This window comes from Pteronotus mesoamericanus, unplaced genomic scaffold (genome assembly GCF_021234165.1).
Source record: "Pteronotus mesoamericanus isolate MK-2021 breed Mesoamerican mustached bat unplaced genomic scaffold, CSHL_Meso_final contig_90, whole genome shotgun sequence".
NCBI lineage: Eukaryota > Metazoa > Chordata > Mammalia > Chiroptera > Mormoopidae > Pteronotus > Pteronotus mesoamericanus.
The window spans coordinates 837-110,728 of NW_026555277.1; the positions used below are offsets into that span (position 1 = coordinate 837).

Genomic DNA, 109,892 nt, shown 5'->3' on the forward strand with positions numbered 1-109,892 from the left:
AAACAGACTGCCTAAGGTCAGATGGGGTCAACATCTGATATCACCAGAGGCAGATACAGAAAGAAAAACCAGTGGTAAATACTAGAGGCTACCGAGACAAAAATCCAATCTGGTCTTCTCCATGCTTTGTGATATTTTCTGTACTACATAGCTTTTTAGCATTCATTTCTGGTCCATCAAGTTTGTGCATATTAAGTCATTAGATTTTATCCTAATAGTGTATTTCTCTCCTCTCTTATAACAGTCTTTATCTCTTATAGCTTTATTAATACTGGTTCATTTGCTGTTCATAGTGGGATTGCAGGGGGAGTTATTTTTGTGGATGTGGTTTTGTTTCCTGGGCTTTGTGGTTTTACAAACAATGAATAGGTCAATAATAAGATCAAAGAGTAAATCAAAAAATTTCTAGACACAAATGAAAATGAACACACAACGATTCAAAACCTATGGGACACAGCAAAGGCAATCCTGAGAAGGAAGTCCATAGCAATACGAGCCTACATTAAAAAGATAGAAACATTTCAAATAAACAACCTAACCCTACATCTTCAAGAACTAGAGAAACAACAACAAACAAAGCCCTGAACAAGTAGAAGGAAGGGAATAATCAAGATCAGAGCAGAATTAAAACACATAGAGACTAAAGGAACAATTCAAAGGGTCAGTAAGTCCAGGAGCTGGTTCTTTGGAAAGATAAACAAAATTGACAAGCCTTTAAGCAGACTCGTCAAGGGAAAATAGAAGAGGACCCAAATAAGTAATATCAGAAATTAAAGAGGAGAAATTACAACTGATAACACAGAAATACAAAAGATTATATGAAATTATTATGAATAATTATATGCTAAGAAATTTGAAAACTTGGGTGAAATGGATAAATTTCTAGGAAAATATAATCTTCCAACACTGAATGAAGAAGAAGTAGAAAGACTGGCAGAAAGCCTGAACAGACCAATAATAGTTGGTGAAATTGAAGAAGTAATAAAAAAACTCCCAGCACCCAAAAGCCATGGACTGGACAGTGTCACAGGAGAATTTTACAAAACACTTAAGGAAGAGCTAACCCCTATCCTTCTCAGACTATTCCAAAAAAGTCCAAGAAGAGGGAAGACTCCCAAACTCTTTTTATGAGGCTAGCATCATCTTAATCCAAAAACCAGATAAAGACACAGCAAAGAAAGAAAACTACAGGCCAGTATTGCTGATGAATATAGACCCTAACATCCTCAACAAAATATTGGCAAACTGCATCCAGCAATACATTAAAAAGGTCATTCACCACAATCAATATTCACAAATCAAAGATGGTTCAATATTCACAAATCAATAAATGTAATGCATCACATAAACAAAAGGAAAGACAATGATCATATCAATAGATGCAGAAAAAACATTTGCTGAGGTACAGCACTCATTATAATAAAAATACTCAGCAAATTGGGAATAAATGGGGCATACCTCAACATAATAAAGGCCACACATCAAAAACCTACAGCCAACATCATATTCAACGGGCAAAAACTAAAATCTTTCTTACTAAGATTGGGAACAAGACAAGGAGGTCCACTTTTACCACTTCTATTCAACATAGTATTGAAGTCCTAGCTACAGTGATCAGACAAGAAAAAGAAATAAAAGGCATCCAAATTGGAAAGGAGGAGTAAAACTGCCATTGTTTGCAGATGACATGATAGTGTACATAGAAAACCCTATAGACTCCACCAAAAACTGCTCAACCTAATAAAGTGAATTTGGCAAAATAATGGGATACAAAGTCAACATTCAGAAATCTAAGGCATTTTTATACACCAACAATGAAATATCAGAATCAGAAATCAGGGGAAAAATCCTACTTGCTATAGCAAAAACAATAATAAAGTACCTAGGAATAAACTTAACAAAGGGGATAAAAGACCTGTACTCAGAAAACAACACACCACTGAAGAAAGAAATTAAGGAAGACACACGTAAATGGAAGCATATACCATGTTCATGGATTGGAAGAATTAACATCGTCAAAATGTCCATATAACCCAAAGCAATTTATAGATTCAATGCAATCGCTATTAAAACATCAATGATGTATTTCACAGATATAGAACAAACATTTCAAAAATTTATATGGAAACATAAATGACCCTGAATAGTACAGCAATTTTGAGAAAGAAGAACAAAATAGGAGGGATCACAATACCTGACATGAAACTATATTACAAGGCCACTGTAATCAAAACAGCCTGGTACTGGCATGAGAAGAGACACATAGATAAATGGAACAGATAAGAGAGCACAGAAATAAACCCATGTTTCTATGGTCAATTAATATTCCACAAAGGGGGCAGAAGCTTAAAATGGAGTAAAAATAGCCTTACTTCTTCAACAAATGGTGTTGGGAGAGGTAGACAGTTACATGAAAAAAACCTGAAATTCGACCACCAACTTACACCATACACAAAAATAAACTCAAGATGGATAAAAGACATGAAAGTCCTAAAGGAGAACATAGACAGGAAAATGTCAGCTATTCCACACAGCAGTATTTTCACTGATATGTCCCCTAGAACAAGGGGCATAAAGGAAAAAATAAACAAATAGGACTTTATCAAAAGAAGAATTTTCTGCACGGCTAAAGAAAACATCAACAAAATGAAAAGGGAACCAATTGTATGGGAAAAGATATTTGCCGACGATATCTTGGACAAGGGTCTGATCTCCACGAGAACTCACATGACTCCACTCCAGGAAGACAAACAATCCAATTAAAAAATGGACAAAGGACCTGAACAGACACTTCTCCAAGGGGGACATACAAAGGGCCCAGAGACATATGAAAAGATGCTCAGCATCACTAGCCATCAGAGAAATGCAAGTTAAAACAACAATGAGATACCACTTCACACTGGTCAGAATGGTCATCATGAACAAATCAACAAGCAATAAGTGCTGGTGAGGTTGTGGAGAAAAGGGAACCCGAGTACATTGTTGGTGGGAATGTACTGGAGCAGTCACTGTGGAAAACAGTTTGGAATTTCCTCAGAAAGCTAAAAAATGGAACTGCTTCTTGATGTGGCAATTCCATTGCTGAGATTATACCCTAAGAATCCTGAAACACCAATTCAAAAGAACATATGCATCCCAATGTTCAGAGCAGCACAATTCCCAATAGCCAAGTATTGGAAGGCATGAATAAATGAGTGGATCAAAAACTATGGTGCATTTACACAATGGACTACTATGCAACATAAAGAAAGAAGGAACTACAATCCTTTGTGACAGTACGGATGGAACTGGAGAGCATTATGCTAAGTGAAATGAGCCAGTGGGTGAAAGGCAAATACCATATGATCTCACCTATAAGTGGAACCTAATCAACAAAACAAACAAGCAAGAAAAATATAACCAGCAACATTGAAAGAAAAAACAAACCTACAGTAAACAGAAGGGAAGTGAGAGGGGGGTAATGGGGAAAGGAAGGGGAAGGGTCAAGTCAAGGAACATGTATAAAGGACCCATGGACTAAGCCAAAATAGGAAAGGGCTGAGGGTGGGAGGTAGGGGTGGGTGGGGCAGGGGATAGTAGTGGTGGAAAAATGGAGACAAATGTATTTGAACAATAAAAAAAATTAAAAAAATCAAAACAGAAAGTTAAAATGTCACTTTAAAAAAGAATCTGTTTGTCAATTTTGGCAAGAAAAGTCTTCTGGATATTTGCTTTGCATTTAATCTATAGATGAATTTGCTGAGAATTGATATCTTAACTACATAGAGTTGCAATTAGTTAACATAGTAACACTCTCCATTTATGAAGCTTTCCTTCATTTTAGTTGCCAGTATTTATAGTTTTCAGTATAGATATCATGCATGTCTTTTCTTAAACTTATTCTTTTTTTATACTACTGTAATTTTTTTTTTTTAATCCTCACCCAAGGAAATTTTTTATTGCTTTTCAGAGAGAGAGGGAGGAGATAAAAAGAAAGAGCAAGAGAGAGCATGAGAAAGAGAGGGAAAGAGAGAGAGAGAAATATTGATGAGAGAGAGAGAGAGACATGGATTGATTGCCTTCTCATATGCACCCCAACCGGTGATTGAACCTGCAACATCGTAAGTGCCTTGACTGGGAATTGAGCCTGCAAACTTTTGGTCTATGAGAAAATGCTCCAAAAAGTGAGCCACACCAGCAAGAGTTAGATGCTAGTGTAAATGGTATTGATTTTTAACTGCTTGTTACTATTGTAGAAAAAGGGCATTGCTTTAGAAAAATATTAACCATGTAACCATAACCTTTCTAATTCACCTGTGAGTTTTCCTAAAGTATTACAGATTTACTTTGGATTTTATAGAAAAGAACCTTGACATTAACCAAACAACTCCTTTGATTTTTGCTTTGCAACAATTATTTATTCTTTTCTTACTGCTGTGGTTAGGAGTTTAACTTCATTGTTGAAGAAAAGTGGAGATCTGACTTCCTGGTGGTGTTTGCAATCTTTGAAAAAAAATAGTTCTTTATCACAAGTATAAGCTTTGTTCTATATTTTTGTATATATTTTTAAATGAGACTGGGTAAGTTTCTGGCTATTGCTAGTTTGTGGAAGTTTTATCAGAAGTAGATGTTGAATTTTATCAGACGTAACCACTGAGATATTCTTATGGTTTTCCTTCTTTAGTCTTTAATAGTGAATTGCATTGATTTCTTTCTGCAGCCTCTTCTTAAGCTTGAACATAAAACCACAATTCCAATGACTTTTGAGGAAATTCTTCAATGTCAGAATGAAAGAATGAAAAAATTTTTAAAAAGTTACCTTGTGAAAAACAGAGATAATGTAGGAAAAGGAGACTTCCCCCCAAATAATACTTTTATAATGATGAGAATTTATATTGTATAACATGAAGCTAATAGGACTACTATTGAAAGAGAGAGAGGTCTTAAATATATTTTAAATGATTTCAGAAATAAAAATTATTTTGCTGGTTTTAAAATAAAACTGAGGAAATATTCCACGAAATTAAGCAAAGAGATTAAAATTAAAAAGAAAAAGTGAACTTGAGAGAAAACTTAAGAGGCTAAATCTTAACACACACAATTTAGTTGCCAGGTGATTGGAGTCGACAGCTGGACAGAGAAAATAGAGAGAAGGGACATGTCAAAGGAATCATTTAAGGAGATACCATAAAGTAGAATTTTTTGAAAGGGCACTGTTGGGTTTTTTTACAGAAAAGAATTTTAAAAGAACCTCTAAGGCACATCATTATGAAATAACAACCCCTGAAAAACAAAGAGAAAAACTTAGTTTTTCTCCAGAGAGAACTAAGAAACAGGAGCCCTGTGGAGGGAGGATGGCACAGAGCTGAGACGTCTCTTCCACGGCAGCTTGCAAACCTCAGAGTGGGTCAGGTCCACTTCACTTTACTTCGTGAAACACCATTCTTAATGTCTTTGCTAAATTTTCATTATTTCCTTTATACATATAAACATTTACAGTTTTTAAAATACATACACATAAACATTTATACATATACATAGATATGTATAATACATATACATATAAACATTTACACATATAAACATTTACAGTTTTTAAAATAAAAATTTACGAAAGCTCTTAAATTTTTCTGCCATCACCGTTTCACGTTTTGGCTTGTTTTCTACCCAGCATGTTTCCCCTTCTTTTCCCTCCACATCAATGTCCCCACCTCTGCTACCTAACCCATGTAAACTACTTTGCATGGATTCTTCCTTAAGTCCTTCAAAAGCATGTGCTTTCATCTCCCTATATCTATATCCTGCCCATATCTTCCAGAATGTTTTATCATCATATAATATTATGACATTATATGGTTTTCTTTTTCTGCACCATACATATTTTCTGCAATATACACCTTTTTCTGCATCACAGTTATTTTATACATTAATACCTTGGAAAAAGTTTCTAAGTCATCTAGTATGGTTTTAGTTTTTGTGTTTTTTTTTTAACGAATGTATCATATTCAGGAATGCATCCTTAAAATTTTATGAAAATACATTAGAATAAATTCCAGAGAACCAGAAAAGTGAACCAGTTGTGAGGAAGATGTAAAAATCAAAACACAGTGCATGTAACCCAGGAGGTAGTAGGAAGAAGCACAAGATGGCAGCCTGGCAGTGGACCAAACAGCTCAGACTGGAACACTTGAGGATCACAGCAAAGAGACAGGTGTACTGAGTAACAGCCATGTCACGAGGAAGGGGAAGAAAAAATTGGGAATACTCTGCTATAAGGTACAAGTGCTGCAGGTGGAGTGGTAGAAAGTGCATAGTGAAGTACTAGGCAAACACCAAAAACATGTTAAAAGAAGTAAATTGATATGTTGATAGATGAGATAAAATGAAATCATGTAATATGCTAAATTAAAACCAGAGAATTTAGGAAAACACGGTAGGGAGGAACAAAGACCAAATACCACGAATAGACAACAGTTACAAACATAGATATTAATTCAACTTACTAATAATTACTTTCAACGTGAATGGTCTTTAATACTCCAATTAAAAAACAGATTACACATGAAAGAACTAAAGGGATTAGCCAGAGAACATGCACATATAACCCATAGACACAGACAACGGTGGGGTGATGGCCAGAGGGAAGGGGAGGCAGGGGCTGGGTGGAGGTGAGCAAGGAGGGAGGAAAATGTGGAAATCTGTAGTAGAGTCCCCAATAAAAATAGAGCTCATTACACAGAGGTTATCAAAGTGACTGATAAAAATTAAAAATGTGTATCTTGTCAACAAAATATACCTTTAAATATGAAGACTCATGTTAAGAATAGAGAAAAAGATATGCTAACACTAATCAAGAGATGAAGTAGCTATCTTATTTTCACACAAAAAAGATTCTGAACAGAAAATATTATGAAGGAGCGAGGGCGTTATATATGAAACAGGTGTGTTTTCCAAGAAGACTTAACAATCTTTAATACGCAAGTACCTATACACACAACATCAAATTATATAAGGTAACAGCTGAAAGAACTACAAGTAGAAATAAATAAGTCTATTATTAGATTGTGATGCTTTCAATACTCTCTTTTAGTAATTTATAGACCTAGCAGGCAGAGAATTAATGAAAATATATTTGATCTGATTGTCATTGTCAGTCAAATTGCTCTATTTTGATCTATTTGACATTTACAGAATAGTCCATTTCACAACACTGAATACACATATTCCTTATAACAACAGGGAAAACTTACCTTCACCAAGACAGATGATATTTTTGGGTCATAAAGCACACCTTAAAAAGTGTAACAGAATAGAAATCATAAAGAGTATATGGTCAGATAACAAAGAAATTAAGCTAGAAATCAGTAACAGAGAGATAAATGGAAATTCCTCAACTATTTGGAGATAAAAAAATATACTTCTAAATAACATATGGGTCAAAGAAGAAGTTTCAGAAAAATTTTAAAGGTATTTGAACTTAAGGAAAATGAACATACAATTTATCAAAATTTGATGATGTAGAAAAAGATGTAATTAGAGGGAAATACATTCTTTTAAATACATATATTCAAAAAGAATAATGATCTAAAATTAAAAAATCTAAGTTTCTCAGGAAACCAGGAATAGAAGAGCACAAAGAGAGCAATTTAAACCTAAAGTGGAAGAAATAGAGTAAAATAAAAATTTAATAAGAAAGGAGTCAGTGAAATTTGAAATAAAAAAATAGAGAAAACCTAAGTAGGGTCATTACAACTGATCCTATGGACATTAAAAGGAATTGAAAGAATACTGTGACAAATCTATGCATACAATTTTAGTGATTTCAATAAAATGGGCCAAATCCTTGGAAGATACAAACTACAAAAACTCACACAAGGAGAAATAGATCATTTGACTAGGCTTATATCTACTTTTAAAAAAATGAATGAATAATTAACACTTTGACAAAGGAAAGAACCAGGCTCAGATAGTTTCACTGGTGAATCTACTAAACATTGAACTAAGAAATGATACCAGTTCTCCAAGCCTTGCCCAGAAAATAGAAGCAGAGGGAATAGTTTTTAACTTATCCCACAAGTCTAGCAATACTGTAACACTAAAAGCAGAGAAAGAAAAACTACAGATCCATAACTCTCATGAATAGTTTTGCAAAAATCTTCACCAAAACATTAGCAGATTCATTATACAACAATGTATAAAATAATTATACTTATGACCAAATGGAATTTACTCCAGACATGAAAGGCTGGTTCCTTTTTCCAAATCAATCAATGTAAACTGCTATATCAAGAGGTAGAAGAAGAAAAATGAAGTGATCATATCAAATGATGCAGAAAATTCATTTGACAAAGTCCAACACTCCACTCATGTAGAAACCCCTAGCACATCGGGCATAGGAAGGAACTGCCTCACCTGGAGAAGGAACATCCGCAAGAAACCTGTAGCTAACGTCAGCCTTACTGTTGAGAACCTGCACTCGTTCCCCCTAAGATCAGAAATGAGGAAAGATGTTCCCTTTTACAAGTCCTATTTAACATTGCACTGGAATGCACACTTAAAAAAAAGGAAAGGAAATTAAAACTATAGAGTTTGGAAGAAATAAAACTGTCTTTGTTTGTAGGTGACATAATTGTCTATGCAGAAAATCCTAAAGAATTCACCAAAAAATATCCTGAAATAATAAGTAAATATAGCAAGGACATAGTATGCAAAGTAATATAAAAATGTTAATGACTTCTGTACATACCAACATTGGGAAATTGGAATTCAGTATTAAATTAGACAATACCATTAACAACAGCACCAAAATATAAAAAAAAAAATCTAGGTTTGTACTTAACAAAATGTGTAAAGAATCTGTAGGCAGAAAGATAATCTAGAAAGAGAAGAATTTTATTTTGCAAAATAATAACTATTTCAATGTAAGTTTTCAAAGTATATTATTAATAAACTTAAAGTGTTGAGCTGAGTGGTAAAGAAAAATTTGAGTTAAATGATTTTTAAATAATGAAAACTTGAACAATAAGGTTGCAAATTCAGAACTAACAATTGCAAAAATATAGATTAAAAATAATTAAGAAACTGCAAATAACCCTGATTGTAATTAAGCTTTTTAATGTCTCTTAAATTAGTATAAAAATAAAAAGAAAACATGGCTTGCATTTTTAGACAGAAAAAAAGGAAAACAATAGGCGTATAAAAGTTAAAATGAGAAAAAAGTGTGAAAAATACATTATTTAAAATACAAGTTCCAAAATGGTTATATTGGACAGCACAGGATCAAACATGGAATCCAACACAAGACTCAAGGAAGACAAAGTGCTACAAAAGTTGTTAAAAATCAAAGACAGGCAAGTTATGGTGTGCAAATGTCAATAACAACAACAACAAAATGGTGCTCATATCCATGTAATAGAATAAATTAAAAAAACAAATAATGAGACAAATGTTTTATGGACACTGAAAAACATTCGCCTCTAGTTTTTGACTTTTTGCATAGGCATAAATTGTCTTAAAGTTTCTGGAGAAATTAACAAGAAGGATATATTACTTAATCTGGTATCCTGAAGACAGAGAACACAATTTTTTCCAATACTTTGAAATGTATATCAGTACATAATTATCTTGGTTACAGAAAAAATCTCAGAAAGTTGTAACTGGTAAGGCTATCTAGTTAAGCTGCATGTGGAAAAACCTCCCAAAATTGTATGAAACAAAAGAAAAATCTCTCTATTCTGTAAGTGGAAATAAATCTTGCAGTTAGAGGTTATTTTGAAAAAGAAGCAAAAGGAAAATAGTGGAATGAGAGTGAGTAAAGATGGTTAAATATTAGAAAATCTCTCTATGTAATTTATTGAAACAATAAACAAAAGCAGAAAAATATTTAGTTATATCCATAAATTACTTAAAAAATTTGGAATATCTAATAGCTGTTTTTAGAAAAGCTATACTAAGTAGATGAAAGCTGACACAATGTAATGTCTCCAACAATAGCAAATACTATGGTAAACATTGAAATGATGAGACCATTCAGTGATGCCTGCCATTACCAAAATTTACATATATATGGAATATTTTAGCTAATGCAATAGGATAAGAAAATGAATTCATTGATGTAACTGCTAAAATAAGATACAATATTATATGATATATGATTATATATGGAGAAATGAAAGAGACCTAAATAAATTCCTTAAGAAGTAGAAAAATAATTTGCCAAGAAGCATGAACTTAAAAAAAGTACATAATGAACAGATTTTATTTGCAACAACATATATTGAAAATAAATAAAACAATACTCCAAACACAATAGTAAATATACATGCATATGTTTATAAACATCTAAAAGTTATGAACTATATGAAATAAACTATAATATCGTATTGAAGAAAATGAAATAGGATCTAAATAAAGAGAGATGTAAAAGGTGCCTCTAATAGGAAAACATAGTATTTTAAAATGTCAATCTTGCTGAAATTATTGAAGTGGAGTGCACCTGCAATTTGTAATCCTATCGAAAGTGGATAAAGTAACTTAAAAATATATCACAGATCAAATACCCGAGTTAAGCAAAGTGTAAAAAGAAAATAAATAGAAGAGGACTTAATAGGTTTAATGTTAAAAATACAGTAAGATGTTAAAAGAATGTAAAATATATTTTCAGCACATATATCTAACGGTTAATATAACTGATTTACAGAGACTCAAGCTTATTGACAAAATATAACATATATTCTCAAAGATAATAGACCTGAACGGTCACTTAGAGAAAATAAAATTAAAGTGTCCAATACACATATGAATGCATACAAACTAAAACATCAAAGAGAAACCATGTCTCACTCACTGGATTGGCAAACACAATTTCCTAAGCGACATTCCAACATGGGTGTAGATTTGGAGAAGCAGACATTCATTGCTGGTGTGAGCCTGCCTTGAAAGAACTGGTACCGGTTAAAAGTGAAAAGGAGAACACTTTTTGAAAACATATAGGAGAAAACCTTTGTGACTTTTGGTTATAGACAAAAAGATAGTTATCGCAACAAAAGCTTGATCCATTAAAAAAACTGGTAAATTGATAATTTTTAAAAACCTTTTATGCTTCAAAAAACACCATTAAAAAAAGGAAAATCTAGTCCCAGAGCAGAGAATGAGAATCCGGGCTTGGTCAAGGACAGGAGATCTGCTGGGAGCAAGGAGGACAGGTAAGCCCGTGAGGGTCAGGCCGGGCTGGAGTGAGGGGTCCCAACAAACACCCAGTTCCCCTCTCGGGAGACATGGTAAAGTTTTTTCAGGCCAAGATACTAAAGAAACCATGTCAAACGTCTCTGAAAAGCAGAGTAGAAGTACCTGAAGGCTCACCACTTAGAAATGGCCATGGCAATTATGATGAGGCCTAGAGATTATAGAGCAGAAAGCTGGGAAGTCACTTCGTCCTTGGAAAGCGTAGCTCAGCTCTGGCCACAGCTAGAGGCCGATTCCCTGGACTTGATATAGGCAGAGGGCTATGGCTGGCAGATGAAGAAACTTGTGGACTCAACATTTTTTAAAAAATTAGTAAAAACAAAACAGCACAAGAACTACTAAAAATTAAGTCATTGTCATAGAAGAAACATGTGAGAAGACCATTGGAACAGCAAGAAAAAGCTAAGATGATTTGTTAGGGACAAATAAAGCTGTGAAGGCTAAAATTGCACCCATGGAAGAAGAGTTTTCCCCCCAATTTAAAAAGAATATGTTTTTGAAGATGTTAGAGAAGAAACTTTCCTGATGTAGAATTGAATCCGCCACCTCATAAAACAAGAACTCTGGCTAAAGAGGGTGTGCATGAATTCATCGGTAACTTTTTGCATTGCTTTTATTTCTTTGTAATAACAAGGGTGCATCTATTTTATAAAATCAATACTATCAGTTTTTACTTTAAATTTGAAAGCTTTAAAAGACAGAATTACCATTAAAAAGTGAAGACAAGGAAGTATATTTATAAATTTCAGAGTATGTAGCAGACTGTCCCTTATCATTAAAGGAAGAACAATCACCTCAACTAATTACATTGGCCAAAAATCAGCCAGCCATTCATAGAACAGGTGATGTAAAAACCTGATCAACCGCCCCTGCACTCAGACGATGCAGACCGACAGGCTGCACCCAGTGGCAGGAAGGCACAGCGGTTCAGCCACTAGGGAGGCATTTGCTAGGGACTATAAACCATTCAATATGAGGGCCCTTTGCCTCAACAATTTTAGCTTTTGGTTTTTGACACAACACAAATACGTGTATATATATTAAAAACATAAATATATAATCATTATTATCGCAGTTTGTTGGTAACATGAACAATCAAAAACAACACAAATGGTTTCAATGGAACATAATTTAAAAATTATGGTACATCGACTCCACGAAGTAGTATGTGATGTTAATAAAAATGAGGTAGGTCCAATATTTATGCAAGTGAAAAACCTCTAATGAGTATAATATTAAAGTTTAAAAAATGTAAAATCCAGAATGGTGTACACAATATAATGTCATTCATTAAAAACAAGACACAAACTATGTAATTAGGAAAGTAAATAATGTGTGTAAATGTACAGAAGATACATAAAATGCTAGATCCATATCGCTCAGCAGGCCCAGGACCGGGTGCTGCAGGGGGTGGGTGGAACAGGACTTTCCCCCCTCTATATACAGGTCATTTGAATATTTATAACCAGGAATGTATAATGTATTTCTTTTGTATTAAACTATCAAACAATTAAACATATTAAGAAATGTTATTTATACCTCACTAAAGAAAAAGGTAAGATTTCTAGACTTTCCCTCTCAGAGGTAGAACCCATCCAGTGTAGAAAACGAAAGTACAAATGAAACACCAGCCTGCGCTGGTCTTTGTCATGTCGGTCCTTCCTCTTCCTTTCACTCCCTTAGATGGAGACCCCTGGAGGGAGAGCCAGACCCCCAGCCTGAGACGGGAACAGGCCCAGTGCTGACCCGTCCCCAGGTCAGGGGAGGAGTCCAAGGCTCCCAGATTTGAAGAGTCAGACGCTTACCCTGAATTTTATATTTCCTATAAAATTCAGTACCCTCTTTGGAACGACCTAAGTGAAGGTACAGGGAGCCTAGGGGAATGAGAAGGTTCAGAGGTCATGAGAAAATAACAAATTGCTGCTTCAAAACATCAGAAAGGACAGCTGAGTCCAGACAGGCCGTCAGCAGAGCAGTGGGTGTGAGACAAGAGTCCTGTGGGCGGTGGCAGCTGCGCCCACACCAGCGACCGACCGTCCCTCTGCAGGTTAAAGATCCAATTTCATCACATAGTCTTGCATTTCACTACACTGCACGCGAGGGTTCTCGTAAAGCAGGGCTAAGGGCAAGGTTTCCGTGAGTGCCTAATGACAGGCACAAAAGCAGCAGCAGAGCCGGAGAGAAAGTTAAAGGAAGGAAGACAGAGACTGACCTGGTGCTGAGGTCGCTGTCCTCACTGACCATCATCTCGTCCTGGGCCCAGCCTGGGCCTCTGACCCGTCTGGTGTCCCCTGCCTGGTTTCAGCTTGGTTAGCACCGAGCAGGAAGTCTGTAACTTACTTACTCTGTGAAGGCTCCACCCAAAAGGGAAATGAGAAGTGAAAACCACTTTTGGAGTGTTGTCAGAATTGTCCCCCTTCTCCTACAGCCCACCGTGGCTCTCTGCCATTGGGACATGTGGCAGCAGGAATGGAGGATTGAAGGGGCCAAACTTTAACACTAGGTCAAGCCTGGGCCGAAACAAGAAACTAGAACAAACAATACCCCAAGATGAAGGGAAGAATTAGAGCCCCCCCCCCCCCGCCCTTAGTAACAAGATAGGACAACGGCTGAGCCTTGACTCAGACAAATAGCCCAAAAAGAGCAGGGTCAGAGCTGAGGATAAGGGAGAAACAAATACCAAGAAAAACATATCAGGGTGCAGCCCCCATGCAGCTGGGCCACAGTCGACAAGAATGAGGAGGAGGCATAGGGCGAGGGTTGAGCCTTGCCTCAGATACACATCCTGACCAGAGAAAGAGTAGGGGGCCCAGTAACAGCCTTGAACCTAATCAGCAAAAAAAAAAAAAAGAAAGAAAGAAGCTGCCTATTGCTAACTGCCACTTCTCGCCCTTGTATCTTGCTTGCTTGCTCTGCTTATAAAAACCCGTGTACCCTTACAGCGGCGCGCCTTTTTCATTTCGAGGGAAAGGTGGCCCCTGCGCAGGTAAAACTTGGCCAAATAATAAAGAGTGTGTGATCAAACTCTAATTTCTGAGCTCATACTTGTGGGGATCGTAACATTTGGAGGCCCCAGCGAGATTCCCCCCTTTTGTGGAGTAAAAGGACGGGAATCAAAGGGACCAGCTCGAGTTGGGTGAGTTAAACCGAGAGTTCTCTTAAGGGGAAGGAAAGGCTAGCCTTTGCAGCCCTGAGGTGGTAGGTGAGACGTCACCGGCAGTCCACCCAGGGGGCTCCCAAGGAGGGGACGCCCTCGGGAGTCGCGACAGGGTCGCCTGAGGTCGGTTTTGGTGCGCAGCGCGGGGAGAAACGGGTACGGAAGCGCATGCGAAAGTGCCGTGTGAGTGAGCGAGTGCCTGTCTGTGTGACTCCACGGGACAGCGAGCCTACGGAGTCTGAGTGGGCCCCAACCTGCGGTTCCTCGGTCTGTCATATGGCATAACGGCTGGGAGGTAACCCGGATTCTACTCGGGCAGCCTTAGCTAAGACAGACCCAAGTCCCTCGCGAGAGGAGAGGCCAGGCGGGCGAAAGTGAAAGTGCTTTAATCGTTCCTGTCTGTCTGAGTCGTCTCCTAAATGTGCGTGTGTGAGGCCGGCCGAAGAGTGAATGGCGTAAGTGAGAGAGTGGTGTGGAGCCTGGCTGCGTGTTTAATCTTGACCCTCCTCGGTCTCATAAGTCACGATCTTTGGACCCACATACGTAAAGACATGGGACAAGGGGGATCCACGGGAGCGGTCGAGGGTTCACCTTTGGATTGCATCTTGAAAAACTTCTCTGATTTCAGAAAGCGGGCGAAGCGCTATGGAGGGAGTCCTCCCGACCCGGAGACCCTCCGAACGTTCTGCCAGCTTGAGTGGCCCACCTTTAATGTTGGGTGGCCGACTGAGGGAACTTTCCAATTGCCAATTTGTTTCTCGGTCCAACGAGTCACCTACGTGGTGCCTCATCCGGACCAGCAAATCTACATCAATGTCTGGACAGATATTGCCACGGATAGACCGGGCTACGTCCGGAAGTGCAGCCAAGGGCAGGCAGGGACAAACAGGAGGGGTAGAGCGGTGTGCTTAGCCGCTGGATCGGGCGAGAGGAGAGGCCCCCAAGGAAATAGCAGAGGGGGGAGTGCTGAGCCCCAGCCGTCATCGGGACCTGAAGGGAACCGGCCGTATCCAGTCCTGCCAGGCCGGCCGGAGGACCCCTTAGATCCTGTTAACGCCCCACCGCCGTATCCCGCCCAGGCGGCACCTGATTCCTCCGAGCAATCCGGGGAAATTGTTAGTCCGCCCCACACCCGGGGAGGGACCTCTTACAGTGGTGAGGGACAGAAAGGCCGGCGCGCTCCGGACTCTAGAGAGCCGACCCTGCTACCGCTCTGAGAGGTGCCCACGGCCCCGGACGCCCCTAGGGCGCCTCCTAGGCTAATCTATGTCCCCTTTTCCACGAGTGATCTATACAATTGGAAACACCAGAACCCCCCATTCTCTGAGAAACCCCAGGGCTTGATTTCCCTACTGGAAACTATATTCCGGACCCACCAGCCCACATGGGATGATTGCCAGCAGATATTGCAGACCCTGTTTACGTCGGAGGAAAGGGAAAGGATCCTGAGGAAAGCAGGGAAGGCGGTTATGGGAGAGGAAGAAGGGAGTTGGAGGAAATACTCCCCTCCATCCCCCCCCGATTGGGATCCGAACACTGGAGGGGGAAGGGAGGCACTTCTGCAGTACCGCCGAGCTCTTCTGAGGGGATTGCAGGCAGCAGCCCGCAAGCCCACAAATTTTGGGAAGGTGAGTGAGGTAGTGCAGGGACGAGACGAGACCCCTGGTGCATTCCTGGAAAGATTAATGGAGGCGTATAGGGTATATACCCCATTAGACCCAGAGGCAAGGGAGAATAGGAGACTCGTAAACATAGCCTTTGTCACGCAATCAGCCACGGACATAAGGAGGAAATTGCAGAAGATAGAGGGATTTGAGGGAGAGAATATCAGTAAACTGCTAGAAATAGCCCAAAAGGTATATGTCAACAGGGATGACCCAGAGGTTGGGAAGGCTAAGGAAGTAGCAAAAATTTTGATAGTGGCGCAGAGGAAAGGAGGTGCACCCAGAGGGAACACCGGTAGGGGGAACAGAGAGAGGAGGGGAGCCCGGCTAGAGAGGGATCAGTGCGCCATCTGCAAGGAGAAGGGGCACTGGAAGAGGGAATGCCCCAAGAGGAAGGGGACAGAGGAGCTAAGGGGGACCCCTGGGGTGCTCCTGCAGACCCTGGACTGACGGGGCCAGGGCTCCATAAGCATTGGCTCCCGGGAGCCCATGGTCACCTTGACAGTCGAAGGAAGACCAGTTGATTTCCTAGTCGACACGGGAGCCACCTTTTCTGTCCTGAAGCAGCCCCAAGGAAAACTAGAAAAGGAGACAGCCAAAATTGTAGGGGCCACCGGGAAATCAGAGACTTATCCTTGGACAAGTGCGAGAATTACGGACCTTGGAAAAGGGACAATCACTCACTCTTTTCTGATTATACCGGATTGCCCCTACCCTCTGCTAGGAAGGGACTTACTTCAAAAGTTGCAAGCCTCCATAGTGTTCAAGACACCCGAGGAAGAGAAGGGGAACCCCAGCTTAGAAGTTACTGTTCCCCTGTCGGAAGAGTACCTGCTAGCTGTGAGTGAGGCCGAGCCTCATTCCACTGGAGTTCCCCAGGCACTCTGGGAAAAGATACCTGGGGTATGGGCAGAGACCAACCCCCCAGGACTGGCTGTACATCAGGCGCCAGTGGTAGTCCAGTTATTGAGTACAGCCACCCCAGTGCGAATCAGGCAGTATCCGATTCCCGCCAGAGCCAAGGAGGGGATAGCTAAGCACTTGCTGCGGTCACTGGCCGCTGGAATTCTGAAGAAGTGCCAGTCTCCCTGGAATACTCCCCTGCTGCCTGTGCAGAAACCTGGGACATCTGATTTCCGCCCTGTACAAGACTTAAGGGAAGTGAATGCCCGGGTAGAGACAATACATCCCACAGTGCCAAATCCTTATACGCTTTTGAGTGCTTTGTCTCCCACCCACAAATACTACTCGGTCTTAGACTTAAAGGATGCATTCTTTTCCATCCCACTGGCACCCCAGAGCCAGGAAATTTTTGCCTTTGAATGGAATGACCATGAGCATGGCCTGGGAGGTCAGTACACCTGGACAAGGCTGCCCCAGGGCTTTAAAAATTCCCCTACTATTTTTAACGAGGCTCTCAGCCAGGATCTACAAGAGTACAGGAGAAAACACCCCGAGGTAGTACTCCTACAGTACGTAGACGACCTTCTCGTGGCTGCGTCCCACGCCAGTGATTGCGAACAGGCAACAGAGGACTTGTTGAGGGAGCTCGAGAGGCTGGAATACAGGGTCTCAGCCAAGAAGGCACAAATCGTGTCTACCAAGGTAAGCTACCTGGGGTATGACCTGAGCGGAGGATTAAGAACCTTATCTGAGCTAAGGGTCCAGACTATCCTAGGGATACCAGAGCCAATCACCAAACGGCAGGTGAGAGAATTTCTAGGAGCCGTGGGATACTGTAGGCTCTGGATCCTGGGGTACGCCAGGCTTGCACAGCCCCTCTACGACATGACAAAGGGGAAAGAGACTGAGTTTGCCTGGACTGAGGAGGGGCGGGAGGCATTTCGGGCCCTGAAGGAAGCTCTTGTCTCGGCCCCGGCATTGGCCTTGCCCGATCCGGCCAAACCGTTCCTCCTCTATGTGGCAGAAAAACAAGGAATGGCCTTAGGAGTGTTGAGCCAAACCCTGGGCCCTTGGAAAAGACCGGTGGCCTACCTGTCAAAGAAATTAGACCCGGTGGCATCAGGATGGCCAGCCTGCCTGAGGGCCATAGCGGCTACCTCAGTCCTGGTGAAGGAGGCGAGTAAGCTAACCTTGGGGCAAGACATCCAAGTAGTTGGGGAACACTATGTCGAGTAAGTACTCCGTGCACCGCCTGGTCGTTGGTTGACCAACGCATGACTGACCCAATATCAGGCACAGCTCCTGAACCCCCCGGCTGTCAGATTCCTTAAGACAGCTGCCCTGAACCCGGCCACCTTGCTACCAGTCCCCAAATTGGGAGTGACTCATTGCTGCTCCCATGTCCTGGAAACGGTAGCCGGAACACGGCCTGACCTGCGGGACCAGGCCTATGAAGGTGCTGATCTGACTTGGTTCACGGATGGGAGCAGTTTTGTAAGTAATGGACACAGGTATGCTGGAGCGGCAGTGACGACGGCGGGTGAAGTAGTGTGGAAACAAGCTCTGCCCAAGGGGACATCGGCCCAGAGAGCAGAGTTGGTCACGCTCACCCAAGCCCTCCGGATGGCCGAGGGAAGGACGGTCAACATTTACACGGACAGCAGGTATGCTTTTGCAACAGCCCATGTGCATGGGGCCATCTACCGGGAGCGCGGGCTACTGACGGCTGGAGGTAAGGAAATCAAGAATCGCCAGGAAATCCTAGAACTGCTGGATGCGCTGTGGATGCCCAAGAAGGTAGCCATCATTCACTGCCGAGGGCACCAGAGAGGAAGTGACCCCGTGGCGAGGGGTAACGCCCTGGCTGACCTGGCGGCCAAAGAGGCGGCGGGAGAGGAGGCTGCAGGAGTACTCCCCATGGTGCCTACCCCAGTGCTACCTTCCCTGCCTACCTATAGTAAGGGAGAGGAAGTAGAAGGGAAGAGGCTAGGGGGAAAGGTAGACAAAGGAGGTTGGATGGTGCTCCCGGATGACAGGCTTTACCTGCCCCAGGGAGTGCTAACCCATGCAGTCCGAGAAATGCATGCGAGCTCACACCTGGGGCGGGGAAAACTAGAAAAGTTAATATTAAAATATTACAGGGCTCCTAATCTAAGGGAGGTTATAGAGTCTGTAGTGTCCAGATGCCAGACATGCGCCAGGGTAAACGTGCAGAATCAAAAATGCCCTCAATTTATCAGGCATAAGGGAAATGCCCCTGGAGAGATCTGGGAGGTTGACTTCACTGAAATGTCAAAAGGGAAATTGGGATACAAATACCTCTTCACCCAGCACGAGTAGACACCTTCTCGGGCTGGGTGGAGGCCTTCCCCACAAAGGGTGAAACGGCAGCCACGGTAGGGAAAATCTTAGTCCGAGAAATAATTCCCAGATATGGCATTCCCATGGCGATTGGATCAGATAACGGGCCTGCCTTTGTATCCCAAATATCCCAAAACCTAGCTGGGAGACTGGGCATAACCTGGAAATTGCACTGTGTGTATAGACCCCAAAGCTCAGGGCAGGTAGAGAGAATGAATCGGACCTTGAAGGAAACATTAATTAAATTAAAGGAGGAGCTCGGGGAGAACTGGGTAGAATTGCTCCCCTTCGCCTTATTTAGGGCTCGATGTACCCCGTACACAGGAGGGTGGACGCCTTATGAAATCATGTACGGGCAGCCTGTGCCACTAGTGCCCAAGCTGACTAGAGAGGAGATGGAGGCCTCTAATCATAACTTTCTAAAGTCCTTACAGGCACTGCAGGCCCTCAGAGAAGAAGTCCGGAGCCTACGAAGGGAGGAAAAGGAGGCAAATGAAAGAGGCGGTACTGGCGAACTAAGGACACTGGACCCCGGTCAATGGGTATGGATCCTGAACCACCGGCGAGGAAGCCTTGAACCCAGGTGGATCGGGCCATTCCAGGTACTGCTAAGCACCCCGACTGCCGTTCGGGTGGCTGAGAAACCCTACTGGATACACCTCTCCCACGTTAAGCCAGCTCAGGACCCCAGTGAAGAAAAACCATGGAGAGTTCGACAGGACCCAGGAAAGCCTCTCCGGCTCTCTTTTACCCGCTCTTAATATTGATTGGACTAAATTGGGAAACAAGCGGGTATGAACTCTGGGAATGGGTGTTAATAAGGACGAGGGATGGAACTGTACTTGCCAAGAACCAAACATGGGGCGAGAGGATAGTTTAATTATTGTACCAGCTATATATATATATGCAGAAGCAGACCCCCATACAAGAGGAGGAACCTGAGATTCTAAAGGCTCAGGGAGGGACTATGGTTTGCTTGTACAAGAGGAGTCATGAAATGCATAGCCCCCATAAACCCTGATATTTGTGTTAGTGCCTATATCATTCCCCAAGTTTATCTATATGGGGGAGATTCTAACTTCCTGCCACAACCCTCCCCTCGAGTTAAGAGGGTCCCCCTGCTTGTCCCCATCGTAGCTACAATTGGAATAGTACGCTCTGCTGCCCTAGGGGCAGGTGCCCTTGTGCAGGGAGAAATGAGTCTATGACAGCTGTCACAAACTTTCTCTAAGGATGTGTCCCTACTACAAGAGCAGGTAATATATCTAGAGAAGCAAGTAGACTCGCTAGCAGAAGTAGCCCTCCAAAATAGGCGAGGATTAGATCTTCTTTTTTTGAAGCAGGGAGGGCTTTGTGCTGCTTTAGGAGAAGAATGCTGCTTTTATGCCAACCACTCGGGAGTGATAAGGGAAAACATCAAAATTTTGACTCATAGGTTAAAAGAAAGGGATAGTGAGGAAGGTGATTCCTCCTGGTATGCCTCCATGTTTAAAGCTTCACCCTGGCTGACTACCCTAGTGTCGGCCTTAGCTGGGCCGGTCCTAATCCTCCTGCTAATCCTGCTGTTTGGCCCAATAATATTGAATAAGCTCATAGCATTTGTGCGGGACCGTATAGAGGTTGTGAAACTGATGGTACTGTCCTAGCCCTATACTCTACTAACCACAGAAGACACTGAGTCAAGGGTTTGACAAAGGATGAACAAGAAAAAGGGGGGAATGAAGGGGCCAAACTTTAACACTAGGTCAAGCCTGGGCCGAAACAAGAAACTAGAACAAACAATACCCCAAGATGAAGGGAAGAATTAGAGCCCCCCCCCCCCCCCCCCCCTTAGTAACAAGATAGGACAACGGCTGAGCCTTGACTCAGACAAATAGCCCAAAAAGAGCAGGGTCAGAGCTGAGGATAAGGGAGAAACAAATACCAAGAAAAACATATCAGGGTGCAGCCCCCATGCAGCTGGGCCACAGTCGACAAGAATGAGGAGGAGGCATAGGGCGAGGGTTGAGCCTTGCCTCAGATACACATCCTGACCAGAGAAAGAGTAGGGGGCCCAGTAACAGCCTTGAACCTAATCAGCAAAAAAAAAAAAAAAAAGAAAGAAAGAAGCTGCCTATCGCTAACTGCCACTTCTCGCCCTTGTATCTTGCTTGCTTGCTCTGCTTATAAAAACCCGTGTACCCTTACAGCGGCGCGCCTTTTTCCTTTCGAGGGAAAGGTGGCCCCTGCGCAGGTAAAACTTGGCCAAATAATAAAGAGTGTGTGATCAAACTCTAATTTCTGAGCTCATACTTGTGGGGATCGTAACAAGGATGAGGAGGGACAGTCAGGGTCTGGAGGGGTGGAGGAGGAGGACCCCCAGCAATGAGCAGCCCTGCCCTCCAGGAGTCCGCCTGTTGGGGCAAAGATACAAAAAACATCAGTGAACCTCATTGCTCTCATGGCCCCAACTTTCTGAGAGGATGCAAAGGAAAGGCGTTGGGTCTCTGTGCTCAGATGCAGGGCTGCAGAAGCACCATCCTCAGAGGGATGGTTTCCACATTTGTTTGTCCAGTTGGACTTCCTTCCTAAGGGTTCTTGCCCAATTTCATTTAAGATACAGGGGAGGGTTACACCCTCTCTCCATTTATGTTCTTTCTTTTCTCTCAGAGAAGCAAACACCAATCTGGACAGATTCCATACACTGATGAGGACAATTCCTCCCTGGAGCGAGGGGCCTCAGTGTGTCCCAGACTCTGCACACACAGGGGTCTCTCTCCCCTTCCCCTGATTCCCTCCCTCATTGGTCATTTGGGGACAGAAAAATTAGAGAGCGGAGCCTCTGCTGGACACAGCTGTCCTCTGCTCCTGGCATCCATGGTTCACGGGACCCAGACAGGGTCTGATACAGATGATACTAGCCTTTTCTCTTGCCCCCTCACGCTCTCTCTCCTCTGTGCCCAGACAGCTGGCAGACTGGGCCCCCGCTGTGCTGGGTGTGGCCATAAATGCTCCAGCTTTGCCCCGAGGCTGCTTACAGTCACCAAGATCACCACGTGAAGGAGAGGCGGATAGCGGTCGGCTGGGTGGGAAACCCACAGGGGGCGGCCCCACGGCGGACACTCCCACACTGGGGTGGCCCCTGCAGAAGGGAAGGAGACAGTCCTGTGGGGCCAGGAAAGCTGGGCACGCGCCCCACTTTCTGCCAGCAGCAGTGGTTTCTGTGGGATTGGGGGGGTCTCTGTACAGAACACAAAGATTTTTGATCCAGGAAACATCAGACCCACCCAGGTTAGGACCCAGGCAAGACCCTCTTCAGAAGCAGGTGGACCCCCTAGCAGTCCTGTGAAGAAGGCAGTGCCTGGGGCATTTTCCATGGGGGCAAGGGGCACTGACATCAGGGACCACTCCTGTTTTTAGGGAAGATGCCGGAGCTGCAGGGCCTGGAATGCAGGAGAGGCAGCGACTGGGGAGGCACATGGGGTGGAGGGCGCAGCGCGAGGAAATGATCTCAATTAGTTTCATCAGGAGAAGCTTCCTTTCAGATGTCAGTAGTGGGCTGAGCCTCCTGCTTGGGAGACCCTGTGGGGACAGAGACTTTTCACGGAGATGAGGCAGGGAGTCTGGACCTGAAAACACATGAGCAGAAGGAAGTGAAGTAGCAGCAACAGCAGCCACTGGGCTGAGGAGGGAGACCCAAGGCACCTCTGCGGATGCAGGGATGGAGGGGGAGGGGCACCCGGACCTAAGTGGGAACACTCAGGCCCTGCAACAATGTCCGCTTCTAGGGGGTGGCCCCTCAACCAGCAGGACCCCTGGTCCCCCTGCCGGCCCTTCTTTCTGGGGAGACGCTCAGGCTGGGAGCTCTGTGAAGGTGCGTCTGCTCCTGGCGGGTCTCCCGGGTCTCGTCCTGCGGGGGAGGCCTGGGCTCTGTGCTCCCCCAAGCTCAGGTGCACAGAGACAGGGGTCTGTGGGGGTGGGGGGTGTGTATGTGTGTATTCCCTGTGTGTTTGCATGTGTGGTTAATTGTAGCAACCTGAGGCCTTGTGGATAATTCCAATGCTGAGGTTCAGGTTAGGGATTATGTTTGGGACACATCTAAGCCATGTCTCCTGGCCCACCTTTTATGGGGAAGAAATTGGTATATTGATCTTCATATCTCTCACCTTTTTGCCTGTTAGTTGGTTTGGATCTCAGGTCAGGAGACTTGGGGAGAGTTTATACACAAAGCTTGAGGTTTCTGTGTGATGTTCTGTTTTTCTGAGATTACCTTCTTACTCCCCAGAAAGGCTGGCTACCTGACTTTGCTGACCATGCAGAAAGCGGACTTTCTACCTAAGTGCTGACCTCCCCACAAGCCTGTGGCTACTCTCAGGGCCCGGTGGTAGTGAACTGGACACATCTCGTGTTGGCTGCGTGTGGGATTTGTCTTCCTTGAAGAATTGTCCTGTCTTAGTTTGCTTCATTGAGTCTCAAGCATTGTTCTCCAAATACTGCTCAGGGTTTCTAGCTGTTTTCTTCAAGAGGATGGCTCGATAGGAACTCACTCCTCCAGATCAGAAGCAGAACTCTCTGTCCTAGCCTGTAAGCAGTAGACTATCCCTCCCACCACCGGGCCCAGCCCTGGTCTGGCTGCTGGAGACCCCAGGGGTCCAGCGCCCTGAGCCCCTGCCCACCACGGAGGAGAGATGCTGCCGTGCAGAGCACCAGGGGCACGTATTTGTTAGGGGACACGCAGCCAGGCTAGATACGCTTTGTGCTCCTGTGCTCACGGGAGCGCGGACACACGTGTACTGAGAGTGGGCTTGTTTATAAATGAAATAACAGAGCAAATAATATGCCTGGAGAAAAAACAGGGCTTATTGTAGAATATCAGTTGTAGATAATACTTTTTTTATTGATGTTATATTACAGTTGTCCCAAGTTCCCCTGTTGCTCTCTCTTGCCCCATCTACCCCCAGCTCCCACTATCAGTCCCCACCTTATTACCCAAGGGTCATTTATACCTGTTCGTTGACTAGATCCTTTCCCATTTCCTGTCCCCCCTTTATCCCCCTCCCTCTTCCCCTCTGGTCACTGTCAGTCTGTCCCTTGTTTCCATGCCTCTGGTTCTATTTTGCTCATTTGTTTGTTTTGTTCATTAGGTTCCTCTTGTAGGTGAGATCATATGGTATTTGTTTTTCACTGCTTGGCTTATTTCATTTAAAATAATATTCTCCAATTTCATACATGCTGTTGGGAAAGGTAGTAGTTATTTTTTTCTTTCTGCTGCATAGTATTCCATTGTGTAAATATACCACAGTTTTTTTATCCATTCATTTACTGATGGGCACTTAAGCTGTTTCCAGCACTTGGCTACTATAAATAACACTGCCGTGAATATAGGGGCATATAGGTTCTTTTGAATTGATGTTTCGGGGTTCTTAGGGTATAAGCCCAGCAGTGGAATCACTGGGTCAAAAGGCAGTTCCATTTTTAATTTTTTGAGGAAATTCTAAGCTGTTTTCCACAGTGGCTGCACCAGTCTGCATTCTCACCAACAGTGCACTAGGGTTCCCTTTTCTCCACATCCTCACCAGCATGTTGTTTGTTGATTTCGTTATGTTGGCCATTCTGACTAGTGTGAGGTGAAATCTCATTGTGGTTTTAATTTGCATCTCTCTGATAGCTAATGATGCTGAGCATCCTTTATTATGTTTCTGGGCCCTCTGTATGTCCTCCTTGGAGAAGTGTCTGTCTAGGTCCTTGGCCCATATTTCAATTGGATTGTCTTCCTGGTGTTGCACCATGTGAGTTCTTATATTTTGGAGATCAAACTCTTGTCCAAGGTATCATTGGCAAATATGTTTTCCCATACGGTTGGTTCCCTTTTCATTTTGCTGATGTTTTCTTTAGCTGTGCAGAAGATTTTAATTTGATGTAGTCTCATTTGTTTATTCTTTCCTCTGCTTCCCTTGCCCTAGAGAAATTGGTGGCAAAAATATTGCTGCATGGAACATCTGTAATTTTACTGCCTGTGCTTTCTTCTATGGCTTTTATGGCATTGTGGTTTATGTTTAAGTCTTTTATCCATTTTGAGTTTATTCTGGTGTATGGTATAAGTTGGTTGCCTTGTTTCATTTTTTGCATGCGTCATTCCAGTTCTCCCAACAACATTTGTTTAAAAGGCTACTTTTACTCCATTTTATGCTCCTGCCCCCTTTGTCAAATATTAATTGACCGTAGAGATATGTGTTTGTTTCTGGGCTCTCTTATTTTCCATTGATCTATGCATTGGTTCTTGTGCCAGTGCCAGATTGTTTTGATTACAGCGGCCCTGTGATATAATTTGATATGAGGTATTGTGATCCCTCCTAATTTGGTCTTTTTTCTTAAGACTTTCTTAAGGCTATTTGGGGTCATTTTTGGGTCCATATATATTTTTGAAATATTTGTTCTAAATCTGTAAAATATGTCATTGGTATTTTAAGAGGGATTGCGTTAAATCTATAGATTGCTTTGGGTAGTATGGACATGTTAATGATGTTGATTCTTCTAATCCATGAACATGGTATATGCTTCCATTTATTTGTGTCTTCCTTAATTCCTTTCTTCAGTGTTGTGTAGTTTTCTGAGTATAGGTGTTTTACCTTCTTGGATAAGTTCATTCCTAGATACTTTATTTTTCTTGTTGCTATAGTAAGTAGGTATTTTTCCCTAGTTTCTTTTTCTGATATTTCATTGTTGGTATACACAAATGCCTTTGATTTCTGAATATTGACTTTGTGTCCCACTGTTTTGCCAAATTCACTTATTAGGTTGGGTGCTTTTTTGGTGGAGTCTATAGGGTATTCTATGTACACTATCATGTCATCTGCAAACAATGAAAGTTTGGTTCCTCCTTTCCAATTTGGATCCCTTTTATTTCTTTTTCTTGTCTGATCGCTGTGCGTAGAACTTCCATTACTACATTGAATAAAATTGGTAAGAATGGACACCCTTGTCTTATTCTTGATCTTAAGCTTTCAGATTTTTCCCATTGACTATGATGTTGGCTGTATGTTTTTCATGTAAGGCCTTTATTATGTTGAGGTATGCACCCACTATTCCTACTTTACTGAGGGTTTTTATTGTAAATGGGTGCTGTATTTTTTCAAATGCTTTTTCAGCATCTCTTGATATGACCATGTTATTTTTGTCTTTCATTTTATTTATGTGGTATATTATATTTATTGATTTGCAAATATTATACCATCCTTGCATCCCTGGGATGAATCACATTTCATCATGGTGGATGATCATTCTAATGTATTGCTGGGTCAGGTTTGCCCATATTTTGTTAAGGATTTTAGCATCTATGTATATCAGTGTTATTGGCCTGTAGTTTCCTTTCTTTGTTGTGTTTTTACCTGATTTTGGAATTAGGGTAATACTAGCCTCATAAAAAGAGTTTGGGAGTCTTCCTTCTTCTTGAATTTTTTGGAATAGTTTGAGAATAGGAGTTTGTTCTTCCTTAAATGTGGTATAATTCACCTGTGATGCTGTCTGGTCCAGGGATTTTGCATGCTCAGTTTTTTGATTTCTGCTTAAATTTCATTAGTTGTTAATGGTCTATTCAGACTTTTTGCTTCTTCTTGCTTTAGTTTTGGAAGATTATATGTTTCTAGACATTTGTCCATTTAGCCTAGATTGTTCAATTTCTTGGCATATATTTGTTTATAGTAATTTCTTACAATCCTTTGTATTTCTGCGGCATTGGTTGTAATTTTTCCTCTCTCCTTTCTGATTTTATTTATTTGGGTACCTTCCCTTTTTTTCTTGATGAGTCTGGTTAAAGGCTTGTCAATTTTCTTTTTCTTCTTAAAGAATCAGCTCCTGGATTTACTGATCCTTTGACTTGTTCATTTAGTCTCTATGTCATTTAATTCTGCTTTGATCTTCATCATTTCTTCCCTTCTACTCACTCTGGGCTTTGTTGTTGTCCCTTTAGCTCTTGTACATGGAGGGTTAGGTAGTTTATTTGGAAATTTTCTGTCTTTTTTAGGTAGGTCTGTATTGCTATGAACTTCCCTCTCAGAACTGCATTTGCCAGGTCCCTTAGGTTTTTGGCTGTTGTGTGTTCATTTTTATTTGTTTCCAGACACTTTCGACTTCTTCCTTGATCTCACTGTTAACACATACATTATTTAATAGCATGTTAGTCAGTCTCCATGAATTTGAATGTTTTTGAGTCCTTCCCTTGAGGTTGGTTTCTAGTTTCAAGCCACTGTGATATTAGAAGATACTTGATATTTTTCAATTTTCTTGAATTTGTTGTGGCTTGTTTTGTGTCCTACCATGTGTTCTCTCTTTGAAAATGTTCCATGTGCATTATCAAAGAAATTATATTTCATTTATTTGGGGTGAAAGGCTCTGTATATATCATTTAAGTCCATTTGATCTAGAGCAGGGGTGTCCAACCTGTGGGCTATAGGCTGCACGTGGCTCAGGACAGCCATGAATGTGGCCCAAGAAAAAATCGTAAATTTATTTAAAACATTATGAGATCTTTTTATTACATGTTGCAATGTATGTTTTTAAAGATTTTATTTATTTATTTTTAGAGAGAGGGGAAGGGAGGAAGAGAGGGAGAGAAACATCAATCCATAGTTGCCTCTTGCATGCCCCCCTACTGGGGTCCTGGCCTGCAGTCCAGGCATGTGCTCTGGCTGGGATTGCGGGCTGGCACTCAATCCACTGAGCCACATCATCCATGGCTGTTGCAATGTATTTAATTTGTGGTCCAAAACAACTCTACTTCTTCCAGTGTGACCCAGTGATGCCAAATGGTTGGACACCACTGAAGAGTTTTGTTCAATGTCACAGTATCCCTGCTGATTCTTTGCTTGGAAGTTCTGTCCGTTGTAAACCATGGAGTGTTTAAATCCCCTACTATAAGTGTGTTGCTGTCGATATCTTTTTAAAAGTCCTCCAAAATATTCCTTATATATTTGGGCTCCCTATATTTGATGCATATGTGTTTACAAGGGTTATGTCTTCTTGATGATTTACTCTGCTAATTATTATGAAGTGTCCTTCTTTGTCTCTTTTTTTATTGTTTTTATTTTTATTTTTTAAATCGTATTTATTCTATTTCAGTTGTCTCAATTTTTCCCCCTTTGCCCTCCTCCACTCACCCCACCCCATCCACTGCTCCCACAGTCAATTCCCACTCCGTTGTCCATGTCCATGGGTCATTTATGCATGTTCTTTGTCTAGTCCCTTCTCATTCTTTCCACCATTGTCCTCCTTCCCCATCCCCTCTAGTCACTTTCAGTCTGCTCCATGTTTCCATGCCTGTGGTTTATTTTGTTCATTAATTTATTTTGTTGAATAGATTCCACTTATAGGTGAGATCATATGGTATTTGTTTTTCACTGACTGGCTTATTTCATTTAGCCGCATTCTCCATGATATTCTCCAGTTCCATCCATGTTGCTGTGAAAGGTAGGCATTTGTTCTTTCTTTCTTTTTAAATGTGGATTGATTTTATTTACTTATTTTTTAAATGTCAAGATCCATTATAAGATATTAAAAAATTTAAACCCATTATAAAGTCTCAACAATTAAAACATGACACCAGCACAGAAATAATCAAGTAGATCAATGAAATAAAATGAGCATTCTAGAAACACATATATCTGTCTAACAATGTAATATATGATTAAATTGATACTTCAAATCAATGGGGAAAGTAAGGCTTATTCAACAAATTAGGTGCATGAACTGCTATTACTTGAAATAAAATAAATATAGAGCCCTGTTTCACACTTTATAAAAAAATTCAGGTGAGTTAAAAATCAATATGTAAAATCTAAGGAGTTTTAGGAGAAAATACAAAATAATCTTTTTCTTATCTTGAAGTAAAATGTTCAAACCCAGAAGCTATAAAGTAAAATATTGACAATATGACTATATTAAACATTTAAGACTATATAGTAATATACATATAAAAAGGTTAAAGGACAAGTAATAGAATAGGAAAGTATTTGCAACACATCTAAAAAAAGTTATTTTTTTTTCAGGGAAAAAATTTTACAAACATTTAATCAAAAAATTGGATAAAGATTACCAAAAAGTCATTTAAAGCTTTTTAAAAGTAATAGAAATAGGCAAGAAATATACAAAAACAGGTTTTGTTTAAACAAATAGTAAAGTAACACTTAAAATAATACACATCATTGTCACAATCAGATTAATAAGTATTAAAAATATTGGTAATATCAAGTACTGGTGACTGTGAAAGGAACTGGGTATTTATAGACTCTTTTTCTTCATCTTCTTAAAGCAGTCCCTTTAGCGTATCTTGCAATGTTGATTTGGTGGAGGTGTATTCTATTAGCCTTCTTTTGTCTGGGGAAACTCCTTATTTCACATTCCATTTTAATTGAGAACCTTGTCGTGTTTGCAGGCCTTTGCTTTTCATGACTTGAAATATTTTTTGCCATTCTCTTCTGGCTTGTAGTGTTTCTGTTGAGAAGTCAGCTGCTAGCCATACCGGAGCTCCATTATATGTTACTACCTCTTTCTCCCTTACTTCCTTTAGGATTCTCTGTTTGTCTTTGATATTTGCCATTTTAATGATGATGTGTCTTGGAGGGGACCTCATTGGATTTCTCTTGAATAGGACCCTATGTGCTTCCTGGACTTGTGTGACTTTTTCCTCTCCTCCAATTAGGGAAGTTTTCCATCATTACCTTTACAAACAGATTCTCTATCCCTTCCTCCTCTTCTTCTTCTGGCATCCCTATTGTACAGATATTACTACATTTCAGGTTGTCCTGCATTTCCCTAAATGTCTCTTCATTCTTTTTGAGTCTTTCTTCATTTTCTTGCTCTTTCTGGGAGCTTTTGTCTACCTAATCTTCCAGCTGGCTGATTCATTCCTCTGCTTCATCTAGCCTGCTCTTGATTCCTTCTACTGTGTTCTTCAATTCAGAAATTGTATTCTTCATTTCCTCTTGTCTCTTATTAATAGTTTCTATGACCTTTTTCATGCTGATATAGTTTGTAGTAAGTGTCTCATTGTTTCCCTTTAGTTTTTGTAATTCTGTCTGAGCTCACTGAACTCATTGAGCTTCCTTAGAACTGTGTTTGGAACTCAATATCTGATAGTTTATTTACCTCTATTTCATTTAGTTCTCTTTCTGGGGATTCCTCCTTTCCCTTTTACTGGGTTGTGGGGGGGGGGTTGTTTCTTTGTTTTCCCATTATTTGTGAGACTCTTCTTTTTTGCTTCTGCCTCTTAAATAGATGTGTTGATTTCCTGACCTTGTGGTATGACCTTCTATGATAGGAGACCACTGTTTTTTCTTTCTGGATCTGCCTCTGATGATGTCAGATGTTTACCTTCTCTGACTTTAGGCAGTCTGTTCAAGACTCCAGGAATCTACTGTCTGTAGCTGTGTCCTTCAGTTGTTAATCTAGTCACTCTGCACTTATCAGTCAGGCTAAGACACAACAGGGTGGGGCAGAGTCCCTCCTGGGGGTGGGGTACTGTGTCCTCGCATGCTTTTGCCTCTCAGGGTAGTGGTCTGCCTGAGCCAGATGGCTGCTGCCCTATGGAGGAGGAGTCAGCACTGGTATCCCGGCAGCTACTCTCTCCATTCTTGCCCCAAAGCCTGCGTCTCCAGTTTCTCCTCAAGTGCCTCTAGACCACTCTCTGTCCCCTTTAACCAAGGGCCTACTATCTGTGGTTGCCACACTGTACTCAGCAGTCAGGCTTTAGTGCCACCAGGCCAGGGCAGAGTCCCTCCTTGGGGCAGGGCTATTGTGTCCTCTCAGGCTGTTGCCGCTCAGGGGTGTGGTCTGCTGAGCAAGATGGCTGCTGCTGGGTAGGGGATGAGTCAGCACCGGCATCCTGCAGGCTACTCTCTCAGTTCTCTCCCTAAAGCCTCCTTCCCCAGTCTCTCCTCAGGCGTCTCTAGCCCACTCTGCACCGGCCTTTGCCAGGGACCAAAGTAAGTGGCCGCAAGTAAAAATTTATGCCTTGGCCCTTTAAAAGGCTCTTTGCATCTCCAGCCACCTCTCTGGCAGAGAACAACCCTGCCACTATTCGCAGCTTGTTGTTATCTGTGTACTTTTTGGGCTCTGGTACTGCAGGCTACGGATCCCTGCTTATGGTTTAGACCCCACTCTTCTGAGGGGGACCCAATTGGTCTATTTAATATCCTTCTGGTGCTACCACCTGTGGGTGCCCCGCTCACATTCTCGAGTCTCTACCACACTCCTTACCAGTTAGGTTGTGCTAAAGCTGATTCTTCTGTCTGTCCGAGGTTATAAGGCTCCTCTCTCGCTATTGTTCAGTTGTTTGTTCCAGGTGATTTCTCCACAATTTAGTTGTAATTCCAGATTGGTCCTGGGAGGATGTCAGTGTGACTTCCTTTCACTCCTCCGCCATCTTGATTTTCTACAACTATTTAATTTTTACTAATTCTTGTGGGTTTTTGTTATTATTAATTTTTTAAAATGTTGATTCTGTGAGTTTCTCCATCTCCCAGCCATAGCCCTCTGCCTATATCAAGTCCAGGGAATCAGCCTCCGGCTATGACCAGAGCTGAGATAGGCTTTCCCAGGATGAAGTGACTTCCCAGCTTTCTGCTCTCTGGGAAGTCACTTATTCATAATTGTGACTGCCTCATCATCGTTGTCATTGCTGGTTCCAAATGGCAAGCCTTTGGGTAATTTTACTCTGCTTTTCAGAGACGTTTGATATCATTTCTTTAGCTTCTTGGCCTGAAAAAAACTTTACCGTGTCTCCTGAGGGGGGAACTGAATGTGTGTTTGGACCCCTCACTCCAGTCCTGCTTGACCTTCTTAGTTCTTCAATCATTTCTAGTCCACTCTGGCCCCCCCGACCCCTTTCCCTTTGCTGGAGCACAGGATAAGTGGTTGCAAATGAAATTTTATGTGTTGGTCCTTTAAAAGGCTCTGCAACTCCAGCTGTGTCTCTCTGGCAAGCAGAAACGCTACTGTTTTTTTTCACAGCTGGATGTTATCTGGGTTACTTTCCTGGCTCTGGTGCTGCAGGCTGGGGAGCCCCACTTGGGGTTTAGATTCCACACTTCTCAGGGGGACCCCCGATCCTTGAAATTTTTCTCAGGCACTTCCACTGCTGTCCGTGGGAGTCCAGCCAGTCGTCTCAGGTCTCCTTTGCATTCTATATGAGTCACATTGTGGTGAAGTGGTTTCTACCTTCTGGCCGCATTTATAAGGCTTCTCTCCAGCTACTGTCCCATTGGTTATTCCCAATGATTTCTCTACAATTTAGTTGTAATTCTAAATTGGTCCTGGGGGAGGTTAGTGAAGCTTTCATTTACTCCTCCACCACCTTGGATCTCCAGAATTAATACTTTACAAACCATCTATAATCATGAGACATATAAGTTGTTGCCATGAAGCCTAAGAATATGTGTTCTTTGCTAAAGGGAGAGATTGAATAAGGATTATCAAGTTTGTTTTTCGTTTGAGTGATTTATTTACGCAGCCATCTCTTTGAAGGGGTTTCAGGCCACAGCCTTCCCTCTGCCTCCTCCTGCTCTCACTCCCTATGCATGTGACTAGGAGACAAAAACACCTAACTGTGTGTGTACAAGGGAGAGTTTGGCCTATTAGGAAACACAGACGCAGAGCTCAGCCCCTGCACTCTGACGTGGGCCCTTGTGAAGCCTCACAGGGACATCTCCCACCCAGTTTACACAGAGACAATCGGGGAATATCAGGCCTCCTCCTCTCGGACAGAAGGCCCTTCTCTCCCACAAGCAGAGCAGGTGTGTGCTGACGCCCAGAGGAGCCCCTCTGGGAGGTTCCGTGACGGGTGGTTACCGAGAGCCCCAGGGCCTCGGGGGCTCCAGGTCCCCCTGCATCCACACTCCCTCCAGGTATGACCACCACTGAGCTCCCAGCATCTCAGCAAATGGCCCACATCTGAGACTAGGGAAATGAGACAGACAGCCATGACATCTTAGTGGCTTTCCTTGTTCTGTACTGTTCCGTGGGATGATGGGGTGATCTCCCTTCTGGAAAGATGGCAAACTCAACCTTTATCTCCGCAGGAGAGGGCAACGGGACCACAGTCAACCCGCTCCAATAAAAAAGCCCCAAGTGTTACAGCCCCTCTGACTGGCCTGAGACTGCCCCATTCCTCCCATTAGACATCACAGCCCACTTCTGGGGTCCTCTGGAACGGTCATCAGTCAGTCATGATGTCTCTGGCCATCAAGCCTCCTGCTTCCTATTCCAAAGACCCCTATTTCTTGGGGTGGACAACTTTTACCCTTTGTGTGCAGGAGGGAGGGGCCCTTAATCCAGACGCTGGGCCTTCAGCACTCCTGGCCAGCCAGCTTCTCTTTGGGGATTTGGACTCTTGAAGGCAATACATTAAGCAGTTAATAAAAACAGTCAGAAAACATTTGTTCAGTGGCATTTTGGTCTGCAAGTATTTTCTCCAATTTTATAGATTACTTTTCATTTTGTTGATTATTTTTTGTTGTTGTGCAGAAGTTTTTTAGTGGTGTCTTCCTAATTGATTATTTTTGCTTATGTTGCTTGTGCTTGGTGCCATATATATATAAAATCATTGTCAAAACCAACATCGAAAAACTTTTTCCTCATGTTTTCCTCCAGGAGTTTTATAGTTTCAGTCTTCCATTTAAATCTTTAATCCATTTAGAGTTAATTTTGTTAGTAGTGTATGATAGGGTCCATTTTCATTCTTTGGCATATGAATATCTAATTTTCCCGAAATTATTTATTGACCAGACTGTCCTTTCCCCATTGAGTATTTTGGCTCCATTGTCAAATATTGGTTAACTGCCTATACATGGATTTATTTCTACAGTTTTAATTTTTTCCCATTTGTCTATATGCTGTTTTTATACCACTTCCATACTGTGATTTGAAGCAGTGAATGTGATGCCCACAGCTTTGTTTTGTGTTCTCAGATTCCTTTGACTATTCGGGACTTTTTGTGGTTTCATAAGAATTTTAGGATTTATTTATTTTTTATTTCTGTAAAGTTATCCATTGGAATCATGATAGGGATTGCATTTCAATGTATTTGTGAATTTTTCAGCTTTTCCCCTTGATACTGATTTCTAGTTTTATAACATAGTGGTTGGAAAAGACACAAGATAATGTTTATCCTCCTGAGTGTTTTGAGACTTGTTACTTTACATATAATTTATTCCTGGAAAATGTTTTTGCATGCTTGAGAAAAATGTGTCTTCAGTTACTGCTAGATAAAATGATCTGTATGTCTGTTAGGTTCATTTGGGCTATAATGTTGTAAATCTGCTGTTTTCTTAGTAATTCTCTTTCTGAATGATCTAGCCATTGTTGACATGGGGTTTAAAGTTATGCATTATTAATTAGTCTTTTCTTATTGTTTCTTTCTTACTTTGTTCCTTGCTTACTTTCTTATTTCCTTTGTGATTTTATGACTTGTGGCCTTATACTTAGTCTCCTCTATCATATTCTTTTGTGTATACACCATGGGATTTTTCTTTGTGGTTAGCATGAGGCTTACATAAAATATCTTATATTCATAATTTTATTTTAAGCTGATGACAACTTCAATTTGATAACATAAATAAAATTTACACTTTTATTTCTCCCCACTCATATTTATGATTATTGATGTTAGAATTTACATATTTTTAAAAAATCCTCACTTGAGGAAATGCCCATTGACTCTAGAAATAGTTGAAGGGAGAGGAATAGAGAGGGAGATAAACATCGATGTGAGAAGGAAATGTCAATCTGATACCTCTTGTATGCACCAAGACTGGGACTGAACCTATATGTGCCCTGACAGGAAATCAAACCTGCAACCATGTGGTTTATGGGATGATATTCCAAGTGACTGGGCCATACTGACCAAGACTACATTTTTAAAATATTGTGTATCAAATGATGAATTATTATGTAATAGTTATAGATATTTTTAATACATTTATATTTAACTTTTAAAGTGCAGTTGTAGTGAATTATGTAACACCATTACAAATCAGAGGACTTGACTTCAACTGTATATTTACAGTTATAGGGAGTTTTACTCACTCATTGTTTTTATGATGTTAATGAATATACTTTGATTTTAGCTTGACATAGGCCCTTTAACATTTCTTATAAGGCAAATCTACCGATGATAAATACCGTCAGTTTCAGTTCGTTTTTGAAAGTCTATTTCTCCTTCATTTCCAAAGGACAGCTTTGCTTGGTATGATTCTTGGCTGACAGATATTTCTTTCAATATGTTGAATATATTTTTCTTCTTCTGCCTGAAAGGTTTTTGTTAACATCCACTAATAATCTTATGAAAGCTTTCTTACATGTGATGTCACTTTTCTCTTGTTACTTTTAAAATTCTTTCTTTGCCTTTGAATTTTGACAGTTTAATTATAAAGTGTGTCTGTGTAAACCTTTTTAAATTTCTGCCTATTAGGTCAATTTGGCTTCATGAAGTTGAAAGTCCATTTCGCTCCCAAACATGGCATGTTTTCGACCATTATTGTTTTAAATAAATTTTCCATTTCTTTTATTTCTCTATTTCTGGGATTCCCATTATGCTTATATGATTTCCTTAATAATGTCTCATTAATCCTGTAGGCATTTTTCACTGTTTTACATCCTTGTTTTGCTTCTCTGAAGCATAATTTTAAATAACCTATCTTTCAGTGTCCTGATTCTTTCTTTTGTTTGACTGAGTCTGCTGCTAAAGATCTCTGCTAAATTTCTCAGTACATTTATTGTATTCCCTGGCTCTAGGATTTCTGGTGTTTCTTTTTTGATAGTTTCTTTTTTTGTTGAACTCCTCATTTTGTTCTTTTTTTTTTTTCATTTTACTTAGTTGTCTATCTATGGACTCTTAATGGTCACTGAACGTTTTAAAAAGGACTATTTTAAAATGTCAGACAATATAAAGATCCTTATGTTTCTGGGGTAATTATCAGAGTTTATCAGTTTTCTTTCATAGTGCTGTGGTTACTTAAGTCTTCATGGTCCTTGATTCCTTGTGTTCATATTAGTACATATAGTAAACACTCTCGTCTTCCTGAATTCACAGGCTTGCTTTGACAGGTAAATGCTCTCATCAGTTAGCTCAGATTGGAACACAGAACAGGAGATGATAGGATCCAAAGGGAGGTGGGCCACATTATCTGGGTCTCTGTTGGGAAGGCTTTGCTTGTACTCTAAGGGTGGTAGCTGGAAGCTGGCTGAATGTGTGGCTTGGGAGGTCTACTGGTTGGGCTCTCTGATCATGCCAGGCTGCTGGCTGTGCTCTGGGGCTTGATTGGTCCACTTGCTGAACTCTGTCATCACCTTTTGTTGGGTAATGTTTCAGGTTGTGTATCATGATGTTGTGGTACAGTGGATGGACTCTGCAATTGGTCAGGGTTATAGGTGGGGCTTTGCAATGGCTGTTTTTTGGATGGAATTTCAGACTATGTTCCCTCACCTGATGGTGTCTCTGGTTGGACTTCATGTTCAGTTGGGGCAACAAGCAGGGCTTTGCACTCATGTTGGGCTTTAGAATGTAATCTGAGATCTTGTGAGGTCAATGGTTGATTACTGAAGTTGGTTGGGTTATAGGTTGGGCTTCACAATAAGTAGAATTATTGGCTGTTTTCTGCTGTTGGACATGGTAATTGGCCAGATTCTCTGATTGGAGGGGCCTCCAGATGAATCCTGCTGTTGGGTGGGGATAGAGACTGTTCCACATTTGGGCTGGGTCACTCTCCTGGCTCCCTCATTGGGTGGGGTTACAAACTATGCTCTCTCTGATTTTGTGGGCTCATTGGCTAGGATCTATGAATGGATGAGGCCACAGGCTGTGTTAGTTAATTGGAGAGGGTCATAAACTGGGCTCTCCTACTAGATAGAGTTATAGAACTGGTTAAAAGGATCAGCTGAATCATAGGCTTGTTGCCATGGCTGCCAGGGTTGTGGCCAAGTAGCCAGGAATGAAGCTAAACTCAGCAGTTGAGTGGGTCTGCAAATTTGCTTCTCTGGTTGATCAGGGTGTTTGAATGGGCTCCATGGTCGATACAGGATGACCAGGGACCAAATATGCTAAAACTGCCAACTGAGCTCTCTGACCAGATGGTACCACTGATTCTGCTCAGCAGAAGGGCAGACTACTAGTTGGGCTCCCTCTTTAGGGACAGCTACAAGCAGCATGCAATCCACCCAGGTCTGAGTGCAGGGTGCTATAAGTCCCACTTTTGCTTGAGTTTCTAGTAGTCATCTAGTAGCCAGAAATCACCTAGCTTTTTGCCTAAGCCAGGCTGCTGAATCACATGGAGATGTAACAGGGATTACAACCCTTGTATCCTCAAATCTTTGCAGGTGGGACCAACACCATTCCCTCCCTCTCCAAAAACATGACATTGCTTTTGACTTACTATTTTCATCAAAGAAAACTTCAGTTTCAGAGCCTTCCATCTGGCACTTCCTAGGACAGTCATGGTTATTTCATAGGTTAAGGGTGATATGTTAAATAACTAGGTTGGCCAACTGCTATGTGTGTCCTGATTATACTTTTAGGGACTTGGAAAATGGTTGCTGGGTGGCAGCATGGATTGAGTAGACTCACTGTTATGTGGACATGACTTTACCTTCATAAGTATATTCTAACAGGGGCCATTATGGTCTTTTGCATCCCTAATGCCAACTGAGATACTGTATTAATGATCTTTACAATTTCTGTGTATTTCCTTTGTTTAAATACGGTTACTTCAATAAATGGCCATAGGTCTCTTTGGTGAAAATGTCAGGGAATTACTACTGTGTACATTTACACATTCATTTCTTTTAAGAACTGCCATCATTTTCATCTCAGCTTCTAGAGCAAGTATTGGCTGAGGTCTGGAAAGTGGGCAAGGAATACTGTCTTTTCTTTGAGGTAACACCTCAACCACCTGATCACCTTTTTTAAGTGTCTTTTGGTGGTATGTATATGAAGCAATATCCTGTTGGCTGCTCTGTCTTCCTTTAAAAACATCATCTTATATTAGCTATTTCCTTAGACATTTATGGGCCAGGGTTCCTGGTTGTCATTCTAAGCTTGCTGCTCATCACAGAGATTACTCATCTTGCCCAGATAGTTACACGCTGCCACATAGCTTCAGTTGCTCTGGAATCCTATCATTTTATTTGCTACTAGGATATCTAGCTCTGTACATCATTCCTACATTATTCCAGCCTACAGAGGACAGTTCCATGTGAGCATCTCAAGGGTGCAGGTGCTCTGTCAACAGTGCATTCCTTATACCTATTAAGGTGTTGTCTCTGAGGTCTCCTAAGGATGCAGTCACCTGCGAGATGGATGGTTCCCCAGCTGAAGAGAGTAGAGCCGTACCATCTTCCTAAAGATTTTGGATCTCCCCCATTCTGTTGGTCTTGGCAAGTTTGGTATTTCTACTTTCACTTTATGTAGCGTGCACTGTGCTTTATAGGAGACCTCTAAGAGCCACCCAGAATCATTGCCTTTGGAACTTGACAAGCTAATTAAACTCTGTGGCCCAGGAGGCTGTACTGGTATCAGCAGATACACTCCCACACAAATCTCCTAGCACCTACTTGTATGTGTGGCCAGTCCTGCAGGTCTGTTGGAGTAAACTACCTCTTCATGTAGCAGTGTTATCTAGCATATTCCTAGTTTGGTCATGGCGAGAAAACCCTGCATAGTCTTAATTCAGGTAAGATGGGGGGGGGGGGGGGTAGGGCATGGATCTGTGTATCAACAAGGACACAGGACCATTTTGTAGGCCTGTGGATTCAGAAGGATGTAGACTTCAGAGTTCTCAGGTGCATCTGCCTAGGATGCCTCATTCTGAGTTTCAGGGCTCCATGCTTTCTTTATCGGGGCCTTGACTTTGACTCAAGAGGCCACCCTGAGCTTAGATCCAGTATGCTCTGAATTTCTGCCATTCTTAAAATTAGGGCCTGTGCTAGGTTGTCCTTACTATCTGCCTTCTAGCTGTAGGTAATAATTAAGGTATGTATCTACTCAAGTATTAACGCATTAGTGGAACTTAGAAATAGCCACCCAATTATACAGTTCTTATGGTTACTATTTCTCCCTTTGTGAATGCCAGACAATTGTAATAGGAAGTATACCTATTCCCCTATACATCACTCGGTTTCCTGCAGGTGAATGTGTTTGCCAATGCACTGTTTCAGCACTCCAGGTACTATCAATGTTCTACTTGTAATCATCTGGTCAGATAGTGCTCCAAACTCAGGATGCCATGCTTGGCTGGCTGGCTAAGACCATTGTGTGTTGGGTTCCCTAAAAACAAAGCCAGTATAAAGTCTCTTAAGTAAGTGATTTATTGTGAGAATTCTCTGAGGAGGAGGAGGGTAAGGGAAGCAGGATACCATGGAGGGGAAATCTAAGCAAGGATGCGCTCATAGCTGGACAATAGCTCTAGCCCAATTTCCTGAAGAGCACGGGAGCGTGAATCACTGCATATGGTTGATTCAACCTTGGGGCTGGGAACAAATCAACAGGCTAAAGAGATGTAATGTTCAGGTGCATCTGGCTCCATTTGGCCAAAAGCAATAGATTTGGGAGAGGTGGCATTGGCAGACAACCCTCACAGCAGCAGGGGGAGAAATCTGTCTGAAGTGGGACATTTCAGGGTACCAACAGCATCCATTACACCAGAGAGCTGTTCTAATTTGTCTCCTGAATAGCAAAGACTTCTTTGAAATTATTCTTAAATTCCTCCTTTATTGAGTGTAAATATTTGCACTGGAAAAAAAAAACCAGACAAAAATAATGACACTCATTACCACCGCCATTAGACACCTTGCAATTGAAAATGATAAAACTCTTAACTAAGTTAAATTCATGAACACAGGCAACTAAGAGTAACTTTTGTTTCCTAAGAGCTTGATTACTCTTTTTGGATAGACAGAAATGGGAGATCATTACTACTCTCGAGGACTCTTACTCATCAGGTTTGGGTGTTTTCTTTTAGTGAGAATTAGAAAAGTAGCAATCAAATACCACAGATGTCTAAGTACAATCAGTGATCTTCCTTTTGCGTTGTTACTTCTGTTCCCTTTTGGTCCCCCCTGTTAACTATAGGGTGATCCACATGCAAAGGACTCTGCAGTTTTTGGGATTTCTGAGAGGTCTGATTGAGTATATTTGGGGAGATATAAGAGGAACAACATGACTTCAGGATGCAGTCTCCTTTGTAGGTGTGGAGCAGGAAGGATGTGACTGTCCTCAATGGGGACCTGTCACCCTTACTGAAGCTCTCAAGGGCCTGGGGTTTTGGGTGCAATGACATCTTCTCACTCATTGTTACTCTCCCAGGTGAGCTTCAATCTTTACTTTAAAAAAATCACTCACTTCCTGAACTCTTGCTTGTACAGGCTCATCATAAAAAATGAGGGAAACTATAAAAATCCCCAGCACTAGGAAAGGAGGGTATAGGGGCTGATGCAAAGAAAATGCAACGAAAGCATGAGAGCAACTTACCCTGGGGTCCCAAAAGAAATTGTCCATGGCCCGCACCAAATCTTCGACTTGGGGATAATTTCCCTTAATTAGTTTCCTCTTGATTCTGTCCAACATCCTAAGTTTCCTTAGGTATTCAGAAGCGTTTCTTACCTGGTGAAAAATATATCAATAGGAATCAATAGGAGAGTTGCTGACACAGTGCAGTGGCTGCCTTCCATGGACTCCCATCGCACCAGCAGGAATCCAAGGTGCAGATAAAGGCAGCCCGTGCTCTCCCTCCCGGGGGCTCCGGATCACAAATCCCACACAAGAGCCCATGTCAAGGTCAGGTAACATCATGGTGGCCTGCATTCATGGTTTGTTGTTACTCACATAAATTTCATGTGGAATATTTAGAAAAATGTTGCTCTCTAAATGGTAATAGACCTTTAAGAGAAGGAACTCACATTTCTGCAAAAGAAAGAGGATGTGAATGAAAAACAGCTTGGAGAGAATGAGCCAACAGTCATGCACAGGTACGCGCGTGTCCAACCCAGTCTTCTGGAACTTTCCCCAAACTGGTATTGCTCTTGGACATTAACAGGCAATGGCTGCCGCCCCGCCCCCAAAACAGGTTCTGGTGAGTTTTCAGCATGGTTGAGGCACGATCAGAAAACCAGGCACTGTTTGGCAACCTCCCCCTCACCCTGTGACTGCCTGAATTCTCACATGTGAGCGGACAGGCGGAGGCCTTGGGCCAAATTCTACTCACCAACTTCTCCTCAGGCCCCATCTGCTTCACCAGGATCTCAGATTCCCTGTAACGCTGCTGACTTCTTGAAGAATTTTGTATTGTGCAGAAGGTACATATCCAACTGCTCCTGAGAGGTCAGATACGAGTGAGCAGGGAAAAGCCCAGAAACAGCCACTGTCACTATAACTGCCACTGTCCTCCTTTCAGGAATGGCTGATGGCACAGCTGGGGGATGAAGGGGACACGTCCCAGGGTCTCCAAGTTTCTCATGTGATGACTTTCCTCCCACAGAGAGTAGCCACAGAGGGTGTGGGTGGAGGGCGGTGTCAGGGTGGGAGGTGGGCTCTCCTCTCCCTGTCTGAGCTTCTGGGAGCACAAGGAGCCCTGCCTACCAGGCCTGAGTGCCAGAGACTGGACTTTAACCCATGGAGACTTTAGGGCTTCATAAGCCAGCTGGAAAGGTAATGAAATGAGGTACCAGGCCATGTTATCTTCCTTTTATGAATAAGCACAGAATAAAAACAGCTGGCACTACCATTGTATGAACAGGAGTCTGTGCTGGGGAAGTTCTGGAATGGGCAGTAGCAGTGTGTCAGAAGAGGACCCAGCCGCTGGCCTCTGCCTCCTGAGGAGGGAGGAGAACATTCTGCTCCTGCTGCCTGTGTCACTCAGCAGCTCCGGGGACCATCCTGCTGGACCCCGGCCCTCCGGCCCCGCTCTGTCCCCATCAGGTCACAAGGAGGAACCCCACAGGGGGAGCGAGCCTGGCAGGGGGAGGGGACCTAAAGGGGAGTGTGGCTCATCTCACAAACCTCCTAGTGTCCACAGGTGGGAGGTGACAGTCCCCATGAAAGAATCTGTAACAAGTAGCGCAGCCAAAGAGCTTCCCTCCATCCTGGCAGATCTCACATTTGTCTGAGTTTCCCACCTAGAAGGTAAAACAGGGTCCACATCCCCATGAGCCCATGACAACCAGCGCTGTGGGAATCTAAGACTTATGACCTTTGTGTGACCTGCAGGGGCTCGTGTGTGTTTCCCCTGAGCTGCGAAGGGGCAGCTTGGGGTGCAGGTTGCAGAAGAAGGATTCTTGGTCTGCAGAGAAGTTCAGGACTGGTCTGTGTGACCAGAAAAATTATTCCTATAAAGCCAGAGATCCTAACACAGAAGGACAGACAACAAAACAAGAGGATGATTTTTATAGAAATCAGAATCATCTTATTGCCTTGCAGAAAATAAAAGGCTCTGAAGAAAAGTGTTAAGTCCTTTTGCCTGCACCACAATGACTGAAATGCATCCTGGAAATGCGGTGTGCTGGGAAACTCATAAGATGGAATAAACTTCCTGTTTTCTTGGCTGTAGACTCTCCATCAGTTGAAGGGACTGGCAGGGCCCTGGGCTATGGATTCTGTGCCTGGACGGCCCCTGGATTTGTGACCCTGACTTTGAGTTGAAAAGACCATGACACAGATGTCCAGGTGGTGGCAGGAAAGACGGGGCTCTGCGACTCTGGGAGCCGGAGGAAGAGGCCCCATGACTCAGCTTCACATGAAGGTGTGGAGGCTCCATCTCTGAGTGGCCAGGGAGTGTGGCGATTGGTTTGGTCTGTAAACCAAATGGGGAGGTTTCTCCCAACCTATGCACAATCAGCTGAAACTGGATTTATTACCAGTCTCAATATCTGGCCTTTGACCAGATTTAAGTTCACTTGGAGAAGATGAAATTTGATAATATTTTCACCTCAATCTTGACTTACTCATTAAACCCAAATAAACTCATAGAGCAGCTATGAAGATACACAGTGTTATACACAAACATGGTGTATTAATGACAAAACACTGGCCTGTAACTGAGCCCTTCAATGAAGAAAAAGTGGTGGAAGGAGTAATATTAAAGCTCACTGTGAGGTGTGCTGTGACATTTGCTAAAACTGAGACGGCCTCGGACAACCTATCTGCACATTCCCCTCCCTACTCTGCTCCCCTTGTTAAGGTCCCACAGCTAAACAAAGCTCCTTGTTAAAGGACCACCACTAACCTCGCCCATCCTGGAACATCAGGTTTCACTTCCCTGTCAGCGATGGAACCTTTCACACAAGCCAGACACAGCCTCCCACGGAAACCAGGGGGCCCCGCCACCCTCCCCAGCCCCTGGTGGTCCACTTGGTTCCTAAGTGCCGTGTCTGTGGGGCCTGCAAGGGAGCACTGTCTTCCTCCTCATTCTGGAAGTAGATGTGACTAAGAACAGATGTCAATACCTCTGTCCAGTGGCAGATGCCATTACTTGCAACCCCCAAACTGCCCAGTGGACATTTTTCCTCATGAATAAGGTAAAGAAGAGATGATTAAAACAGAAAACCACTCTTTTAAGAAAATGAAAATCAGCTTTTACATGTGAATGAGAAACTTTTAGGAACCATATCAGCCCTTCATTGCTTTCCTGGTTCTGCCTTGTTAGAGAATCGAGGCGGTTTGAGAACCACTTGGGGGCAGTTCTCTCCCAGATGGAAACATCCTGTCTATCCCATGGTCTGCCGGAGAAATTCCTCCCTTCCTGTGATCGTTTGAGGTGACACAAATGAGATTGGCTTGAGGACTTGCCCGCCCATGGATGGGTGCTGGGTGGGGGGGAGGTGAGCCATTGAGGAGCAGGAGGAGGCAGGGGTGACAGCGTCCACCTTCCTCTGCAATGGCCTCTCCTGTTTTCTCCAAACCCGTGTGGTCTGTGCCATGTCTCCCCTGGGGCTACTCCCTCAGCCTCACTGCTGTATTTCCTCCTCTTCTTCTCCTTCTTCTCCTCCAACACTTGGATGGAATCCCTCAGGTTTCTACCTTTGGCCATTCAGTTGGCCCCAGATGGTCAAATCACAGTCAAAGCTGCAGTTCCATCGCTATGTCTCCAGCTCCCAGGTGTCTTGTGTTTCCTCTGCCTTTGTGCACATCCCTGTGCTCGACCAGCATCTCCGCCTGGGCCCTGAACTCATGCAGTCAAAACTTAATGTATTCTCTTTTCCCAACCAACTACATGTTCTTTCCTGGTGCTTCCATTTAGTAAAACATACGATTTTGTCCACAAACCTGAGACTCCATCCTGGGGCTATACTCTCACTTGCATCCCAAATCCACCCTATCCCCACTTCTCACAGTAAAATTTATGCTTCTGTTCTTAGTTCCTTTGTCCCTGTAGGGTCCACTGCATACAGGGATGCTGAGACCCTCATGAATAGCTCCAACTTAATATATAAAAAGAGGGGTCAGTTTCTCAAAGTCTGTATTATATCTCGTTTAACAACAGATGAAGATCAGAAATGTCATTCTTGAAGCTAATGGGCAGAATAATTTGGAACATAGCTATTATTACTCTTAATGTAAGTAATAAAAGTCACCAGGAATTATTTTGAATCTTGTTCTGGGATTTTGGGTGAAAAGTCTTACCAGAATCAGGACACTGGTCATTTCTTTTATATCCTTATATGAGAAAGTACAAGTGCCATGGGACATCTTGCCAAGAGCTGTCACTCAGTGTTCTGAGAATCCTGAATCACATGCCCAATGGGGACTGAGACTACTCCAGCCTGGAGGCCTGGGGACAGTTTCCTTCCCCTCACTGTAGGGACTCACAGATGACCATCCTCATTCTCCAGAAAGCAGTGACCCTCTTCCCAGAAGAACAAGAAAACAACAAATATAACCAGTGCACAAGAATCTTGCATACATAAATCTTAAGCAAGACCAGTCAGTCTCTCATATCTGTGGCTCTTTGTTTCTTTTTCCAGCGATACATTTCAATTGTCTTAGGAGAGCAATAGTGTAATAATGTCACAGCCCAATGTCAGAGATTCTGATCAATTGGTCTGGGAGGGGCATAAGCATTGGCATTCTCCCTTAATTGTAGAATGAATAACTTGTGTATCAAAATCATCTGGAGATTGATTAACAATTCTGATGTACACGTCATAACTCAGAGCGTTTAACTCTAAATTTTGTCTAGAATGGGATTCAAGCAATGTCATTTTCCAAAGGTCTTCAGGTGATTCCAGTACAGCATAAATTGAGATTTAGCCTAAGCCAGTGTGGTTATTCATGTAGGCTCTTATAAGTCATTGTTAAATTGGCCTGTAAAATCTATCCTAGGAAACATTATCATTAACAGGAGTGAGGGCACTCTTGCTGGAATGGTTGCCTTCTCTTCCCTACAGTTTCTTGGACGTTGGCAGTGTGACAGGACCCTCTGGGTCTCCATCTATCAATAAGGGTCTAGGGAACCATGCAAGTGTCCCAGAGAACTCCACAACCTCCTGCAGCTATTCTAGGGCATCACCCTAATGATAAAATGAATCTGAGGTCTTTCATACCCCAATTCTTTTTCCAGGAGGTCTACCTCCTCTTTATTCCTCCAAATTCCAAGATGGCACCTGGTCGACTTTTCATAGGAAACTGACTACTGTGCACTATACTTTCATTACTTGTGTGCCTTCAATAGAATGACTAGGCCTCCTTCCCTTCAGGCAGCCTCAGCTTTTATCTCCACCCATGGCAGAGAGGACATAGACAATTGTGATCCCCTGAAAAGTGATCTGAGAATGGTTATGTCACTGCCTGCCCCTTGGGTACCCTAGAATCCCTAATCCCAAATAGTTACTCTACTATGGTAGATAGTTGAAGTTGAAACAATCCTTGAGTTCAGGGATATTATTTCAATTTTCTTTGTGGACATTGGGCATTTCTATGCACTCAGTAACTGTATGTTGAATGAGTAAATAAATGGGTATTGCTTCACTTAGGAAAAGAGATTACGTGGTATCTTTTTAAGCAAATATTAGCATGTAATAAATGATATCTCTGTCTGAGTAACTCCGTTTATATGACAACACACAGCAGTTGTCACCAGGAAGCGTAAGTGTTCTCATCAGGAGACAGGAAGCTGTTGTGTAATGCCGAGTGACACTGAAGTCTCCAGGAACCAGGAGCTCCATCAACAAGAGAAGTTCTGGGAGGCACAGAGGATTCACCATGGCAGAAATGCATCCTGAGAGCTGCCACTTTGGGTCACTTCAGTTCTTGATGAAAAAGACACAAAATATATGGAAAATTGAATCTTTTCAATGCAGAATGTTCCACCCATGGATAAAGATGTGGGTTGGAAGTTGGTAGCTCTTTCAGGTAATGAAGATAAAGTAATTCTTGACACATGGAGAATGGTAAACACAGCTCTTTAAAGTAGTTACCAATTAGGTCCTTCAATATTTTCTCTTCAGTAAATGCAGTGGGTGAAATTCCTTACTACTGGTTGTTCAAAAGACCCAGAACATAAGGATCAGCAAGATGGCAGAAGAGTGAATGGAACTTGCATTCACCTCCTCCCGGGACCAACCTGGAATTACAACTAAATTGTGGAGAAATCACCTGGAACAAACAACTGAACAATAGTGAGAGAGGAGCCTTATAACCTCAGACAGACAGAAGAATCAGCTTCAGCATAATCTGACTCGTAAGGACCTCAGTGGAGACTTGAGAAGGTGGGCTGGGCGCCCATTGGTGGCAGTGCTGTAGGGATATTTAAGTGGCCAATTGGATCCCCCTGAGAAGAGTGGTGTCTAAACCCTAAGCTGGGATCCCTAGCCTAGAGAGCACCAGAGTCCAAAAAGTACACAGGTAACAACCAGCAGCAAAAAGCAGCAGGGTTGCTCTCTGTCAGAGATGGATGGCTGGAGATACAAAGAGCCATTTAAAGGGCCGATACACAATTTTCATTTGCAGGCACTTATCCTGGGCTCCATCAAAAGCAGGGGCAGAGTGGGCTAGAGACATTTGAGGAGAGACTAAGGACAGAATCTTGGGAGGGGGGCGGCGGGATGGAGAGAGTAGCCAAAGGGATCCTGGTGCTGAGTCATCCCCATATGGCAATAGCTATCCTGCTCAGGTAGACCACTCCCCTGAGTGGCAGCAGCCTAAGGGGAAACAAGAGCCACGACCCTAGGAGGGATTCTGCCCTGCCCTATGGTGCTGGCCTGATTGCTGAGTGCAGAGTGACTAGATTAACAACTGAAGGAGACAGCTTCAGAGAGTAGATCCCTGGAAGTCTCAAATAGACTGCCTAAGGTCAGATTGGGTCGACATCTGACATCACCAGAGGTGGAGCCAGAAAGAAAAAAAATCTGTAAATACTAGAAGCTACTGAGACGAAATCCACCGTGGGTTTTTCCATGATTTGTGATATTTTCTTTACTACATAGCTTTTTAACATTCATTTCAGGTCCATCAAGTTTTTGCCTTTTAAGTCACTAGATTTGCTACTTTAGCTCATTTCTCTCCTTTCTTATAATAGTCTTAATCTCTTTAGAACCTTATTAATACTGGCTCATTTGATGTTGATAGTAGGATTGTGGGGGGAGTTATATTTGCAGATGTGGTTTTGTTTCCTGGGCCTTGTGGTTCTGGCACCACCTGTACAAAAACCCACAAGACGTGGTGGGCAGAGTGACCCTTGGTCAACCAGCTGGAGGGAAAGACCCACCAAAGAATGACCCAGAAACAATCAAAACCAATTACATTGAGAGAGCCAACATAAACAGCATGAAAGGCATCCCAAGGCAGCAGGAGACAAAGGTGTCTGCACCATTGAATCTCACAGGTCCCCTACCATAGAAGTCCACACCACAAAGCTGGGGAGTCAAAACAGACCAATTTAAGAGCAGCAGCAAAAAAGGAGAGTCTCACAAATAACGGGAAGACAAAGAAACAACCAAATTGAAAGGAAAGCAGGACTCCTCAGAAAGAGTGCTAATGAAATACAGGCAAGTAAACTATCAGATACTGAGTTCCAAACAATGGTTCTAAGGAAGCTCAATGAGCTCAGTGAGCTCAGTGAGAATTATCAAAAAACTATAGGAAAACAATGAGAAACTTACTGCAAAATATATCAGCATTAAAAGGACATAGAAACTATCAAAAAGAGGGAAGAGGAAATGAAGAATACAACTTCTGAATTGAAGAACACAGAAGGAATCAAAAGCAGACTAGATAAAATATAGGATTGAATCAGCAAGCTGGAGGACAAGGTAGAAACAACTCCCCAAAAGAGCAAGATAATGAAAAAAGACTAAAAAAAAAATGAAGAGGGGTTATGGGAACTACAAGACAACACGAAATGGAATGATATCTGTATCATAGGGGTACCAGAAGGAAAAGCAGAGGAGTGAAGAATAGAAAACCTGTTTGAAAAATGTAATGATGGAAAACTTCATTAATCTGATGAGAGAAAAAGACACACTAGTCCAGGAAGCTCAGAGGGTCCCAATCAAGAGTAACTCAAAGAGGCCCACTCCAAGACACATCAAAATTAAATGGCAAAATTCAAATACAAAGAGAGAATCTTGAAAACAGCAAAGAAGAAGCAGGAAGTAACATACAAGGGAGCCCCAATAAGAATAGCAGTTGACTTCTTAACAGAAACACTAGCAGATGAAGGGAATGGCAAGAAATATTCCAAATCATGAAAAGCAAAGGCCTGCAATCAAGACTGCTCTACCCAGCAAGGCTCTCAGTTAAAATGGAAGGCAAAATAAGGAGTTTCCCCGACAAAAGAAAGCTAAAAGAATATGCCTCGGCTAAATCAGCATTCCAAGATATGCTAAAGGGACTGCTTTAACAAGATGAATAAAAAGAGTATGAGAGAGAGGGGAACACAGACACAAAGTGGGTAAAATGGCAATGAATAAGTACCTACATTTCAAAACAAATGCCATAATAAGAGACACAGAAGGACGCTTCATAATACTCAAAGGAAAACTCCATCAAGAACACATAAATATTGTAAACATATATGCATCCTACATAGGAGCACCCAAATATATAAGAACACTTGAAGTACTTAAAGAAAGATATAGACAGCAACACAATTGTAGTAGGGGATTTTACCACCCCGCTGTCAAAGATCTTCCAAACAAAATATCAACAAGGACATTGTGGAACTGAATAATGTATTAGATCAAATGGACTTAACTGATATATATAGAACCTTTCATCCCAAATAAGCAAAATGCACATCTTTTTAAATGCACATGGAACATTTTCAAAGATACACCACATGATAAGACACAAAACAAGTTTCAACAAATTCAGGAAAACTGAAATCATATCTAGCACTTTCTCAGACCACAATGGCCTGAAGGTAGAAACCAACCTCAAGAAAAAAACTCAAAAACAGTCAAACTCATGGAGGCTGAATGGCATACTATTCAACAATGAATGGGTCAATAATGAGATCAAAAAAGAAATAAAAAAGTTTCTGGAAACAAATGAAAATGAACACACAACAGTCCAAAACCTATGGGACACAGTGAAGGCAGTCTTGAGAGGGAAGTTCATAGCAATACAAGCCTACCTAAAAAAAGATAGAAACATTTCAAATAAACAACCTAACCCTACATCTTCAATAACTGGAGAAACAACAACAAACAAAGCCCTGAGTTTTTTTTGTTTGAGTATAAGGAAGGAAATAATCAAGGTCAGAGCAGACTAAATGACATAGAGATTAAAAGAACAAATCAAAGGATTAATAAATCCAGGAGCTGGTTCTTTGAGAAGATATACAAAATGACAAGCCTTTAACCAGACTACTCAAGAAAAAAAGGCAGAGGACCCAAATAAATAAAATCAGAAATGAAAGAGGAGAAATAATAACTGATACCAAAAAAAATACAAAGGATTATAAGAAATTACTACAAACAACTATATGTCTTAAAATTTGAAAACCTGGGTGAAATGGACAATTTTCCAGAAAAAAAAAATCTTCCAAAACTGAATCACAAAGAAGCAGAAAGCCTGAACAGATTGATAACAGCTAGTGAAATTAAGCAGAAATGAAAAAACTCTGGGCACACAAGCCCTGGACCAGATAGTTTCATAGGAGAATTTTACAAAACATTTAAGGAAGAGCTAACCCTTGTCCTTCTCAGACTATTCCTAAAAATCCAAGAAGAGGGAAGACTCCAAAACTCTTTTTATGAGGTCAGCATCATCGTAATCCCAAAACCAGATAAAGACACAACAAAGAAAGAAAACTACAGGCCAATACTGCTGATGAATATAGACACTAAAATCCTTAACGAAATGTTGCCAAACATGATCCAGCAATACATTCAAAAGATCATACACCATGATCAAGTGGGATTAATCACAGGGATGCAAGGATGGTACAATATTCACAATAAAAAAATGTAATACATCACATAATAAACAAAAAGAAAGACAAAAGTCACACAATCATGTCTATAGATTCAGAAAAAGCATTTGATAAGATATAGCATCCATTATAATAAGAACACTCAGCAAAGTGGGAGTAAAGGGAGCATAGCTCAACATAATAAAAGCCATAAATAAAGACTTACAGCCAACATCACACTCAACAGGGAAAAATTGAAAGCTTCTCCACTAAGATCATGAACAAGACAAAGATGTCTGCTTTTACTACTTCTATTGAACATAGTATTGAAGTCCTAGCCACAGCAATCAGACAAGAAAAAGAAATAAAAGGCATCCAAATTGGAAAGGAGGAAGTAAAACTGTCATTGTTTGCAGATGACATGACAGTGTAAATTGAAAACCCTATAGACTCCACCAAAAAAACTACTCAATCTAATAAGTGAATTTGGCAAAGCAGCGGGATACAAAGTCAATTCTGAAATTGAAGGTGTTTTGGTACACCAACAATGAAATGTCAGAAACATAAATCAGGAAAAAAAAATCCCATTTGCTATAGCAACAAGAAAAATAAAGCACCTAGAAATAAACCTAACTAAGGAGGTAAAAGATCTGTGCTTAAGAAAGAAATTAAGGAAGACACAAACAAATGGAAGCATTTACTGTGTTCACAGATTGGAAGAATTATCATCATCAAAATGTCCATATTACCCAAAGCAAAATACAGATTCAACACTATCCTTATTAAAATAACAATGACATATTTCACAAATATAGAATATATATTTTAAAAATTTATATGGAACCATAAATGACTCCAAATAGCCTCAGCAATTTTGAGAAAGAAGAACCAAATAGGAGGGATCACAATACCTGACATCAAACTATATTTCAAGACTACTGTAATCAAAACAGTCTGACACTAGCACAAGAACAGACATATAGATCATTGGAATAGAATAGAGATCCCAGTAATAAACCCAAATCTCTATGGTCAACTAATGTTTGAAAAGGGGTGCAGAAGCATAAAATGAAGTAAAAATAGGCTCTTCAAGAAATGGTGTTGGAACATTTGGACAGATATGCACAAAAAAATGAAACTTGACCACCAACTTATACCATACACAAAAATAAACTCAAGATGGATAAAAGACTTAAATATATGTTATTGCACCATAAAAGTCCTAGAGGAGAACATAGGCAGGAAAATGTCAGATATTCCACACAGCAAAGTTTTCACCAATATATCCCCTAGAGCAAGGGACATAAAGGAAAGAATAAACAAATGGAACTTCATACAAATAAAAGGCTTCTGCACAGATAACGAAAACATCAGCAAAATGAAAAAGGAATAAACCGAATAGGAAAATACACTTGCCAATGATACTCAGACAAGGGTTTGATCTTCAATATATATAGAGAACTCAGGCAGCTCCATACCAAGAAGACAAACAATCCAATTAAAAAATGGGCAAAGGACCTGAACAGACACTTCTCCAAGGAAGACATACAGAGGGCTCAGAAACATGTGAAAGGATGGTTGGCATTACTAGCCATCAGAGAGATGGAAATTAAAACTACAATGAGACACCACTTCAGATCAGTCAGAATCGCTGTCATAGACAAATCAATAAACAAGTGCTGGTGAGGCTGTGGAGAAAAGGGAACCCTCGTGCACTGTTGGTGGGAATGTAGACTGGTGCAGCCACGGTGGAAAACAGTATGGAATTTCCTCAATAAACTAAGAATGGATCTGCCTTTTGACCTGGAAATTCCAACTGCTGGGATTATACCCTAAAAATCTCCAAACCCTAATTCAAAAGAACCTATGCACCCCAATGTTTATAGTAGCACAATTTACAATAACCAAGTGCTGGAAGCAATCTTAGTGTCCAACAGCAAATGGGTGGATCAAAAAACTATGGTACATTTATTTACACAATGGAACACTGCAGCAGAAAGCAAGAGGGAGCTATTACCCTTCAAGACAGCAATGGATGGAACTGGAGAGAATTATGCTAAGTGAAGTAAGCCAGGGGGAGAATGAGAAATACTATATGATCTTACCTATAATTGACAAAACAAAGAAGCAAGTAAAATATAACTGGAAACATTGAAATAAAGAACAAACAGTAACCAGAGGGGTGGGGAGAGGGGGAACACAGAGGGAAGAAGGGGAAGGGTCATCAAGGGACATGTATAAAGGACCCACAGGCAAAGCCAAAGGTGGGAAGGATTGAGGGTGGGAGGTAGGGGTGGGTAGGGCAGGGGATAGTGGTAGTGGGAAAATGGAGACAACTGTACTTGAACAACAATACAAAATGCAAAAAATAAAATCAAATCAATAAAAACATTTAAAAAAAGACCGGGGGCATCAGATAATATATAAAGGCCTGGAGCTCACACTCCCAGTGTCAGATGAAGTCCCAGCTCTGTGTAAGCTAATGGGGGATTCTGTGAAAGTCCTGGGCGCCCATTTCTACCTGAAGTGTGAGAACGGCCCCTCCCACCTCCCCCTCCTTCTCAAGTTCTCATTCAGACCCAGTCTTGAAAACACTACCACTTTGGCCTCAATCTACACTGCACATTACGTATTTGTTTTTTGCCCCCACAGCCTTCCTCCACAGAGGGAGAAACCACTTTCAGAGACAGAAAGGAGGCCTGCACACCCCCTGAGGTGGAGGGAATGGGGGGCCATCAAAGTAAACCATTTTCCAGGTCAGCCCCTCACGTAGGCTACATTCATCTCCCAAGAACTCCCTCCCCAGCAGCACTATCCTCATGAAAAATCTGCCAATAATTTCTGCTTGAGAAGGAATTCTGTATGTTTGCCATGTATATTTTATTGAAGGATGGAAGAGGATGTAAAAATCAGAAAAGAAATATGCTCTCAGTTTTGTACCTCATGAAGTAATATATGGTTTCATATATGTCCCAATATAGACTGTCCACTACTAGGCAGTTTCATCTGGATGATGGGGAGCAAACTTTTGCTTAATTAGATTTCATTAAAGTTAGAAAATATTAACCTTTATAAAAAAATCTGGGGTTGAGTTGAAGATGACTCTATGACCTTATTAAGAAATGTTTTTATGTCTCCCATAATCATGTTTGCTTTTACAACATCACAACATCTGCATGTATAGTGTAAACTCAGCTATGAGGTCTATTTTGATTGCTCCTTATAAACCCCATCTCAAATGGTTTACAATTCACAGATAATTTTGCATACAAACTAATGTCTAATTGAGCAACTCTGAAGGCATGCAAAATACATACATACATACGTACATACACACATAAGTAAATAAATAAAGGCACAGGAGAGGAGAAGAAGAAGCAATGTTAAGTACACAACTGAGAAACCATAAAAGTGGTGTAGTACCTATATATCAGTTATGTAATAAGAACTTGTATAATAGAATAATCACCTTTTTTTTCCTGTCAATTGTTTTTGGAGGTGTGTGTAGCTTTCCAAGCTGAAAGATAAAATGATACAAGTTGATGCTTAGCCTGTGTTTCAGTTTTGTGAGCCTGGCATTCCAACCTCCTTGTAAATATTTCTGCACAAATGTCCCACTGTCAGCTCAAAGCCCAGGTGACTAACTGAAAAACCATCTCCCTCTCCTCACCTGTTCTTCTAGATTCATCCACGGAACCCAGGTATTCATCTTTAGAAACTTTTTCCTTGCTCTTGCACTTTTCTCTAAGTTTTCAGAGGTTTTCCTTCACAATCTCTTTGGCACATCTCACCCCCTCCCCATTCCCACCAGTGCCACGCACACCTGCCTCCTCACACCAGGGCTGTTCAGCAGACACACATGTGTCCCACACCTACAGTGTGTCAGACACCCTGGACAATGTTGGGCACCCAAAGAAGGACAAACCTTAAAGGGGTCTAGAGACAAAAGGAATGCCTGGAAGGATAAATATAAAATAGTGTGAGAAGGGCCTTAATAGTGAGTTCAGGGGGCCCAGGAAAGGGATGACTAGGGCAGGTTAGTCAGGGAACATTCACAGAGGACTGAAAGCTGAGCTGAGCGTTATAGGGTGAATATTGGTTCCTTGGGCTAAAAGACAGTGAAATCATTTCAAGGCCCTACATTGTCTGAGACATGGTTTTAATATGTCATTTCACATCTCAGGAGACTCCCTGGTTCTTCACTGTCTATGTTATGAGTTTAAACTCCTTAGCCTGACATTAAATCCCTCTGTAAACAACCTCAATCGATGGATTATGCCGTATCACACACAATCCATTTAGCTCAAACCATGGAGTCACATTAATTGTGTTTCTGGATTTTACACCATTTTTCTTGAGTGTCTTCTGCCCACTTGTTTGACTGCAGATGGTCTCTCTTTCAGTGCCTGAAGTTGTCTGCAGGCACCTGAGTCAGAATGACCTTTCCCTCCCAGAGCTCCTGCATCCACCGAACAGAGTCCCTTTGAGAAATTGATGGACTCCCTTGTATTGATGTATGAGCCTGGAGTGCCTTTTAGCAGGAAAAGGTTAAAGTCAGGGACTCAGGGCTCCCACTATAATGCAGCAGGTATTTGATGAACAAATAGTGACCATATCATTGACCACAACAAGGAAAGTCACACCTCCTGCCCCCTCACTGAAATACCTCCATCAGCTCTTTTAGGGTTTTTCCACGGCAGGTCAGGCTGGTCTTCCAGTTACTTGATTTTCCATAGCCTCCTCTGACTTCAAATTCCCTGGGGTTGTACCAATTTCCATCTTCGCTTCTTATGCACTTCCTTGTGGTTCCTGTAAGACCAGGGTAAGTTCATCGTGACACCTCCTTGTCCTCAGAGCTCAGGTGTTGTCCTCCCACCACTTTGTATCTGACACCACCCAATCTAGGTTTGTGATCAATAGCAGGAGAGTTTGGCCTCCCCTTTCATGCATCAGAGCCCCACAACCCAGCCTGCAAGTTCCCTCCAAGAAGACTTTATGCTTTGAATTAAAATCTCAAGCGGGGGCCCTGCTGCTCACAATGGCACTAAGGCAACATCTGTGTCTTGTGTTACAACAATTTTCTTTGAGTTTAACGTCATTATTGAGCAGATAACATCACCACTGAGTGTCATCCTTGAAATCATGGGTAACTGATATTAAAATAATTGTGAAATATTAATCAGTAGAAAACTTAACTTGTATGTGAAAGATAACCATATACTTAAAGTCATTATTCATTAGATAAAAGGAAATCAAAACCACAATCAGATACTACATTATAAGCACTGGGATGGCCATAATAAAAAAGACAGACAATAACAAGTGTTGGTGGGAGAGCAGAAAAATTGGAGCCCACAGATTTTGCTGACGGGAATATCAACTGGTATGGTGATGTAGAGAATAGTTTTTTTTTTTTTCACCAATCCAAAAAGAGGGAAGTTTCCCCAACATATTTTAAGAGGCTAGTATTATCCTCATTCCAAAACCAGATAAAGACATAACAAAGAAAGAAAACTACAGACCAATATTGCTGATGAACACAGATGCTAAAATCCTCAACAAAATATTGGCAAACTGCATCCAGCAATACATTCAAAAGATCATACACCATGATCAAGTGGGATTAATCACAGGGATGCAAGGATGGTGCAATAAATGCAAATCAATAAATGTAATACATTACATAAACAATATGAAAGACACATGATCATATCAATAGATGCTGAAAAAGCATTTGATAAGTATAGAACCCATTTACAATAAAAACTCTCAGCAAAGTGGGAAAAGTGGGAGCATACCTCAACATAATAAAGGCTATATACGAGAAACAGACAGCCAGCATCATACTCAACAGGCAGAAATCAGGAACAAGACAAAGGTTTCATTTTTTACCACTTCTATCCAACAGAATATTGGAAGTTCTAGCCACAGCAATCAGACAAGAAAAAGAAAAAAAAGCATCCATATTGGAAAGGAGGAAGTAAAGCTGTGACTGTTTGCAGATGACATGATCGTGTACACAGAAAACCTATAGACTCCACCATAAAACTACTTGACCTAATAAATGAATTTGGCAAAAGGGTGGGATACAGATCAACATTCAGAAATCAAAGATATTTTTGTACACCTAAAATGAAATATCAGAAACAGAAATTGGGGGAAAAAAAATCCCATGTATGATAGCAACAAGAAAAACAAAATACTTAGAAATAAACCTAACCAAGGAGGTAAAAGACTTGTACCAGAAAACTATAATACCAAAAGAAAGAAAGTAAGGAAGAAAGAAATATAGGGAAGCAGAGACTTCTGGCAAAGGTGTAGGCATAGGTAGATACAGTTTGCCTCCTTGCACAACCAAAAGAAGGACAACAGCACATTTAAAAACAAAAACAGCCAGAACTGCTGGAAAATCAAACTTCATGGATGTCTGACAACCCAGGAGTTAAAGAAGAAACATTCAGCAGACCAGTAGGAGGGGCAGAGATGGGCAGCCAGCACAGAGAGGCCACACAGCAAGGTGGTGGCTGGAGGACCCCGGGGTCCCACATTTGCATGTGGATAAACCAGGAGGAACAGTTGGGGAGAGAGACAGACCATGCAATCCAGGGTTCCAGTGTGGGAAAAGAAAGCCTCCAAACCTCTGGCTGTAAAAACCTGTGAGGGATGCGGTGGTGGGAGATACTCCCAGACTCACAGGACAGTTCGTTGGAGAGACCCACAGGGTCTAAAACGTATACAGTCCCACTTACCTGGGAATCAGCTCTAGAAGGGCTCAATTTGCTTGTGTGTAACAGAGGAAATGACTGAAAGCCTGCCAAGAGCCAAGCAAAGCTGCATTGTTCCCCCTTGGAGCCCTCTCCTGTATACGGTGTCACAACGCAGCAACCTGGGTTACTCTGCCCTGGTGAGTAACTAAGGCTCTGCCCCTTCCAATGTAACAGGCACACTGAGACAAGGAAATATGGCCCAAATGAAGGAACTGATCAAAGGTCCAAAAATAACTAAGTGATGAAGGGATAGCCAACCTATCAAAGGCACAGTGGTAAACACTGGTAATCAGGATGTTCGCAGAAATGGTTGAGTATAGTCACAAAATGGAGGAAAAAGTGAAGGATATGCAAAATGAAATAAAGAAAAATATACACGGAACCAACAGTAAAGGGAAGGAAACTGGACTCAAATCAACAATTTGGAGCAGAAGGAAGAGATAAACATTCAACCAGGACAGAATGAAGAAACAGGAATTCAAGAAAATGAGGAGAGGCTTAGGAACCTCTGGGACAACTTTAAATGCTCCAACATCTGAATCACAGGGGTACCAGAAAAAGAGGAAGAGCAAGAAATTGAAAACTTATTTGTAAAAATAATGAAGGAGAATTTCCCTAATCTGGTGAAGGAAATAGACTTCCAGTAGATCCAGGAATCTCAGAGAGTCCCAAAGAAGTTGGACCCAAGGAACCACACACCAAGGCACATCATAATTACATTACTCAAGATTAAAGATAAGGAGATAATCTTAAAAGCAGCAAGAGAAAAGGAGAGCTGTTACCTACAAAGGAATTTCCATATGACTATCAGCTGATTTCTCAAAAGAAACCTTTCAGGCGAGAAGGCGCTGGAAAGAAGTATTCAAAGTCATGAAAAGCAAGGACCTGCATCCAAGATTATTCTATCCAGCAAAGCTAATATTTAGAATGGAAGGGCAGCTAAAGTGCTTTCCAAATAAGGTAAAGTTAAAGGAGTTCATCATCACCAAGCCCTTATTATATGAAATATTTTAGGGAAATATCTAAGAAAAAGAAGAAGATCAAAAATATAAACAGTAAAGTGACAATGAACTCACAACTATGAACCTAAAAAATAAAAACAAACTAAAGAAGCAACTAGAACAGGAGCAGAATCACAGAAATGGAGATCAGAGGGGAGTGGGATGTGAGAGAATGAGGGAAAAGGTATGGGGAATAAGAAGCACAAATAGTAGATACAGAATAGACAGGGGGATGTTAAGAATAGTGCAGGAAATGGAGAAGTCAAAGAACTAATATGTACATGACTCATGGACATGAACTAAGGAGGCAGGGAATGCTGGTGAGAGGAGGGAATTGGACAACTGTAATAGCATACTCAATAAAAAATATATATATGCACACACATATATATGTATGTACATATATATGTATATATGTATATATAATAAATGAAAGCATATACTGTGTTCATGGATTGGGAGAAATAACATCATCAAAATGTTCATATTATCTATAGCAATCTATAGATTCAATGCAATCCCTATCAAAATACCATAACATATTTCATAGATATAGAACAAACATTTCAAAAATTCATATGGAATCATAAATGACCTTGAATAGCCTCAGCATTTGAGAAAGAAGAGCAAAGTGGGAAGGATCATAATACCTGATACCAAACTATATTACAAGGCCACTGTAATCAAAATAGTTTGGTACTGGCATAAGAACAGATGCAAAGACCAATGGAACAGATTACAGATCGCAGAAATAAACTCATGTCAATACAGTCAGCTAATGTTTGACAAAAGGGGCAGGAACATAAAATGGAGTAAAAAGAGCCTCTTCAGGAAATGGTTTGGGAGATATGGACATGTAAATGCAAAAAAAGAAACTAGACCATCAATTTACCCCATACCCCCAAATAAACTCAATAGATAGAAGACTCAAATATAAGTCATGACACCATAAAAGTCCTAAAAGAAAATAGAGGCAGGAAAATTTCAGCTGTCCCATGCAGCAATATTTTCACTGATACATCCCCTAGAGCAAGGGATATAAAGGAAAGAATAAATAAATGGTGCTATATCAAACTAAAAATCTTCTGCACTGCTAAAGAAATCATCAACAAAATGGGAAGGCGACTAACCATATTGGAAAACATATTTGACAATGATGCCTTGGATAAGGGTTCAATCTCTAAAATGTATAAAGAACTCACACGACTCCACACCAGGAAGACAGACAATCCAATTAACAAGTGAACAAAGGATCTGAACAGATACTTCTCCAAGGAGGACATAAAGATAGCCCAGGGACATGTGAAAAAATACTTAACATTACTAGCCATTAGAGAGATGCAAATTAAAACCACAATGAGATACCACTTCACACCAGTCAGAATGAACATCATTAATTATTCGACAAACAAGTGCTGGTGAGGCTGTGGGGAAAAGGGAACCCTAGTGCACTGTTGGTGGGAATGCAGACTGGTGCAGCCACTGTGGAAAACAGTCTGGAAGTTCCTCAAAAAGCTGAAGATGGAACTGCCTTTTGATCCAGTGATCTCACTGCTGTGACTATTCCCTGAGAATCCTGAAACACCAATTCAAAAGAACCTATGCACCCTCATGTTCATAGCAGCATTATTTACAATAGCTAAGTGCTCGAAACAGCCTAAGTGCCCATCAGTGAGTGGACCAAAGAACTGTGGTACAATTACACAACAGAATACTATGCAACAGAAAGAAAGAAGGAGCTCCTACCCTTCACAACAGCATGGATGGACCTGGAGAGCATTATGCTAAGTGAAGTAAGCCAGGGGGTGAAAGACAAATGCTATATGATCCCACCCATACGTGGAACCTCATAAGAAAAAAACAGATAAATGAGCAAAATAGAACCAGAGACATGGAATTAAAGACCAAACTGACAGTGACCAGAGGGGCTGGGGGAGGAGCATAAAGGGGAAAAGAAGCGGGAGGAGCAAGCAAAAGGACATGGACAGAGGACTTACTCACATGGACTCCGGGGGGATGGACTGTGGGAGTCGGGGGGGCAGAGGGGCAAAGGTGGGACAACGGTTGCTTCACAGCAAGAAATAAAAAAATACCATAATCTTGAAGAGGTTATTAAAAATATCATGTTTCTAAACAATAAAAAAGTAGTTTGTTTTTTTCCTCAATAAACTAAACAAAGAATTACCACATTATCCTACAATGCCACTCCAGAGTATATGCGAAAAGAATTTTAAAACTACATTCACAAAAATGCTTTACACAAAACAGCATTATTCATGATATCTAAATACTGAGAAAACCTAAACTGAAACATAAGTGCAATATTGTATATGCATACCATGGACTATAATATGGTAAGAAAAAGAGTAAAATATAATACATGGTACATGTGTATGAACCTTTGAAAACATCATGCTGAGTGAAGGAACCCAGTCACAGAAATGACAGATGTTACGTGAGTCAATTGATATGAAATGCTTAAATAGACCCATTTACCGATCAGAAGGTACAATTAGTGGTTGCTCAGGGTGGGTGATGGCCTAGGGTAGAAATCGGCTTTCACAGCTGAGAGACATCAGGTTTCCTTTGAGGGAGGACAAAATGTTCTAAAATTAGATGGTGACAATGGTTTTATAATCTTGTGAAAGAAAAAACAACAAACAAAAAACTCAACCATGAATTATACAATTTAAATGAGAAATTATATATATGTGAGTTATGTCTCAATGAAGCTGTTTTAAAAAATACTTATGATGCAAACATTTATTTATATTAAGTGTTCACTCATAGGCATATTAAGAATAGTCTGATAGGAAGTTCACCATAATAGACAGCCATTGAAAAGCTTTCTAATGTTAAAGCCACAAAACACATTATATTCATTGTGTGAACTAACTCTCATAGTCACACCTGGAGGCAGGTTTGTACCTGTCACCCGTTTCTCAGATGAGAACGTTCAGGCTCGGGGAGGTCCCAGCCTTCACACTGCCGCTCTGGGCAGGGCTGAGGCTGGGAGTCAGGGTTTCTGACTCTAAACCCTGTGATCTCCCCACCACCCCTGACACCCTGTCCTGGCGGTGATTATCCAGAGGGGACACAGGAGGCGAGCTTGCAGGCGGAGGGCCTCTTCCCTGTTATATCGGATTCAAAGTTAGAAGTGCAGCATTTTCCACCCAGAGACGGACGATCCTGCAATTCTCTTTGGTTCCTTGGGCTTCCTCATGGGCACTTGCTAGTGGGTGTGAGCACTTAATATGCGCCATTGTTTAAAGTGTAAACATATCATCTTAGGGATCCTTCCTCCTTCTTTCCAGCCACAGTGGGGCCTCAGTTCCTTGAGCAACTGGAAATTCACATGGATAATTCCATTATTTCATGTGATTCCTTCATATAGGGGTTGCAAATTAAAGTAAACCTTGAAACCTACCTCGTTCCAATTTTCTCTTAATTAACAGCCCCTTCTCTGTTTTACACGCCACAGGAAGTATTTCAGCTGCAAAATCCACAGGCTCACTTGGGTGCTGTCCTGCCCCTGAAAGAGAACATTCTTCATTCTGTCTCATATTACAATTGTACACGGACAATTTTCTTCCATCTTGAGGTTGTTTTGGAAATTCATAGGGGTGCTTAGGGAACTTTATTCCACAAATCTGCAGATTTTCATAGTCTTGCTTTCAGTGGCATTTTTGATACATAACCACAGAATGTCTACCTTGATTTCACCTCTGAAACTCCCCACAATCCGAACGCTGTAGCAGAGACATCAAGAGTCAATAAAATTGTCCCCATGCAGTCAGCCCCCTGATTCTCAGGTGACAGTGGCACACGCAGCTGCTGCCCTGGTAGGAGGGGGCTCTGCACCGGGGCTATTTCCCTGCACTCAGGTCGCTGCAGACACAGTCCAGCCTGTGCAGGCCTCTTCCTGTGTGAGCTCTGACTCAGGGGCAGAGAGGACAGCGATGGGCCGACCTGATGGACACGGCGTCTGCTGTTTGTGTTCGCTGCTTTGCCTCATTCCTCCCCCACAGCAGCTTCGTCCAAAGCTCAGGAAGCTCTAGAACAATCTGCAAATTGCATGGCTCGCTGGACCATTTGCGGTCTGACAATATTATCAGAATATCAGAAGCTACACTCAATGCCCTGATCATCTAACTTTGTGGCATCTCCTCCTGTCCACACACTTCCCTGTTAGGGCTCTTTGGGCACGGAAGGCTGCTGTCCCCACTGAAGGCAGAGAGGGATCAGCTTCTTGCTGCACTGTGATCAGGACCAAAGTTGAGGGGGAGGGGATTCATGGCGTTATAGAGACCGGTTCTGAAAATTCTGGATTCTGTTCTGACCCTTGCTGGGAATGATGCCTTGTTCTTTCCCCAAAATTCCTTGAATGTACGGTCATCAGAGTGCCCAGAAAATTCAGATTTTATAATGGTTATATATTTTTCAAAAAGCCTTTCCATTATTTTTCCAAAACTTTACACAAAACAGCATTATTTATGATATTTAAAGACTGAGAAAACTCTTTGCCCCGCTTATGTCTGAATCTTCTGGATGAAAAGTCCGAGTAGGAGATTATGTAAAGAAACTGAAGTTACAGCCACTGGAATGGCACACACAGGTTTCGTGACAGTGAAGGAAGAGCAAAGATCCAGGCACCTGAAGAGGAAACACCTAGGAGGTATGGGAGGTGGAGAGGCATTAATGACATCTGTCATTCAGAGCTGCCCTGAGTCCTCCTTCCGGAAGGAAACCACCTGGTCCAGGTCTTTCACCACATGGATGCTGAGTCTGCTGCTTAGTATCAGATCTAAGGAAACAGGGGCTGGTGCCGGTATCTAAGATCCCGTGGAGAGTGACTCTGGACAATGTCCCCACGCTGATTCTCAGTCATTCAGTGGTGGGGCATAGTGGTGACAAGTGCCATCTGGATATTATGAACAAAGAGGCCAGATTGGAGAGACTTCCCTGTCCCCACCTCCTTCCAAACCCCTTCAGCACTGGACAGAGCTGAGAGCTGTAAGGATCCCAGCTGGCCAGGGGCCCACCTTACCCCGGCGGCTGTGTTCCCCTTAGGAACCTCAGCAACGGCAAGTGCCTGTCTTTCAGGGTCGCCCTGCATGCCCTTGGGATTGTACCTCCTGCGTGAAAGCCAGGCCTTCACGTGCCTTTGTGCAAACATGGTGACTTGCACCATAGGAGTGATTATGGGAGACTTAAGACAACTATAGTTTAGGAAATTTGTTAAATACCGAAGGAAACCAACTGAGCGAGTTTGTTCCTAGCCTCCGGTGGTCCCATTAATCATCGTGGCTGGTGGACCGGTGTCCTCATGGGGAAACTGCCAGGACCTGCTGTGTGAGGCCAATTTGTTGGGAGGCGATTGTCCTAGGCTTGCCACATGCCCAGAGTCTCTTGTCAAGGATGGGTGAGCGGCAAACAGTTTTGGGAGCCAGGATTAATGTAGCCCTCCAGGTCAGAGGGCATATTTGTTTTCTGATCAGTATAAATGAGAGAATATCTCCCTCCTTAGAAATATCCCAGGGAGGTAAGGTCTCCCTCCTTTCCTCAGAGAAGATTTTCTTAAGTTCTAGGGTGATGGTCACATTCTGTCTCTTTATAAAGATTTGGATTTTGCAGGAGAATAATTTGGTGGGAACTGATAGAATGATATACTTAATACTTGTACATCTCATTGTAAATTTTATCTCAGGAGAGAAAGAAAAGAAATACAAATATCAAAGTCTAGTTGATCATATACAAGCTAAAGTGTTTGGATGGAAGCATACTACTGTTTGCAACATTAAAATGTTTCCAAGTTGAGGTTGTTTAATGAATGAATACAGAAGTGGGTAGATGGAGAGAAATATGATAGATCAAGAAAAGTACATGTTTATTGTGAATCTATGTTTACTGTAAATTTTCCCAAGTTATCAGTAGTTTGAAATTTTTCATAATTAAATAGCTAGAAAAAGATTTTGGCAAGAAAAAGGCATATTAACCATAAAAATGACATCTAAGTAGAAGAAGAATATTTGTCAACCACACAACAACTTCTAGAAGACAATGCAGTAATCATATCAGTATGTGGAGGAGAAATGTTCACCTAGAATTTTTAATCTTGAAAAAAAACTATTTCAAAATAAAGGCCGTTTGCCAGCGGAGTCTGTGCATATCAGTCTAATACATACAAACAAACACAGGAAGCAGCCAAAACAGGAAGACCATGAAACAGTTCCCAAATGAAAGAACAAAAGAATTCTCCAGAAAAAGGAACTGAATGAAACGATACAAGGAATTTATGATATATATTTTAAACTGATTATAAGGATGCTCAACAGTATGAAAAAAGACATGAGAACCATAAAAAAGGACCAGTCAGAAATCAAGAATGCAGTATCTGAAACAAATAATACAGTGAAAGGAATAAATGTAGGTTAAATGAAGCAGAGGATCAAATCAGTGATTTGGAAGACAAGGTAGTTGAAAACACCAAGAAAGAGCAGCAAAAAGAAAAAATAGTTTTAAAAAATAAGGGGAGCTTAAGAAACATTTTAGACAACATAAGATGTAACAATATCCACATCATGGGGATACCAGAAGGTGAAGATAGTGTGCAAGGGATTGGAACCTTATCTGAAGAAATAATAACTGAAAACTTCCCTAACCAGTTGAAGAAAAATGATGCACAGTTCCAGGAAGTGCAGAGGATCCAAAACAAGATGGATCCAAAGAGGCCCACACTAAGGCACATCATAATTAAGTTGGGAAGGTTTGAAGGCAAGAAGAGACTCTTAAAAGCCACAAGAGAGGAGAGAATCAAGATGGTGGAGGAGTGAGTGGCTTCCTCTCAGGACCAATCTGGAATTACAACAAAATTGTGGCGAAATCACCTGGAAAAAACAACTGAACAATAGCGAGAGTCGAACCTTTTAAACTCAGGCAGACAGAAGAATCAGCTTTAGCACAATCTAACTGGTAAGGAGTGCAGTAGAGACTCCAGAAAGCAAGTGCAGAGCCCATGGGTGGAGCCCCAGAAGGATATTGAAATGGCCAGTTGGATCCTCCTGAGAAGAGCAGGGTCTAAACCATAAAGTGGGGATCTCCAGCCCATAGCACCAGAGCCCAAAAAGTACACAGATAACAGCCAGCTTCAAAAAGTGGCAGGGTTGCTCTCTGCCAGAGACAGGTGGCTGGTGACGCAAAGAGCTGTTTAAGGACCAATGCATAAATTTTTGTTTGCAGCCACTTACCCTGGGCTCCGGCAATGGCAGGGGCAGAGTGGGCTAGAGGTGCTTGAGGAGAGACTGGGGAAGGAGATTCTGTGGTGAAAACTGAAGAAGTAGGGGGCAGGATCCTGGTGCTGACTCATCCCCCATGTGGCAGCAGCCATGTTGCTCAGGCAGACCACTCCCGTGAGCAAAAGCAGCATGAGAGAACTCAATAACCCTGCCCCCAGGAGGGACTCTGCCCCACTCTGTGGTGTCTCTAAGCTGGCCTGCTGAGTCCAGAGTGACTAGATTAACAACTGAAGGAGACAGCCACACAGAGTAGATTCCTGGAAGTCTTGAACAGACTGCCTAAGGTCAGACAGGGTCAACATCTGACATCAACAGAGGGAGATCCAGGGAAAAAAACAACAGCGGTCTCTTACCATAGAAGGTCATACCACAAAGTCAGGAAATCAAGACAGATCAATTTAAGAAGCAGAAGCAGAAGCAAAAAAGAAGAGCCTCACAAATAATGTGAAGACAAAGAAACCGCCCCTACCCCCAGTCAAAGGGAAAGGAGGAATCCCCAGAAAGAGAACTAAATGAAAGAGAGGCAAATAAACTACCAGATATTGAGTTCAAAAAAATGGTTCTAAGGAAGCTCAATGAGCTCAGTGAGCTCAGAGAGAATTGCCAAAAACTACAGGGAAACTACGAGGAACTTAGTGCAAACTATATCAGCATGAGAAAGGACATAGCAACTATCAATAAGAGACAAGAGAAAATGAGGAAGACAGTTTCTGAATTGAAGAACACAGTAGAAAGAATACAAAGAAGGCTAGATGAAGCAGAGGCCCGAATCAGTGAGCTGGAGGATAAGGTAGAAAAAAGTCCCAGCAAGAGCAAGAAAATAAAAAAAAAAACACTCAAAAAGAATGAAGAGGCATTTAGGGAAATGCAGAACATGAAACGTAATAATATCTGTATAATAGGGACACCAGAAGGAGAAGAAGAGGAAGAAGGGATAGAGAACCTGTTTGAAAAAGTAATGATGGAAAACCTCTCTCATTTGAGGAGAGAAAATGTCACACAAGTCCAGGAAGCATGGAGGGTCCCATTCAAGAGGAACCCAAAGAGGCCCACTCTAAGACACATCATCATTAAAATGGCAAATATCAAAAACAAACAGAGAATCCTAAAGGAAGCAGGGGAGACAGAGGTAGTAACAGATAAGGGAGCTCTGCTAAGGCTAGTACCTGACTTCTCAACAGAAACACTCCAAGCCAGAAGGGAATGGCAAGAAATATTCCAAGTCATGAAAAGCAAAGGCCTGCAACCAAGATTTCTCTACCCCGCAAGGCTCTCAATTAAAATGGAAGGTGAAATAAGGAGTTTCCCAGACAAAAGAAGGCTAAAAGAATACACCTCCACCAAACCAGCACTACAAGATATGCTAAAGGGACTGTTTTAAGAAGATGAAGAAAAAGAGTCTATGAATCCCAGTTCCTTTTATAGTCAACAATACTTGATATTACCAATATTTTTAATACTTATTAATCTGATTGTGATAATGGTGTGTTATGTTAATTGTTCTTTTATTATTTGTAGAAACAATACCTGTTTTTGTATATTTCTTGCCTATTTCTATTATTTTTTTAAAAAAGCTTTAATTCACTTTTTGGTATTCTTTATCCGTTTTTTGATTAAATGTTTGTAGAATTTTTCCCTAAAAAAACAAACCAAATCAAAACAATTAATCCTTTTGTAGATATGTTGCAAATACTTCCCTATTCTATTACTTGTCCTTTAACTTTTTTTACATGAATATTACTGTATAGTCTTAAGTGTTTAATATAGTCATATTGTCAATATTTAACTTTATAGCTTCTGGGTTTGAATATGTTACTTCAGGGTAAGAAAAATATTATTTTGTATTTTATCCTACAACTCCTTAGATTTTGCATATTTATTTTTAACTCATCTGAATAGTTTTTGTACAATGTTTGAAATAGGGCTCTATATTTGTCTTATTTCAAGTAACAGGGATCCATGCACCTTATATGTTGACTAAGCCTTATTTTCCCCATTGATTTGAAATATAAATTTAATCATATATTACTTTGTTAGGAAGCTATATACATTTGTTTCTAGAATGCTCATTTTATTTCATTGATCTACTTGATCATTTCTGTGCAGGTGTCATGATTGTTGAGACTTTTTAAATGGATTTAAATTTTTAAATATTTTATAATAGACCGTGACATTTAAAAAAACAAATAAAATGAAATCAATCTGCATTTTCAAAAAAAGAAAAAAGGAACTCCTACCTTTTGTGACAACATGGATGGAACTGGAGAATATTATGCTAAGTGAAATAAGCCAGTCAGTGAAAGACAAATAGGTTATGACCTCACCTATAAGTGGAATCTATTCAACAAAATAAACTAACAAACAAAATAAACCACAGGCAAGGAAACATGGAACAGACTGAAAGTGACCAGAGGGGATGGGGGAGGAGGACAATGGTGGAAAGGAGGAGAAGGAACTATGCAAAGAACATGTGTGAAAGACCCATGGACATGGACAAAAGTGGGAATTAACTGTGGGAGAGGGGGGCAGGGTGGGATGGGTGGAGGAGGCCAAAGGGGGAATAATTGAGACAACTGTAGTAGAATAAACATGATTTAAAAATAAAATTAAAAAAATAAAAAGAAAAAAAATAAAAGAAATATAAAAGAAAACCACAAGAGAAGGCAGTTAGTTACCTGCAAGGGGGATCTCCCTTTAGACTGCTATCTTATTCCTCTTCAAAACATTTCAAGCCGAAGCGGGTGGCATGAAATATTCAAGGTGATGAAAAACAAGGACCTAAATCCAACACCACTTTACCCAGCAAGACTATCATTTAATTGAAGGAGAAATAAAGAGCTTCCCAGACAAGAAAAAGCTAAAAGAGTTTGTGTATACAAAACCAGTACTGCAACAAATGTTAGAGGACTTACTTTAAGAAAAAGAAGAAAAAGGAAAAAACCAGAGGAAAATAGTTAAAAAATAATATGGCAATACATAGATATGTATCAATAATTGTTTTAAATGTAAATGGCTTCAATGCTCCAATCAAAAGTTACAGAGGAAATGAATGGATAAGAAAACAAGACCCATATATATGCTCCCTAAAAGAGACTAAAAGTAAGGGAGGGACATATTTCACACAGATGGAAAAAAACTGGGGGAGCAATGCTTATATTCATCAAAATAGGCTTTAAAACCAAAGCTACAGTAAGAGATAAAGAAGGACACTCTATAATAATAAAGGGAACAATCCAATTAAAAACATCATACACCATGATCAAGTGAGATTCACTTGGGAATGAAAGGTTGGTACAACATTTGCTAATCAATACATTTGATATACCACATAAACAAAATGAAAGATAAAAACCACACATGAACATATCAATAAATGCAGAAAAAGCATTTGAGAAAATCCAGCACCCGATGGTGATAAAAATTCTCAGCAAAGTGGGAATAGGGGGACTTCCCTAAACATAACAAAGGCTATATATGAAAAACCCACTGCCAACATTATACTCAACATGCAAAAACTTCACATGTTCCATTAAGATGGGGAAAAAGACAGGGACGAATTCAACACAGTCTCAAGACTGGAGTCTTAGCCACAGCAATCAGTGAAGAAGAAGAAATAGAAGGCATCCAAATTGGAAAGGAGGAAATAATACCATCATTATTTACAGATGATATGGTACTGTACATAGAGCACACTAAAGATTACACCAAGAAACTACTATAAATGACAAATAAATTCAGTAAAAATAACAGGGAACACAATTAATATCCAGAGATCAGTTGCATTTTTATACACCAATAATGAACTAACAGAAGGGAAATTAAGAAAACCAATCCCATTCACAATTGCTTCAGAAAGAATAAAATACAGAAGAATCAATTTAACCAAAGATATGAAAGACCTGTATTAGGAAAACTATGCCACTGAAGAAAGAAATAGAAGAAGATACAAATAAGTGGAAGCACATACTGTGTTCATGGATAGGAAGAATCATCATCATTAAAATGTCCATACTACCCAAAGCTATTTATACATGCAATGCAATTCCTACCAAGATACCAACAATGTATTTCACAGAACTAGAAGAAATATTTCAAAAGATTTGTTTATTGATTTATTTTTGATTTAATCTTTATTGTTTTTTCCATTACCATTTAATCCCCTTATACTACCCTTCTCCCAGCAATCACCACTCTGCTGTCCATGACAATGAGTCCTTTTTCCTTTTTTGTTCAATCTCTCCATCCCCTAACCTTCCCCATAACTAGCTGTCATCCTGCTCTCTGTTCATGAGTCTGTGTCCATTTCTCTTGTTCTTACAGTTTTTCTTCATTAGGTTCCACATATGAGTGAAATCATATGGTATTTGTCTATATCTGACTGGCTTATTTCACTTAGCATGATATTCTCAGGTCCATCCATACTGTCACAAAGCGTAATTTTTTTTATTTACGGCTGAATAGTATTTCATAGTGTAAATGTCCCATGGTTGTTTTATCCACTCATCTGCTGATGGACACTTGGGCTGTTTCCATATCTTGGAGATTGTAAATAATGCTGCAATGAACATAGGGATACTTATGTTCTTTCAAATTAGTGTTTTGGGTTCCTTCAGGTATATTCCCAGAAGTGGGATAGTTGGGTCAAAAGGCAGATCCAGTTTTAATTTTTTGAGGTATCTCCATACTGCTTTCCATAGTGGCTGCGCTAATCTGCATTCCCACCAATAGTGCAAAAGCGTTCCCCTTTGTCCCTACCTTGGCCAACACTTGATTGTTGATTTATTGATAATATCCATTCTGACAGGTATGAGATGATATCTCATTGTGGTTTTACTTTGCATTTCTCTGATTAGTGACATTGAGCATCTTTCCATATGTCTATTGGCCATCTGTATGTCCCCCTTGGAGAAGTCTCTTCAGGGTCTTTGCCATTTTATAATTAGATTGTTTGCTTTTCTGCTGTTGAGTTTTATAAGTTCCTTATTAAATATTGGATATTAACCCCTTATCAGATGTGCCATGAATTTGGATTACTATGGTTTTAGTATAGTTTGATATTAGGTAGTGTGATTCTGCTTTGTCCTTTTTCCTCGAGATCACTGTTGCTACTCTGGGTCTTTGTGGTTCCACATACATTTTTGAAATATTAGGACATTAGGGAGATCCAAGATGGCAGGTGTGTAAGTGGAAGCTATACAAACTAATCCCAGAACCAATCTGGAATTACAAATAAATTGTAGAGAAATCATCCTGAATCACCAACTGAACTCTAGCTGGAGAGAAGCCTTATAACCACAGACAGACAGAAGAAACTGCTTCAGTACAATGAGACTGGTAGTGAGCACAGAGGAGGCATGAAAGTGTTGTCTAGGCTCCCATGGGTGGCAGCTGAAGTTCCAGAGGGATATTTCAGCTGCTGGGGGTACCCTTGAAAAGTGTGGTATCTAAACCCCAGCTGGGCTCCCCAACCTACAGCACCAGAGCCAGAAAGGAACCAGATAACATCCAGCTGTGAAAAGCAGTGGGGTTTCTCTCTGCCATGGAAGGAAGGCTGGAGACTCAGAGCCTCTTAAAGAGCCAACGCACAAAATTTTGCTTGCAGCAACTTACTCTGGGCTGCAGCAGAGGGAAGGCAGAGTAACTAAAGATGCTTGAGGAGAGTTTGGGGCTGGTGGTTCTGGGGAAAGAAGTGAAGGAACAGCCTCCAGGGTCACTGTGCTGAGTCATTCCGCATAATTCTGAGGCCATCTCTCTCAGGCAGAGCACTCTCCTCCAAGTGGCATCAATTTGAGGAGAAACAATATCCCCACTCACAAGAATTATTCTGCCCCACCCTGTGGTAGCTTAAGCCAGGCTGCTAATTACACCTCGAGTCTATATCAATGATTAGTTTAACAACTAAAGTGGATCTCTGGGAGCTCTATGAGACTTTAGTTCACCCTTCCTGGGCCCTGGTGGTGATAAAACTTGGCCTTGGTGTGCAGTCTGGTTCTTTCTGCACACAAACACGCCCAGCAGAGGGAGCCACACACAGCAGGTTGCTGATAGCTCCAACAGGTTGACCAGGGCCAGTCACAAGCAGTGTCTGACAAAAAGACTACACCAGAGTCTTTGCATATTTATCTAATATAGAAAGAAATAAAAAGGAGCAGCCAAAATGGAAAACAAAGAAACAGACCCCAAATAAAAGAATAAGAGACTTCTCCAGAAGAAGAGCTAGATGAAATGGAAGCAAGTCATTTATCAGATACAGAGTTTAGAGTAATGATTATAAGGATAATCAATAGCATGAAAAAAGACATGGGAACCATAAAAAGGGACCCATCAGAAATCAAGAATGCAGTATCTGAAATAAATAATACAGTGCAAGGAATAAACAGTAGGTTAGATGAGGCAGAGGATCAAATCTGTGTTTTGGAAGACAAGATAGAAAAAAATACCAAAGCAGAGCAGCAAAAAGAAAAAAGAATTTTAAAAAAATGAAGAGAGCTTAAGAAATATTTTGGACAACATGAAACATAACAACATCTGCATCATGGGGATACCAGAAGGAGAGGAGAGGCAGTAAGGGATCAAAAATCTATTTGAAGAAATAATGACTGAAAAATTCACTAGTCTGATGAAGGAAAAAGACACATAAATCTAGGAAGCTCAGAGAGTTCCAAATGGGTTGGACTTGAAGAAGTCTACACTGACACAAATCATAATTAAAATGATGAGGCTTAAAGAAACGGAGAGACCCTAAAGGCATCAAAGGAAAAGCAGGTGGTTACATACAAGGGAGCACCAATTAGGTTGTCATCTGATTTCTCAACAGAAACTTTTCAGGCCAGAAGAGATTGATGTGAAATATTCAAGGTGATGGAAAGCAAAGAACTACAATCAAGGCTACTTTACCCAACAAGGCTATCATTTAAAATCAAAGGAGAAATAAGAATCATCCCAGACAAGAGAATAGCTAAAGGAGTTTGTTAACACCAAACCAGTACTGCAAGAAATGTTAAAGGGCATGCTTTAGGAAGAAGAAGAAAAAAAAGAGAAAGAAAAAAACAGAGGCCAATGGCCTGACAGTAAAATGGCACTAATTAATATCTATCAATAATCACCTTAAATGTAAATGGCTTAAATGCTACTACCAGAAGACAGAGGGTAGCTGAATAGATAAGAAAACAAGACCCATATATATGCTGCCTTCAAGAGACCCATCTCATATCTAAAGATACACACAGGCTGAAAATAAAGGGATGGAAAAAGATATTTCAAGTAAATGGAAAGGAAAAAATCTGGGGTAGCAGTATTTATATCTGACAAAATACACTTTAAAACCAAGGATATAATATGAGACAAAGAAGGACGCTTCATAATGATAAAGGGAATAACCTAAGAAGAAGATATAACCCTAGTAAACATTTATGCACCCAAAACTGGAGCACCTAAATATGTGAAGTAAAATTTGATAAAGGGAGAGGTTGACAGAAATACAGTCATAGTAGGACATTTTAACACCCCATTGACTTTAATGGATAGATATTCCAGACAGAAAACCAACAAAGATAGAGTGGCCTTAAATGACACATTAGATCAAATGGATTTAACTGATATCTTCAGAGCATTTCACCCCAAAGCAGCAGAATATACATACATTTCAAGAGCACATAGAACATTTTCTAGGATAGACCACATGTTAGGACACAAAATAAGGCTCAATAAATTTTGGAAGATTGAAATTATGTCATGCATCTTTTTTGGCCACAATGCTATGAAGGAAGAAATCAATGACAAGAAGAACACTGAAAAATATGCAAAGACATTAAAACTAAATAACATGTCATTAAACAATGAATGGGTCAACAAGGAGGTCAAGGAAGAAATTAAAGATACCTTGAAACAAATGAAAATGAGGACACAACAATTCAAAACCTATGGGGCACAGAAAGCAACCCTAAGAGGGAAATTCACAGCGTTAGTGGCCTATCTTAAAGAAGAAGAAAAACCTCAAACACACAATCTAACTTTACACTTAAAGGAACTTGAAAAAGAATAACAAACAAAGCCCAAAGTGAGTAGAAGGAAGGAACTAATAAAGATTGGAGCAGAAATAAATGAAATATCATCTAAAAAATGATACAGAATATCAATGTGTCCAAGAGCTGGTTCTTTGAAAAGAGAAATAAGATTGACAAGCCTTTAACCAGGCTTATTAAAAAAAAAAAAAAAGAAGCGAGAGAGAGGACCCAAATAAATAAAATCAGAAATGGAAGTGGAGAAATAACAATTGGTACCAAAGAAAAACAAAGGATTTTAAGAAAATATTATGAACTGTACGCCAACAAATTAGATACCCTGGACAAAATGGATAAATTCCTAGAAACATAGAATTTTTCAAAACTAATTCAGGAAGAATGAGAGAATCTGAAAAGAAAGACTATACCTAGTGAAATTCAAGCAGTAATAAAAAAAACTCACAAAAAACAAAAGCACTGGACCAGATGGTTTCACAGGCAAATTTTACCAAACATTATGGGAAGAACACCTCTCCTTAAACTATTCAAAACAGTTCAAGGGGAGGGAAGGCTCCGAACCTCATTTTACACATATGTCATGACTTGCTGAAGAGCTCTGTCAGGAAAAAACACTTAGAGTTTTAAAACACTTTATTCATTTCTGTGGAAACTGGATGAATGAGTTGTCTTTTGACACTATTCAAAATTTGTGATCAGATGACAATATGACCTCCCAATAAAGAGATAATTGTTTTGCTCTTCTCTTTGGAAATAATTGTATAAATCCAGCACTTTATAGTCCTATCAATTCAACACTTTATAGTCACGTCAGTTAAGTTTAAAACAAGCTCATTACTTTGCTAGCCTATCTACTATATAATCAATATATGGATGCACAGATTAATAGGACCTACCAATAAATAGCTTCATCTTCAAAAAAAAATAGACAAAATGATATCTTATTGAGTTGCACATCCCAAAGTGGTCAAGTAAAAGGCAGAGAATGGGGTTCCAGGATGAACTGGATCCATGGTGCAGAATGAACTCGGAACAGATGCCTCAGGAAAGAATACCTCTTAATTCAGGTTCCTGCAGCCCACGCCTTGAGCTCCCACCTCCTTACCGGGTTCCCTCGTCAGTGCTGAGCTGGGAGCTTCATGAGGTTCTTCTCTGTTCCTGCGTTCTGCGGAGGCATTCCTAAGGGTCGCTGCACAGAGGACAAAAACCCCTTAGTGTCTCACGATGGCCCAAGAATCCCGTGAACAGGAAACCCCATGACAAGTGCACTAGGAACACCTAGAAGTTAATTCAGGTCCCCCTGGCCTGTGCCCTACCGTGTGTGACCTGCAGGTTCCTCCAGGTTCTACACAGAAGGGGGTGAGGTTCAGGCACAGAGGGCAGCTGTGCCCGTCCTGCAGCCCTTCTTACCCGACGGTCGCCCTGTCTCCCACCTCCACCCTCACTCTACCCTCCCTCCCCTCCCCCACTCTACTTCTTCTTTCATTCTCATTGCAATTCTTCACTTTCCTATTGACTCAAACCATTTCCACTAATTATGCCTGGGGGTGGCATGTCTTTATAACTCTCCTTGTCGTCATGTGTTCCTTTTCCTCTCCTCTAATTAATAGCTTGGCTCTTTGATCTTTTCCCTTTTCTTTAGCTCATACATCTGTCACTTTCTTCTCTTGCATAGAAATAGTATGATATCAATACTTAAACTATTTCTGTTTCTGATATTTTTCTAATTACTTAGGTTCACTTTTCTGCTGAGCTTGTTGTAAGGTGGTCATTTCCTCCCCTTCCTACCTCTCACCAAGGCCACCAGGCCACACACACACACGCACAGCAAGCGACACATTCATAAATGTAGTGCCAAACTGTAGAGGTTAGACAGGGACTCAGACTCCTCAATCAATCATGCTGCCACACCTCGGTTTATCAGCGGCACATGAAGGCTGCAGCCAGCCATGACTTTGAGAGACATTTTGCTTTGTGGGGAGGTTGTCCATGTGGAGAGCCAGACAGTGACTCAGTACTGAAGTGTGGGTACCACATAGAGGCTTCTTAAAAGGAACTGCAATGTGGCTGGGCAAGGACCCTGCACACAGCTGCTCTGCCAGCATAGAGACCGGATTGCAATTGCAGTCACAGAGCACCCCTCCTGTCACCTCTGGAGATGTGGAAATACAGCAACGGAGAGGAAAGGGGAGGCTCCAGGACTTCTGGTGGTGGGGTGCAGTGTGGATTTCCACCACACCTGTGGAAATCAGAGATCGCAACTCAACATGAAGTGCTTCTACGGTCTGAGTTCCAGGCTGAAGAGTTCACTACAGGAGCTCAGACGAAGGCAGAAACCACACCGATGCAACAGGACTTCTGAGAGTGACAGATGCAATCACACAAAGGAAATCGCGGACTGCAGGAAGGAGTAGGGGGGCGATTGAAACAAAAATCTTGCTGAGGAGATTGGGAAACAGAATCAGTTTCCTCATTCTCAAGTTTGGGGGTGGTGCCCCACCCCCCACTGTGAGCTAAGCTTGCTGCTGCTGCTGTGGCTGTGGAGAAAAACCTAACAGAATGGGAACATTGGTTTTTTTGACCCATTCTGAATTTTTCTTAGCCTTGCCAAACCACGCTGGATCTTCACGTCCTTGCCCACTGAGACCAGCTGGGCAGAGAGATCAGAAACTTGCACAACGAGGGGTTTTCTGGGCCCCGCACAGCTCTTGCAAGCAAACCAGAGGCTGTGTGGAACTGAGAGCCCTGGACCGTGTCTCCTGAAAAACCTGTGGGTGGGCAGTAAGATGCGCAAGAGTTGAGCACCCGGGATACTTTGCAGCCAGACAAACCCCTTCACAGTCTAAAATTCCAGGGAAGGGAGGGGAGCACCATCTCCCCCTCCCGCCCGCAGGATTGCAGGCATCGCATCCAATGGGGAAATGCTGTAGGACAGCCTTGCCAGGTCCAAGATTTCTCTGCTGGGTGTATTTCCACAGGAGGAAGAAAGAGAAACTCCAGACAGGAACTTTCAAAGTGTGAAAATTTTGGAGGATTTTGCCTGGAAGAAGGACAGAGAGCTTGGCCTCTGACTGAGGGCTTGGAATGAAAAGGAGAGCCCATCTGCCTGCTGCAGTCAGGTCTTGCCTCAGCTCCAAAGGGAGGCCCCCTTGAGTCCATCCCCTGAGGTCCAGAGCTGCTGAGCTCTCTCTTGCAAAGGGGAAAGTTGAATGTACCCATCCTGTGTCCAGCAGTGAGCCCCCCTGAGGAAGCAAGTGCTGGGGCCTATGACAAAGACAGAAGGCGTTGGCTTTGAGTAGGGGCTACTCTCCCCTCATTGAATGACCTTGACCTATGGTCTCCAGGACTAACAAAGTGGAAACACGCCAACCCTATCTCAACAAACCTGGTCCCAGCTTACAGACCCTTATCAAAAGGCTCTGGAGAATAACCAGGCAACCTCAGGTGAGGGCCGAGAGGCTGAGAGGGGGAGGCTGACCTTGGGGAGCCTTGGTTCCTATACAGAGCTGCTACCAGTTTCAAGTAGGAAGGAGCTGACTCTTTTAAACAGACTGGCCCCTCACATGCACAAACAGGTCCAGTAAACATAGACAGAGCAGCCAACAGCCAGGTAGCTACAGAGACATAGTCTAGGGCTGGTTTCACACAATTTCTGAAAGTGACCTATTTCTGAACCCCACCCAAATGGACCCAGAATCAACAAAACCAGTGGTGGGCTTAATCCCACAATGAAGCTTGAACCAACTAGCGACACAACCAGTACACTCAGAGGGAGATTCCTAGAGACTCCAGGCCCTGCTGGGAACAAGGTCACATCGAGGGGCAGCAACTGCACAGCATCCCACACATGGAGATCAATGGTTACTCTTAGAGTTGCCCAGCCTGAGGAGATAACTCTACCCACAAAGGAGCCATCAGCATTTAAAACACAGCTAAAACGAGAGCGTCACAGAATCCACAAGAGACACTCCTAAACCATGGAGTTCAGGTGATCCGAAGGATTGGGCAATTAACCCAAGCAAGACACCAATACCATAAAACAATCAAAGTATATTCTGGAGGCATAACACAACTACCTAAGACACAGAGATCAAATGGAGTGACAAAGAAAAATGTCCAAAGAAAAAAAAAACAAAACAACAACAGAAATCTCCACAAAAAGAATGAAAAGATACAGATGAAATGGAAACAACACAAATATCAGATGCAGAGTTCAAAATAATGGTTATAAGGATGCTCAAAGACCTTAAGGGAAGAAATACATGATCTCACTGAGAACTAGAATCAGTCAGAAATGAAGATTATAACATCTGAAATGAAGAATTTGCTGGAAGGAATCAACAATAGGTTAGATGAAGCAGAGGATCCAATCAGTGAGTTAGAGGACAAGATGACAGTAACTACCCAAAGAGAAGACAAAAGAGAAATGAGACTGAGGAGAAACAAGGAAAGCCTAAGGAACCTTTGAGATAATATCAACCATAACAATATCCACATCATAGAAATGCCCGAAGGAGATGAGCGTGAAAGGATAAAGGATTTATTTGGCGAAATAACGGCAGAAAACTTCTTCAACCTGGTGAAGGAAAAGGGTGCACAAGTCCAGGAAGGTCCCAAGAAAGTCCCAATAAAGATGAGCCCAAAGAGGCCTACATCAAGACACATCATAATTAAAATGGCAAAGCTTGAAGACAAAAAGAGAATTTAAAAGGGAGTAAAAGAAAGACATTCAGTTTCCTGCAAGGGAGCACCCATTGCAATCTCAGCTGATTTCTTAACAGAAACACAATAGGCCAGAAGAGATTGGTAGGAAATATTCAGAGTAATGAAATTTAAGAACATGCAACCTAGGTTGCTCTAAAAAACAAGGCTATCATTTAAAATTGAAGGCCAAATAAGGCACTTCCCAGACAAAGTAAAGTTAAAGGAGTTCATTACCACCAAACCATGATCTAAAGCGGACAATGCTTGGTTCTCTCTGTCTACCTGGCCCACTCTCTACCAGTTTTTCATTCATTGTCCTTTACTCATTCTCAACATAGTTCTTTTTGAGGCTCTCCCCATTTTTTCTATTTATTGATATTTATTTCCCTCTATATATTTCTGTATTAATACATATTTCTCTACATATTTCTCACAGTTACCCAGGGTCCAGCAGGGTCTAGGTTGAAGCAAAATAGGTACCCAGGACACAAAAAGGTGCTGAGAACTTCTTACATGCATCCCAGGATCTCCCTGCTTCACCCTAGACCTGGACCTGCTGCTCCACCTGACTTTTTTGTAATCTAGTCTCTGTAATGTTTCCTACTTTATCTTATTCTATTTCTGTTTCTTAGTTATTTTTGTAACCCATGAATACCTTTTCTATAACAATTTTGTCTTTATGTTTTCTCAATCTTAGACATTCCCATCATCACCAAAGTTCTACTCTTATGACTTTACCCACCTGCCAGTTCCCCTCCACTCTCATCAAACTCAGCCATTCAATATTTCCTGTTGGTTCAGACTCTTGGGCACACTATTCACTTGCATATTGGCTCTCTATTGTATTGTTGCTTTCACTGCTTGTGCCTGTTTCCTTTGCATTTATCTCTTCTGTTTTGCAGACTTGCTCTGAGAGTTCTATATTATGTGGGACTGTACCTAGATCATGCTTTGATACCTAGGTATTTTATTTGCTCCCTGCATCAATCAGGTCCAACAGGGAAATGCAAAGCTCTCTAAGCTTTTAGAGCTGAGGGAATTTAATCAGGGGGTTAGCTGTACAGCTAATGGAAGAGCTGAGAAGTCCAAAGGCAAGAATACAGCAACCCAAAGAATGGTCAACAGAAAGCTATGGGAAGGACCAAGGGTGAGCTCATGTGCCAAAGTCACCATGTGGGTAGAAGCTGGCTCTACCATGGGGATAGAAGCCTACTTTGTGGGAGGCAGAGTAATGGGAGATGCAGCTATTGCCAGAATTGCCGCCCAAGACAGTGACAGGGTAATACCGGGCTTCTTCCTTGTTCACACTCTCCAATCTCCTGCTAGTGTGTTCCAGGTTAGGAGCCCAGCAGGAAGCAGTAGCAAGGGGGTTGGCAAGCAAGTCTGCAGGGGTCCATGGTCAGAGTTAGAGGGCAAAGTGGAGCAGCGAATAATAAGGAAGGAACCCCTGAGTAAACCATCCAGGACCTGTGTACCCCCTTCCCCATAATGAACCTCCCCTGCTCATTAATGATTCCATCAAGCCATCCCACTCTGTTCCTACAAAGCTTGATAGTTTATGAATGGATAAACATTATTTTCAGAGAAGCTTGGATTTTTTTTTCCTATTTACTGCTCTTTTTCTAAGCAAAGTAATTTATATAAAATGATTTAATAATTAATTCCCACCATTTTAACATAGAACCTGTGACATGCTACATGCTTTGTGACACATCCGCAGTTCCTTGGAGCCTCCTCTTCTGGGAGGCAGTAGCGTCAGACACAGAGTTTTCTCACCTGTGCATGTCACAGTCAGCTGGCCCTGCTGGGTCAGACTCTTGGGCACAGTTACTGGTGGTTTGCTCTGCATCATTTGGGTTATGTCATTGCTTCCTCCCCCTGCTCCTTACTAGTCACAATTCCTTCCTCTCAACCGTCCTGTTCTCACCAGCTGCTCTGGTAGATAAACTGTTAAGAACATGAACTGATATATGTTGGATATATTATATTCTTAAATATTAACTGTTGTTTATCCTCACATGAGTATATGTTTATTGATTTTGAGAGAGAGAGGGAGACAGAGAGTGATGGAGAGAGAGCGAGAGCAAGAGCAAGAGAGAGAGAGAGAGATCGATCACTCGGTCGCCTCCTGTAAGTACCCCAACTGGGGATTAAACCCCCAGCCTAGGCATGTGCCCTGACTGGAGATCAGTCAAACCTTCAACTTTTTGCTGCTCAGGAAGATGCTCTAACCAACTGAGCCACCTGGCCAGAGCTTAAATATTAGTTTTTTGACTAAACATGATTTACTAAAAGTGTAATGATGCTTTCAAAAATCACTTTGAACTTTTTTTCATTAAAAAAAGTATTACTAATACAGAACATCCTTTCTCCAATAACACATCCCCGTGGCGGCTACATCATGACGCCTTCCGCGGAGTTGTGGGGCAGCCCCAGGCCTGCTGCCCGGAGACGGTGGGAGAGGGTTTGCACGGGAGGCACACGGTGTCCACGGTCCTGTGTGAGGGACCCCCCAGGTGAGAGGCCCTGGCCCAGGGGGAGCACTCACCGCCCCTCCCCCACTCCCCTGTGCAGTGCTGGCCGCCGCTGGATGTGACCTGAGAGCAAGGCTGCAGCCAGAGTCAGGCGAGGCAGAGGCAGAGGACTGTGAAGCCAGGTGCATGGGCAATAGGTCCAGGCCCAGGGTGGCAGGAGCTGGCAGCACGTACATTTAAGGAGTATGGAAGGAATGACCCTCTCAGGTACCCAGGAAAATGAAGGCTCTATTATCTAAATCTTTGGAGAAATTGAGGATGCAAAGAATGACGGTTAGGGGCAATCAGTTCTGAAAAAAAGCTGCCCTCACCCTCCAAAGCACATGCCAGCGTGGGGTAAATGATCAGAAAACAGACCATTGTAATTCGAGGGGTGTGGCCTGCTCCAGGTGAGGCTGCGACACAAGATTTCAGCAGTTCCTCAGGGGAGAAATTAGAAGCTTATTTAAGAAATTGAAGTATGGGCTGTGCCTTTCCCCCCTTTTCCCATTTAAATCTTTACGAAATAGAACTTAAAGTTGCCCTCCCTCAGGCACCACAGAGCCCATCTGGACCGGGAGGATGCTATCCGACACTTGCCATCAGCTGCGCCCCTGGGTCAGTCAGGCCACCTCACTGAGATCATTCACGAGCCGCTCAGTAACTGCAGATGGCTTTTCATGTCACTCATGGCCACAGTGAACCTGTTTTTGTCCCCAGAGAAGCCTCTGACTGGTGGCCTTACCTCACTTCCTACGGTCTTGCTGTCTCATCCCCACGTCACTTCACACCACATCCTGCCTCTGCAGGTCTGTTTCTCTACCTTGTGGCCTTTAGATGAGGTTCAGTGTCTGATTGTCCTGCACCTCCTCCAGCTCCTGGTAGGCTTCTTTCTATGTCTTTCTCTTTGCATATATTTCCTTATTTTTTGTTTCAAGTGTCTGTCCTTTTCCATAAGACTAGGTGGTGTGTACAGGGTTAGGAAAATAGGCTCTGGGTTCAGAATGTACGGGTTCATCCTGCTTGCTTGACTCCAAGCCAACTACACACATGGTCTCCCTAGATTTCAGTTTCCTTTTCTGCCAATGGCCAGACAGTGATACCACCCACCAAGGGCAGCTGCGAGCACTAAGCCCACAGCTGCCAGAGTAAATGTTCACTGAGTGAGCTCCTAATAATATGGTTGTTTTTATTGTGTCCTTTACTCCTTTCTCCTGCCTTTAATTTCTCTTCTTTTTCTCTCTCAAAATACCCCCATCCCCTCCTCTACATCTCATCATTTCCTCCCTTCTCTCTATATATGACTGCTCATCTCCTTCAATGTATCTGGACTTAAACAGCATCTCTGACAGTGAAGTAGTTCCTTAACCTGCCATTATTAAGGGTCTGCTATTTAATGTTGACTTTGGGTCAGTAGTTTCTAGCCCTTCACAGCTTCACACTGATCTTCATCTACTTGGCTCTTTCTAAATCACAATTACTTCCAGGTCAGCATTTCCATTACATTTGGTTTCCTGACTCACTGGGCTCCCACTGCTTTGTCTTGGTTATCGGGCCCATGGTTGCTTGGCACAGCTACTCCTCTGGGACCAGCCCCTGGTCAGACTCTCATGTAAACACCCATCCCTGCCTTCTCCATTCTCCTCAGCGGTTCTCCCCTGATTCCCAAAATCCACTCTGGCCTCAGGGCCCAACTCCCTTTCTCCTTTCCTCTTAGCAGATGAGAATCAGTTTTTATCTGGTCGCAATCACCTTGTTCAAGTCTTGACTGGATATCATGCATCTCCTCATTTTCTTCTGTATCACTTCTCAGGAAAAAATTTTTGTCTGGTATTGCTGAAGAGAGAGCGAGAGAAGAAGACAAGTAGAGATCTCCTTGAGAATAGTGACATCATCTCAAATTACACACTTAAGAATTTCCAGCCCTTGGGTCACTCAGTGCTCAGTGGAGCCCAATCCTAATGGTAAAGTTCCCCATATACCCCCTGGAAAGAAAAAAGAACCCCCAATAAAGGAGCCTTTGTGCTTCCCACATAGAAAGGAGCCACTTGAATGTCATGACAAAGAAATTGTGGAGCCCTGGGCAGTGTGACTCAAGCTGGTCTTGGGCTGGCTCATAAACCGAAAGGCAGCAGGTTCGATTCTTTAACAGAGTGCCTACTGAAGGCAACCACTGGATATTTCTCTCACATAGATGTTTCTCTCTTTTTTCTCCCTCCCTTCCCCTCTCTCTAAAGATCAAAAATTAAAATTAAATTTAAAAAAAAGCTATTCTGGAAACATTGTGTCTTTCTGCTCATGTAAAAAATTCAGCTGGCCATGAAAGCATATATTAACATAAGTGGTGTTATTTATTTTTAAATGTGTTTGCTGAGCTATTTAAACTATAAGGAAGAAACAGGGATTTCCCTGAGAGAGGACAATAATCCTATAGCAGTTCACGTGTTTACAAATGGAGAAAACCTAACAGCTTTGAAATGTGGCTGGATTAGAAAAGGTTTTGGCCTGATTAGGTCAGGGAGGATGAGGGCTTCCCAAAGAGACAAATCAGAGGACATGGGAGCAAGTAGACAGATGTCCCAGGGGTCCCAGGTCCCAGGACAAAGGAAGGACACACTGTCTGAAGCCAGGAGCAGGGGTATTGCACTGGAGGACGTCCCAAGAGGCCTCATCAAGGACCTGGGAGTCTCCCAAAGAAGAGAGAACACAGCACCAGCCCAGGACCCCCGCATGGAGGGCCCAGCAAACACTGGAGGAAGGAAATGAACCGAAAAGCCCCGGGTGGGCCTCTGCGGGGAGGCCGGAGTGCAGCCTGAGGGAGCAGTGAGCGCCTCTGCCTCAGGGCTGCTGGCAGGGGCACCTCCCGGGGCAGGAAACCTGGGCTCATAAACCTTGTAAACCTGGACTTCCTCCTTGCCCTGCAGCAAATATCATCAAATTCCTTAGCGCTAGAAGCCAGACCTTCCAAAATCTGCCTTCAAACTTATCCCTCTCGACTCAGCCCCCAGAGTCTGCTTCTCACTCTGAGACTGATCTGCTCTGCGCTTGCTCTGCAGACACACGGGCCCTTCCTGCCCTGCCTGTCCCTGTATCAGCTGCACCCCCGAGCTCCTACAGCCTTTTGCTCTGGGTTCTCCATTGTTACTCGGAGAGCCTGGGGAGACATAAACTGTGTTCGGATAAAAAATTTCCAGGGAAGTGAAACAAAAATTAACGGAGGGCATCTTTACTGAGAACCAATAAAAGAGTATAAATCATGCCTTCTCAGGAGAGAAGTAGAGAATCAAACCTATGGTTCTGTATAGCATCAAAAAAGAAAAAGAAGAACCACCTCTGTCAGAGCACTAGGTTTTATGATTGATTGTTGATCACATGTGTTATGGAGAATGAGTTAATAAAACTACTTCTCCTTCTTTAAGGGCCAATTTGACCTTGAGTTCCTTTTTTTGCTCATTACTCTGGAAACCTGGTGAAGGCAGTGTCTCTCTGTGTTTCTAGGCAGACACTGGCCTTAGAGCCAAAAGTGAGCAGTGACAGTGGGTAGGGACTAGATATGAACTAGAAGCCATTTTTGGTGTTTCTCCAATGTACTGACTCTTGTATGTCAGCTGTTCCCTGTGGGGTCTCTGAAAGTTATGACTACAGGGTTGTTACATGAGACACTGGCTCCCAGGGGTGCAGTGTGGCTGGAACATGGTGGATCCTGCACCCACAGCTAAGCTGTCACTCGAGGCAGGTAGCAGTTCACTCGGTGAACTGCTGGGTGGGCCGCTGCTGAGGGTCCCACAGAGGAGCAGCAACTGATGCCGCCCTTTAGGGATGTTATGTTTCTTGTCATTTGTCCTTCTAAGTAAATCTGATGCCACTGTGGCTTTGGTTGTCCTGTGAGTCTAACTGCCTAGTTAAGCAGACCCCCAGATGGGCATTGTACTGCACCCATTATATGATAAGCTTTGAGAAGCTCATGATAGGTCAGTTTTCTTTACCGCTGTAGCCCCACTGCCCAGCACTCTGTGTGACACACGGTAGAAGCTCAGTGTTTACCTGAGGGAAAACATTGGCCTTGGACATCAAAAAGTAGGTAACAAACCTAATTACCATTTTTGAAGATTTCATAAGTGTGATTTAAACCAGGGTATTTCTTCAAGGTGAACTCGTTGAATAATATTTTTAGAAGGGATGGTTCAAACTTCTTTTGTGCTTCAGCGAGAGCAGTATATGCGGCTTCTTCTACATTATGACCTTTTTTAAAAGATTCTTTAGAAACCTGAAACATAGTGAATGGGGAAAATATAAATACAGACTCCCAAGTTACAGAAGAGCCCTAGAAAGTGATTTTGTTTTAATGTATTACAAGTTTCCTGCATAGGTATTTTTTCATGCATGGTTTTAGAATTTGTATATACTTGAACGGCAACGAAGTGGAACAACTAAATCTTTCCTCCTTGAAAATACCCATTTCTGAATCTGATCTCCTCATCCTCATTTACGTTAGATGAAAGCAAAGAACAGTTTGAAGAATAGAAATGAGTTCAAAGTTAAATGATGTGTAGCCCTTCCAGAGCCAGGCCAAAATTTTAGGACTCGACTTAGCAGGAGATGGGCTGATGTTCTATTGAATGAAAAACTCTTGTCCCTTCTCCAGGGCAAATTGACCTGGAAGGGCTCAAGGAAGCCAAGTGGCAATTTTCCCTTCCTGTGAATTTTGCCATAAAGTAAGCTTATTCATAGGGAAACAGAAGACTTGCATCTCTCTATCTCCACCTATGTCTTTTTTTAAAAAAATTTAATTAATTAATTTATTTTTCCAAATACATTTGTCTCTGCCTTCCCCCCACCACTTCCCCTCCCCCTCCCCCCTCCCTCCCTCAATCCTTCCCCACTTTGGTTTTGTCCATGAGTCCTTGCTATATGTTCCTTGACTTGCCCCTTCCCTTCCTTTTCCTCCCGCCCACCCCTCCCTCCTTCCCTCTTGTCTCTGTTGGTTTCTTTTCCTTTCAGTGTTGCTGGTCTTATTTTCCTTGCATCTGATGATTGGATCAAAAAATTATGGTACATTTACACAACGGACTACTGCGCAGCAGAAAGAAAAAACAGAACTACTTAACTTCGCGACAGCATGGATGGAACTAGAGAGCATTATACTAAGCGAAATAAGCCAGGGGACGAAAGACAAATACCATATGATCTGACCTATAAGCAGAATCCACCTATGTCTTTTGTCAAAATTAACCTAAATTCCAAGACTCCAGAAATACCAATATAAAAGAAAAAAAATAGGAAAGGAATTGGAAAACTTTTGGAGAAAAAATAGCAAGCATTTACTTTCAAATTTACTCTAGCAAGACATTAAATCTCTGGGGATTTTAATGTTCTCACATCTAAGTATTTAAATTGATGTTTATTGAAATGAAATGTGTCGATTTTATGAAATCATTTAATTTATTCCTCCATTCATTAAAAATCACTTTTAATTCCTACTTTATGCTACATTATTTATATAGCTCCTACATTCAGAAATGGGTATTTTCAAGGAGGAAAGATTTAGTTGTTCCACTTCATTGATATTCAAGGCATTATTCAACTGCGGACCCAGCCTGTCTCCAGAGCTTTTCACCCAGCTGTAGGGGGCACCACGGAGCCCTGCTTCTTCTGTCAGGAGCAGGGCTGTCCACAGTGATGTCTGCTCCTCTCCTCCCTCCTGACCTTATGGGAACACTCACAGCAGCACATGAGAAGGCCCCAATCACAGCAGACTACTCAGGTGTCTGGTTGCACTCTGATGTTTGATTCCAGCATATCAAAGCAAAACTTAATTTATGGCTGGTTTACCAGAGTGTAAAAAAATAAATTACACTCACTTACAGCATATATTTCATCGGTGATGAATCCATGGTCCCGGAGATGTTCAAGGAAAGGATATGATTCTACTATTGCCTGTGAAATCTCCACCTTATACTTGTTGAAGAGCCTCAGTGCTGTCTTCTCTATGCTGTTGTCTGAGTTCTGGTCCTCTGCAGACATCCTAGGGAGAAAGGATACCATGATAAAATGGTCATCAAGATTTTGATATGCTGTAGCATTTTATATATGAAGGATTGTCTGTGAAGAACCAACCTATACAAAATAAATGGTCCTGAGTAGAGAGTAAAACAAATAAAATTGAAGCAATAGTCAAAGCTATAATAAACTGAAGCATGGTGGATTAGAAGGATGTTCATAATATTGAAATTTTCCAGTCTGTCATGACCAAAGTCATTGTAAAGTTTATTGTCCTAAACATATCTGGATTTTTTGGAAAATATTTTAATTGGTACAAAATTGAGATGGAATAAAAAGATCATCCACAGAGGAATAAGAAACAATGAAATAACAGTAGAGTTTAAGCTTAAAAATGCATCTTAATTAACAACTAAAAAAAAAATCTCAAAAAGTTAAAAACAAGGTGTTCCTTCTCTGACTTCTAGTGTTAAGAGAAACACCATCCTGATTATAAAACTAGTTCATAACTGAGAAGACATGGTTTAATAATGATGTGATAAGGCATAAATTAAAATTTCACAAGAATATCAATCATTTCTTCTCAGACTTCTGCTTTGAGTTCATATAAATCTGTCTCTACAATTGTTGTACATGTAATGAACATTTTTAGTCATCTGGACTTCAGAAGTGGCTGCTGTTCCTTTTGTGAAAGTAATTGTAAACCTGAGTTTTTAATTCTGCTTCTTAGTTGATCATTTTAGTGTTCTGATAATAATGTTTTATTAGACATTTTGTATTCCTAAAAGCCATGAAAACTCACAAGTTTCCCTTTTCAAACCAGAAGAAGAGAAAATTATTGGCTCTTCCCAGTACCCAACATGGATCAGGAAATAATATTGTCACATTTATTGTGTCAAATCCTGTAAAAAGTTTCTGGTTCAAGATTGCAGATTGGAGATAAGCTTTTGTCTTCCCTCTTATTAAAAATGCGTGGATAGAACCAGAGAGTGTTATGCTAAGTGAAATAATCCAGGCGGTGAAAGACAAATACCGTATGATCTCACTTATAAGTGGAACCTAATCAACAAAACAAACAAGGGAGCAAAACAGAACCAGAGACAGGCAAATAAAGAACAAACTGACAATGATCAGAGGAGAGGGGGGAGGGGGATAATGGGAGAAAGAAGGGGAAGGGTCAAGTCAAGGAACATGTATGAAGTAGCCATGGACAAAGACAAAGGAAGCGGGGCGGGAGGGAGGATTGAGAGTGGAAGGGAGGATGGGTAGGGCAGGGGAGAGTAATGGGGAAAATGGGGACAACTGTAACTGAACAGCAATTAAAATAAAGAAAAATAATGCCACTATAATGATAATTAAAAATTGACTTAGAATGACAAGCAGAACGGCAGAGGGCAGTGTCAAATGAGGGATTTCAACAACAACAAAAAGTGGTCAGAAGAGCGTTAGTTGCTATTGCAGGTGAAGGGCATTCCCAGAGGTCAGGGAGCAACCATGTATCTTGAGGAATCTTGAAGGCAGTGGAGATTGAAAGGGAGACATGATGCTGAAAACTAACATGTTATTTGAAAAATGAACAACAGGGCAATGCACCCTTCACCCCACTACTTGCATCCTGACCACCTGGATCCAAGCAGCCTCTCTGTGGCAGACATTAGTCTCCTTTCTGTCACCATGTGTTACTGTTGCCTGTTACTGGGTTTCTTACATGGAATAATACAGCATGCGTGCTTTTGTGTCTGACTTCTTTCGCGTCTGACTTCTTTCACTCATCATGCATGCTGTTGGGTGATTGGAAGTTGGTTCTTCTTATTGTTCAGTGGTATTTCATTTTGTGTGTCTACCAGAATCTGCTTAGTCATTTTCCTGCCAATGGGCATGTGAGTTGATTGCAGTTAAGGACTGGTATACATGAAGCTGCTGTTTGTGTATAAATTTTTTAACAGTACGTTTTTGTTTCTCTTGGGTAAATAAATAGAAGAGGAATTGATGGATGATTGTGTAAGAGTAGTTTAAGTGTTTTCACATACGTAAACTGTTTTTCAAAGTTTATTAGAAATAGCCTTTTACTTTAATCTTTCCACTGTGTTCTGTGGTATCTCATAGAGTTTTGATTTGTGCTTATTTAATGACTAATGATGTTGGAAACAATTTCATATGCTCATTGGAAATTTATGTACTTTTTTCTGTGAAGTCTTTGTTCAGGTCTAAGGCCCATATATATTATTATGCTGTCTTCAACTTACAGATGTGAAGGATCCTGTTTTATATTTTAGATATAAACATTTTATTTAAAATAGGTGTGGTGAAGATTTTTTTCCCAATCTGTGTTTTGCCTTTCATTTTCTAAATTCTGTCTTATGATGAGGAGAAATTTTTATGTTGATGAATTCCAGTCTAACCATTCTTTTTCTTTTGTGGTTAATAACTCTAGTATACTATCTAAGATATCGTTGCATACTCCAAGTTTATAAAAATATTCAAAAGCTAACATATCTAAATCTGGATTTTCTTTTGCATACCATTGATCTATTTGCCTATCCTGATGTCAGTAAAACATTGGCTTCATAACTATAGCTTATAGAAGTCTTGAATTTGGTTGGAAAGAAATTATCTTGAGTTTTCTAAATCTTTCATTTTCTCTATATCCTTAGAATTAATTTGTCAATTCTGGCAAGAACAGTCCTTTGGCTATTTATTGGGTTTGCATTTCATCTATAGATAAATTTACTGAGAATTTATATCTTAACAATATTGAGCTCCCATTTGTCAACACTGTAACATTTTTATTTGAGAAGTTTTCCTTAATTTTAGTTGGCAGTATTTATGGTTCTCAGTATGGATGTAATGCACATCTTTCTTTACACTTATTTTTTTAATGTTACTTTAAATGGTATTAATTTTTAACTGCTTGTTAATATTGTCTAAAAATAACACTGATTTAAAAAGTATTAACCATGTATTTATAACCTTTCTAAATCACCAGTGGGACTTTGTAAAGTATTACAGATTTCATTTGGGTTTTATACATAATAATCTTATTTTTAACAACAAAAACCCTTTGACTTTTTGCTTTCCAAAAATTATTTGTTTTTCTTTTCTTATTGCTGTGGTTAGGAGTCTAACTTCACTATTGAAGAGAAGTGGTGAGATCTGACTTTCTCTCCTTATTTCTAACCTTAGAGAAAAATAATTCATTACCACCATTAAGTATAAGGTTTGTTCTACGTGTGTGTGTGTGTGTGTGTGTGTGTGTGTGTGTGTGTAAAATGAGACTGAGGAAGTTTCTGGCTATTGCTAGTTTGTGGAAGTTTTACCAGAAATAGATGTTGGATTTTATCAGATCTGTCCATTGAGATATTCTTATGATTTTCTTTCTTTATTTTTTAACAATAAATTTCATTGATTGAATTCTGCAGCATCTTCTTAATATGGAACATATAACCACAAGGCCACAGACATTTGAGGAAATTCCCCAATATCAGATTGAAAAAACAAAACAAAAAAAATTTAAGAAGTTCCCTGTGAGAAACATAAATCATGCAGGAAACAGGAGATGACTTGTCCCAAAATATTTTTAGAGAGATATGAGAATTCATATTGCACTGCATGAGGCTAAGAAAATAGGACGACTATGGAAAAAGATAGTGGTCTTGGATATTTTTTAATGATTTAAGCAACAAAAAATCTTTAAATGGTTGTAAAATAAAACTGAGGAAATATCCCACAAAATTAGGAAAATAGATTAAAATTTAAAAGAAAAAGTAAACATGAAAGAAAATATATGAGACTAAGGTTTAACATAGATAATCTAATAACCATAAAATTGTAGTCAAGACAGCTGGACAGAGAAAATAGAGAGGAGGAACATGTGAGAGGAATCAGTTAAGAAGATATCATGGAGTAGAGGGACATGAATTTCTTTGAAAGGGCACAACTTTGGGAATTTTACACAAAAGAATTTTTTAAGAACCTCCAAGGCACATTATTGTGAAATAACAACACCTAAAAAACAAAGAGAAAGACTTAAAGCTTCCAGAAAGAATAAAGAAAACAGGAGCCCTGTGGAGGGACAATGGCGCAAAGCTGAGACGTCTCTTCCACAGCAGTGGCTGCAGAACCAGGCTTTCAAATCTCAGAGTGGGTCAGGTCCACTTCACTTTACTTTGTGAAACACCATTCTTAATGTCTTTCCTAAATTTTCATTATTTCCTTTATACATATAAACATTTACAGTTTTTAAAATAAAAATTTACAAATGCTCTTAAATTTTTCTGCCATCACCATTTCACGTTTTGGCTTGTTTTCTACCTAGCATGTTTCCCCTTCTTTTCCATCCACATCTATGTCCCCACCTCTGCTACCTAACCCATGTAAACTACTTTGCATGGATTCTTCCCTAAATCCTCCAAAAGCATGTGATTTTATCTCCCTTTATCTATGTCCTACACATATGTTCCAGAATGTTTGCCATCATATTATGTTATAATATGATTTTTCTTTTTCTGTATCATACACTTTTTTCCCCCTGCAGTATACAGAGGTGGGCAAAGTAGGGGAAAATGGGATGTCTGTGATAGTGAGAACAATAAATATAAAGTTAAAAACAACAGAGATGATCAAAGTAGCTGAAAAAATGAAAATAGCTGTTACTTTGTTAATACAATAAACCTTTAAATATAAAGACTCATGTTGAGATTGGAGAAAGAGGTACCATGCTAACATCAATCAAAAGATAGATGGAGTAGCTATATTATTTCCACACACAAAAAACTCAGAACAATAAAAATGATGAAGGAGAAAGAGGGCATTACATTTGAAACAGGGGTCTGTTTTCCAAGAAGACTTAACAACCCTTAACACCCATTTATCTAAACACACAGCATCAAATTATACAAGGTAAAAACTGAAAGAACTGCAAGTAGAAATAAATAAGTCTACTATTAGAGTGATCCTTTTAACATCTCTTTCAGTAATTTATAGATCTAGTAAGCAGAGAATTAATAAAAGTATGTTTGATTTGAGCATTAATTTTAATCAAATTGATCTATTTGACATTTATGGAATATTCCATTTCACAGCACTGAAAATACATACTCATCATTATCACAGGGAAAACTCACCTTCACCAAGAAGACCCATGTTGGGTCATAAAGCACACCTTAGAAAATGTAAAAGAACAGAAATCATAAACAGTATGTGCTCAGATAACAAACAAATTAATCTAGAAATCAATAACAGAGATAAATGGAAACTCCTCAAATATTTGGTAATCGAAAAATACACTTAAAACAACTTATATGTTGAAGAAGAAGTGTCAAGAGAAATTTCAAAAATGTTCAAACTAAATGCAAATTAACATACAATTTATCAAAATTTGGTGATGCAGAAAAGCAGTGATTTGTGGGAAATATATTTTGTTAAATGCATATATTAGAAAAGAATAAAGATCTAAAATTTAAAAATCTACGTTTCCCACTTAGGAAACCAGTAATAAAAGAGCACAAAGAGAACAATTTAAACCTAAAATGGAAGAAATAGAATAAAACAAAAATTTAATAATAGAGGAATCACGAGATTGGAAGTACAAAAACAATAGAGAAAACCCACAAAACCTAAAGCTGGTTCTTGGAAAAGATGAATAAAATTGATAAACTTTTACAAAGGATAATTTAGAAAAAATGAGAAAAGATACAAAATACCAATATTAAAAAGTCTAAGCAGGATCATCACAAACTGATTTTATGGACATTAAGAGCATTTTGAAAGAAGACCATGAACAAACCTATGTGTACAATTTTGGTAATTCCAATGAAATGGGCCAAATCCTTGAAAGATACAAACTATGAAAACTCACACAAGGAGAAATATATCATTTGAATAGGTTTAAACCCATTAAAAAAAACCAAATGAGTAATTAGCACTTTGAAAAGGAAAGCATCAGGCTTAAATAGTTTCACTGGTGAATCTACTAAACATTGAACTAAGAAATGATACCAGTTCTCCAAGCCTTGCCCAGAAAATAGAAGCAGAGGGAATAATTTTTAACTCATCCCACAAGTCCAGCAATGCCTGAACACCAAAAGCAGAGAAAGAAAAACTACAGACCCATAACTCTCATGAATAGTGATGCAAAAATCTTCACCAAAACATTAGCAAATTGCATAAAACAACGTATAAAAAATTATGCTCGTTACCAAATGGAATTTACTCCATATGAAAGGTTGGTTCAGTTTTCCAAAACAATCAATGTAAACTGCTATATCAAGAGGCTGAAGAAGAAAAATGGAGTGATCATATCAAATGATGCAGAAAATTCATTTGACAAAGTCCAACACTCATTCATGTAGAAACCCCTAGCACATCGGGCATAGGAAGGAACTGCCTCACCTGGAGAAGGAACATCCGCAAGAAACCTGTAGCTAACGTCAGACTTACTGTTGAGAACCTGCACTCGTTCCCCCTAAGATCAGAAATGAGGAAAGATGTTCCCTTTTACAAGTCCTATTTAACATTGCACTGGAATGCACACTTAAAAAAAGGAAAGGAAATTAAAACTATAGAGTTCGGAAGAAATAAAACTGCCTTTGTTTGCAGATGACATAATTGCCTATATAGAAAATCCTCTAGAATTCACAAAAAAATTTCCTGAAACTAATAAGTAAGTATAGCAAGGACACAGGATGGGAAGTAGTATAAAAATGTTAATGACTTTTGTACATACCAGCATTGAAAAATTGGATATCAAAATTAAATAAAGCAATACCATTAACAACGCAACAAAATATGAAAAACCTAGGTTTGTATTTAACAAAATGTATAAAGAATCTGTAGGCAGAAAATTATTCTAGAAACAGAAGAATTTTTTTCTAAATAATGATAATTATTTCAATGTAGGACTTCAAAATATATCAACAAACCTAAAGTGTTGAGCTGAGTGGTATAGGGGAATTTGAGTTAAATGATTTGTTTTAAATATTGAAAACTTGAACAATAAGGTTTCAAATTCAATAGTAACAATCACAAAAATATAGACTAAAAATGAATTTAAGAAATTGAAAATAACCTTAGTTGAATAAAATTAGGCCCTTTAATGTCTCTTAAAGCAGTAAAAATAAAAGAAAAAGAAAACATAGCTTGCATTTTTAGACCAAAAAAAAAAAAACCAAGGAAAATGATAAGGAATTAAAACAGGAAAAACAGTATGAAAAGTGTATCATATAAAATGCTAAATGTAAATGAAACAATGGTGATATTAGGCATCTTAGGATTAAAAATAGAATTCAACAAAAAACGCAAGGAAAGAAAAGTGTCACAAAAGTTATTAAAATCAAAGATAAGCAAGTTATGATATACAAATGTGAACAACAACAACAAAATGATGCTCATATTCATGTAATAGGAAAACTAAAAAGCAAATAATGGGACAAATGTTTTGTGGATATTATAAAACATTACAACTAGTTTTTGATTTTTCTTTTGCATAGGCAAAAATTATCATACAAACTCTAGAGAAATTAGCAAGAAAAATATATTATTTAATCTCGTATCCTAAAAACAGGGAACACACAATTTTTTCCAATACTTTGAAATGTATATCAATACATTATAATCTTGGTTACAAAATAAGTCACACAAAGTTATAACTGGTAGAGCTAATTAGGCTGCATGTGGGGAAAAAAAATCCCTAATTATATGAAACTAAACAAAAAGTCCTGTATTGAGTAAAAGAGAAAATAGGTCTTGCAGTTAGAGATTATTTTGAAAAAAGGAGAAGAAGGAAAAGGGAAATTGTGGAATGAGATTGAGTAAAGATGGTAAATATTAGGAAACCTCTTTATGTAATTTATTGTAACAATAAACAAAAGCAGAAAAACTTTTCTGCTTTATATTTTTTTCAGTAAGTTATATTCATAAATTACTGAAGAAATTTGGAAACACCTAGCAGCTATTTTTAGAAAAACCATATGTAGTAGAGGAAACTAACACAATATAGTCTACTAAACCAGCAAATACTGCAATAAACTTTGAAATGATGAGACCATTCAAATTTAAAAAAAAAAAAGCATTCAAATCATTACCACAGTTAAAATATACGAGGGGAGAACCTCCCCCCGAAATGAAATTTATTTATAAGAAATTGTGTTTTTAACCCTGGATGGTGTGGCTCAGTAGATTGAGTGCCGGCCTGTGAACCAAAGAGTCGCCTGTTTGATTCCCAGTCAGGACACATGCCTGGCTGCCGGCCAGTTCCCCTGTAGGGGGCACTCGAGAGGCAACCACACAGTGATGTTTCCCTCCCTCATTCTCCCTCTCTTCCTCTCTCTCTAGAAATAAATAAATAAAATCTTTTTTAAAAAAGAGAAAGTTAAAAAAATTGTGTATTTATTCTTACATGGTTAAACTTCAGTCGCCTTCCATGTAATCTCCATTTGATGCAATACACCTATCAAGACGTTTTTCCCCACTGTTTAAAAGAGGTTTTGAACTCATAGATTTTGATGCCTTTTCGTGCTTCTGCCATTTTTTGTTTCATACCTTCCACTTTGGCAAAACGTTTCCCTGCGAGAACATTTTTCACGCGAGGATATAATGGGTGAGACTGGGTGAGACTGGGTGAGTAGGGAGAGTGGGACACGGGGGCCATGCCGGGTTTTGTCAAAACTGCTGAACAGTCAGCGTGGAGTGGGCAGTGCGCTGGTAAATCACCCATCGTGAAAAGGACAAACGGTTGAAAGAGTCTCAAAGAAAATTCACGGAAGCCGAGCACAGCCTCTCACAGCAACGCCAGCTGGTGCACTGATACAGGTGGGTTCCTAGAACATTCAGCCAGCAAGGGAAGCCTGTACTACAAAGGTCTCACCCTCCAGAGGATAATTCCAGGTTTTTTGGGTCCCCCCTCATATCTGTTTTAGCTAATGCAACAGCATAAGAAAGTGACTTCATTGGTATAAATACTAAAATAAGATACAACATTATATGACACATGATTATATATGGAGAAACAATACAGACCTAAATAAATTTCCAAAGAACTAGAAAAAGAATTTGCCAAGAAGCATAAATCTAAAAAAAGTACATAAGTGAACAGATTTTATTTTCCACAACTTATATTAAAAAGAAATAAAATAATACTTCAAAGTCCATAGTAAATACATTTACATATATTTATAAACATCTAAAAGTTATGAACCGATATGAAAGAAGCTATAATGTCTTACTGAAGCAAATTTAAAAAGGTCTAAATAAATGGGGGTGTAGAAGGTGCCTCCAATTAGGAAAACATAGCAACTTTAAAATGTCGATCCTTCTGAAATTAGTATAAAAGTGTGGTGTACTTGCAATTTGTAATCCTATTTAATCTGGACAAAGAAATTTAAAAAATATATATGACAGAAGAAATATCTGAGTAAAGCAAAGTATAAAAAGAAATTAATAGAGAAGACTTAATAGGTATACATGTTAAAAATACAGTAAGATAGTAAAAGGATGTAGAAAAATATTTTCAGCACACATGTTTAAGGGTTACTGTATCTGATATACAAAGACACCAGCTTATTGACAAAACATGACGGACCTGAACAGTTACTTAGAGAAAATAAAACTAAAATGTCCAATAAACGTATGAATACATACAAACTAAAACATCATTGAAAAACCATTTCTCACCCACTGGACTGGCAAACACAATTTCCTAAGTGGCAATGCAGCATGGGAGGAGATTAGAAGAAGCAGGCATTCACTGCTGGTGTGAGCCTGAGTTGCAACAGCTGGTACTAAAAAGTGAAGATAAGAATACTTTTTGAAAAATCTTTGTGACTTTGGGTTATAGATAAAAAAGGACCTGTAACACCAAAAGCTTGATCTGTAAAGGAAAAAAACTGATAAATTTAAATAAAAATATTTAATCTTTTGTGCTTCAAAAGACACTATTCAAAAAATGAAAAAACTAGTCACAGAACAGAGAATGAGAATCCGGGCTTGGTCAAGGACAGGAGTTCTGCCGGGAACAAGGAGGACAGGTAAGCCCGTGAGGGTCAGGCAGGGCTGGAGTGAGGGGTCCCAAAACACACCTAGTTCCCCCCTCAGGAGACACCGCAAAGATTTTCAGGCCAAGATGGTAAAGAAACCATGTCAAACGTCTCTGAAAAGCAGAGTAGAAGTACCTGAAGGCTCACCACTTAGAAATGGCCATGGCAATTATGATGAGGCCTAGAGATTATAGAGCAGAAAGCTGGGAAGTCACTTCGTCCTTGGAAAGCGTAGCTCAGCTCTGGCCACAGCTAGAGGCCGATTCCCTGGACTTGATATAGGCAGAGGGCTATGGCTGGCAGATGGAGAAACTCATGGACTCAACATTTAAAAAAATTAGTCATAACAGAACACAAAAAGAGCTACTAAAAATTAATAATTATCATAGAAGAAATGTGTGAGACCACCATTGTGAACAGAAAGTAAAAAGCTAAGGAGATGATTTATTAGGGACAAATTAAAGCTGTGAAGGCTGAAGTTGCACCCATGGAAGAAGAGTTTGACCCCCAAAGTTAAAAAGAATAGATTTTTATAGATGTTAGAGAAGAAACTCCCCCTGAAGTAGAGGTAGAATTAAATCTGTCACCTCACAAACACAAGAACTCTGGTTAAAGACAGTTTGCCAGGAATTCATCAGTAACTTTCTGCATCACTTTTATTTATTTGTAATGACAAGGATGTATCTTATAAATCAATACTATAAGTCTTTACTCTACTTTGAAAAATTTAATAAGCTATAAGTTGCCTAAAAAATTAAAAGATAAGGAAACATTTATAAAGTTCAGAGTATGTAGCAAAGTCTCCCTGATCATTAAAGGAAGGACAATCACCTCCACTGATTATGTTGGCCAAAAATAAACCAGCCATTCACAGAAGAGGCAATTTAAAAGCCAATAGACATAAAAATCTATTCAACCTCCCAATCAGAGGATCAAATTGCAATCAGAGAATGCAAATTAACAGGCCGCGCCCCTTTTTCCTGCTCCTTTGTGAAGCCTGGGTGTGGAGAGATGGCTCATCAGCCAGTGGTAGGGAGATACAGTGGTTCAGCCATGAGGAAGGCGATTTGGTCAATATAGTAGTATCTATAAACATGTGAATATTAGGATCCTTTGTATCAACAATTATCACTTTTGGTTTCAGACACAAGACAAATACTTACATATGTGCAAAAACATAAAAATATATGTGAAAATATGTAATGGCTATTGATGCAGTTTGTTGGTAACAGTGAACAGCTGAAAACAACATAAATGGTTTAGATGGAACATAATTTAAAAACTAGGAATATCAACTCCATGGAGTAGTACACAGCTTTAGTAAGAATGAAGTAAATCAATTGTTTATTAACATGAAAAACCTCTAATAATTTCAATGTTAAAAGTAAAAAAATGTAAAATTCAGAATGGGGTATACAATAAAATCTCATTCATTAAAAAAACAAGACACAAATTATGCATGTAGGAAGGTAAGTCATGTAAGACGCATAGAAAAAGACACAAAGCGCTAGGCCCACATCGCTCAGCAGGCCCAGGACTGGGTGCTGCAGAGGGTGGGTGGTGAATGGGACTTTTCCCCTCTATATACATCCATGTCATTTGAAATTTTATGACCAAGAATGTATAATGTATGTCTTTTGAACTGAAAAATCAAAGAATTGAACCTATTAAGTAATGTAATTTCTGACTCATGACTAACGAAAAAGGTTGGGTTTCTAGCCATTTCCTTGCCAGAGGTAGAACCCATCCAGAGCAGGAATTGAAAGTACAAATGAAACACCAGCCTGCACTGTCTTTGGCATCTTGGTCCTTCCTCTTCCTCTGACTCCCTTAGACCAGGGTCCCTGGAGGGAGAGCCAGACCCCCAGCCTGAGACAGGAACAGGCCCGGTACTGACCCATCCCCAGGTCAGGGAGGAGACCAAGGCTCCCGGATTTGAAGAGTCAGACGCTTACCCTGAATTTTGTATTTCCTAAAGTACCCTCTTTGGAACGACCTAAGTGAAGGTACAGGGGGCCTAGGGGAATGAGAGGGTTCAGAGGTCATGAGAAGATAAATCGCTGCCTCGAACTTCAGAAAGGACAGCCCAGTCCAGGTGGCCCTCCAGCGGAGCAGCGGGTGTGAGACAAGGGTCCTGTGGGTGGTGGCAGCTGTCCTCACACTGGTGTCCATCCCTCTGCAGGTTAAAGATCCGATTTCCTCCTCACATCGCCCTGCATTTCACTACACTGCACGGGAGGGTTCTCCTAAAGCAGGGCTAAGGTCAAGGTTTCGAGGAGCGTCCAATGACAGGCACGAAAGCAGCCCCACAGCCGGAGAGGAAGTTAGAAGAGGAAGGCAGAGACTGACCTGGTGCTGAGGTCGCTGCCCCCACTGGCCATCTCCTTGCTCCAGGTCGTGCCAGGACGTCTGATCCCTCCAGTGTCCGCACTCTGATTTCAGTTTGGTTTCCCAGCTACAAGCAGGAAAAGTGTGAATTGACTCAGCGCGAGTGGGCTCCACCCAAATCGGGAAAGAAGTGTTGAGAAACACTGCCTCCCCCTTCTACAGCCCCACGGGGGTTCTTTGCTGTCAGGGCAGGTGGCAGCAGGAACGGAGGCCCAGGAGGGACAGTCAGGACCTGGAGGGCCAGGGGAGGGGGACCCCCAGCAATGAGCAGCACCTGCCCCCAGGAGTCCCCTTGTTTGTGCAAAGCCACCACAAACCTCTGTGAACTGCCCTCTCCTCAGCTGCCCAACTTTCTGAGAGGCGCAGAGGAGCGGGGTTAGGTCTCCGTGTTCAGACCCAGGGCCGGAGAAGCGCCATCCTCCGAGCGATGGGTTCCGCGTTTGTTCCCCGAGTCCGACTTCCTATGGCGGGGACGAAGGGTTCTGGCCCGATTACATGTCAGATGCAGGGGAGGTTCTACACTCTCTACCCATGTTCTTTCTTTCCCCAAAGGAGCAAACGTCAGTCTGGACAGATTCCATACACTGATGGGGATGATCCCCCCGGCCAGAGCGCGGGGTCTCAGTGTGTCCCGGATGCTGCACACACACAGGGAGTGAGGGAGGGGTCGTCTCTCTCTCTCCGCGTCTCTCTACCTCATCGGTCATTGTGGGTAGAAAAAAGTAAGCGGAGCCTCTGCTGGGCACAGCTGTCCCCTGCCCCTGGCCTCCGTGGTTCACGGGACCCGGACAGGGTCTGGCACAGAGGACACCAGCCTTTTCCAGTATCCACCCCGTCTCCTCTGTCCGCGGGCAGCAGGCAGACTGGGCCCCCGCTGTGCTGGGTGTGGCCATAAATGCTCCAGCTTTGCCCCGAGGCTGCTTACAGTCACCAAGATCACCACGTGAAGGAGAGGCAGATAGCAGTCAGCTGGGTGGGAAACCCACAGGGAGCGGCCCCACAGCGGACACTCCCACACTGAGGTGGTCCCTGCAGAGGGGAAGGAGACAGTCCTGTGGGGCCAGGAAAGCTGGGCACGCACCCCACTTTCTGCCAGCAGCAGTGGTTTCTGTGGGATTGGGGGAGTCTCTGTACAGAACACAAAGATTTTTGACTCAGAAAGCAAGGTCAGACATGCCCAGGTAGGGAATTGGGCAAGACCATCTTCAGAAGCAGGTGGATCCCCTAGCAGTCCTGCTGGGCTGGTGTGAAGGGGAGAAGGCAGTGCCTGGGGCATTTTCCACGGCGGGGCAAGGGGTGCAACAGGGACCACTCCTGTTCTCAGGGAAGTCGCCCGAGCTGCAGGGTCCTGGATGCCTAGAAAGCAGGAGAGGCAGCGACTGAGGAGACCCGCGGGGTGGAGGGCGCGGTGAGGGGACGGGCTTTCTTACTTACTTATCAGGAGCAGCTTCCATTCAGAGGTCAGTCGTGGGCTGAGCCTCCAGCCTGGGAGGCCGAGTGGGGACAGAGGTTTGTCCCTGAGATGAGGCAGGGTGTCCAGACCTGAAAATTCGTAGGCAGGAGGAAGCGGCAGCAGCAGCCACAGCAACCACTGGACTGAAGATGGAGACCCGAGGCGCCTCTGTGGAGGCAGGGATGGAGGGGAGGGGCACCTGGACCTAAGTGGGAACACTCAGGCCCTGCACCAACGTCCCCTTCTAGGAGGTGGCCCCTCAATAGCACGACTCCTGGTCCCCCCCACCCACCCTCTTCTTTCTGGGTAGACGCTCAGGCGGGGAGCCCTGTGAAGGTGAGTCAGCTCCTGGTGGGTCTCCCGGGGCTCCTCCTCCTCCAAGCTCAGGGGCACAGGGACAGCTGTGGGTGGGGTGTGTGTGGTCGGCTGGAGCAGCCTGAGGCCATGTGTCAATCCAATCCTGGGGTTCAGGTTAAGGATCCTTTCTGGGCACGCATCTAAACCAAGTTCCGTGATCCATCTTTCAGCAGCAAGAAAGCTGGTGTTTGGATCTTTATCTCTCCTGTTTCCTGCCAGTGTATTTGGAACTCAGGTTGGGAGATTTGGGGGGAGTTTATGCACAAAATTGGAGATTTCTCTGTGATATGCTCCTTTCTGGGATTACTCTTGCTCCCCAGAAAGCCTGGCTGCCTGACTTTGCTGACCATGAGGAAAGTCGACTTTCTACCAAGTGCTGACCACCCCACAAGCCTGTGGCTGCTCTCAGAGCCCGGTGACAGTGAACTGGACACATCTCGTGTTGGCTGCGTGTGAGATTTGTCTTTCTGGCAGAGTTGCCCCATCTTGGTTCGGTTTCCCTAAGTCTCAAGCAATTGTCTTTGAATGTTGCCCAGAGTTTCTAGCTGTTTTCTTCAAGAGGATGGGTTGTTAGGACCTCACTCCTGCAGATCAGAAGCGGGAGTCTCCAACCCCCCGCCCCTTGTAAGCGGCAGACCAGCCCTCCCTAATCCTAGGCCAGTCCCGTTCTGGCTGCTGAAGAACCCAGGGGTCCAGCGCCCTGAGCCCCTGCCCACCACGGAGGAGAGATGCTGCCGTGCAGAGCACCAGGGGCACGTATTTGTTAGGGGACACGCAGCCAGGCTAGATATGCAAGGTCTGTGTGGGAAAAGTCCAGCCACTTGTAAAATAATGAGAACGGTTTATGCGACACTGATGTAACCTGGCAGCTGAGTAGGGTGGGCATACGTGAACAATTATGACTTCACTATACTAGTCAGTGGGGATGGCAGATGCTGTTAAGTGAGCATGTGAACTGTTTGGTGATCCCATTCAAAATTACTGAACAAGGAGAGCAACGAATCTGCATCAAATTATGCGTTAAGCTTGAATATTCCTCCGTGGAAACTGTTCAGATGATTCAGGAGGCTTTCAGGGATGGTGCAATGAGTGCAGCACAAATTAAAGTGTGGCACAAATCCTTCAGGAATGTCAAGAACCTGCTGAAAGTGATCCACATTCTGGAAGGCCTGCAACCAGCAGAACACCTGGGAATGTGGAACTTATATGGGCTGCAATGCACAAAGACTGGTGACTGACAGTGAGAACGAAAAACTGGTCTGAGGATTCCAAAATCGACTGTGTCTAAGATTTTGATGCAGAATCTTGCAATGAAATGTATTGGGGCAAAATTCATTCCACAGCTTCTGCTACCAGAGCAGAAGGAGCTCGGTGCTGCCCCTGCTAATGACTTGATTCAAACTGCTACCAATGAACCCGATTTCCTCCAGAAGGTCATAAAGATGAATTGTTCATGGCTACTTTAAAGGGAACTGAAGCATAATTGTCCTATGTACAATGTTTCCTGTATCTTGTATCTCCCTCAATAAATGTCTCTGTTTTTCACGGTGCACGGCTGGATACTTTCCGGACACACCTGTACTTTGTGCTCCTGCGCTCACAGTTGCATGAACACACAGCTCCTTAGAGTGGCTCCTTTACACATGAAATAACAGCAAATAATATGCCAGGAGAAAAAACAGGGTTTATTCTAGAATTTCAGTTGGAGTTCGTACTTTACAAACTGTTTATAATGACGAGATATGTAAGTTGTTTCCAAGAAGCTTAAAAATATGTGTTCTTTGCTAAATGAAAAGATTGTTTTTGTTTGAAGGATTTATTTACGCAACCATCTCTTTCCTGGGGTTTCAGGCCACAGCCTTCCCTCTGCCTCCTTCTGCTCTCTCTCCCTGCGCATGTAACTCGGGAAGGAAAACACCCAACTGTGTGTGTGTACAAGGGACAGTTTGGCCTATTAGGAAACACAGACACGGAGCTCAGCCCCTGAGCTCTGACGTGGGCCCTTGTGAAGCCTCACGGGAACATCTCCCACTCAGTTTACACAGAGACAATTGGAGAATATCAGGCCTCCTCCTCTCAGACAGAAGGTGCTTCTCTCCCACAAAGCAGAGCAGGTGTGTGCTGACGCCCAGCAGAGCCCCTCTGGGAGGTTCCGTGACAGGTGGTTACCGAGAGCCCCAGGGCCTCGGGGGCTCCAGGTCCCCCTGCAGCCACACTCCCCCAGGTACGACCACCGCTGAGCTCCCAGCATCTCAGCAAAGAGCCCACATCTGAGACTAGGAAAACGCAGCTATGACAACTCAGTGGCCTCCTTGTTCTTGTCTCTCCAGTGCGGTGGGGTGGACACTCTGCCTTCTAGCATGGTGACCACCTCAGCCTTTACCTCCACAGCACAGGGCAAGGGACCACAGTCAATCTGCTCCATTAAAAAAGCCCCAGGCTCTGCGGCCCTCTCACTGACTTGGGACTGGCCCATTACCTTGTTAGACAGCAGGGCCCTCCTCTGGGGTCCTCTGGGTGGGTGTCACCTGTCAGTCATGGTTTCCCTGGCCATCCAACCTTCTGTCTCCTATTTCTTTGGGTAGATAGCTTATACTCTTTGTGTGAGGAGTAGAAGGGCTGTTAATCTAGATGCTGGCCCTTCAGCAGGCCTGGCCAGCGAGGCTCCCTTTGGCAATTTGGACCCTTTAATGAAGTTTGTTAAGCAGTTAAAAAACAGCTGGAAAACATTCGTTCATTGGCACATTTGTCTGTCAGTATTTTCTCCCATTTTAAAGATTGCCTTTTCATTTTATTGATTATTTTTTGTTGTTGTTGTGCAGAAGTTTTTAGTTTGAGGTCATCTCAATTGATGATTTTTGCTTCTGTTGCTTGTGCTTTTGGTACCATATGTATATCAAATCATGGTCAAGACCAATGCCAGAAACCATTCCCCCAATGTTTTCTTCTGGGGGTTTTATGACTTCAGGTCTCACATTTAAATCTTTAATCCATCTTGAGTTATTTTTTATTAGTCATGTAAGATAGGGTCCATTTTCATTCTTTGGCATGTGAATACCTACTTTTCCCAACATCATTCATTGAAGAGGCTGTCCTATCCCAATGGACTATTCTGGCTCCATTCTCAAATATTAGTTCACTGCTATACATGAATTAATTTCTGGGTTCTCGATCCTTTTGCATTTGTCTATGTGTTGTTTTAATACCAGTACCATACTATTTTGATTACTGTAGCTTTGTAATGTAGTTTGACCCTGGATATATGATGCCTGCAGCTTTGCCTGGCATTATCACGATTCCTCTGACTAGTCAGGACCTTTTCTTGTCCATAGGAATTTTAGGATCCTTTTTTTTTTTTTCTATTTCTGTAAAATTATCCAAAGGAATCATGATTGGGATTGCATTTTGATGTATTTGTGAATTTTCCAGCTTTCCTCTTGTTGCTGATTTCTAGTTTTGTAACATTTTGGACAGAAAAGAAAATACAATTTTTATCTTCTTGAGGGTGTTGAGATTTGTTTGTTATCTAACATATAATTTATCCCAGGAAATATTTGTGTCTGCTTGAGGAAAATGTATATTCTGTTACTTTTGAATGAACTCTTCTGTATATGTCTGTTAGGTTCATTTGGGTTATAGAGTTGTTCAAATCTTCTATTTTCTAATTAATTCTCTGTCTGAATGATCTAGCCATTGTTGACAGTGAGGTATTAAACTTCTCCACTATTATTCATTCTTATTGTTTTGTACAGACTTTGTTCCTGGTTTTCTTTCTTACTGCCTTCCTTTGTCACTGGATCATTTGTGACAGTATACTTTGTCTCATATATCATAATCTTTTAGTATCTACTACAGGTTTTTCCTTGTCGATAGCATGAGGCTTAATAAACATTGTATATTCATAATGTTTATTTTAAGCTGAGAACAACTTAAATTTGGTAACATAAAGAAACTTTACACTTTTACTTCTCCCCACTCATATTTAAGATTGCTGAGGTCAGAATTTACATAGTATTTTTTATTCTCACCTGAGGACATGCCAATTGATACTAGAGAGAGAAAGAGAGAGAGATGGGGGGAGAGAAAGATTGATGTGAGAGAGAAACAGCAATCCATTGTCTCGTATGCACCCCAACTGGGACCAAATGGGCAATGTAAGCATGTGCCCTGGCAGGGAATCAAACCTGTGACCTTTTCAGTGTATGGTATGATGTTTCAATGGAGTCACATGAGCCAAGGCTATATCTTTTTAATATTGCGTATCCAATAATGAATTGTTATAGTTATGAAGTTTTTTTTAACTCAGTTGTTTTTTAGTTTTTGAAGTATAGTTGTAGTGAATTATGTAACACCATTATAATATCAGAGACTCTGACTTCAATGTATATTTCCAATCACAAGGATTTTTATTCATTCATATGTTTTTATTATGTTAATTAATATCCTCTTGTTATACCTTGAAGGAGGCCCCTTAACATTTCTGATAAGACAGGGCTACTTGTAATGAATGCAGTCAGCTTCAGTTTGTTTGGGAAAGTCTATTTCTCCTTCATTTCCTAAAGACAGTTTTGCTGGGTACCATTGTTAGTTAACAGATTTTTTTCTTTTAGTATGTTGACTGTATCATACGTCTCTCAAAATTTCTGTTGAGAAATCCACTAATAGCCTTATGGGGGCTTTCTTGCCTGTAATAAGTCACTTTTATTTTGCTACTTTTAAAATTCTCTCTATCTTTGACTTTTGACAATTTCCTTCGAAGTGTGTCTGTGTAGCCTCTTTCAGTTTCTACCTATTGGGTCTACTGGGCTCCATAAAGCCAAAAGTCCACTTTGCTCCATGCACATGGTAAGTTTTCAACCATTATTCTTCTAAATAGAATTTCCATTTCTTTAATTTTTCTTCTTCTGGGATTCCTATAATGATTATACAGTTTTCTAATTACTGTATTATAACTCCTGTAAGCATCTTTACTGTTTTACCTCCTTGTTTTGCTCCTCTGACTGCATAATTTTAAATAACCTATCTTCTAGTTCCTTAAATCTTTCTTCTACTTGACTAAGTCTGCTGTTAAAGCTTGCTATAAAATACCTCAGTGTATTTTATTGTATGCTTCAACGCTATGATTTCTTGTGATTTTTTATAATTTATTTATTTTTGTTAAACCTCTTATTTTATTTTTTCATTTTATTTAGCTGTCTATGGATCTTGTTCTTCATTGACTTCTTTAAGAAGATTATTCTGAATTCTTTGTTAGACAGTTTACAGATCTCCATGATTTGGGGTGGTTATTAAACCTTAGTAGTTTTTTGTTTGTTTGTTTTTGGTAGGGCCATGGTTACCCAACTCTTCATGGTCCTTGATTCCTTGTGTTGGTATCAGTGCATATAGCAAACACTCTCCTCTTCCTGAATTCACAGGCTTGCCTCATCAGGAAAATGCTCTCATCGGTCAGCTAGGTTGGAACACCGAACAGGAGAGATGATAGGACCCATAGGGAAGGGGGCATGTTATCAGAGTCTCTGTTGGGAAGGCCTTGCCTGTGCTCTGAGGGTGGTGGCTGGAAGCTGGCTGAATGTGTGGTTTGGTGGGTCTACTGGTTAGGTTCCCTGATCAGGCCAGGCTGCTGGCTGTCCACTTGCTGAGCTCTGCCATCACCTCTTGTTGGGTGACTTTTCAGGCTGTGTATCATGGTGTGGTGGTGCAGTGGGTGGACTCCGAAAATGGTCATGATCACAGGCTGAGCTTTGCAATAGCTGCTGTTTGGGTGGCGTTTGAGGCTGTTTCCTTGCCTGATGGTGTCTCTGGCTGGACTTCATGTTCAGTTGCCTCAGCTGAGGCAACAAAAAGAGCTTCGTAGTCAAACTGAGCCTTTAATGTGACCTAAGATGTTGTGAGGCCACATGTTGTTTCCTATAGCTGGCAGTGTTACAGCTTGGGCTTCACAATAAGTAAAACTGTTATCTGGGCTCTGCTGTTGGACATGGTTTTTGGCCAGATACTTTAGTGTGGAGCGGCCTCTAACTGCATCTTGCAGTTGGTTGGGATAGAGACAGTTCCAGAGTCGTGCAGGGTCACTCTCCTGGCTCCCTGATTGGGTGGGGTTACAAACTATACTCTATAACTTTCTGGGTTCATTGGCTAGGATCCATGAATGGATAAGGCCATAGGCTGTGTTAGTCAATAGAACAGGGTCATAGGCTGGTCTCTCCTACAAGGTAAAATTATAGACCTGGCTCCATATATCAGCTGAACCATAGGGTTGTTTCCATGACTGCCAGGGTTGTCTGGTCAAGCCTTCTAAATGGCCAGGACTGGAGCTACACTTAGCAGTAGAATGGCCTTCCAAATTTGTTTTTCTGGTTGGCCAGGGTACTAGAACAGGGTCCATGGTTGGTATGGTGCCACCAGGGGTCCAAGTTGGGTAAATCTGCCGAGTTCTCTGGCCAGATGGTACCACTGACTTAGCTCTGTAAGAGGGCAGGCTACTGTTGGGCTCTCTTTTTAGGGACAGCTACAAGGAGGAATGTAGTCCACTAAGGTCTGAGCGCAGGGTGCTAGAAGCCCGACCTTTGCTTGAGTTTCTAGTAGACATCTAGTAGCCAGAAATCACCTAGCTTTTTGCTTATGTTAGGCTTTTGAATCACATGATATAACAGGGATTACAACCTTTGCATCCTCAAATCTTTGCAGGTGGCACCAATCTCTGTCATTTCCTCTTTCTCCAGAAACATGACATTGCTTTCAACTTACTGTTTTTACCATAGAAAATTTCAGTTTCAGAGCCTTCCATCTGGCCTTTCCCAGGACAATTGTTCTTATTTCCTAGGTTACAGAATGATAGATTAAGTAACCAGGTTGGACAACATCTATGTGTGTCCTGATTATACATTTGGGAACATGGGAAATGACTGCTGTTTGATTCCATGGGTTGAGTGGATTCACTGCTAGATGGACATTACCTCATTACCTTACCTTTATAAATGTACTCTAACCAGGGCCTTTAAGATGTTTTGGGTCCCTACATATCAACTGAGATGCTGTATTAAAAATCCTTAATATTTCTGTCTATTTTCTTTTTCTGGCATAAAGTTACTTGACTAATTGGCCATCGGTCCCTTTGGTGAAGAACTCAAGGAATTACTACTGTGTATATCTGCACATTCATTTCTTATAAGGACTACCTTCATTTCCATCAACAGCTTCTGAGGCAGGTATTTGCTGAGATCTGGGAAGTGAGCATGGAATGTTGCTTTTTTGTTGAGGTAGCACCTCAACCATCTGATCATCTACTTTTAGTCTCTTTTGATGACATGTGTTAAGCAATATACTGTTGGCTGCTCTGTCTTGCTTATAAGAATATTATCTTGTGTTAGCTATTTCCTTAGACAACTATGGACTGGGGTTCCTCGTGTTATTCTAAGCTTGCTCCCCATTGTAGAGGTTACTCACCTTTCTCTGACAGTTAAATGCTGCCATGTACCTTCAATTGCTCTGGAATCCTATAATTTCATTTGCTACCCAGGAATCCAGCTCTGCACATCATTCCCACATTATTCCCGCCTAGAGGGGACAGTCCCACCTGACCATCTCAACATTGTCAACAGTGCATTGCTTATGCCTTGTTAAGGTGGTGTCTCTGAGGCCTCCTGAGGACACAATCACCTAATGGGTGGGTTTTCCAGCTGCAGAGAGTAGAGCCATGCCGTCTTCCTAAGGCTTTATCACTCTATTCTTTTCGTTAGCCCTCGCAAGTCTGATATTTCTTCTTTCATTTAATTTAGTGTGTACTGTGCCTATATCAAGCCTCTAAAAGCCACCCAGAATCATTGCCGTTGGAATTTGCCAAGCTAATTAAACTCTGTGGCCAGAAGAGTGTTCCTGTATCAGCCACTCACACCACCCACCAGTGCTACATTCTAACATAATTTTTCCAGGATCCACTCCCACATACAATCTCCTAGCACCTGCTGGTACATGTGCCAGTTCTGCAGCTCCATTAGAGTAAAGCACATCTTCAGCTGGCAGGCTTATCTAGTATATTCCTAGTTTGGTTATGATGAGAGAACTCTGTATATTCTTAGTTTGGGCAAGATGGGGGGGTAGGAAAGGGATCTGTCTACTAACAGGCACAGGGGACCCTTTTGAAGGCGTGTGGGTTCAGAGGGATCTAGAATTATAATTCTTAGTTCATCTACCTAGATAGCCCCATTCTGAGTTTCAGGACTTCTTTCTTTCTTTATCAGGGCCTTGACTTTGACTTTAGAGGCCACCCTGAGCTTAGAATTCAGCCTTCTCTGAAGTTCTGCTGTTCTTAAAATTAGGGCCTGAGCCAGGCCTTCCTTACTGTCTGCCTTCCAGCTGCAGGTGATAATTAACATATTTAAGTCTGTCATGTAATCCTTTTAATAATCAGTGAGCCTAGAAATAGCCACCAAATTATGCAGTTGTTGTTGGTATATTTCTGCCTTTGTGAATGGTAGACAATTTTATCAGGTAGTGTATATCTACCCCTATATCTCATTCAGTTCCTCAAAGGTGAATGTTTTTGCAACTGCCATATTTTAGCACAACTATCAGAGCTATGGTGTCCAACCTGAGGCCCATGGCTTCCATGCGGACCAGGATAGCTATGAATGCCCTCAACACAAAATTGTAAATTTAATTAAAACATTATGAGATTTTTT

General features: G+C 41.4%; 2 protein-coding genes across 2 annotated transcripts; one reads left to right on the top strand and one right to left on the bottom strand.

The window, feature by feature from the left end:
* Nucleotides 1-14,931: 14,931 nt before the first annotated feature.
* On the top strand, nucleotides 14,932-20,069 carry LOC129080570 (uncharacterized). The gene is given in 3 exon segments (XM_054586105.1): nucleotides 14,932-15,495; nucleotides 15,601-18,904; nucleotides 19,279-20,069. Coding segments are annotated over 3 exon segments (4,659 nt in total).
* A 19,570-nt stretch (nucleotides 20,070-39,639) lies between these two features.
* On the bottom strand, nucleotides 39,640-87,003 carry LOC129080571 (nuclear body protein SP140-like protein). The gene is made up of 14 exons (XM_054586107.1): nucleotides 86,845-87,003; nucleotides 85,078-85,246; nucleotides 82,732-82,815; nucleotides 79,661-79,849; nucleotides 75,795-76,001; nucleotides 74,868-74,951; nucleotides 61,874-61,978; nucleotides 55,345-55,487; nucleotides 54,148-54,195; nucleotides 42,329-42,444; nucleotides 41,535-41,643; nucleotides 41,156-41,233; nucleotides 40,802-40,933; nucleotides 39,640-40,063 (listed from the first exon to the last, which is right to left on the bottom strand). Exons 1-14 carry the CDS (start codon nucleotides 87,001-87,003, stop codon nucleotides 39,986-39,988), a joined length of 1,701 nt encoding a protein of 566 aa, XP_054442082.1. The 3' UTR covers nucleotides 39,640-39,985.
* Nucleotides 87,004-109,892: the final 22,889 nt, after the last annotated feature.

Coding starts and splice junctions, on each gene's coding strand:
- LOC129080571 (XM_054586107.1), bottom strand. CDS start 87,003: ATGTCTGCAGAGGACCAGAACTCAGACAACAGCATAGAGAAGACAGCA. Junction 42,445..54,147: donor CAATTGACAGGAAAAAAAAG/GTGATTATTCTA, acceptor TTTACCTTCTAG/GTGGGAAACTCAGACAAATG. Junction 40,934..41,155: donor ATATTCCACATGAAATTTAT/GTGAGTAACAAC, acceptor ATTTTTCACCAG/GTAAGAAACGCTTCTGAATA.